The sequence below is a fragment of the Phaseolus vulgaris genome, unplaced genomic scaffold (genome assembly GCF_000499845.2).
Source record: "Phaseolus vulgaris cultivar G19833 unplaced genomic scaffold, P. vulgaris v2.0 scaffold_15, whole genome shotgun sequence".
Taxonomy (NCBI): domain Eukaryota; kingdom Viridiplantae; phylum Streptophyta; class Magnoliopsida; order Fabales; family Fabaceae; genus Phaseolus; species Phaseolus vulgaris.
The window spans coordinates 459,138-581,033 of record NW_027174084.1 but is presented as its reverse complement, the minus strand read 5'-3'; the positions used below and the strand labels follow the sequence as shown (position 1 = coordinate 581,033).

Below are 121,896 nucleotides of genomic sequence, written 5' to 3'. Positions count from 1 at the left end.
TAAAAAAACCTTAAAAGGATACTTAAATTAAAAATGCTCTAATTCCAACTTCTAAACTATTACTACCCAGTTACAAAGAGAAAGTTAACCATTCATATAATAAGCAAAATTATAAGTGAGGTTGAGTGGCAGGAATAACAATCCCACCCAATTTTGCTTGAAATTAGGTTTTGTGGCTCCGAATATTGCTTGAAAAGGCATATTGAGTGTGGTCACTTACCCATAAATGATACACGATTTATTTGGGGGTGGGCCAAGTAATAGAGACAATGAATATGCATAAATAACCAGAAGCTAAAATACAATTTACTCTCCTATTCACATTTCAATTGATTCATGTTTCAGAAGGAAGATTAATAATCTTGTCATGAACTTAACTTCTACCAATATGTAGTAGATATGAGTAACACACTAATATCTTGGCTGGTTACCCACATTGTTCATAAAGACATCAGACACGACTTCGTGTTAATTTAATTTTAGACTCTACCAACTGGAGAGTGGGGAGGATAAGCTACGTAAGTTGCAGGAATGTCCTCCGATTTGCCAGAAGCCTTTAGTTCATCTGTTTGCACCAATACAGTTTCCCTCGGATTTTTTCCTTCCATGTAGTTTCTTGATCCAGAAAGTTCATATGAGATCAAGCCATCCACTAATGATATGCAGATGGAGAATGCTTGCAAAAGTGAGAATGAAGAATCAAAAGCTACCGAATATACCCCAGGCTTAAAGGGAGAAAAACTGAACGCAGGTTGATTTTCTTGGTCCTGGTCATTCCCCTGTAGTTAACATTGATGGTTATTACAAAAATTAACTTCTGACGAATTATCCACAGGCCGTCATAATTAACAAGATTAATAAACAAAAACCTTAGAAAAATAACCAACTTAAAAATTAAGCAACACAATACCTGGAGGAAAAGCTCAAAGGGATGTGGGAAACAAGCTTTCGAAATTCTTGATTTTCTATACGTTTCACTTTCATTTGCCAGAATCTTAAGTTTACAAGCCACATCCCAACCACCACAGTCACATGATCCACCTTTTCTCCAGCGCTCAATCAGTGATGAAGGTCCACCATTACTTGGAAGACTATGAACCCCAGTTGGGAGCACAACTGTTACATGTAGATCTTGAGTGTCATCGTTCTGGCGCCCAGTCTGATGTGCATAATTGATAAAATCGATAGCCTTGGGTGATTTGACAACAATAGCAGCAAGCTCGTCGCTTGGTTCGTAGTCAGTAATCTGACCATCTCCCTGCTTTAGCTTTACAGAAAACAAAACAAACTCTTTATTGGCAGTGGAGTCCACACAATTCTGGCTACGCGAATCATAATGGTGTGAACCAGAAACCTTCATCTGGGCAACAGCATGGTGAATAAAATCAGAACCTTTACTTTTGCTTGCTTGATTCATCCAACTTCCCCTCTTCTTTTTACCCTCGCTAAAGGTAAAAAAGGTATAGATACGGTCGCATTCATCTTCCTTTGAGACAGCCAAGTTCTTCACAGTGGCTGCAAGAATGTTGCTATTATTGTCAACAGCAAATGTGAAAAGGGGCTGACCATTCTTCACGGCAATTCTTAGAAGTGCTTGAAACGTTGATGGGGCATTCTTCTTGTTCTTTGACAAATCAACTGTACTAATTGTAGTACACCCAACCCTCTGGCCCCTGACCAGTTCTTTTTTTTCCATAGAAATTTCCACATTACTTGGCCTACAATTCTTATTTGTTAACACCACATCTTTATGAGACGACTCCATTGAGCGATGACCTGTCTTCGGTTTTAGCAGTGGATCCAGTAATCGCCTTAGAGGGCTACTAGACCTGCTTTTGGAAGCATCACCAGGTTTATCACTGCCTGAACATTTTGTGCTGGCATAACCTCTCGCATTTTCTGAACTAGATTTAAGTGCTGCTACAGAACCCTGATGTGGCACATGCGCAACCTCTTTACAGCCAGAAACTTTACCTGTAAAGCCAATGCTGAAGCTAAATCGCCGAAAAGGTGAAGAACTTCTTGATTTCTCCGTAGTTACTTTCTGATCTATTCCCTTCATTGGCCCATTTGAAGATGAAGATGCACCAGTTTCGTGTATCTTTTCCTCGACCTTTCTAGATCTGCAAGGACTTATTCCTGTTCTGACCGGTACAGGTGCTGATAAAGTAGGAGCAGGAATTTTAATATTTACTGGATCCACAGAACTGGATACTGACCGTTTTGGCTGGGAATGGCCTCCACTAATTTCGTCTGGCTGATGACAGGTGTAGGAAATATTGGAATTTGGATATCTACAAGGAAGTTCCTTAGGTTTTTCTGAAAATCTTTTTTGAGTAGGACTTGTTAGCTTTTGACTCAAGGAGCTTCGAATATCAGGAACTTTCCGATGATTATTCTGGGGAGTGTCCCTAGGTATAATGAGAACAATCGATTTGCTTTTCCCAAGCATAGCTTGCTCACCAGAATCATTATTTGGTTGTCTGAAATTCTCCACTTTCTTCTCTGGACCATCATCTTGAGCGCTCATTTCAAGCTTAGTACGTGATGCTGCCTCACACATCCCACCATTTGGAAAGATATCACTTTCCTTAATAGTAAGTGGATTTTGTTGTCTCCGGTCACATCCTCTGAGCATACCAGCAGCACGATTCTGGGAAAGATGATCCCCAACTCGAGCATACTTACTGTGTGTGTCAACATTAATGCTGTCACCTTTAAGATTCGGACAAGTTCCAAAACTTCCTCCAGATGTTTTGACAGATACAGAGTATTCTTTCATTGGAGTTGTCATGAAGTGGGATTGCAGTGATGAACGAGATATTCTTTGATGAGAAGGAGAACTAAGACCTTTGCTAGAATTACCAGATAATCCCTCTGTTGAAACAGAAGATGATGTATTACTTGTAGATGTTGAGCTCCGACTACTCAAGGGTACATGTTTATGGCTGTACTGCCACTGTTGTAAACTGGCCCAATCCAGCACCCCAACATTCAAAACTTTTTCAGGAATTTTTTCTCCCTTCTCGAGATAACCTGGTAAATTTGACATGTACCTAACCAGCTCATCTTCCTCACTTGCCCTTTTGTAAGCTGATTGCTTTTGCTGATTTCTGTATGGTTTTAAAGAGTGGGCGTGTTCCTCATTTTTGGTAATTTCATGATGAAAATCAGCATATGATAAAGTTTTCTCCTGTTTCAACCTGTCATCAACTTTTCTATTCATGCTGATGAATGGTTCCCACAACTTCACTCTGACCTGGCATCAGATGAATAAACTGTCTGGGCTGCAGCTTGAAAACGATGTACCAACTTGTTGTCCAGAGAGTGCAGTTGGAAAAATACCAATGTTTCTTTACAGCTACACAACTGAATTACAATCACAAATCAAATTTCCAGAAACAGAAATTTCATGATAAATGTAAAATCAATATTGAGAATATATGTAATAACCAAGGGTGGCTTTCACGACCATATTATTTTCATTTCGTCCTTTTAAAAGCCATGACAACCAAATGCAAAAAATCACAATAGCATGAGTTATTACATATACTGTACCAAGTTACCAACTATCCAACAACTACATTGAAGACAAAACTACCAAAAACTAAACCTGCCACGGTTATAATTGATTCACAGCACCAAGAAAGAAAACTCAATCATGTTAACTCAAATGGAAAAGCCAGTAGAACTGTAAAGCAGCACCGATAAGAATGGTAATTTTTCTTTGGAAAAGGTATGATTAGCCTCTAGGAAAAAAGGTCTCTTACAATTTCTCCCCTCCTTTTACAGACCACCCTGTTCAGTTCAGATAGAAAGTACGGGCAAATAAGGGAGCATTCAAGCTTTTAACTCTTCCTAATCAATTTGATAGCGATATAACTGAATGTGATTATGTGATGACTTAAAGTCCACATAGTTCAACTGCCCCAGATAGAAAAAACAGGGAAGTAGTACAACAGATTGAATAATACATGAAACCTAAACAAAACAAAACAATGCGTTGGTTAACTAGTTAATGCAAAATTTAAAGTCTGATATAAAATCAAACAAGCGAGTAGTGTAGGGGCAAAACCGAAATCAAAAAAAGCGGAAACTAAAAAACAAGATTAAATGGTCCATGCAAACCAATTTTCGAAATCCAAAAGATAAGGCATCATGCAACAAACGACCACCGGTATCAAAATCTCTACCCAAATTAAACGAAACGGTCCAACATTCAATTATTGCTCAAACTTATTCAATAGCATTTTCCTTCGAATTTCAAAATACCAAGGCCTCGTTTGGAATTTGGTAAATTGGTCACCACCACGAAAAAGTAAACAAAAAACAAAAAGGGGAAGGCAACAACTTTATTTGAATAAAACACTTTCACTTTTCTTTCCACGCAGCACTATCGCCAGGGACAGCACGGTTGCTGAAAAACACTAAAGCGTCGAAACTCAAAACCCTCGGTCACGTTACGCACGTGCATTCAAGAGATTAGATGAATCAACAATTAATAATTAAACAAAAAATAAAAAAATGGCGTAACTCTAATTGGAAGCATACCGGAGAAAGGGGGAGAAGAAGAATCGGAAAATGCAGAGAACGGAGGGTGGTATAGCTTGGAAAAGAAGCAAGGAAGTGTCGGTGCTGTGGAAACGACGTCGCCGCGGGAGCGAAAACGCAAGCGAGTAACCCCAAAACGCGAGAAAAACACGTCGTTCTCGAAAAACGCAATTGCAAACTCCAATGCGGAGAAGAAAACGAGAAAGAGAGAGAGAGGGAGCGTTTGGTTGGGTTCTCACTTTCTGCTTGTATGTTTCTGAGAATGCGGTGTGGCGCAGTGATAGATAGTCAAAGAGGGGTGAGTGAGTAGATAGTGAAGCAGGGTGGGGCCCACGTGGTTTTTCATCAGACGGCTGAGAGAGGGGTGGGTGATCGGACGGTGATGGTGGGTTGCATAGAATAGATGGAGGGCATATTCCGGGTCTCACTTGTGATTGTTGTGGAGAGTGAAGTATGAGTTGGTGGGCTTGGAGGGGCCCACCTTGGGATTGGGCTCGGAGTGGGCTTTGTGGAATATGCAAATGAAGTGAAATTAGGGATTGTCGTGTTGCGGCGTGTTTGGTGAGATGAATGAATCATGTTTGAGTAGCCGAAACAATGGTTATTGGGTTCGCTTTTATCCTTTTCTTTGTCGCTTCAGCTCCATGGCCAAACGCGGGTTTCGCTTTCTGCGTTGAGCCACTTCAACCCCTTTTTCATGGATTTTAATCTTTCCGTATTCACTTTTTCTTTTCACCCTCCTTTTTTGTTAAATAATTTAAAATAGCCTCTCTTTTTTTCATTCAAATTTGTAAAAATATATGAAGAAATAGACTAAGGTCAAAATTGTTTTATTTTTCATGCTGTTTTTATTTTTAGATGAATAATTATTTATAAGTGTTCTAGTTCAAGATTTTAAACAAATCTTTTAATTAGGACTAATACGACACAATACATAATTTTTTGGTTTAAATCATACTTAATATAATATTGTATTTAATCTAGAAAGTAATTATGACACAGTGACTTTACGCATTCAATAAAAAATTTAAATTATTATAACTAATGTAAATTTAATTACAAATATATTTATTAAAATATTTTAATAATTGAAGTATGCTGATAAATAAAAAATAATAATAGAGAATTCATCTCCAAATAAATGTAGTATCCAAAACCAAGCATTGTTATAAGTAAGTGTATCATTATTTTCAAAAGTCAATGAACAAAAATTTACTTTCCTTTGCATGCTCTATAATTTAATATTGATTACAAGTTTTATGTATATGGTATAAGCAAAATTATTATTATGAATAAGAAACATTTAATTTATTATTCATATATTCAGTATATACAAAATAACTATCAAAATTATATTAGTGTTGCATCACTTTCTAATTTTTATCCAAGACTTGAATCAGCTTTATATCCTAGGAGACTTAGGTTACATGTGATGTCACGATGTATTGTATTTTTTTTTTTTTAACATTGACCCTAAAAACTATAGTCAATATTGAATGAATGTACAATATTGAATGAAAATGCACTATGCTAATACTTCTAAGTAAAGAGGTTTTTTATGGTTATTAATTTATATTTTTATCAAATAATAAAATTATTTTTTTAACCAGTTATATAATTTATAATTTTTATGTCAGGATTTCATTTACACCATAAATAATAAATTATTTTGGTCATAAGTATAAACATATGTTTCTCCCGTTCCCTCTCACATGTTTTTTCTTCTTTCACAATTTTTTTCTAACTTATCTCTACTCTTATTCTTCCAGATTTCGTATTTTTTTCATATAGCAAAGTAGATGAAAAATTAAGAGTTATTTTGAATCAATTAGATTTTTAAATAAAGTAAATTTTTATTTGATTTAAAAATATTTTAATTTCTTATTTTTAATGATTTTACTATCAATTTGGTTATGTTAACATAATAAAATTGATTTTTTAACTTGATTAAGTTCATATTTAAATTTAGTTATGTTTGAACATGAACTTTCTTTGAAAATTTTTTGGAATTTGTAATTACAGGTAAGAAAAATTAATTATTATTTTTTTATAAAACCTTAGAATAGATGAACATGATTTTGATTTTTATTTAGGGATTGTGTTTTGTTTGAAAACTTCTGAATATTCAAAATTGAGTGTACCTAATTGAGTGTACCTGAGTTGCAGGTTAATATGAATTTTAGATTGATTTAGTGATTAGACTATGCTTGTTAAGAATATATATAGAGAGAGTTTGAATGATCAAGATTGAATTGGAATGAGTGAAGGATGTTGTTTAAACAAATTATAGATTGTATTGATCTTTTTGAATTGTTTGAAAGTTGTATTTGTTGAAGTGGTTTTAAATGAAACATTTGAAAAGTTGATTGGTTCTCTAGCATGGATTGATTTTTTTATATTTTTATTCAAGCAAATAAAGATTCAACATTTGCTCCTAGTCAAAATTTATTGCATTAAGTACTTAACATTAATGTAAAAGTTATAGTTAATAGTAATGACATCATTTTTTATACTTAAGAGTTTAACAAACAACTTAAGTATATCCTAACTCACCCCACTTGGACTACTCCACAAGACAATGTGCACCCTGCAACAATCTCTACTTGAACAATTACTCCGCCGAGAATTAAACTTATAACCTTGGTTCTAATATTAATTATTTGGAGAACGCTTACTATTAAGCCAAAAGTCATAGCTAATAGTTATGATGCAACTTGTTATACTTTAAATCGTAACAACTCAAATGTCTTAAATTTGATCAAATAATAGTGTTTAATAAGACATACTTAATACGAATCTTTTACAATGAGTCACTAATTATACAACTTGTGGAGTGTATTTTTTATACATAGATCCATATGTAAATTTTATGATTTTTTTATGTTGGTGTTTGATAAAATTGTATTGTTTCTTGTTTGCTTATTACAATGTTTCCTTTACATACATTTTTCTTACATTAAAATTTTATTTTAATAGTTTACCTTGTATTTTGATTTGCAATTATTCATTATGCCAAGTACTTAATATATTAAATTTAAAAACATGCTTTAAAATCAAACCTTTAATTTTGTGTTAAAAAAAAATTTGACCAATTCCGCTCCTGATAATGAAGAGTTAATTATTAGGCACCTTAAATCAAAACACCACAATGAATCAGACCCAAACCCTAATGATGCTGCCTGCATCCCTTGCATAAATAAACTAATCACTTTTCAAACAAATAACAACACCACCATCATGATTAGTAGGCCAGAAGAAGCTCTTTTTTTTTTTAAATAAAAACGAAAACGTAGTCTTAAATATTGCATTGCACATGAATGACCCCATCACAATCATAAAAATATTCTTGGATCAGGAATCATATCATAACTTTGTGATCCTATTCTTATTCTCTAATTCTGGTCAAAATTCTAAAGAAAAAATAGAATACTTGGTTGGTACCTGAGGGCACAGGAAAAGTTATAATGTTAGAACAATAGAAGAGAATGTTTATATATATATATATATATATATATATATATATATATATATATATATATATGAATGTGATTCATGATATGATGCAAACCTTTAATGTGAAATCATGTGATATCAGAATAATTTTGAATAATCTTAAGGATTATTTTTACGAGATTGTTTACACCTATTTATAATATGGGATATTGTATTTACACTATAGAATTCCTAATACTTTGACTAAAATTATGAACCAATTATTCTTTAAAACACTAAACATAGTTTAAAAAAAAAAACAAAAGGAAGCATCATTAATGCACATGCATTGTATTAAAAATAATCATAGAGAGTAACACGATCAAAATTCAATTGCAATGTCTCGGTTACAATTATTATCAGCATATTGTGGAAATGATTAATGGTGAAATTTCTTATGAAAATATAGTGTATAATTATTATGCAGTATCTGTCAGTGGATTTTTTTGTTTACATCTTCTGCTAAGTATGACATCATAAAAATTAACAATGTTGCTCCAACAAAAATATTGTCAAGCTAATTTAATGTTTAAATATATTTTTAATTTAATAACTTGTTTATTAAAATGGTATTATGTTTTTTTTTTTCAAAATGTAACAGTTAACTTTCTTTTAATCTATACTTACTTGTTAACTTCTCATATTAGTTTTATTTAATATTTTGTTATCATAATAATACAGGTAATTCATTAGATTTTGAGTATTTGCATATCTCTCTTTCATATACTATTTATTTCCTAAGTTAATAAAAAGAAAGCAAACAAACTTCAAGAAATCATTAGGCCAAGTAATTGTCTTTCAATAAGTTGGGCTAAAAATACGTGAGCCTCTTTAATTTTGGGCCGCTTGTTCCTTAAACGAAACCCATTAAACTTTAGGCAATTTGTTCTTTAATTTTAACCTGCACCCTATATTTTTTTAAAATTTTCAAAATTTATTCTGGATTTGAAAATCTGAAATAATAAATATAATTCAAAAATAAAAAAATAAAAAAATTTGGACAAAAAAATTCAGAATATAAAATTAAAAATACATTCCAAATAAAAATTTCCAAAATTTAAAAATATGTTCCAAGAATCTAAATCTGAAATATTTTCAGATAAAACGTTATGAAAATAATTTTTATTTACATCATCCTTTTATTTAAGTTTATTTTCATTTTATTTAAGTTTATTTTATTTTTTTGGAGAAGTATTTTTGTCATTTTTAATAATAGATTGGATGTATGTTGGATAAGCAGAGAGAATTTGCCTAAACTTTAAAGTTCCTTGTACATTCATAAATTTGGTAGTGTAATGATTTTTAAAATATTTAATATAAAAATTCATAAATTTATTATATATACAACACAGATGCATGATAATGTAAACACCTTTTCTTTTGTTTTTTTTTTCTCACTCGTTTCAATATGTTTAGTGAATTGAACTTGTGTAATTAAATGTTTGTGTTTTTGATGTGAATGTAACTACAAGAACACATGATTCTTGACATTCTTAGGAACAACTTGAGCTGGATTTGAAAGGCACTTTACTTTAGAATTGGATCAATGTTCTAAATTCAAGAACTCACCAAAACTAAGCACCAACCAAGACTCATATTGAAGTCCATGTATTGTCAAATTGAATCAAAACAAAAAGAAAGAAGAACAAGAATTAAAACTGGACAGAATTTAAATGATAGCTACGGAACCAAAACAAAATTAAGAACACAATGCTGGAAACACAAAAATAAACGGTAGAAAAAGAAGTAAACTCTAGGAATCAAAACTACCGAATGGAAAATTGAAGAAAAGGGAAGAAGAACACTTATAGAATAAGATGTTTGCTGGATTTTGAGAATTGGAAGAAGCCATTCACGCCACTTGGAACCTTGAACCTAGATAAGTGATGGAGTGCCACCACTTGAAGCTCACCATAGCTCACAAGATAAGGCAAAGAAAAGGAAGACTCAAAACTCACAAATTCTCTCCAAAATTGAGTATAGTCTCTCTACTATAAAATTCCAATCTGAATTGTGAAGGACCTAAGCCCTCCTTTTATAGGAGTAAGGGCTGGTCATTTACATAGCTTATTCCCTAAGCTACCCAAAAAACTCCTAAGATCACACCCCCCTTACTATGCTCACTCCCCAAGCTTCTAGAATTTGCTAAACTAAAGCCTAAAGATGCTTTTACAAAAGAGGTGTCTCATGTTTCCCTCTAAGCACCTTTCTAAACATTATTCTATATTATTTACAATTTAAAAGAAACTATAAAGAGAGATATTTAATATGAAGCCTATTATTTGAGAGTTTGTAGACTTCTTTATCTTTAGGCTTGATCTTCTCTTTGACTTCTTTTAATTTGTGAGAAGACTAGAAGGAAGAACTTCAAATGTGTAGGTGAAAATCCTCCTCCTTCATTAATAAAATCCTCTCCTAGTGGATATCCATCATACTCCCCGAGTTGGAGAGAATTCGTCCACGAATTCAGTACTCCTGTATAAAACAAAGTCAGTTTGCTATTATATAAGAGAAGACAAGAAGAAATGGGCAAACATGACTTATCACTTTGAAATGGTGGGAGTTCAAAAAAAGATGGTCTATACACAGACCATGTTGGAAAAGATTGTTTAGGAATGATATTATTTGGTAAAATAGGAGATATGAAAAAATCATCCTTAACATTCTTTATCCAATATGGTGTGGAAGTAGGAACCTTAGGTAATGAAAATGACAAAGAAGAAGAAGACCTTGTAGGCGTAGCACGAGTCAACAAAAGTGATTTAGTTGAGAAGGTATTAAGACTCGGTCATGTACTTCAATTTCCTTTTCATTTTCTTTTTGAGTTTCTTTGGGATTGGTCCTATATGCTAGACGATGTGGTAAAGAAACCATGGGCATTAAGTCTATTTGGTGTTCAATCCCTTTTAGAGGTGGTAAGCCTTTAGGAGGATCTTGAATCACATCTTCATAGTCCTTTACCAAATTGTCCAAACATGTGGGACTATCCTTAGCCGACTCACAGTCAATAGTCCTAGGAATAGCTAAAAAAATAGGCTTTTGAGTAACTATTACCCTTTTAACTTGTTGTGTGGACATGAGAAGGCTTCTCTTGGAACTTTTTATATCATTTTCTTTCTCTCTTTTTTCTCTCATTTTAACTTGGTCCTCATGTACTTCCTTTGGAGAGAGAGACTTAAGAGTGACTTTGTGCCCATGGAAGTGAAAAGAAATTTTGTTGGTAAAGCCATCATGAAAAACTTTTCTATCAAATTGCCATGGCCTACCTAAAAGTATATGAGTAGCTTCCATTGGAACAACATCACACAAGACCTCATCTTTATATTTGCCAATGGAAAATGTAATGAGGACTTGTTTGTTCACTACTATCTCACCCACCTCACTCAACCATTGTAACTTGTAGGGCTTGGCATGAGAGATGGTAGGCAATCCAAGTTTGTCTACCACTCTTGTGCTTGCCACATTCGCACAACTCCCCCCATCCACAATCAAAGAGCATACTCTATCACTAATAAGACACCTTGAATGAAAAATATTTTCTCTTTGAGTTTTATCAAAAGGTTTTAACACTTGTCCAAGCATGCGTCTTATTACTAATAGGTCACCCTCATGTGGGCTTTCACTTTCACTCTCACTTGGGGATCTAGAAGGTGAGGAATGTCTAGAAGATTCAGACCCATGCTCACTACTATCTACCCCATCATGCATATACATAGCTCGTTTAGAAGGACAATTAGAAGCAATATGTCCATAGCTTAAGCATTTAAAACACTTCTTACTAGACGATTTAGGTGGTGATTTAAGCCTAGAATTGGAAGTGGAAGGCTTAGACTCTCTAGGTTTGAAAGTAGAGTCCTTAGAAGGGATATTTGAAAAAGAGTTATTTTTATTTTTCCAAGAAGAGTGGTAGTAGTTATCCTTAGAAGAATTTTTGAAAGCATTTTTCCTTGCAAGTTGATTTTAAATTTTTCTAGCAAGGTGCACCACATTTTCCAAAGAAGAATATTCTTGTAACTCTACCACGTCTTGAATGTCCCTTCGAAGACCACTCACAAACCTAGCTATCTTAACTTCATCACTCTCATCCATATTAACTCGAATTAAAAGCGTGTCTAATTGTTTAAAGTAATCATCCACACTTAGCGCGCCTTGATGAAACCGTTGGAGTTTCAACATAAGGTCTTTTCTAAAGTGTGGTGGTACGAATCTAGCGCGTAAACATGCTTTCAAATTGTTCCAAGAGACCACAGGCGGCCTCTTGTGTAGGTCAATGTCCATGAGGTATTGATGCCACCATTGCATGGCATAGTCCAAAAATTCTAAAGAAGCTAACTTAACCCTATGCTCATCCCTAACCCCATTTACATAAAAAATTTGGTCCACCTTAGCCTTCCATCCTAAGTATACATTGGGATCACTTTCACCACTAAAACTAGGAAGTTTTACATTAGGAGAACAAGGGCCAGCCACATGTTGGCGCCTCTCTTCATGGTGATGATGTCTTGGCCTTGGATTATCTTCATAATAACCATGGGAGTGCCTTGAAGAATGCCGACTAGGAGGAGGAGTTCTTCTCTCACGGTTTTGATGCATTTCTTCTCGGTTTAACTCCAAACTTTGGAGTCGTGCTTCCATCTTCCTTATCACCTCAAGATAGTGAGCATTGGATTGCTTGGCATTCTTTAAGTCTTCATAAAGGGCTGCCTTTTGTGGTGAGCACGGTTTGGAGGACTCTCCACTAGAGAAATGAGCCATGAGCAGAAAATACACAAAAACAGAAAACAAAACAGTGAAAGAAACTTGTTAAACAATTAAAAACAGTGAGATATAGGTTGCTGGAAAATGCCCAAGAAAGCACTCAAACCACTCCAAGAAAATATTCTGTCCTCAACCAAGCCTTGCTTGTGAAATGGAGTAGCTTCAAGTGAAATATGTCACAGCAAACCAACTTACTTAAGAACAAGTCTCCACACAACTTTTAAGAAGAACAAAGAGACAAGCAAGAAAAAGGTGTAAACAATAAAAGCTAAACCAAAAAACAGAGAGTAAAGTATGACAAACTAGAAAGAATATGAATGAAAGACAATCAAGAAAATAAGGAACTCAATGAATAAAGAAGGCACACAAAAAGAGTCCTAAAGAAAAGTGCTAGAGTAGATTAAAGAAAACAGAAAACAGCTACTGGAATTTTTTTTTTTAAAACAAACTATGCTATGTTTACAGATTTAACTGTACCGATTGAAAGCGAACTGGAAAGTGAAAAATTAACCACAGAAACTTCAATGTCTTAACTCAAAAATGGCACTGGAATGAGGTAAAAACAGTAAGCCAATTGAGAGAAATATATTTTTCAAAATTGCTGCCCAATTACCGTATTCTTTTCGGCAGTATTGTACACTTTTCGTATTTTATTTATCATTTTTTGTGTACTTGGAATTTTTGAGTGATTCTTTTTTCTATGCTTTTGTAACACTTTGAAGTATGTAAATCCAAATTTTCACAAATTTCCTATGAGCCAATTAATTGCAGTAAATTGAAAACAGTAGCACGTTTGTAAGAAAACAGAGGAGCCTATTTAGGAATGGAAAACAGTATGATGAACTAGCAAAGACATAATGGAAATTGTGTAAAGGAACTTGTATAGAATGAAAATACAAGCATGAACTCAAATCTAAAAATGAAAATGCACAAAGGATCAAGCAATAAACTAAAAAAAAAACAGAAAGTAAACCAAAGCAAGAAACAATTAAAGCAATAAAAGTACTACTAGAAGTAATGACAATTATGGAATAACATGACTAAGACAAAACTTGACATGATTACAAAATTAAAAGACATATAACAAGATATAACCACAAGTGAAAGGAAGCTTAAGGTCAGCTCTAGGAAGGAGAATGCCATTCCAAAAGAGCAGCCACACTCATATGAACAATGAGTGCTAGAATCCTTTTCACAAACACATGGTGTAACAAAAGAAAACAGCAAGAAAACTCAAAATAAAGCCTAAAACAGAATGGTAAACAACTTGAATTAAAGAGCTCTTGAAAGTAAAGTGCAATACAACTCAAGAATTAAGCAAAAACAAGCCTAGACTCTAGATACCACATGATGTGAATGTAACTACAAGAACACATGATTCTTGACATTCTTAGGAACAACTTGAGCTGGATTTGAAAGGCACTTTACTTTAGAATTGGATCAATGTTCTAAATTCAAGAACTCACCAAAACTAAGCACCAACCAAGACTCATATTGAAGTCCATGTATTGTCAAATTGAATCAAAACAAAAAGAAAGAAGAACAAGAATTAAAACTGGACAGAATTTAAATGATAGCTACGGAACCAAAACAAAATTAAGAACACAATGCTGGAAACACAAAAATAAACGGTAGAAAAAGAAGTAAACTCTAGGAATCAAAACTACCGAATGGAAAATTGAAGAAAAGGGAAGAAGAACACTTACAGAATAAGATGCTTGCTAGATTTTGAGAATTGGAAGAAGCCATTCACGCCACTTGGAACCTTGAACCAAGATAAGTGATGGAGTGCCACCACTTGAAGCTCACCATAGCTCACAAGATAAGGCAAAGAAAAGGAAGACTCAAAACTCACAAATTCTCTCCAAAATTGAGTATAGTCTCTCTACTATAAAATTCCAATCTGAATTGTGAAGGACCTAAGCCCTCCTTTTATAGGAGTAAGGGCTGGTCATTTACATAGCTTATTCCCTAAGCTACCCAAAAAACTCCTAAGATCACACCCCCCTTACTAAGCTCACTCCCCAAGCTTCTAGAATTTGCTAAACTAAAGCCTAAAGATGCTTTTACAAAAGAGGTGTCTCATGTTTCCCTCTAAGCACCTTTCTAAACATTATTCTATATTATTTACAATTTAAAAGAAACTATAAAGAGAGATATTTAATATGAAGCCTATTATTTGAGAGTTTGTAGACTTATTTATCTTTAGACTTGATCTTCTCTTTGACTTCTTTTAATTTGTGAGAAGACTAGAAGGAAGAACTTCAAATGTGTAGGTGAAAATCCTCCTCCTTCATTAATAAAATCCTCTCCTAGTGGATATCCATCAGTTTTTTTCATGTTAAACTTTTGCTGTCGAAAGAAAATGTTGATATAACAAAATATAAGCATCTTATATACAAATAAACATTTTTTTATAATCAGAAGTTTAGGTAAATTGTACTATGACCATTAACAGATCATTTATTAAGAAGAAGATGTTGTCACATCAATAGAAAAAAAATTAGGATATTTTACGAGATAAGATTGACTTTTATACTTAATATTAAACTTTGATGATTACTTTATAAAAAATAATATTGTGTTAAAAATTACATGGTATTTTTTTTCAATATTATTAAGATAAGATAATATGTGTAAGATATTTTATGAATTAATTGTTGAATACTTGGTAAATTTTCCCACAATTTATTCATTTAGCTTCAACTATGTTCCATTTACTAAAAATACTTTTCCAATATTCTTTTCAATTATGATAAAAAAATTATTTCCTTAGAAATTTTGCTTCTAAGAGAATGATTTATGGAATTGGAAAGAGATAATATCTCGTTGATTTGAATAAAATGATAACGATGATTAAGTGCAATTTGGTAATAAAAGATGATAATTTACTATTTTTTTTTCATTTTTGTTTGACGTAAAATTAAATAAATTGAGAAGAATGATGATATTAAGTAACATATACTACAAGAAAATCATTAAATAAAAAATAATTTTAAAGACAAAAATAATTAATTGTTATATTACTAAATTATATATTATTTTGGAGACTAAAAAAAATATTGGTTTATAAATTAGTTTCTATTATTCATAAATAGTTTATAAATTGGTATCTAATTAGGTACGGAAGTTTTAGTTACCAATTATTTAGATTCTAAATTTGGTAGAAAAATCTTAGTAGCTAATTATATACCAATTTAGAAACTATTTATCAATAATAGAAAGTAATTTAGAAACCAATATTTTTTAGTCTATAAAATATTATCTAATTTAGTAACAATAACAACTATTTTTTTTCTTTAAAATTGAATTTTATTCAATAATTTTGTTGTAGTGTTATTTGGTAAAGAAGATTTTAGTAAAGGTTAAAATTATGTTATAGAGGATATCTTGAATAGATTATTCATATGTGTTTCTACACAAAATTTAGAAAGCATAATAAATATTTGTAATAGATGTATAAATATTAAATATGAGTATTGCTATTAAATATGTATTAATAGAGTGATGAAGATCTTAAGATTGATTCCACATAGTAGAAAATTGAAGAGAAGTGAAAAACTTACATTGGAGAGAGACTTGGAAGGTTAGTGACATTTGTTGTTGGAGGTGTTGTTTCACTCATTTTTGTAGAAAGTTATAGTGATGAAACTATACTACAAATAACAAATGAGAACAAGTGAAGAATGTTGACATAATAAGTGTGATAGAAGCTTCACTCTCACCCAACAATGCAAAATTGATACACGATTTCAGTGTTGTATTTGAGAGATTATTTGTATATTTTTTAATCTCAAGAATGATCTATTAAAGAAAAGAATGAATAGTGGTGCTTTAAGGTCATGGGATATCACTTCTTTCTCTACCATTATTGTCTTTTTCTTCTTCTTCTTCTTCTTTCATACCTTTTTTTCTTTTTATATTTTCACTTAATTTAATGTGTCTTAGTCTTACTACTATTTTTCTCAATTTCTTTGTTACCAAGTCTCTTTACTTTAAGACTATAAGATCTACTTTTGTTTACTAGCTATCTACTTTGAATCCTGGTCTTGTTATTGTTTGAAAAGTGTTCTTTATATGATGTCCATGTAGAGATGAAAAAAAAATCTTTTTTTTTTATATACCACCGATATTGTTATTTAAATATGAATAAAAGTCTAAAGGGTCATAGATTTTCTTAAGAAAATTGTCTTTTTTTTTTGGATGTGATAAATGAAAACAGTTGATTGAAAATAGAGGGATACAGTGACATTGCAAATAGGTTGTATGAGTATAACCTGTGAAAGTTACATATAATGGAGACATAGGAGATGTTTGACAGAATGAATGGATAAGGAATCACACACCCATTTGCCTATGCAATGCTAAATAGGAGACCCACCACAATATTTATTTCTAAAATTAAAATCTGTAACACTAATTTTATAAGCTTGAGTTATAAACTTATGATATAAAATCTATTCACCTTTGTATGAATTTCCATCTTATAAGAGTTAAAAATTTTAACTAATCCTTTAATATTAAACCTAATCCATTTAACTAGGAATGATTCATGAGCAGAAAGCTTAATTATACGATGCATGAATATTCGTTTTCGTTGTTATCCTCTTCCAGAGTTGATCAGTCAAAGAGAGAAATAACAAGAAAAGTGAAAAAAGGTTTTGTCGTTTTGGATTGACGTGTTTTGCATATTCTGGAATCTAAAACTTAGATTGATTCCTTTCATAGAAAGTGGGAGCTGACTGGGGCTATGAGCATGAGGCACCACATTTGTTGAAGAATCAACAAAATTAAAAACACATTTATCTACTTTTTTATAGTTTTAAATAGCAAACAAACGTAATTCTTTATTTAACTGTGTATATCTGCATAAATTCAATGTTCTATTTCAGGTTTATTGGAAGAGATAAGAAGAACTTAAAAAAGAGTAAACAAACAATGGAAAAGCAAGGTGAATTGTTACAAAGGATTTTAAAAGACATCCTCTGTTCTTATCTAGCTTGCAAAGAGACTGAGCTAGATTTTATTCATAGTTTTTCATATTCTGTCACCACCACTATGCAAAGTTATACCCAGGAGAAGCAAAATACAGAACAAGACATTATTAAATCTGTATATTCATTCCTATTCCTCGTACTCTGCTGCTGCCTGCAAGATTCTCCCCTCTGTATATTTATCCGATCTATCGTATGGGAATTTCTTTTCTGCTTTATTCTTCTTCTTCTTCATCTTCTTCTTCACACCTATCTTTGTTTCTTTTAGTTTGAGCAACACTACCGAAACACTATTATTATTATTATTATTATTATTATTATTATATCAATATTATTGTGTATGTACGTGTAGAAAGAGGAGTAGTAGGCAATTCACGTGCTTCTGTACTCCTCAATAGGCCCACTCTTGAGGCAGAATCGTTTCATTCTGGATACTTGCCGCTGCTTTCGGTGACTGCTGGTTCTGAAGTGAATACATGCCATCCCTGTTACTCACTACAACATCTGCAAAAAAAATTATAAATATAACTACATCATGGTATGAGTATTATATTCATAGTTAATAACTGGGACAGATTGCAACTTGGTGGTTGTGAGCATGGACTTTTGGAGACTGCTCTTGCTTCCAAATTCAAAATTGTACTACTTAATCCCTTCCCTTGAATCAGAATTTATTAAGCAATTCGTGCTGGATAACAATTTTATATACTATTTATTTCACTCCATAAAAATATGAAAAAATGCAATAACTACTGGCGTTGTTGGAAGAGAAAGTAGATGAAATGAAAGTGGTTGAATGTTGAGTACCGTGGAGAGGATGGAAGGCACCAGGTTTGGGCCCAGACGTGGCAGCCATTTGATCGAAGTGGAGTTGCAAAGCCTGGACAACTCTGGCAGGTATAAGAACCGTGGAACAACCTTTACCTGACACATTGCACATAATAAAAATCATTTTTTTTATGTACGACGTGCAACCCATTAAAGTTTTATCACGGGTTTTCAACGTGAAGAAATCAGAATCCCTGAATTCGGTCACCAACTCTCTTAACTGTTTTTTGAGTAAAGAACAAAAAAAGTAAAAGCTCAGATAGTTTCTGAAAATTATAAATCTCTTTTAACAAAACATCGTTATTCTGTGTATTGATCTATTTTTCACATTCCTAGCCATGGTGCCATCAAATCACTAATGTCAAAAACTACAGAGATTAAATTGGAGTTTTTGTTTAATTTGAAAAGGGTGTATTATATTTTCGTGGTTTTGACAAGAGGAAAAAAAAATCACAGGTGCATCATGCGATAATAGATGATCACAGAAGATTCGTATTGAAATTCAAACACCATAAAAAAGAATAATGGTCAGCATCAGCCAAGGTTCACAAGCAAAGTGGGAGGTTGAAGATTAAACTAAAGGCAATTATTTAGTTTGAACAGAGAAAAAAGGAAAAAGAAAAAGCAACTTGCAAGTGGCATGCTTGTTTCCATTTCAGAATTTCACTAACCAGCAGCTTAAACATCAAGAAAACAAACAAACAGCAAGAAAATAGTGCGAAAAATGCAAATTCTTAAAAATAAACTAAAATTATGCGAGTTCGTTCACCTTGCTTGTTATTAGTGGGTTCGGAAGGGGTAGGGGCTCCCCCACGCGGCAAGAAAACGCCGGTCCCACCTCTGGAACCAGGCCCATCAAGAAACAAGGCCCGCATGCCGGCACCGAGAGGGTGTTGTGAGCCGGGCCGCGGCGCGCGGGCCCTGCGTACGTTTCCCTTTTTGGGCTCGTATGTCTGCCCTTGGTTTTTCCGACGCGGAGCGGGTTTCTGCTTGGCGGACACAGCCACCTGCTCCTGCTTCACCCCTGACAGCTGTCAACACGCAAAAAAAAAAAGTTAATTAATCGATCAAACAGTTTTAATCAAAGGTAAATAAATAGTATTTACTATTAGTGATAGGAAGTGTGATCTTACTACTTCAATGGCTCGAATCTGTTCCTGAACGAGAGATTGGTGAGAATTGAAGCTCTGAAGCTTCCCGAACATGTCGTAGCTGCTCCTCCAACAGCGCTCTTCGCGTGATGGTTCCTGAGAGGAAGCTTCTGCAGTCCCTGCTATGGCGTCCCGTGACTTGACCAGAGAAGAAACAAAAAGTTGTTATTACGGTTATTGTTGTTGTTAGTATTAATGAAACGAAAGTGGTTAAATAGAATAGTACCGAATCGAGATGGTGAGAGTGAATGGGGGAGAAATTGAAAGTGTGGTCGTCGGAAAGCAAGAAGGCAGCCATGCGGTGAGTCAACTCCGCGACGAAGTCGTGGTGGTTGCCGTCGTCGGGGAGAGAGGGAAGAGGAAGAGGCATGGTGGTTTGGAAGATGAAGATGGAGATGAATGAGAGAAAAGGGTTTAAATGAAGGAAGAAGAGAAGAAGAAAGTGTGGGGCCCAGTGCCTGTTGGGGTTGTGCGTTTTGTTGCGTTTAGTAGTTGGAGCATACACTGTCATTTACCTATATCTACAACTCAACTGCCATTTGTTGGACTCAGTATAAAACATTCTAACTACCTTTGAATCACACACTCACACTCTATCACACGGACACATATACGGTAAAATAACACGAATTATAGATTTATATATATAATTATAAATTATATAAATTGACAATATATATTTATGAATTATATAAATTGAAAATATATATTTATGAATTATATAAATTGAAAACAAAAAGTTTATGTATATAAGTATATTTCAGATTATTTTTTAGAAGAGAAAGATTTTATCATAACTGATTCATAAAGATTTGTTTTTTATTTTTATAATCATAATAACAATTTATACAATAAAATTTGAATTTTAAAAAAATTAATATATTTTTTTTTATAAAATTGTGTTAGAACGTACTAGAATTTTTAGAAATCTAATAAATATTTTTTGAATTAAACACTTCACGTGTCCTACCGGTGTCATACAAGTGTAGATAGATGTTCACGTCATTTAAGAGAAATGTCCGGACTTCATTAACTACTTAAATTCTTACTGTTATTCATTCTTCTCTCTCATCAAACCATATTATTAACAATTATTTACGCTTTAATTGTTCATTACAAAACCGATTGTGGTGGTGCTTAGTTTGGTGTGTTAATTAATGTGGAAGCTAAACAACTGTGCGTTCCTTCTGTTACTATTCTTACTCGTGTCACCATTAATGAGCTCAAATAATTTGTGTGTGTCATTTCTATTAGTTAGCTGCTGAATTTGGTGTTCCCTGCTCCTTACGTCAAAACCCCAATCAATGATTGATGTTGAACCGAATTAAACCAGACTTGAATGAATGATTAGGGACATTTTCCTGCGTTTAAAACTAATGTTGTTAAACAAAAGAAGAAAAACCTTGTTTTGATGAAACTATTTTGACATGGACAATCTTAATTCTTCAGAATTATTACGTAGATGCTTGAATTTGTTTTTGCATAACAAGAATATGAGATGACATCATCTTCACGTTAGGTAAGTATAGAGTGTAAAATGGGTTAATATGGAGGATGAACATTAAAATAGGTCACCTACTACTCCAGTTATTGATAAGTTTAACTCGTTCTCACGATTTTCATTAGTCAAGTTAGAGACTCTGCTCATGAAAGAAGAATGAGGATTGCATAAATTAACTTGTTCAAAGTAATTTTACATGTTACATTGTTTCAAAATTTTGAATAGTCTCCGTTGAGGCATGTCGTGGCCTAGAATGCTAAAGGTGAAAGGAATAATCCAGAGTAGTGTTATTATTACTATACATAGAAGGTGAAGGAAAAATTGAAAAAACATAAAGACTGTCTTTAAGATTTTTTTAAAAAAGTATTTCATTTGTTTGATTTTTAACATAACAAGAGTTAGAATGAAATTCAGATAAAATATTATTATCATTGCTAAATTTGGAAACACTATTAATGAGATTCTTGGTAATTTGACTAACATGCAAGATGGCACACGAAAAATTGTATTTTTTATAAAAGGATAAAATAATGTAGTAGATCCAAAATAGAAATTTTCATACATGTACATTACTTGATTTTACAGTTTATGTGTTAGTATATGAATGTTTGGAAGAGAAATTATTTTTGTCATTAGTAATGTGATGACATGCACTATGTCGGGATATCACAAAAGATCTTGAACAGTGGATGATGTCCTAAGAAAAGAAAATATAGATTCAATTGTATTAGTCATAAAAATTTGAGATGAATTTGTAGAAATAAAAGTATGATTTTTAGTATCATAAGGATGACAACAACTAACTAATAGGAGTATGACTTGGTTTATCACATATTTGACACTAGATTTTCTAACTTTGTCAAGAATTCATGGAGTTCCAAGAAGTTCTTTTATTAATCTTTAGATCAATAGACATCTTGTTTGTTGTTATAAAAGAGTTTTGAAGGTCAAAAAGTGGTTGTAAGATTAGACTCAATAGGATTGTGATCAATAGTTCTAACCGTTTCTCTTGAGAGAGAAGCAAGCTTCAATATCTTCAACAAAGTAAAGATTAATATGGATGAGAACATGTGACAAAATCATTATATTTTTCAGATAAACTATCTAATATCGTTTCAACATAATCATCTATGAATATAGAAGAACCGATGAGTATCAAAAGTATTCTTGATATAAAAAAGATATGGATATATGAATGCATAATATTTGTTTATGTATTTGATGTTTTGAAAGCATTTTATTTAAACAATCGATTATAAAAATGCATCATTCATACTCAAACATTTGTTTTTGTATAAAGTAGTTGTAAAAAGCTACTTACATTTCAAATAAATTATTAAATTTTATATAACTTTTACTTTTGAGCAAAGGTTAACTAAACTTTGAATTTTAGATTTTCAGCTCAGTTTTTGAGTAGTGATTTTATTGAGTCTCTAAAATACAATCATTTTTGTACCTGAGTGGAGAGATGGGGCCCAGGCACGGTCGGTTGACGTAGTATAACTGCTGACGTGTCGATCTTCTTCTTCTTCAGTCGTTCCTTCTTGGTGTCTCCTTCGGTCGAGCGGGGGAGGGTACCTGCGAAGACACTCCGACGCTCAAGTAAGTATGAGATTCTAAGTGCGGTTTAGTAGGTGAATGAAAACGTACCTTTCTCTGGCTTGAGCACCGTATTTATAGGATTGCCTAATGGGCTTTCTATCCCTTGGGCTCAGGGTGGTTATGGATAGGTCTTACCAATCGTGCTCCGGAATACCCGGGGAACATATCTTCTTTAAACGCGTATTCCTTATTCTTCGGAGGTGTATCTTAGCCACCTTAGCTTTGTCACACATGCCCTCACATTTATTATGCGTTCGGTCGGTCGGCCACGTTCGTCCGGTGCCTACCGGTACAATTTTAATATTTTAAAATATATTAAATTTTTTTAATAAGTTAAAATTAGTACATTTTAAAAATATAATAGAAGGATAATAAAAAAAAATCCAACAAGAGAATCATGACTATCGTTAGACATTACTAAGCTATTTTGTATATAATTTTTAGCTAACAATTAAAAATATATTAATTGCACTAAAAGTATGTAATATTTCTCTAATAAAAACATTCACTTAATTCCTAGAACATTTCGGTTCATGTGAAAAATTGTATTTATTTTTTATCCATGAGTTTAGTTTTAATATCTGTCAAATTTTTTATTTGTCTTTTATTCTTCCAAAATTTCAAATCATTATTTTACTGTAATATTGATTTTAAGATTGATAGATATACATTATTTGGGATGGTAATATTTTATTTAATACATAGAAAATTAATTATTATCATATAATATTAGAAATTAAAAGTAATAATTTTTAATTTTAGAAGAACAAAAACAAATAATTTTTTAATAGAAATCAAAATTGAAACATACTAATACTATAGTTTAAAAACATCTTACTTTTAACCATTTAAAATCAGTGTTAAAAATGCTTTTCTTTTGTACTATATCAGTCTTATAGATTAGTGCTAATAAAATTTTATATTTATTCTAGATTCAAGTGCCATATGTGGATCTATGAAGAGATCATTCAATTTTTGAAAGATTGTCAACTGATATACTTCAGTATGCATGTAAAACTAATTTTTTCATATATACATATATATATATATATTTATCTGTCAGTAATAATAAAGAAGCTGAAAATTGGTTTGATGGAGCTACTTTTTCATAAAGCAAGATTGTTGTTGAAGGAAGCCTAATTATATTCATGAGTTGCTAAATTATTAGAAGTGTACAACCTTATTGTGCAGAGTCCTAGGTAGCATGTGATAGGTTTCTTGGTTTCTACTTTCTTGTCCCCTATGCTACTGCTTAAAACTAATCATGCTAATCTTGTCTCTTTCTCATCTAATACTCAACGTTGTTGCTTTCCTCAGATCAAATGTCCATGGCAAAGGATCGAAGTTCTATATTCAGTTTTCAATATTTCTGTTACGTTGTCATCATCCTTTCCATATGCTCCATCATCTTATCTCTCTCTTGGAGTCACTGTTGCAGTCAGTGTCATTCACCATACCAAGTAACAGTAACAGAGAAAAATCCACGAATCAACCTCCTTTCATATCCCTCTGCATGGAACCACCTTGTGTTCTCCTCAGAGCCACCTTCAAAGTTTCTTAAGATTGCACTTTTTGTCAGGAAATGGCCACACAAGTCTCGTGCAGGGGGGCTCGAACGCCACGCCCTCACACTCCACCTTGCCCTTGCTAAAAGAGGCCATGATCTTCACATATTCACCACTTCCACAGACTCCTCCTTGTCCAACTCTTCAATTGATCACAACTTACACTTTCACTTCTCCAAACCAACTCCTGCTGGTTACCTCGACCAAGCTTCCGTTTGGGAGCAATTTCAAGCACAAAACTCGTCTGGTAAACCGTTTGATGTTGTTCACACTGAGAGTGTTGGACTTAGGTACACAAGATCTCGATATGTTACTAATTTGGCCGTCACTTGGCATGGGATTGCGTACGAGACCTTTCACTCTGACATCATTCAAGAACTCCTTAGAACACCCCAGGAGCCAAAGACAAAGGCTTTGACTGAAAGAGCTGTGAAGGTTGTTGAAGAGGTCAAGTTCTTCCCAAACTATGCTCATCACGTAGCCACTAGTGATCATGCAGGCGATATCCTAAAGAGGGTCTACATGATTCCAGAAGAAAGGGTCCATATTATTCTGAATGGTGTGGACCAACAGGTTTTCAGGTCAGATGTTTCAAAGGGGATTGAATTCAAGAAGAGGCACGGGATTCCGGATTCGAAGTCATTGGTGATAGGACTGGCTGGGAGGTTAGTGAAGGACAAGGGGCACCCTTTGATGTTTGAAGCTTTGAAGCAGATAATTGCAGAAAATAGCAGTTTCCAAGAGAGTAGCATGGTTGTGGTTGCTGGGGATGGTCCTTGGGGTGCAAGATACAGAGATCTTGGGGCAAATGTATTGGTTTTGGGATCCTTAGAACAAGCTGAATTGGCATGTTTCTATAATGCTATTGACATTTTTGCAAACCCCACTTTAAGAGCACAAGGTTTGGATCACACTTTGCTAGAAGCCATGCTAACTGGGAAGCCAGTGATGGCTACAAGGCTTGCAAGCATTGCAGGGTCCGTAATAGTAGGCAACGAAATGGGTTACACATTTTCACCAACAGTGAGTGATCTAAAGAAGGCCATATATGAGTTATGGATTAGTGGAAGAGATGGTCTAGAGAAGAAAGGTCAGGTTGCCATGCAAAGAGGTTTGCAGTTGTTCACTGCCACAAAGATGGCGGCTGCTTATGAGAGACTTTTTCTTTGCATATCAAGTGCAATGCATGAGAACCATTTCTGTGAATACCAACCACCAGGTTATTAAAGTAATTAGAATCAGAATATTGGAGAAAAAAACAAAAGGAGAAGCTTGTTGCTACTACTGATCAGTGTTTTTGTGAAGTCAAACAAATTAATGATTAACTACTAAGCTACCACCGTCCTTGCACATGCTTACATGATATCTTAATTCTTAAGGCGACAATCTTTTCCTTAGGTCACAAGCAGCAACAACAACGAAAGTCTACTACCTTTCGTAATGCTGATCCTTGCACGGTACCCTATCTAAGCACATTTCCACAACTTCTGAAACACCACGCTGTCATTGCATCTAAAATCTGACTCCAACTTTATGCAATCTGTTTCAAATAAGATCTTTCATCAGCAATTCTCCACAATAACATATTATGTATTTACATAAGTGCATCTCTACTTTCCTCATTTCTGTTTAAAAAACTTCAAATTATATGATTTTTTCCAAATTCAGATTGATGAATTTGATCGAAGTGTACTTTAGTTAATTGGTGAATTTTACGTAGGTTTCAGGAAATAGAGGTACGCCCAAGAAATTATTCGACGAGGAAAATAGGAAATTCACTCAAACCATGTTAAAAAGATAATATTAGTACTTATTAATATGTATTTTGAAATTGTGAAAAGTCGAACAAATCATAGTAATATTATAAAAGAGCTTGGGTCCAATGACAATTTACTCTAGGTCCCAACGCTTAGATTTTGAAATATGGTAAACTTTCTAATTTTATAATAAGTGATTAATTTATTACAAAATATCAATAATAAAATCTCACTTATTTCAAAATTAACTCAACCAGTTGCAATTTTGACTTTTAAGATAAAAGCCCCAAGTTACTACTTGAAAAAAAGAAATATCAATTGCAATGAGATTTTGTACGCAGCCAAAGAGACTATCACTATCTCATAATGCTGACTTTCTTGTTGTCTTACTAGAGAAATCCAAGTGGCAAATAATGCTTTACTTATGATGCACAGCAGGAGGCATTGGATAAATATTAGCTAACGGAACAAAGTAGAGAGGGAAATGAAAACGCAGAATGAAGGAAAAGCTCATTCTGGATTGAGAAAATGTCATTTTCAATTTGAAATTTGTACAGGAAAAATGAAAGTAGATTTTTTGTTAAACTCACGTATATTTCTATCATGGGAAGAAGTAGGATATAGGAGTTTAGGAACATAAGGTGAGAGATGAAATCCATTTCATGTTCAACCATACGTCAGAACAGATGTTGAGCGAATTTCCTTTCCTTGTTTGGATAGCAATGCCTATATTGTTGTAAGGGTAATGGACATTAAAAGAGCCTTTTGATGTTAGTATTTTTTTTAACCAGTTGATTTACACAGCAACATCAACCGACGGCATCTTTGAGCCACTCAGAGTCATGCAAACTGAGTCTAACAATCACAAAATATACAAATTACATATGTACTTAGTTCCAGCAAAGACAGTTCCAAATGGCAATTATAATAAGCTCATTTTCCCTTTAAAAGCCCAACCAAGTAATAGTTCCATCTGCATAAACGACACAATTAAGACATCAAAAATCAAAATGACAAGAAAGACTACTATTAATTGTTAGACTCCAGGAGAATAATAAAGGCTTACAATGAGGACGAAGAACTATCACCGTTGGGGAAGTCAAAGTGCTTATGTATGGAGGTAATTGGCAGCCATCATTAGCTCTAGAGTCAATTCAGGTTCAATGGGAAATTCCGTTTCCTTCCCACTAGTAAGAGCAACACCTCAAGTCATTAGATAGACATTAGCACAAGATAAAATGAGAGATTTCGGATCAAAGTTTCCCAAAGTAAATACCATTTAAAAATTTATTGGATTTGTGTAAGAAATATGCAGCTATACTACACAGAAAATGGGAACTCAGAAATGAGCAAAGATTGATATGCATGATGGAAGAAGGTAACAGAATAAAAGAATGGTGCACATTTTAAGGTCTAGAATACACTTTAAGATCATAACAGTGTGACACAGACTAGATCCTATGACACAACAAATCAAATAAAACCATATGTTTGACTGGAGCACTAAATTCCACAAAAGTTCGTGTTCCGTAGCATACAAAGCTTCCATCCAAGTATAAAAAAAACATTTAGTCTTTTACATCAAAGAAATATCCAGGATCACTTGGTAGAATCAAATAATTCAACTAACTATACTATAGTTATCTTCCCCCCTGTTCTAAATGATCCAACTTTTAGTGCTCACTAAAAATGACCTCACAATGATATGCACAAATAAAAAATTGAATGAAGTGTGTATTGCTTATGCACACAATAACTAGCAAAGCGGTTATTGAACATGCTAAACACTAGATCTTCATGTCACAATTTACACGATTTCATCAAGGAGATGTTATTACCCTACAGTAAAGTACTCAGGGAAATCCTTTTTCACCGAGAATCAAGTACTAAAAAATATTTATCCATAAAGTCAACAACCATGGATCTATTTTGAAGCGAATTGGTAGTAAGTGCAATTTTGGCAGATCCATCACCCATTCCGTTGTGGGGGGAAATTCACTAACATCACTATTGCATTTTAAGATAATAGGTTGCTCTTGCTCCCAATACAACCTATCATGAGTTGTTAATAACTGAAAATAGACCTAAGGCTTTTGATACACCAAAATTCATATTCAATTACACAAACAAATGACTAGTTAAAAACGAAAGAAACATCGTATACGGCAATGTTCCAGTAGCGAAGTCAGAGAAAGGAAAACCTGGCAAATTGGAGATGCCAATAAAAGTACTGGCAAATCTTCTCCAGAATGGTGGTACTGATCTCGGGAAAGGTGACTTCGCCGTGCTGCCTCTCAGCGAAACTCCCTGTGAAAGATATCATTATTATGTGTATAGTAATGAAATTTGGAACCCTAATTGCAGTGAAAAGGGGCAATTTAATATAACATAATAGCGAACCTGGAGAAGTGAGCATGTTATGTATGGTCTGTGAAACCATTGCAGCTTCTTTGTCGACCACAAATTCGAAACCCTCCGCACTGATCAGCTTCACTGTGTCTTCCTTCTTCATCTTCTGAATCTTTCTTCCCTTCTCCTTCCGTTTAACTAACCAATCGATTATCGTCGGAACGTAAACGTTTGCAGTTTCAAACTTACGGTTTCTGGAAGGAAGGGCTTTGATCCAGGCCTTTTTGGACGGGCCCGCTTTTGGACCTTAATTACTGACTAAAGCCCAACTATTAAGTTTTGGCAGTTTCTTCCTGCACTCCTACATTTTTCTTCCTTTACCTTCACAATTTCGTAAATTCCAAAATTAATCTTCACCTTTTATTTGAAATGGGGATCTAGGAGTGTGCTACGAATTCATCAATCCGGAAGCGAATCATATTTTTTACAGGATGAAGAGTGTTTTGGAAGCAAAATTTGCATAAATTGTTGATTTCCAGATTGTTGAATCTGAAAACCTAATTTTTATTATAGATTGATGGATTAGGAATGATTTTTTTCAGTTATGAATTTCTGAATCCAAAATACATATTTTGAATTGGATGGGAGGATTCAAATGCATATTTTTTAACACTACCATTCATATACTCTCTTTAAAAACTCTGAAATATAATTTTTGGTAGGCTTTTGTATTTTCTTAATATTTTATAAACACGAGTTTTATTCTACTTTTTATAATAAAACACGATTTTGCATTATTTAACTATAATATGAAATAAAACATTTGTATTGGAAATGTTATTCTCGAAATCTATATACATTCAATTAATAAATAGATATGCCATGCTTATTGTCTAATTTAACTTCATCTAATATTGAAGTAAAAAAATTACACAACATTATTTAAGATATTCAGCAACTAAGAGTAAAAAAATCATCTCTTCAAATATTTTTATTCGATAGGTAAAAATCTCTCACAGATACAAGCTTAGAAAATAATTATATAATCATATATTTACAAAACAAAATTAATTGTTAACTGTATAGCATAATTTTTATTGTCTGAGCCCGGGTTCGAACCGGGGACCACTAGTGTGTGAGACTAGCGTGATAACCAACTACACCACCCAGACCTTGATGTTAATTGTTTAAGATAAAAGGTAATTGACCTATTTAATAAATCGGAGAGCGTCGAATTATAAAACTACTTGGCTTCTCGGCGGAGAGGGGAATTCGCAGACGAACATTCCGTTCCCATTTCATCGGTAACAATGGAGGCGCGTCATGCATCTCTCGGTCGACGAACGGTACAATCCTATCCACCTTTCTCAATTGCCTCCACTTCTCTTTTCATTTCTTTATCTTTTTTTTTCTTTTTTTTTTCTGTTTTTCGATCATTGTTCATTTTTCATTTCGACTGATTGATCGCATCCACAGTTGGAGGAAATTCGCCAAAAGAGGGCTGCGGAGAGATTGAGCAAAATCCCTTCGGGACCAGATCTCACCAAGGTTCCCAGCACACCAGGTCAGAATTTTCCTCCAATATTACGAATCTCTTGTGCGTATATATTTTTGTTTATTATTGCTCCATTTCTATGTGCGTTTTTCTTTTCTGCAATTCGAAACTAATTTTGCTTTCCTTCAGAGCTTGCGGGAATGAACAAGGCCGAGAGCGGAAATAGGCTCTCTGAGGTAACATCTTTTTTTTTTGTATTATTAATCATGTCATTCATTCCATTGTCTATTGATCAACGATTAAGCACAATCTATATCGAACTAATTTTTTAGGGACGCATGTTTTTTGAATTGCAACTGCGTTGATTTTCGCGTACTCTTTTTTCACAGATAGATTTTAGTGCTCTATCTTCTCAACTGAAAGGTCTGCAAAACAAGAACACGGAGTTGGAGGAAGAAAACAGGAAAATAACTTTAAAGGTGAGTATTCAATCTGAGTGCACACGTGCTGTTTATTTCTTTATTTACAAGGCTATCCAATAAAAAGAACAACCTAGGCTGATTGTATTCTTGCTATTATCGCAGCTTCAAACGATGGAAATTGATAATGGTTCAATGCGCAAGCAGTTGAATGATCTGGTAAACTAGAAGGATTTGATAATGAATTCTTTTTTAGTTTGAGTTACAATTTTGTTAGTGAAGAAGAATATATTATCTCTCGAACGCATGAACCCCCATAGTTTAGTGCTAATTACTACAGCACTTCATGTATGGAGACTTGTATTGGAATAGTTTTAAAATTTGTCTACCTTAGTTTTAATCTCACTTGGATTCATGCAGGAGCAAAACACAGTGCCATCTCTAAGGAAGGCTCTGAAAGATGTTGCAATGGAAAAAGATGCTGCAGTTGTTGCACGGGTAATTATATTTAAACATTTATTCTTGCCTCTTGGACCGGTTTACCTTGTTTTTAATCTTCCACAATTCCTATTAAACCTTACATATTAGTGCAGGAGGACCTTTCAGCACAACTTCGTACCCTGAAGAAACGTCTTAAAGAAGCAGAAGATGAGCAATATCGTGTATGGGACTTGATTTTACTAAACCACTTTGATGAACGACCATTTTTTTTTTCTTACTTAGAATGTTATTATATTGGTCTAGGCCGAGGAAGATGCAGCAGCATTAAGAGCAGAATTGAACTTAATTCAGCAACAATCAATGACTAATACAGTTAGCACAATTTCATCATTTAGTAATCCACCAGATCATTTTCAAATTCAAAGATTACAAAAGGAGCTAGATGATTTAAAACTGGAAATGCAGGTAGTGTTATGATTATAGCAATAGCATTTAGGAATCTCTTCTTTAATTTATTTTTTATTTATATTTTTTGTCGGATGGTGATTAAATTTGTAGCGAGAATCACTGTTGAGGCACCAGGAGCAGGAACAATTAGCAAAAGAGCAAGCCCGCATTGCCTCGTTGATGTCTGAAAATCAGATGTTGGAAGAGAAACTTAAGTCCATACCTATAGAGGCTCCAGGTTCTGCCAATGAAATTTTTTGTGTAATCTATATTAATTTTGTATTGGCTTAATGAAACTAAGCATGCCAACAATTCATTATATAATCAATTGCACTTCTTTGATGCTTTATGCTTTCCTAGTATCCTTATTCTTATTGGCATGTGCATGAATTCAAGCTCATCAAAATTGCAGAAAAGATTGGTGGAAGCATTTTTCTTTTAACTATTTGTTGATTATTGCTAGCCTCATGTTTCCTTATGAAATACACTGGTCTCCCATAACTGCTTTCTGGCTTAAATTAATGCAGATTTGCATCTGCCCATCTATTTATGCCACAAACTCTTTATTGTACTTTGGAGATGCTATTTTTGTTCCAAGGATGTTTGTGGACTCTATTCAATACCAGTTCACATACATTTGACTTGATATTTCATCTTGTTGAATTGGTGTACTCTAACACGGCATTGAACTTGATATGTATATTTTGCAGAAGTCTCAGATACAGCTGATCCCACAGCATTTTCTTTGGTGAGAAAAACTTCTTTATTATTTGTTAAGTAAATTTTCAATTTTGGGTAACTGTTAGCTTATGAAATTATTGGCAAGAAATAGTTACTATTTCAAACCATTGGCCAGTTATTAGCAAAATTATTAGTATCTGTGTTTACTGTTGTCTAGTCAAAGTTATGCATGATTAGAAGGTGGAAAATAAGGAGGTGAGTTATGAAATTAGATAGGAAGATTTGGATTTGTACTTGTATGATCATGGGGAGAGCAGAAATCACTTTCATTTCTTCTATGTATAAAAGTAATGGCCAAAATATGTGTAAAATATTGTAAATGAGCTGCACTCTTTTTTCAGCCTTCCCATATCTTCAATGTACAAAGCAAGTGTGAAATTATTTTCTTTTGTAATTTCGTACTCGTGATTATGTGTCATGACTGTTTTGGCAGTTGATGAGTGACCTAAACTGTTAACCCCAACCCCATTTGCAAAGTAATATTTTGTTGTCTAATGATCATCCAACCTTTTTACTGATGTCTAATTTGCTTTGGTTCAATGTTGTTTGAATATAATAAATCTCAGGAAGACAAGCAGAAACTTGATGGCCAGTTGCATGATATGGCTTTGGCTATTGAAAGATTGGAAAACAGTAGACAGAAACTTCTAATGGAGGTAAAGTCTCTATATCTAAATTTTGTTGTGTTTATTGTCTTACTAAAAGAAAACCACCATTGCTTTGTATATGCCATCTGATGGACTCCTTGGTTTGTCATCTTGATGGCAGATTGACTCACAATCTACAGAAATAGAGAAGCTTTTTGAGGAAAATGCCAACCTTTCAAATTCATACCAAGAGGCAATTCGAGCATCTGTGAGATGGGAAGACCAGGTAACAATCAGCATCAGGGGTTTGAGCCAATATGATTTATGGTTACTGGTTTGGTTTAATCATGTAAGGTCTTGGTTGTACGACCATACCATGATTTACTGGATTTTTTTTCTAAATTTTTCTCAGTCAGAATTTGTGCTCTGGCAAAGAAATTAGGTACAGAGGCTCTGTATAAATAAAATATGTGTTAAATGCTGTGCTAATTATTAATGTGCCAGGGCTGAATATTTTTATGTGTTGTGCAAAATCTTGGTGCACTTGACAATACATACAGAACCTCCTTTTGCTTTTTTAAGTATGTCAGTTATATTTATAGTATTATCTCTGGTAAAGTAATTTCATTTTTTATAGGATTAAATATATGTTTTAATTTCCTATAAATATGACTTAATTTGGTTTTAATTCTAACAAATGTCAACAATTAATCTTCACAAATTTTTTTATTTTAAAATGGTTCATATCACTTTATTGCTGACATGACATTAGAATAGTTGCTAGCCTGACATGACTAGAAGTATGCTACATACATCACTGCTAAATTTTGATAGGGATTCCTTACAGATTTACTAGGACCAAAATCAATAAAAGAATTTGAGGACTATTATCAATTAGTCATATTTAGAGATTAAAAACAGGTTTAAATGGACATTAAGAAGTGGTTTTCTCTTGCGTTGTGTATTATTTTTTCTGCACGTTCAGCTTTATCCAAGATTTGAATGGTGGTTAGATAAATTTTATTTCTTGATTGATTATATCAGATTCATCTATTGTTATATCTGAGTTGTATTGAGTTTTTTATTTATTTAGAAGTTTGCATTATTATTTTATGAACAAACATGATAGTGTTCCAGACCGAACAAGTCTTATTATCACCTGTATTGATCTGTGATTCTTCAGGTGATGGAGTGTCTTAAGCAAAATGAAGAGCTTCGTGTGATTCTAGATAATTTGAGAAATGAACAGGCTAAGGGCTTGCCAGACTCTTCTAAAAATGGGGCACATGAGATTCCTTCCTCGGCGTCAACACAAGAGATGGCATCTATGAAGGTTAGTTACATCGTGGGCATGACATATTTTGTTCCTCTTTGTTGTCAGTTCATGTCATTGACTTGCTGGTTCCAAATCTTATGGGTCAAAATCTTTGCTTTTAAAATGAGATGCATCCAAGTTTTCTGATTTTTCTTCTGAGAAATTTCCCGGGGATTTGGTTGAGATCTGTATATTTTTCTACACCTTTGAAAATTGGTATTCATTCCTTAAAAAATTTGTAATTTTTCGTTTGCTTGGCAGGGCCAAGTTGTGAAGGAACAGAGGAGAGCAGAGGCACTATCAGCAGAAGTCATGCAGCTTTCTGCTCAGCTCGAACAAGTCAAACAAGCATATGATGGTCTTGCACGATTGTAAGACTCTCTCTCTCTCTCTCTCTCTTTTTGTTTTTTTTCGGTATCAAAAGCCACACATTCATTCATTCTAGTCTTTGATTTCTTACATTGTTCCTTTATGTGAACAACTACACTGCAGCTATAGGCCAGTGCTGCGCAACATTGAAAGCAATCTCATAAAAATGAAGCAAGACAACTCGTTGGCCGTACGATGATGGCAATGAGGAGTTTCATGATGATATTCCGGTTGTGATTGTGAAGCCTTTTTGGAAGACTTGATTTTGCAATGACCACAGAATTTATTAACCATTTGATATTATTAGTTTAGTAACAGTGAAACGAGATTGTTCAGTAACTGGTGGTTATGGGTCTTGTGCTGTTCGGTACCACTCAGCATAAGAAGCCCTTGTAATACACAAACGTGAATTTGTCAGACTTGTCATTCTTTATACTAATATTAGTTTATGAAAAGAAGCACTTCCTTTTTTTTTTTTTATCGAATATGATTTTGATGATAGTTTTGTGTAAACCAAATCTTGATGGAAAGTTGTAGTGGAAATTTTCTGGCAGATTTGTATGTATAACACAGGTTCATAAAAGAATCACTTCTTGTACTTTAATATTGGAGGAATTGTTCACAAGCTTGATGCCCATCAATTACAAAAATGAAAAATAAACTCGCATTAGAGTCTTGATTTAATTGGTTCATTCACTCTTTTGAACTTAAAAAAAATCTCCAAAATATTTATACTAAATGAAAGAGGCCAATGTTGATTAACCACAATTTTAAACACCTTAGATTTATTAATTTTTAATTCTAGACTCATTAACATTTGATCTCTTTCTCCTTCCACCACCCTTCAGAGATGATTTCTGGTGATGGTGACGATTTTTGACATGATGTTAAAGTTCAGTTTTTTTTTTCTGCATCACTCAACCCTCTTCATTGTTCTCTAACTGCTCTACTTGAATTATTGATTTTTTGCTGACTCCATCTCTCCTCCATATCTTTCCCTTTCTTTCTCTGGTAAACTACTTCATTGTTACATGTATTTTTCTGCTATCTGTTATAGGTTGTGGTAGTGGCGCAATGGAGCTCTTACAGTTGAGACTCGCTACATAAATTGGTCTTTTTGTTGCTTTACTTTTTTTCATTTTTTTCTTTTGAGGTTGGTCTTCTGGACTTGAAAATTACTTTTGACAATGGAGAGTGGTAAACACTGGTACAAAGGCAAAGATGAGGTTGAAGGGAGAGGGAAAGAGAGAAAAAATATTTGATAAAGGAGAAAATATTATATAAGAGCATACCCTCCTTAATCCAATGATGTATAAGTTTCAAGTTTTTAATAAATGTCTGATTTTTATTTTGAAAATTCAATGATTTTTTTTAAAAATTGGCTACCTATTAAATTATAAATTTTGATGTAATATTTAAAAAAATATTTAATTGTATTTAGTTCGAAACTCTTTTATATATTATTTCTCAAAATATTTTATATTTTTTCTTTTAGTCTCTCAAGTTATTTTTTTATTACAATAATCAATATGTTTTATGACAATGAGACTCTATCTTATTAATATACGTAAGAAAAATTAATTAATACATTTTCTCAACACTAGATTACGAGTAACGTTTTATTATTTATTAAGAGAATATGTAATAAGTCATGAGAAAATTTTATTATAACACTGATACACTCTTATATTAGACATCCAATATATTTTTCTCAGATATAATGTAAAATTATATATTTATAAATGATTTAATAACGACTAACACAATAAATTTTTTTTGTATTAATTTATATATTTTGAACTAACTTTATTTTTTTTAATTGAAATATCGTCTCTAGGGAAAGTTATTCTTTATTCATGCGTATCGTATGAATATTTCATGTTGTGAAAGCAATTGCTGGAAATCATGTTCTTCTATCAGTCACGTTAGTCTCGTTGGCTTTCCAACCCAAAGGTGGTATGAAATAAAAGTTTTAAAAATAAAAAGCCAGAAAAATCCTTAAATCTAGAAGAATAGTTTCGCAATGTAAAGAAAAAAAATTTACTAACAGAGGACTTTCCAACCTTCAACAATATTTGACTTTACAAAATAATAGAAAAATTAAGTTTTAGTTTTTAAAGAAAAAAAACAATTATGTACTATGTAGCACGGATACAAACACTAACACGACACAAATATACATATAATCTCTAACACGACACAAATATACATATAATCTCTAAAATGTAGGATACGGGGACACAGATCTATATATTATATAATTTTTGAATTATATAAATTGAAAATAAATATTTATGTGTAGAAGTATGTTCCAGATTCTTTTGGAAGCAGGAAGATATTTTTCATAACTGGTTCAAAAGAATTTGTTCTTATTTTTATAATCATAATAAAAATTTATACAATAAATTTGAGTTTTTAGAAAGTTATTGTATTTATACCTTTTAAAATTGTGTTAGAACCGTGCTAGAATTTTAAAAATCCAACAAATATTTTTTTGAATTGAACATTTTACCAATAAATATCCTACGAGTGTCGACATGAATACGTGTGTCCGACACGAATACGTAATCAACCTCGTAAATTATGTAAGAAGAAATTGGAAATTTGATAATAGGAAAAGTTTGGTGACCGTGAACAGGACAAATCTCATCCATGTATAAATTTTTTGATAATAAATTAATAATAATAATTTTTTAGTATTAACGGTGAGATTTAGAAGTTGAGTATGTGCAGTTTGTCTTGAAAACGCAGAGTAACGGAAACATAAAGAGGAAGCAGATATTGACACGTGGGGGCTGTGATCAAAATCGGATGCAAACCTATTTATATTCCTCTCTTTATTCTCTCTCGTCGCCACTTCTCTCTCTTCGCCGTTGCGCTCAGCTCTTACTCTTCACCCTCCTTACAAACCCTAGCCTGCAATTTTCCATGATTCCTCTTCGTCTCTTCCACTGAGCTTTCCCTCGAATCGCTCCTGAAAGGACAATTATCGGAGACACTCAGGGCGCTACTGAAGCTAACGTTCGTGATGGCGGCTTCCACCACCAGCCAGGTCTACATCGATGTAATCGAGGATGTCATGGTCAAGGTCCGTGATGAGTTCGTCAACAACGGAGGCCCCGGGGAGGAAGTTCTCAAGGAGCTTCAAGCTGTAATTAATTATAATCTCTGCATCTTCTGTTTTCATAAGTCCAGGATTTACTTTTAAATTTCTATATTCGATGAATAAATCGGATTAGTGATGCTTATACGTCTATTTCGAAGTTTCTTGATTTAGTTTGGAAGTTTTTCTTTCTTGGCTGGCTCGTTGATTTAGGGTTTGGATCCTGTCTGTTGCTTTCTTGGTGTTGTTTGTTTTCTTTTTGTTCCGGTGTTAAAGATGTTAGTTGATTTTCTTTTGCTTGTAATTTGTTTAGATGTGGGAATCAAAGATGATGCAAGCTGGCGCTGTGCTGGGTCCCATAGAAAGGTCCGCTGCCGCTAAGCCAACTCCCGGCGGTCCTATTACTCCGGTTCATGATCTTAACATGCCGTATACAGAGGAGTATGAGACTCCTACTGCTGAAATGCTTTTCCCCCCTGTGAGTTTGATCCACAAGTTATAAGTTCAACCGGTGATGTCTCCTTTTAATGTTCTTTAATGAGTTAAAGTGATTGGATTGTCCATATGCACTTTTGAATGTGCAGACGCCTTTGCAAACGCCAATTCAAACCCCTTTACCTGGAACTGGGGATAACTCAACTTATAACATTCCTACGGGGCCAAGTGACTATCCCTCTTCCGGAAATGATAACGGAGGAAATGCTGATGGAAAAGGAGGAAGACCTGCTCCATATATGGTAAAGCTAGTTTCGTTAGCTGGTCCCATGATATATCGTAAAAGTACTTTTCAATTTCTCATGTCAAATTACCTAGTTTCATTTGTTCCATAGTTATCAATCTCAAACAGTGATACGCAGCGGCCAACTCTGAAAATAACAATAAAAAGTCACATGTTTTAGCAATACGTAAGTAAACAACAATTGAAGTCAAGGAAACAAAAATGTTCAAAAGACTTCGAACTTCATATACTAGTAGTCATCATAAAAAACAAGAGTGGATGTTACATAGAAAACAATGGCCAGTTAGAATAAATAAAAAATTAAATGGTGGATCTTAGAAAATTAGAGACTGAGCACAGAAAAGGGAATGGAAGACCTATTATTACGAACTTTGAGAGAGGTGAGTAAAAAGAAAGGATAAACAATGTTGTATGATACAGTAGTTGGCTGGAACATCAGTGACCTTTCAGGTAAATAGCAGGAAAATGCTTTGTAATGTTGAGAATCTTACTGAATAGAGGGAGGGGGGTCTTCTTGGAGAGATGGATTAGGGTACCTCGCTTGTAATTTGTGCTTATTCCACAAAAACTGGCTTGACTTGTAAGTTAAGAACTACTCAAGTCTTAAAAAGAATTTGGAGTATGGAAAACTGCTCTAGCCCTATAACACCCCTTTATGCTTAGGAGTATACATTTAAAATGTAGGCAAATATGAATGTCCTAATAATGTAGGCAAATCCAATCTTAAAATTTTGGCTTTCGAGCTTAACTCAACCCAATAAGAATGACTTGCAAGCTAAAAACTACCCAATTTTAATAAGGACTACGCTAGCTATATCTTTAGTTAGTGTGAGATCTAAACTCTCACTGAATGAGTGGGGAAGATAGGTGGGGATAGGGTTTCTGATCTGATTAAATGAAAATGCAATGGAATTCTGGTATCGTCCCAGTAATATAGCATCAAATGACACCGTTTTGTCATGAGGAGAATACTGGCTGAGATGGTTGTGATTTCACCCCAAAGTAGCCACAATATGAACTGTTAGAACCAATGCAAAAAGACTAATATGCAACAGGCCACACAGAAGTAGCTGGTGGCTCTGATGCAATGTAGCACTGCTATTGTGGTGCTATTGCACGAAATTGATATTATGTGGGAAGCAACATCAAAATACAATTTTTTTAAATTCTTAATGGGGCATGCAAACTTTTCCCCTTTAAAAACACCGAAAGTGATGTGTTCTGAGAGAAAAATAGGTATTCAAAATGATTCGTGCTTCTTTTGGAGGTAATTGTGGCCATTATTTAATATGCACTAGTAACTACTATTCAAACTTTGTAGTTGCCCAGAGTTGCTCTTCACTGCTATAGTGTGCTATTTATAACCATTTTAAATTTCTTAAATGACTAAACTATTCTGTTTAAATTATTTTCATGGACTTTTTTAAGATGTACATTAATATTGTCTTTATGAACTTCTACAGAAACCTCCTTCTCCTTGGATGAACCCCAGGCCCCCACTTGATGTCAATGTTGGTGAGTGTCATTAAATTCAGGATAAAGTGTTTAGTCAAATGGCTTTGCAGTAATAATGGTGTGTATAACTGTAGCTTATGTGGAAGGGCGGGATGAGGCAGACCGAGGAACTTCTAATCAACCTCTGACACAGGTAAGTAAGCCAGTTAGGTTTGATAAAATAATGCTTTCTCTGTTGTCAAGATTTGAAGAGTGCTCATCATGGTTGAGTTATTTTGTAAAGTCTGCAGATTATGTTACTGTTGTTGCAAAACACATTATAGGTTTTCTTGTCTAGAATGTCAAACCTGCACTTATTTCCATCACGTTTAGATTTTGATGCTTTAAAAAAATCCAGGACTTCTTCACTATGTCATCAGGAAAGAGAAAACGCAATGATTTGACTTCTCAATATAATTCTGGTGGATATATACCTCAGCAAGATGGGGCTGGGGATGCTGCACTTGGAGTTTTTGAAATTGAGGTATCATTGTTTACATATTGTTCATAATCATATATATCATATCAGATGTTTGTTCATCGTTTGTATGTGGTGCTGTAATGATGTTACTGGTCTAATTTCTTATCTTTATCATATTTTTTTCTGTTGTAAATGATGCCAATTTTTTTACTGAATTGGAGCAAGGATATACTAGTTTTATAATTTGTTTGTTGGTTTTGACACATGTCTTTCCAATCCCTAGAAAGTGTACTGTGCTGTTTGGCAGTACTTTCCTTTCCTCTGCTTTTCTCAAACGGGGTTACCAATTGGTCGGGACAAGAATGAGGGATTAAGGAGGGAGGGGGCAACCTTTGCTGTGTAGCTACCTGCATTGCATCTGTCAATTTTGAAAAAAATGAAGATTATGCAGGGATGTTTTTTCAAACACATTTCTGTATTATGGCAGTTTTTACCATGAACATAATTGAATAATGATTCAACTACATCAAAACTATGAAGGCCCTAATCCCAGAGCTACCCCAAAATAAAAGAAAAAGTAACACACTCATTTTTGGGGTCAGCTGTATGAATGGGTTAACACTGGGTCAAATCCTTAAAATAACGTTCCTTTTTGTTCTGTACATTTCTACCTTAGGATTGATTTTCCACAATGATGCTGTATTTTTCTCCCTGCTTTTTATTTTTAGGAACTCTCATTATTTGTGTCTTCTTTATTTCAATATCCTGCGTGAATCTTTCTTGTGCATTGGACTATTGTACAAGTACTAGAGTAAGATCAGTCTAAAGTATTTTTCTTTGCTAGGGTCTTCAGTTGTAGTTATAATTGATTTTCTTCCATCCTATATCACTCTGGCTTGTAAAATAAATTTTCATAGTAACAGTCTATAAAGATCATAGCATAATGGTACACGTATTTTCTCTCTCTTTCTTGCTGCGAGATAGTGTTTTTTCCCCTGGGGAATTTTCTCTCTCTTTCATAGTAATCTATTCACGAGATAGTGTTTTTTCTTGGAAATTTGATATCTTATTTTCAGTCTTCCATGTAGTTTTATAGTTTTTGCGGCATTTCATTGTGAAGAGCCGATTATTCAGCTCTTCAAGAAGATATATTCTGATTTCCATGTAAATGTGTGATATTGTAGGTTGAGTGAATTTAGTTACCACGGGTCCACATGGGAGCTGCTTGACAATATTCTAGCGTTTACAAACTTTAGAAATCTGATAAAAATAGTTGTCTCAAATTTTTATTTTTCAGAATTGTTTTACTGTCATCTCAACTTTCAACATGAAAGTAATAATAGGTTGCTATCACAGCACAATGATCTGCAGTATGGACATTTTCTTCAGATAGCATTATCTAGAATTTTAAATTGCTAGCTTCTTGCCCACTCCACTTTTGGACTGAAAATATATTTTTGTGTTGGTTTTTGCAGTGCACAAGCGTGCATGCTATATGTGTCAATTAATTCTTTGACTTGCTTGGTTGATGGGAAAAAATATTCAGTTACTGAACCCTTGGAGATCCATCTTTCAGGTAAATGGGGGAGACATCTCCATTAATTCACATCACACAATTTCCAAAGCGAAAGTGCCAGCAGATTTGGAGAGGTTGACTTCTAGAATTCCTCAACTTGATGGACCAATTCCTTATGAGGATGATGCGCTTTCTACTCCAAATGTGAGTAGTGATATTTGTCCCGTCTCCTTCCTGCTTTCATGATCTTTTGTAACAAACAAAATACATTTCTTCTTTCCCTCCACACCCATACATGCATTTACTTTATTTACTTTTCTGATTTCCTTCTGTCCCTTATAATTTTAGGAAAAACACATACCCCCCCTCCTTTTAGTTCATGGTAGATAGACACTCTGGGTTTCTAATTTTGCAATTAATAACCACATTCAAGGTTATTGTCACTTTATTTGTATTTAATGAGTTCTTATTCATAATCTTAGTTATTCTTTTGTTGCAAAACTGTGAAAGAAATGGAACATTGAAGATTATTTCAGTAAGTTATGTGTAGTGAGAAAAATCAGAGTTTTGAGTACTCCCATTTATACGGGTCTCTGTTTGTGAGCTACTTCTTCCCTTATTTAACATTGATATAACAGAATGAGTGAAGCTGTAATTCCATATAACTTTAAAAGTAATTTAAGGGATTATTATATTTTAATTCTTAAGTGGTTGCAATTTGAATTCAAGATGGATGTTGTAATATACTAACATGTATATAATTTGGAACATGAATTCGTTGCTCATTTAGTAATTGGGATTAATTTGCCTAGCTTTTATATCCAAGCTTAATGCTACTTTTGGTTCTTGAAAACTCTAATTGATTGGATGGACTAATATTTAGCAAAAAAGAGAGGAGAATTGGACTGTAAAATACCACTTAACTCCGCAGTTATTATTTTTTTAGTGTTTTTAATTGCATTATGCTTCATTTGACACTTTCCCCACCGTGTCTTGTCTTCTATTATCTTGGTTTATTTCATCCTGTGGCAGATATACAACTATGGAGAAGTGTTCAGTGAAGACTACAACATTTCTAATACACCAGCTCCTCCTGGTAATTCCATAATGTGAATGCATTAACTATATATTTTAAAGATTTCTATGGCTTATTTGTTATCCTTCACAGTTGCTGATTCTTTTTCATTTATTTATTATTAGAAGTGCCAGCTAGCACCCCTGCTCTGGTGGCTCAGAATGAAGTGGGAAATGATGACGATGATGATGATGAACCTCCACTAAATGAAGAAGATGATGATGATTTGGATGACATAGAACAAGGAGATGATCAAAATACACATCATCTTGTTTTGGCTCAGTTTGATAAGGTAACAACTTCCCTACACTCTGTGAACTAGAAGTCAAGGGATTGTAATATGACGCAGGTAGTGTGGTTCAGGGATAATTGTTGTCTCTAATCTGATCTATCTTGCTAAACATTTAGGTGTCTCGTACCAAGAGCAGGTGGAAATGCACATTAAAGGATGGTATCATGCACATAAATAATAAGGACATTCTCTTCAACAAGGTTTGTCACTGTCGAAGCAGAACAAGTAATGTTATTTTTATTTTTCCAATTTAATTTATCAAACTCATGCATCTCTGCAGGCGACAGGAGAGTTTGAATTCTGATTTTGTTGGAGATGGTGCTTTCTTGAAGCATGATTCGGAAGTGTCATTGAGTGTTTCATGATCTTTCTTTGATTATAATCAAGTGAAACCTTCAGGAAGAGAAAAATCCTTTTACCCTTTCGAGACTGTTGTTTTCATGTTTGGCCTCCTGTACATAGAGAATGAGCAATTTTTGGCCTTTACCTGATATTAGAGACTCGGGCATCTCCTTGAGCCCACCATTTGTAGTATGTGGTTCCTTCAGTTCTGTATACTTGGGCGCTTTGGTTAATTTAAGAATCCGTTGTATGATAATGACAATTAATTTTGGCTTGTTGGTTCTCTCAGGCTTAGCTTTTGAACACTAAATTCGGGGTGCTAATGTTTAGGCTGCAGGACTCAAGTTCGGGAAATAGACATCTGAAACTTTAGACGGTAGAAGAAAGGAAAATCTAACCTTGATATTTTAAGGTTCATAAAATTGTTTTCTAAAACGTTGTCATGTATATGCTGTTCTTCTGGATTAAAGACCAATTTTAGTGTAACTGGTTTTCTTTGTGTAAGGATGTTGTGTGCTTGTGATCGTACATTGTTGGCTAGCTTTTGAGTTGAAAAGGAGAAGAACCCTATTGTGTGCTTCTGGTTTTCTCAGGCTTATTGCCATTATTTGATCATTGGGGCAAGTTCGACCTTCTGAAAGTATATTTCTGTATTGTTTCACCAATCTATTTCTTATTAATAACTGCAATAATTTTTATTGATTTGCTGATAAAGCCTAGTAAATAGATTTTCTGTTAAACTTTTTATGGGGTGAAATTTACCAAGGTTCCACTCAACAATGTTAGTTCACTCAAGAATGCCTTTTTAACCCTAATTGAAATACAATTTTCTATTAAAATAAATCATTTTGCTTATTTTTTCATTCATCTGTATAGAAAATTTTCTCCACTTCCAATTTCTAACATCCAAATAATTTTATTTTATTTTATTTATTTCCGATCTCTACTAGTCTATTTCATTTATTTCTTTTTTATTTCGCTCCTCTTCCAAACAACCATATTTTTATTGACTGAAACAAGATTAACTAGTTATGATTAAAAGAAATTGACATTTAAGAAATTATTTTAATTTAAAAACCTAATAAATTAAGTGAGTTCATATGTTATTAAAGAAAGGGAGATAGTTTTTTTGTGTAGTCAATCAAATTGTACAATCAAACATACTTTGGAAGAACAAAAATACTATGTAAATAATTTTCTATATGTTATGCTTGTTTTTGAGATTGCATTCCTCCCAGTAGACATAAAGACAGGGATGGTAAATGTTTGTTTTTGCTGATTTATAACAAAAAGTGATTGTAAAAAGAAACAAGTTGAAAGTAGAGGAATATAATTTACATTTTTATTCTTATTTTTATTGCTCTGTTCCAAATATAAACATCATTGCATAATATGCTGGTTATGTATAATTTAAGCATAATCCAAATTATATAACGTAATATAATTAATTTTATGATATAATATAATGAAATAATAAAAATAAATAAATAAATAAAGTAATAAAATAATTATAATAATAATAATAAAATTATAATTTAATATTTAATTAAAATTACTTTATAAAAACAAATGCAATTTGATTATTTTATAAATATATTAATTATAACTTTTTAAAATTTATTAAATCAAACAAATTACTCACAAATTTTCCTAGACCTTTTTCACATTTTTTAGCTTTTATTTTTTCTTTAATCCAATTAACTATATCTTTCGTTTTCTTTCTATTATTTCCCTTTCATTTTTCCGATCCTTGTTTTCACTCCTCCATGTCAAAACAACCTTAGTATTGTGCTTTGAGTCCCAATAATATTTTTAAGTTTGTAATCTCTAAACTTTCTGTATTTTGTTCTTTATCTGGTATTGAAGCATGCCAAAGTCTTTAATGTTTATATGACAACATGAACAGAGTTATTCAAGTGTTTTTGCAACAATAATAATAAGAATGTGTAACAAGACAAAAAATAATCACTGAGTAAGAAGAACAAAACAATTTTTACATGAATCACGCACAGTAATTTATATCACAAGAGAGATTGGAATTATAATAGTAATGTGATAGAGGAAGATATGGAAAAGGCCTCATGAAAATATATATTGATGTAGTTTTGGTTTTTCTTTCACCCCAACAGATTACAGAAGAAGAACAATGGCTACAGAATAAGAAAAAACTTCTTACCAAACTTAACACTATAACATCACGTTTTTGCAGTTCATAACATTTTGAATTGAAAGAATGCATAATCTATAGTTGAACCTCATGATGATGCAAAATAAAACAGTAATCAGTTCCCTAAAAGCAAAGCACAGGGAAGTGCAGGAGCTATACCTTCCCTCATCACAGCTAGTTAGAAACAGAAAATAAGAGAGTGGGGTGAATATATAATTCACTAGGCACGGTTCACACAAACACATTTCTTTTGGAAGAAACTGCAGAAAGATGATGATGAAGCCTGGGGAAAGGAAGCCATAGCTGGATGCTCCCAACCAGTGCTTGGAGTTCTGTCCTCATTCATGCCACTGCCATTACTATTCTCAATATTCTGTGATGTTCTTTCATGAATAGTGATATCTTCATAAATGGGCTGATGGGAAAATGTGAGTGGAGATAACAGTGGTATGGCCTTTGAAACCTCCCCAAAAGGGTTAGAGGGACGATCACAGAGAACCTTATCAATGTCAAGAGATGCAGGTGCATGCATCTGTAACCTCGTAGTGCACCCTCCACCTCTTCTCCTCTTCATCAAGCTAGCTTTGTATTCCATTTCCATCAATGTATAGTAACCTTTCTGATGATTTGTCTCAAGTTGCAACCAGGAACAAGTATATATAAAGCTCTATACGTTGATTCCCTCTTTGCTCAAGACAAGAATTAATAATGTTAACAAGGTGAATGAATTGGTGTCATGCAAGTTTTTGGTGATGCAGTTGCAGAGATTTAAAAGGAATGAAGGGGAAGAAGATAAGACAGAGAGGGTGGTGGACTTGACTTTCCTTCCTTAGCCTGAAAAACAACTCTGCAACAAAATGATACTAGTTTTGGGTGGTTTGTAGGTTTTGTAGGAGCCATGTCCCTTTATTCCTACATTCAAATTTTTGTTTTTTAGTTTATTGTTCAATGTTTTCCTCCGCAAGATAAGGAGGAGAAGAATATTGGGAAACACGATCCATGAATAGAAACATTACAGCAATTCTTCATATACATATGTAAACATTTTCAACTATGTAACTAATCAAATTTAGTTGTCTTAAAGACTAAATATATCAATATATACATTTTTCAATATATTTTTAAAAAAAATATTATTTAAATTATATAAAAAATAAAAAATTTATTAATATTTAAATAGTTTTTATTATTAATAAATAGTTTCTAAATTGGTATCTAATTAGCTATCAAATACTAATAGTTAAAACTTTAGTAACTAATTAAATATCAATTTAGAGACTATTTATTAATAATAGAAAATATTTTAAGTATTAATAATTTGTTTAGTATTCAAAATAATATATAATTTGATTAATATAATGAATAATTATTTATTATTTTTAAAATTTATTTTTATTTAACGATTTTTTTGTTAGTATATATTTGTTAAGAGATTAAATTTATTTCATTTGCATGTAAATTGGGATTCATATGATGCTTAGAAATGAAATACTAGATATGAAAGACTATATAAACATTTGTTTGAGAAAGTTATCTTAGTATAATAGGTCGAATCCAGTTGGTTAATACGGTGATTATAATGAGGTGAGGTTTTTCATATCTAGTATACAATGAAATGTTCTCATCTCTAGTCGATGTCGAATGTCCAACAATTATTAATCTCCATCATGAAAATAATGCTTATCTTCTTACTTAAAATTTTGCTTATAGTAATAAGTCTTGGTCTCTTCTCTTGAAAGCTAAAGTTCTTAAATTAGAGTACCAGTTTATAATGATTTATAGATCCTTCTCTATTTGGTTTGGAATAAACAGTTTTATGACACTATTCTTGAACATACTTCTTTTATTGTTGGTATAGGTACTTTTATTAATTTTTGAAATGATAAATGGTGTTCCACTCCTTCTTTATCAATCATTGCAGGGGTACATGATGGTTTAGGGTTTAGGGTTTAGGGTTTTAGAATCTCATATATAGTTTCTCAATTCTGAACTGGTAGTGATTGGAGTATTCCCTTGCCATTACAACATATGTCTCATTCTTTTGAGCATATCATGATTAAGCAGGAATTGATGTTTGGTCATTAAAGATCTCACTTGTCTAATAGGTAATTTGTCTAAAAGTTCTATGCGAAATGATAAGTTTGATTCAACGTGCTTAAGTTTTTTGGTATTAATACTCGTAGTGGTAAAATTCTATCTCCTCTTCATGTTCGATGGGAGTTTCCTTCTCGAGGTTGAGTTAAAATAAACACTAATGGTGCTGTTAGAGGGTTCTCCTGGTTTTGCTACTTATGGTGGTATTTTCCGTGGGAGTATAGGGAAATTTATTGATGGTTTCTATGCATTTCCCGATGTTCATATTGCTTTGGTTGTTGAGTTTTATGAAGTTATACGTGCTATTGAACAAGCTCAAAAGATGAGTTTTACTAATTTATGGTTTGAATGTGATTTTGCCTTGGTTTGTGTTACATTTACTGATATGACTAATGTTCCTTGAATGTTTTGTAATAAGTAAAAAACTTGTCCTAACTACTGTGGGAAAATCATGTTTAGGGTTTCTCACATTTTTCGTGCATGTGTTGATAAACTCGCTAACTTAGGCTTTATTCATAGAGAGTATTTTCATTAGTATATAATAGGCTTCCATCTAGTCCTTTCTTAGAGTTCTTTATTAATAGGTGTAAATTACTTATGTATCATTTTTATTAATATATGAGTTTTGATCTAGTCCCCCATATTTTTTTGTATTTCCTTTTTTTTTATTAGTACTTTTTTCATGTACTAACATATGATTGTTGTTACTTGAGATGTTAGTCTAGTTGATACGACAAGTTTCATAATTTTTTCTTGCCTTTGTAATTCTTGTGTGGCATTTAAATAATAATTCATGACAATAACTTTTAACTATTTTTATTATTAGTTAAAATTTATTAAAATCATGAATTTAATCGAATAAAAAATGACACCTATAGATTTTGAAACCTTTTGATAAAGTTTCCATCAATTGAGATGAATAATTAGAAATAGTATTGCATTAAAAAAAGGTAAGAAGTTATTAGCTCATTTAACCAATTAAGGCATATACCAACGTTAATTGGTTAACACTTAAAGTGAGATGTTTTAAAAAAATATAAAGAGGTCATTTATTTGAAACAATAAATTTTTCTGGTTTAAAAATGGTATAATAAACCAACCAACTCACTCAACTTATCCTATTTGCATGCAATGATATATTGAAAATTTGTTTCACTATACAATCTCTAAATTGATGATATAGAAAAAAATATTTTTATTATTTCATTTTATACTGGAATAAGATTGTCAATGTGGACTAAATTTATTCAGTGATTTTCTTCTCTTCTCTTCTATTCTTTAGAGCTACTGATAGAAAGAAATATATTACTGGTACAAAAACATTGTATTACAAATCATATATAGCATCAAACACTAGGCCATAAAATGAACCAATGAGACTACACTGTTTTTGGTGATGAATCCTTATATATAAATTAGCCAAAGTACAGGGTGCACACTAAATACATTTGTGTGGATAAATGGTACATGGTTTATTCAATTTTACAAAACATTGGAAATGAGATTTCCATTCTAGTTATTATTATATATACATACAAGAAATGGCAAGAAAGAAAACATGTAGTGATATACAAAGTTGTATGATGAAGGACATCCTTGGAGGATTTTAATTTGCCTGTAGAATTCTCCCACGGTTTTCATCCTCATCACCTGCAAAATGTACAAAGACATCACAGATATGATATGTAGCAGAATGGTGCACATGTAATGCAATGATGGTGTTTTACCTTGTTGAGTTTGTGATGGCTCCTCATTCCCCAGCAATGAATTTACAGCTCCTCTCACCTTGTCCATCATGCCTGCATTACTAGAACTTCTGCTTGGACCCTGAAGTTGAGACGCAGTTCTTTCATTATCCATTCTCTCAAACCTGCTCAGTGAATAATCTTTGGTTGAAGCACCCTTTTGGGATGTGTTTTTCCCACTCATTGAAGCAGCTGAAAAGGATGAGGATTTTTGCAAGGGAGTCATAGTTCTGGTTTCATTTCCTTGTTCATATCTGTTCATCGAATTATTTCTGAGTGAAACACCCTTTTGTGCGTACTTTCCACCCAGTGAAGCAGAAGAAGATGATAAATCTTGCTTTGGAGACATAGTTTTGGCATCCTCCTCATATACAGACTTGTTCATCAAATAATTATCCATTGAAGCACCGTTTTGGGTTGTGTTCTTCCTACTCTGTGAAGCAGATAAGGAAGGTGAATTTAGCAGCCGAGATGATGAAGCAGATGCATTTTGGGAGGGCATGGTGTTGGCTGTAAGGGGATGTTTGGAAACTGCAGATTGAATTTTGGAGGATACAGAATTGGCTGCAAGCGACCCTCCAGCATAGACAGGTATCAGTTTGTCAGCTAAGGTTTCGGAGGCCTTGTTTGGAGACGATGTTCTTGTGGTTGCTATTGTTGTATCAAGTTGAGTCATTGACTTGAGGTTGTGATTGATAGAAGCACGTGGTTTTTCTCGATCTTGCTGCATTCCTAGTCTGATATTGTTGTGCAAAACATGCTTCTCAGAGATTACTGGATTTGCTCTTGGATGTTGCCTTGCATTTTCTTTGTATGCCTCAGGTGCCAGCTCTGATTCATACACTGAAAAATGTAAAGTTCACACGAGTTATAACACCAAATAAGGATGAAAAATGTAAAGAAGAGAAATGAACAAAGGGTTGAAGAGAAATTATTATATGATCGATCTTATTAACACTTTTCAACGAATTTATGATTGCATATATCATATAAGTATAAGAGAGGGCCATTCAATCTGAAACAATATAATAATTTGTTGAATGATGTGTATTAATTACTAGGAGCTCCAAGGTATTCAGGGTCTTCTTCTTCTTCCTCCTCGTCATCTTCTAACCTAGCACCCCAAGGGGGTGTGACATTCTCGTCCTCCATTCTTCTCTTGCTGAGGCTGTTGCAGAATTTCCTGGCTTTTTGCTTCACTTTGGTGAGAACTGATCTCTTCTGATAGAGGCCATGGTCTTCTTCTGCATCCTGTTGCTTCCACGGAGAGGAAGGGGAAGAGCAGTTCGAAGAGTAGGTTGGTGAGAACCTAGCAGAATCCCCTCCTGCACCTGGAATCACGGGAACTTAGAATATGATTTTGGAAGCAAATCCTTCCACTGAAATCAAACAACATAGAAAGAAAGAAAGGAGAAAAATAACAAGCATTTGATAGAGTTTATGACATGCGAAAGCATCCAACATCAACACTCAAATGCATGTTGTTTCATGGACCCTTTTGTTAGAAACTAGCTCATGTGACATAATTGAGCTGTGTCTAAAGCCATGATACATTGTTGAGTGTTGAGAACAGATTGAAGATTACCTCGGAGGACATGTTCCACGCTAGCCACGCTGGTAGGACTTCTTGCAATATCAATATGTTTGTAGGGACGTTCAGGCATTTTCTCTTCCTATTTTCCTTTGGATTTTGCAATTTGCCTCAGCTTTTTGAATGACCATGCTTTTATATTTCTTCTTCAATGGCCAACACAGAATTAAACATGGTAAAACGATTGGTTCCACGGTTCTTGCACACCAATTCTTACTTCTAAACCTCAAATTATCACTTACCTGATATAGGAAGTTGACCAGGCCAGCATCACAAAAATTGTTGGTGAAAACAACACCTTAACTCTCAAATCAAATTGATCAATTCATAATCTTACCCTTAGGGAAAACAAATAAAAATTTCAAATAAAGATTGAATTTTGAATAAACAGATTCATAAGGGTCTGCAATATTGAATCATTCTGCTGAAATTGTTGTGACATAATAACCATAATTGGTTGGTTGTGACATAAAAACTATATTATTAGTTGATGGAATTTAAATCTATTGATAGTTCTTTTATCAGTTTTTGAAATATAAAAAGTGGTGTGATTTATAAGTATTTTAAAATATATTATCTTTTTTTATAAAAAAATAATATTTTTGTAATTGTAGAATGGTGGTGAGAGAGGTAGAAGGTAGATAGTAGTAAAGGAAGGGAAAAGAAAACATAAAAAACCAAACCCATCAAAAACCCTTCTTCCTCACTCCTTTTCTCTCTCTTATCCAATCTGCCACCTTAAACTCAACAATGTCGTCCTTCGCGGCTTCTAACAAACTCAGCACCGCCATATTACCCTCACGCCGCAACAAACCCTCTCGATCTTCTTCCGTCAAATGCAACCTTTCACCTTCCAAACCCAACGATTCAAATCCCACTGCGCCTCCTCCGCCGCTTTTCAAAGCCATCGCCATCTCCTCCGCAGCCTCCATTCTCCTCCACTGCACCCCTCTCACCCCCTTCCTCTCTAACCCCCTTGCCGGTGGAGGTAACAGCGGTGGCGGCGGAGCAGGTGGGGATGGAGGATGGTTCGGCGGAAATGGAGGCGGCGGCGGAGACAACGGAGGGTTTTTTTCTAGAATGTTCGCTGCCATTGCCGACGAATCTCAGTCTCAGGAGTGGGATTCGCACGGCTTGCCCGCCAACATCGTTGTCCAGTTGAACAAAATGAGTGGGTTCAAGAAGTACAAGGTTTCCGAGATCATGTTCTTCGATCGGAACAGGAAAGTTAGAGTGGGCTCCGAGGATTCGTTCTTCGAGATGGTTTCGCTGAGGCCTGGTGGGGTTTACACGAAGGCGCAGCTTCAGAAGGAGCTAGAGACTCTCGCAACTTCCGGCATGTTTGAGAAGGTTGATTTGGAGGGTAAAACCAACCCTGATGGGTCAATTGGGGTTACCATTTCGTTCAGCGAGAGTACGTGGCAGTCTGCGGATGGGTTTCGCTGCATAAATGTGGGGTTGATGCAGCAGACAAAGCCTGTTGAGATGGATTCGGATATGACTGATAAGGAGAGGTTGGAGTACTATTTGAGTCAGGAGAGGGAATACAAGAGGAGAATCGATAGGGCGAGGCCTTGCCTCTTGCCGAGGTATGTGCACGATGAGATTCTTGACATGCTCAAGAGACAAGGCATGGTCAGTGCTAGGTTGCTACAAAGGATCAGGGACCGAGTGCAAAAATGGTACCATGATGAAGGTTATGCCTGTGCTCAGGTGGTTAATTTTGGGAATCTTAACACCAAGGAAGTTGTTTGTGAGGTTGTTGAAGGGGATATCACCAAATTGGATATTCAGTTCCAGGATAAGCTTGGCAATGTTGTTGAAGGGAACACTCAAGTGCCAGTGATACAAAGAGAGCTTCCTCGGCAGGTATATTTTGTAGGGTACAAGTATCTTGTGTTGTATTGGGGTTTTCTGGTTAATTAGGGTAGGTCATGAATGTCTGTTATCTTTGCAATTGATGTGTTTAGTGTGATCAGGAGCTACTTTACACGATTATTTTCTTGTATAGGATATAGTGTTGGAGATTTCACTTCAACTAATTATATACCAATTTAAAGTGTATAGGTAGGAGACAATCTTCACCATAAAAACCGGTTTTGTGAGATTGAAATAGACCTAAACCCAAATTCTAAGATGGTATATAAAATCTATCCTAGCTATTGTTGGTGGGCCTATCGAGCTGTTAATCCTCAACTTGAAGGGGGTGTTGGAAATTTCACGCTGACTAGCCATATTTTGTGAGATTAAAGTATATAAGTGGGATGGGCCCTTACTTTGTGAGATTGAGTTTTAAACCCAAATTCTAGTAGTTACTGTGTTATGTGATTACCTGTGTGTTCTGAGATTATTCTTTCTATTTGGTTTTGTGTTGTTCTATCTGTTCATTGGTTTGTGTTGCTAACTTGATGAATGTTTTTGCGATGGATTAACAGCTACGCCAAGGTTTCACTTTCAACATTGAAGCAGGGAAGCAAGCTTTAAGAAATGTGAACTCCCTTGCTTTGTTTTCAAATATTGAGGTGAATCCAAGGCCTGATGAGAAAAATGAAGGAGGTATAATTGTTGAAATTAAGCTAAAGGAGTTAGAACAGAAGTCGGCTGAAGTCAGTACTGAGTGGAGTATTGTCCCAGGACGAGGAGGGCATCCCACCCTGGTATTTATTTGTCTAAAAATATCAATTCTCTTTAACAACTGATGAATTATTTGTGTCCAATTAATTTTGTTTATTTTCTATTCAAATTTGTGTAGGCTTCGCTTCAGCCAGGTGGTACTGTTAGTTTTGAACATCGGAATCTGCAAGGACTGAATAGATCTGTTAATGGTTCTATAACAACTAGCAACTTCTTGAATCCTCAGGTAGGTGTCCTTGAGGCAGTCCTATGAGTTTCTTAATTTGATTCTGCCAATAGTTGTCTTGGTGATGTTGGCATTAGTATCACAATATGCTCCATTTATTCTGCTTCAGGATGATCTTGCATTTAAGCTAGAGTATGTGCATCCATATTTGGATGGTGTGTACTATTCACGTAACCGCACTCTCCGTGTAAGCTGCTTCAATAGCCGAAAGCTGAGTCCTGTGTTCACTGGGGGACCTGGTGTGGATGAAGTGCCCCCAATTTGGGTTGATCGTACTGGAGTTAAAGCTAATATCACAGAGGTAATTTCACTGGTTCTTTTTAATTATGCACTTTGGGTTGGCCATTTGGGCCAGTGGTAATTTTTTAATTAATTATATTGTGTTGTGTGCCTTGCAGAATTTCACACGTCAGAGTAAATTCACGTATGGACTTGTAATGGAAGAGATAACAACAAGAGATGAAAGTAGTCATATATGTTCAAATGGTCAAAGAGTATTACCTAGTGGAGGAATTAGTGCCGATGGACCTCCAACAACTCTCAGTGGTACTGGCATTGATCGCATGGCATTTTTACAGGCAAATATCACACGCGATAACACACGTTTTGTTAATGGAACTGTTGTTGGAGACAGAAATATGTTCCAGGTGACTCTCTACACTCAGTGCCTTTGTAATTATGCGCATACATTACAGCGTCCCATCAGTTTTGTAATTTTCGGAAACTTACAGTTATTTTTCTTACTTTATAGAAAACGTGATTTATATTGATCCAACCATTAAATTATAACTGTATATTACCTTGGGTGTCTGTCAAATTGTCAAAATTAGACAATTTTAAGTATTGAGGGCTCAGGTGGATCTTGTTTTTTTGGTTTTAAAAGTATATATTGTGTCAAATTAAGGTATATCAGTGGAGTATTAAATAACTTTAAATTAATGTAATATTTTTTTGTATGATTTATTTTTTTCTATCCAATTGTAGACTTGAGATAAAATTATCCAATAAAAAGTTATTAAAATAGTTGACCCCTTCCCATTTATATATGTGTGTGAAGATGCTCTTGGCATTTTGTTTTTGCCAAGATTGAGCTTGACATTGGTGGGGAAAAGGATGGCAGAGCGTATAATTTTATGTAGGTGCCATAGTATGTGTAAATGTGTTTCAAAACATTTTAGATTACATATTTTCTATTGTGTAAGTATGATTTGGCCTCTGTAAATTATTCCCTTTGACCTTGGAAACACCACACTACACTGACACATTCATGGAAACGGAATCTACTAGAGTAACTTCCTCGTAGATGTATCATGGGTGCAAATTAAATGACTTTTTTTAGTTGCTCTTCTTTGTACCTCTTTTTGTTTTTATGTATATATTTTTTTGATTGTTGACTTAATTTATTATGTGTCTGGTAGTGCTGTTTTTCATTGACCATTGGGTAAACTTGTCTTGCTAGGAACGAGTGAAAGAACAGATGGGTTAAGGATGTTCCAAGTTTTTCTTAAGTATAGCTAATCTCTGCTAACATGTTAGAGGATCATATCGAGGCTATGGTTATTAGGGGGCTTTTTTTTCTTGAAAACATTTTTTTACCAACAACCAAGCCTTATCCCCATAGTTTGGTGTTGGATATGTGGATAAATCAATGCCACTGAGTCCATCCATAACACATGTTCAGCCAAACCTTCTGGTGCAAGCCCGCAAAACTTGCTGTACCTTTAAGGACAAGATATTGGTGCTTTCTGAATTTCTGGATTTTGAACATGTTATGGCTATGTTTTCTGATAATGCATTGTTAAACATATGCAAACTACAGGTTGATCAAGGCCTTGGCATTGGCAGTCAATTCCCGTTTTTTAATCGTCACCAGCTAACTGTGACACGATTTGTCCAGTTGATGTCTGTGGAGGAAGGGGCTGGTAAACCACCACCACCAGTTCTTGTCCTCCATGGCCATTATGGTGGTTGTGTTGGTGATCTCCCCAGCTATGATGCCTTTACTCTCGGGGGTCCCTATTCTGTAAGGGGATACAACATGGGTGAGATTGGAGCGGCTAGAAACATCCTCGAGGTAGGAACGAGAAGAATGAACGCAATTTATGATTATCAATGTTGATTTTAGTTTTGTTAATAATCTATATACTATCCAGTACTTGGAGATTATGTTTAACCATCTGATTTGTTTTATTTCTGCAGCTTGCAGCAGAGTTACGGATCCCTATTAAAAGTACGCATGTGTATGCATTTGCAGAACACGGCAACGATCTGGGGAGTTCAAAGGGTGTGAAAGGGAATCCTACAGAAGTTTATAGGCGACTTGGTCATGGGTCATCTTATGGTCTTGGTGTGAAACTTGGTCTAGTGAGAGCAGAATATGCTGTTGATCACAACTCAGGAACTGGTGCATTATTTTTCCGTTTCGGAGAGAGGTTCTGAGGTGCAAATTAGTGACATTAGTATATTGCACAGCCGGCTTTCTTCCTTTGGTTAGTAGTGGTGGTGGGGTTTGGAGGTTATAGATACTCAGAAGTTACGTGTACTAGACCAGTAGACTTGGTGTTTTTGTTTGTTTTCCGTAAAATTGGTAGAGGGTTCTGTCAAATTATTACCATGGTGATATCTGTTATGGGTTGGATTTTATTTTTGCGGCTAGTCATCAATGCACAGTCCGTGAGAAAAAAATGGATCCTTATATTCTCTTAAATAAATATTATCTGTTAAATATGATTGGCAAGTTATATTTGAGGGTTTTTCTTGTGGTTTTAACTTTTAATCCCAGTTTACAAAAAAATGTTGATTTTTTATTTGTATTATATTTAAATTTTAGTTGAAGCAGGATAGATGTAAGAATAGTTTTCTTATTTTCAAACAATGTTCTGTCCATAAACAAATGGAGTATGATTTGTTATAAAAACCTCCAATCATTCTTAATATTTTTCTTTATATGTTCTTTTCTTCAATTTCTAGTGGTACCAATCTTCTTCATTGGGCTGTTTACAAATCTTTTCCACGAGTGCCCGAACTATTTAACATGAAATTTTAAAACTAGTCTTATTCCAACTCTTGTAATAGTTTCACTTATCTAATACGTCTGTACATTAAACTCAAAAGTCTAATCTGGTCTGTTCTTCACATCAGTATGGAAATATATCAGTAGGATAAATTGGTTGTTTATTAAGTTCAAACCTGTAAGATCACGGTTTATAAACCTATTACAAATTATTAGTATTAGAATGCTTGCTATATATATAGAAAAAGAAATGGAGCTAACGAGAATCCAGAACGAAGTGTATCCTTCAATTTTCTCTGGGTTGGTAAATGTTATTGTTTTTAAATATCCAAATAGTTTGTCAATGTTGCATGTTCGTCATGCTCCGTATAAATATTTTAGTTTACAAACCAAATTTATTTAATAATCCCTTTACATTTCTCTCGGTTTCACCTACACAAAGTACATCCATGATTGATCTTTTGGTGTTGTTATGTTTCCTCTACCCACCCAACTAACAATGAAACTAGAGAGAAATAAATAAACAATGGTGAACAACATATGCTCAGCAAGAATACCATTAAAACAGTGGAGGCCCTGGTGTTACACAGTCAATCTGGTGTTTGAAGTTCCCAATGGCCACCAGAGATATGGCTTTACATAATAAAGCCCTTGTCTTGTGCCAAGAATGAGAGGCAATGAATTTTGGCTTCTGCTCTTCAACCAAATGGAGGAACCTAATCCTTTTATGCTACAAGCCTAATTCCTTTTTCAACTGATTCAGAGTGGCTTCTATTTCATCGAGGTTATCCTCAACACTTTTGTTTCCCTTGCTGGCTTCACCAGGACTACTACTATTGCTTGGTGTCTCCCTCCCAGAAAAGTTGGAGGCATTTCCTCCATAAGGTGTCTTGTAATCATCATTTTTATCTGTAATATTGAGTTCTTTCTCAAGGAACTCAACAAATTCTTCTCCTATTTCCTGAAAGGAAAAATTTAAAATTTTATGATCCCCATTTAGGCCTTGTTCCCATGGCTCATGTACGCACATTATAATTAAAAAATAAACAGATGAAGATGTAAACAGGAAGTCTCACCGCCAATTCCTCCCATAGACTCTTTGGCTTTCCTTGTGAAGCAGCGTTTGCTTCCCAATTCCTGAATTCTTCTTGAAGATCCTTAAAGAAGTCCTCTGTAAAAACAAAATGGGACAGGTCTCAAACACTAAAGAGAAGGAAATTACAAAATTATGTTGCAATATACTGTAGACATACATCCCTTTTCCCTTGTTGATAGATTTATATGGGGCAATCAATGCCCTGGAGAACTTGTAATGAATACAGGCTAAACTTAGGGTCAACATGATCCATGATGTCTACCAGAGAGTATATATCTACCTATTGTTATTTGAACATCCCTCAAAAAATTACCTGCATCATTAGTATGTAGGACTATAAGAAGATTAAACCAAAAAGTAATTAACTTGATAAAATGACAGGACAAAAAGCACATAAAAAATATGAGTACTATATTTGTTTAAAAGTCTTTTTAATACCTACAAGAATTTGCTTTCTGTTGACTCCTCATTTATGGAAATGTGTAAGGTGTGGTTTCCATTTCCATAAACAATGGACCAAAAAGAGACAATTTTGTATATAACACAAGGACCACACTTGGCACATTTCCAAAAATGAGACCAAAAGGAGACCATTATCGCAAGACAGTTTTAGAGGGAAAATCAGCATTAGAGTTTTGATGAGTGTTTTGAAAAATTATCTCAGACAATTAAAGGGGAAAATTAGTATGAGAAGAGTGTGCAAGAATGAAAAGAAAACATAGAGCGCTGTGTGCTTAAAGTTTTAACTAGCATACATCTTGTATAACCAGAAAAAAAAAAAATCTCAATAGTACCTTCGTTAAAGTAAATACACTCTAGAAAACGAGAACATAATCAACCATGATCCAATATGCATCCTGGCAATATTTAACTGCAGAAAATTTAACAATGGTCTAATGACTACTAACTTCCCTGATATCTTTCAGTTGAGCAGTTTCTAAGTCAGAACTCTTTATGAGCCAAAAGCACTAAGCCACTTGTCATTCTTATAGAATAGTTAAGACGTACTTAAATGATCTTATAACTTCTTTTTGGATTTGTTTAGGCACTTAGTCTTATGGTTCTTGCTCGGGTAGTATTAGTGATCACTAATCAATGTAATTAATAATATAAATAGGAGGGTCAGATTAATGCATCATTCACAACATTAACTACTACCAGTAACACATTTCACTTTGGTACTTAGAGCTGTCATTTTCCTTTTCACTCTTATCTAATCCTAAATCTACAATCCTTTGATATGGTATTGAAACCGTATCATTCAACTTGAGATTATCTCCTTTCTGCTATTTTCATAAAAAGGAAAAAGATTGCAGATGTGCAAAAGCAGTAATATTAATAAACATGAAGAACGTATTCAAAAGTAAAGTCTTCTAGATAGATATTCAAACAAGATTGATTTGATCATCAATCTTTACCTAGTCCATAAAATTCTTCTTCAGGTTGTGCATTCCTAGTTTGGCTTCCTTGAGAAAAATCATAACCTCGACTTCCAGAATCATATCTTTTGCGAGAACTGGAATTTAGCAATGTATTGTATGCATGTTTTATCCTCATAAATTTCTCCTGTGCCTTCTCCTGTGAAAAAAAAAAACTCTAACATACATAAGTAAGCACTAAAGACTCCAATCTTCCAGGGGTTAATTATTAATACACAAAAGAGAGGTAATTCCTTTTCGTCCCAACTCTCTATCATAGCAAGAGGAGAAAATCAGAAGAGAAAGATAAAATCTTTCATTCCTTGATTTCCCTCTGTAACAGGGATCTAATATAAATATAGTTTGTTGTGCCTAACCAACAATAAAGAAAAAAAAGACAAATTTGCATACATCAGTGCTCCTTATTTGCTACTCATTAATTACATAATCTTCCATCCAATTGGGCTTCTCATAAATAATCTTGTTTGTTATGGTACTGTTCATCTTCTTCATGGATTGAATCCGTGCCTTCTTGGGTCCCCTCCACATGAATCGTATAAAAAACACAGAACCTAAATCTATCCAAAGTGAAGTATTCAGCTAGGAAAGAGGATCCCCCACCCCAGAACCTAAACATTAGAGAAAATTCAAATCGATTAACATCCTGATGAAGGTAAACACCCTAATTGTCAAAAGCTTCCCCAAATTACAAGCAATGTCTATGTTTCTTTATCACAGATAATACGGGGAAAAATATCTACTTTTGCAGTTAACTTTCGATACTAAACAGAATAACAAACCAACAATTGTCAAATCTCTTGATCTCTGACCTGCTTATTTACCTTAACATTTTCAAAACTAATTTTCAAATCCACCCCTATTGAGAGAACAACAACACTAATTAGGGTTAAACAAAATAATAACCTCTTTATTGACATCAGGATGATACTTAAGAGCAAGTTTCCGATACGCCCTTTTGATTTCGTGGACAGTTGCAGATGGAGACACACCCAGAACTTCGTACGGAGACTCGCCACGCCTTGCTCTCACCACCATGATTCTTTTGCCCCATCTTTCTTTCTTCTGGTGCTTCCACTGTGAATGGTGAAAACGAGTTGCATAGCTAATTTTAGAAGTGGGTATGCAAAAAGTTGATGGAAGAGATCTGAGAGAAAGGTGAGTGTTGGCAAAACAAAGAAAGGGGTTCGCAGTGAGAGGGAGAGTTGTTGTCATTCCATGCATCTTATCTCCAAAGCTTTGTTCTCTCATCCCTCCTTTGACTCTCATTCATAGGATTCTTCAAATCAACCTTTTCAAACACCACCATCACTCTCTTATCACCCAATGTCCCAAACTTTGGATTCAAACTTCTTTTAACTTCCTTAACCACCCACAACATAAAATCAAAATTAAATCCTCATTCTTAATTTGTTTAGAAAATAAATTTTAGATGAAAAATAATAAATTTAAAATAATTTTATGATCTCATTTTGGCCTTTAAATTACTTATTATTCAACCTATTTTTATGCATGGGTGATACATCAAACAAGATCCATTTAAAAGTTAAAAATATCAACAATTAACAATTCAAATTATTTTGTAAAATTCATCAATCATCTACAATATGTTCTTGTGTTCGTTTTGAAAACGAATATAATACATTTACATATGCCTGTGCCCTTATGAATTAACCGTCTTTAAAAATAAAATCCAACGATATGCATTTAATCCACACCACATATCAGTATTTTTAACAATAAATTGTAAATATCCCATTATATTTAAAATTGATTGAAGAAATGTAAGGACTAATAAAAAATAATTAAAAATATCAAGTAGGCAACTAATCAAAGACAAACTATTAGATTTTTGATATAAAAATCTACAAGGCATATTATATATAATGAAGAAAATACATAATTATATGGGAAAAATAAATATGAAAAATTTCCGACGTAAAAAAAAAATAAGAATATGTTATCACCCTTTATAAATTGGAATTTGAAATATTTCCTAATAACTTACTCGAGCATTTAATTTTGTAGGGAAATTTATTTCTTATGTTATATACAAAATTGATTCTTGAGTAGATATTAAACTTACTAAACAAATTTCTAATATATTTTATTTTGTGAATAATAAACAAAACTTTTACATGTTGTTACATTTGTAGATGGGCTTTCATATTTTGGGCCTAAGCTTGGGTATAACCTGCTACGAGCGATTTTTCTTCACATACAAGAAGTGGAATTATAATTTTATCCTTTTTTTCATTGAACACCTCCAGCGTTGTCATCGTCACAGCACCTTCCACGTCTAGCGTTGTCGTTGTAGCAGCCTTTTACCTTCATTGTCTAAGTAGAAAAAAATCGTATTTTAAATTCTAAAATTCAGAATATTTGAGTTGTATAATTCTGAATAAAATACATTTTAAATTGTATAATTTGAAATATGATGTATTTTTAATTTTAAAATTCGGAATACATTGTGAAATGATTTTTTGTCTTCTAGATTTCTTATTCTGGAAACACTCTTTGCTTACGGATCCTTTATTCTGAAAATACTTTTTCTTATGGAACCTCTATTCTGGAATCACATAAAAGTGTGAAAAAATAATTTCGGTATTTTAGAGAATGTAGGGGTACAGAAAGAAATATGTAGGGGTGCAGGAAGAAGAAGCCCAACAAAAAAGTCAACTATAAGTTAATGGGCCCATAACAAACAAAGCTTATATGAGTGAAAGCAGAGTAGTATTGGAACATCCAAAATCGCTTTGGAGAAGTTCTTCTAGCAATGTTGAGAAAGTGGTGCCACGTATGATAAAGAAAAGTGATTGTAAGCTGAGGCTGTGGTGAGGATTGCAGCAATGGCCACTGGTTTTGCATTTTCCTTAATCTCATCTTCCCCACACACTGCAACTTTCCTCTCTTCTTCTTCTTCTTCTTCTTCTCTTCTCTCATACCTCCCTCTCAGAACAACCACTCTTCCATCTCTCTCATCCACCTCCCCCATCACAACCCCATTCAAAAAATCCATCCTTTTCCACAACCCACTCCGACCCATTATTCTCCCTCCTCCTGCCGCGGCGGAAGATGTTATCTCTACGGCAGAAACCGCGGCGGATGCTGTGGAGAAGTTGTACCCAACCACCGATAAAGGGGTGGCCACAGTCGTCTCCGCTCTTTTCTTTTTGGCTTTCCTTGGCCTATCCGCCATCACCATTGGGGTAAGTAAAATTTCTGTAGAACAAAAAAAGACCCTAATTTGTTTGAAGTGAGGTAGTTATGTTCTGAAATCTGAAAGAGTGTATTGTGTGTTGTGTTGCATTGCAGGTAATTTACTTAGCAGTGGTGGATTTCCTGCAAAAGAGAGAAAAAGAGAAGTTTGAGAAAGAAGAAGCGAGTAAGAAGGGGAAGAAGAAGAAAAAGAAAGTGGTGGGAAGAGCCAGAGCTGGACCAAGAGGATTTGGGCAAAAGTTTGTTGAAGAAGAGAAGGATGATTAGGATAAGATACCAAACACCACACAGTGAAAACCATTTCAGGTCATCTTTCATTGCATTCACTTTCACATTTTTAAGTCTTCACACTGTGATTTTCAGTTCCAAAACAAACATGTTTTTGACTGCGGATAGCGAATAATTTACGTTGTTGTCGGAATTAGTTAAAGAAATTCATTGCAACATGCCTTTTGAGGAAGTGTTGGATTGGATTGGCCTTTCATTTGTCCTTCTTGTTCATTATTATTCACTTTTATTATAATTTAATTTGATGAGGATAAGTAGTGGATACTATTTTATTTATTTATTTTATGAGACGACCACGTAGAAATTTACCTTCTGCCAAATTATAACATGTAGAAAGGAGAACTTTGAGCTTTTTTTTAATGGAGGGTGGGGATATAATGTTTTGAAAAAAATAAAAATCTGCACCTTTTGCCGAAGGGTATTTTGGAATTAAAAGACTTATGGAGGTGTAGGAAGAAAATATGGAGGTTGAGGAAGAAATTGCATAAGTTGTTTCTGTAACAGGGACCAATTGATTTGGGCTTTGAAACACAAAAGGTGTTTTTCCAACTGAGAAAGTTGCATAGTAGACACCATCAAAACATTTTCTTGTTTATCATTCTTTTCTAGATAAAAAATCATTAAAGTTTTGAAAGCAAGTGATGCCATATCCTAATTCTATTATTACATGACAAATAATAAATTAAAAAAAGGTTTGGTTAGAAATATAAAACTTTTATATAAGGTGTAGTTTGTCACTGTATATTCTTTATAAAAACAAAGAATGTATGTTAACATGCTTTTATAAGATTTGTCAATATATATTCAATTATTTTTTTAAAAAGATAGGACAATTTTGTTTTTTATAAAATTTTTTAAAATTGGTTGTAACATTGTTTTACAAATTATGTGTTTACTATATTGTTACTATAAATTGTTTTATACCTTTTTATTTTTAATTTATAGTTATTAAGGTTAGCTTTTAATCGAGCTAACTCAACATAAATATTTTAGAAAAACTTAAACAAAATAACAGGATCAAAATAAAATAAAATTACAAGATCCAAAAGTAAGAAGAAGGAAAACTACAAAGAGCAAAAATAAAATATGACTATATTGCAAAAGCTAGAGACATAATGAAGTATTCAATTTACTTTTAATAAATTATTATATATAGCAGTTATTATAATATTAGAACATGCTATGTACTTTTGTTTCTATAAATTATACTCTAATGATTTAAATTTTTTAGAGCAAACAACTAATGTAATCCTTCAAAGACTCGTTTACAATTAACTTAGATATTAATTTTTTTAACATTGAAAATGTATAAAAAAAAAGTGTTAATTTGATTTATATAATAAACCAATGGAATGATTATCTTGATGTCATTCGACTGATTTAATTAATATCATGAAATTTTTATTTCAAATCAACACAACTTAAAAAACACTAAACAACAGTTTAATTTACTATTATAAAAAATATGACTAATTACTGGTTTAAAAATAAGCTATGTCACATAAAACAAAGTGAGGGAGAGAGGGACAGGGAGAGGTTTTAAAATTATCAGTTAAATGTTGTTAAATGTTTGTAGCATAAAATTATGAAATAGACATAAACATTTTCTTCATTTCATTTCTTATATATTTGAATCAAATATAGTTAGAGTAGTAACATTTAAGGTGATTATATCTAAGGATAATTATTTATTTATAATGTTCTTCAGTGAATTTTTACTTTTGTTTATGAAGATGTCCCATATTCATCTTAACCTTAAACTTATTGTACCCTAAACAACATAAAAGTGATCATTATTATTTATAAAAAAATATATGTATTTTTTATAACAATAAAAAAGTTAAGTTAAAAATAATATGAAGAATATAATCGAAACATATATTACATATTATAATAATAATAATAATAGTAGTTGAAAACTTTTGACATAACTTTACACTATTAATGTTAATGTTGTGATTTATGAAGTTTTCTTAAATAACGTGTATAAAAAAATATTTGCTGAATTTATAATATTTTTAACATGAATCTAACACAATTTAAAAAAAAAAGAAATATATTAATTTTCTAAAAATTTAAATTTATGGTATAATTTTTTATTATGATTATAAAAATAAATAACAAATCTTTTTGAACCAGGCATGAAAAAAAAAATTTATGTTAAAAAAACTGAAACATACTTAGTAAACATAAATCTTTATTGTCAGTTTATATAATTCATAATTATATAATATATAGATTCATATATCTGTGTCCTACATTTTAGTAATTATATGTATCTCCGTAGTATCATATTAATGTCTATGTCAGTATTTGTGCTACGTGATATCGAAACTTTCGTTAAGAGTCATTATTATACGAGATTAGTTTCCACTCAATAAATTAAAAAAAAAAAACGTAACCAAAAAATAATAATAATTTAAGAAATTCAAATTTAAATACACAAAAAATGTTAATAACTTTACACTATTAATGTTAATGTTGTGATTTATGAAGTTTTCTTAAATAACGTGTATAAAAAAATATTTGCTGAATTTATAACAATTTTAACATGAATCTAACACAATTTTAAAAAAGAGAAATATATTAATTTTCTAAAAACTTAAATTTATGGTATAATTTTTTATTATGATTATAAAAATAAATAAACAAATCTTTTTGAACCAGGCATGAAAAAAAAAATCATGTTAAAAATACTGAAACATACTTAGTAAACATAAATCTTTATTGTCAGTTTATATAATTCATAATTATATAATATATAGATTCATATATCCGTGTCCTACATTTTAGTAATTATATGTATCTCCGTAGTATCATATTAATGTCTATGTCAGTATTTGTGCTACGTGATATCGAAACTTTCGTTAAGAGTCATTATTATACGAGATTAGTTTCCACTCAATAAATTAAGAAAAAAAATAACGTAACCAAAAAATAATAATAACTTAAGAAATTCAAATTTAAATACACAAAAAATGAAAAAGATAACATTTTATGTGACACATTAAAAGATTATAATAAATAGTAAACTTTAAATTGAAGTTTATTATGCTATTTAAATTGGTGAGGTGTGGCTGCAGTGATACAGAATAGACCGAGGGGTTATATTGCTATATATTCATAGGTTTCATCTCATGAGATCAAAATATTAGGTTGTTTTGTTTTATCATGTTTGGTGAGATTAGTTATTGCGGATGCAATGAACATGTGGCTAAACCATTAATGGTTTTACGCATTCTATGAATATGTAAAATTAATATATCAGAAATTTAGAAAGTGGCAAAAAACAACTACTTTTTAATTTAAAATATATATTGATACGTCACAATGACATTGACTTAAATTAAAAGTATAAATAAATGATAATTTTGTTTTTCAAATCATCTACAACAAATTCCATGATTACAGAAAATGTTATAAGCTGAATTAGTCCCCTTAAAAAATTATATAGAAGACCATTGGATTGCTGAAAATAGTGAAATGAGAATCTAAGAAAGTGGCTATTTAATATTCCAGTCCACAGGTTTAGTCCGCTGATTAAAAGAGAATCAAAAATTAATTTACATCTTAATATAATAATAACCTTTGTACATTAATTAATGTTAATTATATTTTAAAAAATGCATTATTGTATTATAATCGCCCTTGTACACAATGATCTAGAATAAAACCTTGCTTGAAGTGGTCAATGATTTACTCAACACGTGTAACTTCGCTCTGGAAATTAATATTAAGATCAATAAGAGACAGAGTTAATCATATTGATTTGTTCTAAAATTTTGAATTACTTCAAAAAATTCAAATCTAAATAATAATAATAATAATAATAATATCATTATTATTTAAAACAATCTCGTTCAGTTTATTATTAGTAAATATTAGAATTTTCATTATTCGTTATTAATTTTGCGTCGTTTTTACTTAGTCCACATGTGTCGTTGACTTTTATTTGAAACGGTGAAGAATTTTGATACTAAACGCAACCGAAAACGCTTCATAACATCAAATTAAGAGTAAAATAGTTGAGAAAAGTATCAAAGTAAATGAGAAATGTAAACGTTAAAGTATAAAAATCATTATATGTATTTAAAAAAGTAAAAATGATTATATATGATTGTAGTTGAGAAAATTGATAGTGTATTAGTATATATTATGATTATTATTGTTGTGATTGGCATGTTAAGAAAAATAATTTGATTGTTAGCGAGAGAATGTGTGCATGAATGAAGGTGAATTATGGAAATGAAGTTGATGAGTTTGTTTGGTGTAAAGTAATCACCTAACTAATCATTTCACATTCACTATTTTCAAAACCTAAATCCAAAATCCAAAATCAAATTCGGCTTCTCTTCTAAATGTTTTTTAAAATCTCAGAGATAATATTAAATAATAAAAAAATACTCCATATAATATAGTATATATATGTAAAAGAATAAAATAAAATAAAATAAAATATTTAGCATGTGATAAAAGGATCGAGAATTATGTTTCCGTGAGTGAGTGGCTTAGGTTGGTGCCCCTCACGGTCTTGTCAGCTCTGACGCCCACTTCAATAATGAATTAATATATTTATTTTAATTATTTTTAAATAATTCTGTTCCAAGTTGAAATACGAGGAGTAAGATTTATTAATTTGTTTATAGTTTATTGAAATTAAAAATGAAGTAAAAGAATGAACTAAGAAAAAGAGAAAATAGAAATTAGGGTGAATTTTCCAGCACAGGTAGTGTTGGGCATGAGAAGAGACGCGTTGGTGTGAGTCTTTAAAAGGAGGTGATAAGCAACGCGCTCAATTGGTAATTCGAAGTTAATTTCCTCTCTCAACTTTTCCCTCGTCAGCACCGCAAAAACATGAGCTCCGACGCCACGTCGTATTGGTGTTACAGCTGCACGCGCTTCGTTCACATCCAGGAACACCACGACGTCGTTTGCCCGCGCTGCCAGGGCGGGTTCGTCGAGAAGGTCCAGGCCGGCCACTCGCCGGCAGTCTCTCTCATCGCTGACGGCGCGTCTAGAAGGCAGGGTTTCCGCCGCCGCCGCCGCAACGCTGGGAGTCACTCGCCGTTCAACCCGGTCATCGTGCTCCGGGGGCCGGGGGAGGACGAGGAGAGCAGTTTTGAGTTATACTACGACGGCGACGACGGCGCGGGGCTCCGGCCACTGCCCTCGACGATGTCGGAGTTTTTGCTCGGATCGGGGTTCGATCGGTTGCTGGAGCAGGTTTCGCAGATCGAGATCAACGGCTTCGGGAGGGCGGAGAATCCGCCGGCGTCAAAGGCGGCGATAGAGTCAATGCCGACGGTGCAAATCACTGAGTCTCAGGTCGTGACAGAGACGCACTGCGCCGTGTGCAAAGAGCCCTTCGAGCTGGGCGCGCTGGCGCGTGAGATGCCGTGCAAGCACCTCTACCACTCCGATTGCATTCTCCCGTGGCTCTCGATGCGAAACTCGTGCCCGGTGTGCCGCCACGAGTTACCGTCGGAGCAAGCGCCGTCGGAGAGCAGAGTTGCCGGGCAGATCGAGGAGGAAGCGGTGGGGTTGACCATATGGAGGCTGCCCGGCGGCGGATTCGCCGTGGGTAGGTTCGCTGGCGAGAGCCACTTGCCGGTGGTGTACACGGAGATGGAGAGTGGTGGAAATTCGAGCGAAGGTTCTAGAAGAATTTCTCTGTCGGTTGGAAGCGCGAGAGTTAGGGAAAGTCGTGGTGGATTTGGCAGAATGTTCCGGAATTGGTTTGGCAGAATTGGGGCTTTAACTAGAAGTCGCAGCCTTTCAACTTCGCTCTTCAGTAGGAGACGAAGTAGCACGAGAACCTGAGTTTTGGAAAATTGATTTGGATGATGGAGTTGTATTTTGAAAGAAAGCTTTCAAATTTCAAATTTCAGTTGAGAATTGAGATTCTTACTGTAAATAGGCATAGAAGTGGGTACTATGTAGTTAGAAGTCTCTCTGTCGGGTTTATTCTTTCTCCAGAAATTATCACCGAAGGGGAGTCCAGAGAAAGATTGTTCTTGCTGCCCAACACACCATTGGGAAAGAAAGCCACCCTTAATTACTTCATTTGTTTAATGTTCATATGTTTTTGTCTCATTCTTTGTAAGCATTGTTTTTGGTTCAATTCACGTATGTTTTCCCCATCCGAAGTGTGGCACACAGCAGAATGATTATGATTAATTAATATTGTTCTTATTGGTCTGAGTTATTCCAAATTCAGCGGAACAAACTGTCCATGTGCACAACATCATTCATTTTATTCTCGGAGGTAAGCTTTGGTCGGAGATGATTATTGGAGTTATGGAAATGTTGGGTTGAAGATGAGGATGATGATGATGACACCTTGCATACTCACGCCATTCATGATCCAACTCCTTTTTCCTTTCCCCTTTGTTTTTTCACTCCTTAATCATGGACCTAGTTGTCAAAAGATAAAGGTTATTTTTCCTTTCTTTACTTTACTCTTTAGGCTATGATATGTGTATGGATTTGCCGAATCCATAAGCATTCTACATAGTTCACCACATAATTGAATTTTATACACTAAAATTGATTTTTGTGTGTTATTACAAGATATTGAGAACTTTTTGCAAAAGGATGGGGTTAAACATTTTTCACTAATTGTACTCTTGGGTTTGAATCTGACAACTGTCTCGCACTTCAACTTGTGTAGTCAATTCTAAATTTTGGCACGCCTAGTTCAGGCTTCGGCCAACTAAAGTTGAAGCTTTCTCTATCACTACACTTTGTCCTTGTTTTTGGCAAACACTATTTTCCCACATTTGACCCACAAAGCAAAATTAATTTTTTAAAAACAAAAAAACTTGACCTCATCATACAACTCACATAAGTTATGATCTTTCTCTCTCACTCAATTACTATGAAGGTATTACATGAAGGAGAAATGTCCCTAATCCATAAACCAGTTGACTTCTTAAACCGGTTTATAATGTGAAAAAGAGGATCGTTTATTTTATTTATTTTTCAAGCCATGATCTTGCATCGAATGTGAAAAATAATAATGATAATAATAAAATGAATATGAATATGAACAGATAGGCAAAATATTGGTTGTTCGCAGCCACGTGGGACTAAGTCAATGTGGACTTGGCCTACTAAGAGAAGGGCAATTTCAAAGAAATAATGCAGAAGGACGTGAGGGGCAGGGTGTTTGTTGTTTGAGAATTTCTTTTTTAATGTCTGAAACATTATGTGACGAAGTAAAATTCACTTAAGTTTAAATCAAATTTTATAAAGGGTCTTATAATACTTTTGTATTAAAGATGCTTTTAGCTTGATTAGGAGAAAGTAGTTCTATCTTCTAATGTTCTCAAAGGTGTGAAGGAACAAACAAACTTCCGAGGTAAGACTCGAATCTACATGGAAAAGAAATGGATGTGCCAGAGGCCTTAATTGGACCTGCGAAACTACTAGGCTTTTTCTTTCTGACCCCACAATTTCTAACTATATAAATTCATAATTTTTAAAATAATCATTTAATTTTTTTTTATAAAAGTGACTTTTGAATTATTTGTTTCAAAAGTCTTTTCCTTACTAGTAGTTACTACTTGTCAAAATAATGTTTCAGAAGAATTTTGAAATAATAAAAATTCGGTTGGCAAAAGGATAAGTATTAAGATAAGCAAGTAGGATGTTTTATGTTAATTTGGAGATAATTTTAAGAAAATACTAGTGAAAAGAAATTTCAAGATTTCAATGGAAATTTTTGTAAAGAATTGAAATATATAATTGTTTATTGAATTTTGCTTGGTTGAAATATCAGGGGTGAGAAGCATTTAGAAGTTTCAATTGTGCAAATATTTCAGATGTGTAAGTTCTATTACTGTTCATTGAGTAATTACTTCCAAACACTGATGATGTTCAAGTAAATTATATATATAGTGAATGCTTAGAAAAGAGAGAACACCTTGAGAAAAAAAAACCTACATATTTATGATTGTGTGAGGAAATGAGTAATGATTCAGTTATGGAAATATAGTTTGTAGATCGGATTAGATTTTGGGAGAATAGATGGAAGAGTGTGATACTTTTTAAACATAGGTTTTTTAGATTGTATAACAACATAATATCAAAAAAAGGCAATGGTGGGAAAGTTAGGAAGAGATATTGACAACGTTTGGATATAGAAGTTGATGGTGTAAATATCACTTTATGAGCGAGTTTTATAAGATTGAGTTAAACTTAAAATTCAGTTAAACTTAAAATCGAATTCTTAATATAATATTAATCATTTAGAGTCTATCATAATAAGAATTTATTGGATTTATGAAGTCATCCGTTATTAAACCATTTATAAATATATAGTTTCAAAATATATAGGGGTTTAAATGTTCTTTTTGTTCACATGTTTTGTGTATCACCTTATATGGTTGTGTTTGGTTCTTCTCAGAGTGTTTAGTAAGTTCATATGTTTTTCTGTGTCTTATTTTTTGCTATTGAAACAAACAAATTAAATTTTTTTTAGGTAATTTTTATAATAGGATTAAAGTATTCTAAAATAATCTAATTTATTTATTTTTTATTTTTCAATTAAAAAAATAGTTACATTATTCTTCATAACTATAATCTAAATCACTTCTCTTTGTTAGATTAGATTTAAACAATGATCTTTTGTTAGATTTAAACAATGAAAAAAATTAAGATAACAATAATATAATATATTTGGAATCTTAAAAATAGTGTAATATTTAAGAATATAGAAATTGATGAAAGCGAAATCTTTAGATTGATACAACAAGAAAAGCGAGCACCAATAACTAATAAAGTTACAAAAAGCTCTTTGCTTTCCCTCTTTATTCCTTTGTTTGAACCAAACAATCTCTATCAATTTTTTCATTCACATAAATTTAGTGTGTTGTTTTAACAATTTTAATAACTTCGTTCAATTTCTTTTTCATATATATATATATATATATATATATATATATATATTTCCCCCAATGGTAATTTCTTTAGTGTTTTTTTTCTGCATTAATATTAGTTTTCTTTTTATAAAAAATATATAAAACATTGCATTAATAAAGACTCATGATATAGAGATTTGCACCCACTTATATACAATGAAAGACTCTAATCTATAGTCGATGTGGGATCTCTAACACATTATGTTTGGATGCTCTCATGTTATAGTAACTAATATTACAATGTAATGTTATGAAAAAAAATGATACAAAATAATATAGAAAGATTCATTATTTCTTTTTTATAAGTGAGATTTCTATATTTCAAAATAAATAAAAAATATTCCAATTCTTCTACATAAATACAAAAAGTGACTTTCTCATAACATAACTTATTTTCCTCCATAAACAATATTCATACCCTAGTCCTTTTCCCACTTTAGAAAAAAAGTAATATAAACTCCTTGTATTTAATAAACTGATAAACCCCTATCTTTCTTAAATACACATTACTAAACATACTCATGTATATTTTTCATAAAATGACGCTGGTTTCTTATTTTATTTATATATTTTAAAAATTTTCTGTATATAAGATTTTTTTAATATTTATACTTTAAAGTTTTAATTTAATTTTTGAAACTTTTTTATTTAAGTTTTACTTAATATAATATTTTTAAATAAAATAAGGAAATAGAGTGTCATTTTATTAAAAATAAAGAAAGGTGAGTGACATTTATTAAAAAATTATAAAGAAGTTGAATATTTATTTAAAATTAGAAAGAGTGTAAATATCACTTTATTATAAATATAAGACAAGTAAATGTTTATTTTAAAATTAGAGGGTAAGTGAGTGTTATTTAATTTTAAGAAAACGTAATTGCAATTTCCCTAATTTTTAAAAAAAGTAATCATTTATTAAAATGAAAATCTAAAAAAAATATTTTCAACGTTTCTTAATAATTATATAATATAAAAATATTTTTTAGGATAAACTATTAGACAGATGATATTTTTTTGTATATACACTACTACAAGAAATCATAAAATAGAAATTAATTTTAGAAATAAAAAATAATTAGTTGTTATAGTGACTAAATTAGATATCATTTTAATGACTAAATAATTTTTTGGTTTCTAAATTGGTATCTAATTAGCAACCAATGTTTTTTCTAACAAATTTATAATCTAAATAATTGGTAGTTAAAACCTTGGTGGCTAATTAGATTCCAATTTAAAAATTATTTAACAATAATAAAAACTAATTTAAAAACTTTTTTTTTAAGTTTCTAAAATGGTCTCTAATTTAGTTACTATTGTAACTAATTATTTTGGTCTCTAAAAATTAGTTTTTATTTGATAATTTTTTTATAGGGATATTTATTAATTAGGTCATAATTCTTCATTTTTGAATTTATGAATTATTTACTTAATCTAATTCTAAGTGGGTATTATAAATAAAACTCAATTGAATCTAATGACTCAACCCAACCTAAAAAAATAAAATAAAAATATAATTAGATTGAAGGAGTTTTTGGGTTGGGTATAACTATTTACATACCAATGGCTAAACCGGAATCTTGATCTTACATGAAAATAAAATAAAATAATCCATTTAATACACAAATTAAAATTAACTTTTATATACCTTTTTCCAAACTTCTCTAAATAAATAACTATTATTTGAAATAGAATTTTGTATTATATATGTATATTATGATTATATATAATATTAGAAAGTTTTAATAATAAAGTTTCTTTAAAGTGAGATTAATTGAAAGTGGGCCATATATCCTAGTTATTATTATTTGACACAGGATACAATTATATATCCAATCTATTTTTTTCCTTGTTATCTTTATTTATACAAAAATACTCTCCATTCTCCAAAATCATATGCATCAGTAATAGCTATCTCACACTTTAAAACATTTCTGTATGTGCAATCATATCTTAATTAATTAATTAATTTGAGATGTACTTAATCTTAATCCCACCAATGGTTGCAACCGTGAATTGAAGGTATTATCTCTTTCTTGTCTCATATCCAATTAAAAAACACTGAAAGGGATAGGTGACATAATTAGAGCTTATTAAAAAACAGCTTAATTGGGAACCATGCTATATATATTACACTACCTATTATTTCAACATCTTTTAGATCTTCATTTTTTTATCATATCAAACTTATTACTTATTTTCATATATTTACATGTAGTCTTGGTTTTTTTAATCATCTCAAAATAAAGTAATTAGTATTTATCTCAATTATTATAATCCTGTTTAATAGTGTAATTGAGATAAGTAAGATTTGTAAACATTTAAATATGATTTTCTTGCTTCAAACTTTGTATTATTTTCTTAATTTATGTTATCATTAACTTGTTTTAATATAGACGAATAAGACATCTACACCTTTGATTAATACACCTTTGATTAAGCTATAAATCTCATCCCAAATTAATCATTGAATTCCGAAATTATCCAAGCATCTAAATATGAAAAAAAGTAGGAATATATATATCAAATCTTCTCTAGTTTCTTTCTAAAAGTATTAGAGTACCATAAATATAGTTTCATAGAGTTGAGATTAAAGGCAGTTTAAGTACATCTTCTTTCTTTAATCCATCAAAGTGTTTTTTAAGGACAAAATCGCGACGGAACATTGATTTCCAAAGTAGATAATACCTCAAATGCGATGATTAATCATAACAATACTATCTATCGAACTTAAGATTGGAACATTAATAGCTCGCAACAATTAAAAAATTTAGTTGTATATCCAATCCACTAAACTTATCTTAGGCAATATATATTCAAGTTTGTTGATTTTATAATTAGAGTTTATAAGTTCTAAACTCGTAGTTTACTAATTAATAAATTTAATTGCATACATGGTGACGCCATATGGGTGTGTAGTACAAGTGCAACATGCACATCCCTAACAAATGCAGTACAAGTACAATATAACTAAGGCAGTAGTACCATACATATATATGAATATGAATACCATTCAAAGAAGTAATTGACAGAAACAAGGAACATAATTAAGGAAAAAAATGAAGACCCTAAGGTCAACGTTCCTTGTTTTCTGCCTCTTGGTCTCGCTCCTCTCTCCAACCAAGGGTCACGGAGGAGGTCACGACGACGACGATTCCGATGGTGATTCCCACGGCGAAGATTTGCATTCCAAGAGTCTGATCCTTGTCAAAATATGGTGTTTGATCATTTTCTTTGTGACCACTTTCGCCGGCGGTGTGTCTCCCTATTTCTACCGTTGGAACGAGACTTTTCTTCTGTTGGGGACTCAGTTCGCTGCTGGGATTTTCTTGGGAACTTCTTTGATGCACTTCTTGAGCGATTCTAATGAGACCTTCCAAGACCTCACCACAAAATCTTACCCTTTTGCCTTCATGCTCGCCTCAGCTGGCTACCTTCTCACCATGCTTGGTGACTGCGTTGTCCTTTTTGTCATCGCCAATAGCAAGAAGGACGCCAAAGTGTTGGAGCTGGAAGGTGGGACAACACCTCAAGAGCCTCACCACGCAGTGGACACCACAAACCCTATGTTGTTGAAGACTTCTTCTGTGGGAGACACCATTCTTCTCATCCTTGCACTGTGTTTCCATTCAGTTTTTGAGGGCATTGCAGTTGGAGTTTCAGGTATATATTCCCTGCCTCACCTTAACAACTACTTTCATTTCAAATTATTGCATGTCTCAAGTGGCCTTAGTTAGTTTCTACATGGTGTAGTTTTCCAGTTTAGATGTATCTGTTTTTCTATCCATAAGAAAGAATAAGATAATATAAAGCACTTCATAGTGTAGAGTTTATCCAGTCCTTATACAACATCAGAAAAACCTTCAAATTCTCTCCTTAGAACCCTAAAACAACCTTTCAACACCAAACAAAATCCAAACCACAACTAAACACCTAAACAACCACTTATGACCATCTTTATACAAATCAAAGGATACAAACATCAGTCAAAATGATGATATTTAGATGATACTTTAGATGTAATCCATGATTAAACCTTTAATTTTACAAAAGAATATTTCTAAAACATCAACCAAGAACCCGTTAAAAGTAACATTATTCCTGTGATTTTAAATCTCACTTACAACCATACTTACAACAATATATGATAAAGATTATGGTAAACATTATTTATGACTGCAACCATATCAGATCATGTAACAATTGAGATAATGACAATCTAGGTTATGTAACATTTTCACCATTTGATGTACAGATCTTTGAAAGTACTCATAAACAAGCGATGAAAATGACAAACATAAATTTTCTAAAATCAAACAGGCCTTAATATTTTCATGCTGTTCATTTCCTGGCATACATACATAACTGTTTGATGATTACTTGTTGGGAATTCCAGCGGAAATAGTTAGTAGATCAGCAACAAAAGTTGTAGAAAGTTCCTACAAAATAATTAGTGTCATTCTAATTAAACTTGTTTAACTAATATGTAACTAAGATACGAAAGCGGATGCATGGAGGAACTTATGGACAATATCCTTACACAAGATATTTGCTGCTATCGCAATGGGAATTGCTTTGCTGAGGATGTTACCCAAGAGACCCTTAATAACAACGGCAGCATATTCTTTCGCCTTTGCTATCTCAAGCCCCATTGGTGTGGGGATTGGCATTGCCTTAAACGCCACAACACAAGGACGAACAGCAGATTGGATGTTTGCTATATCAATGGGTATTGCTTGTGGGGTCTTCATCTATGTTGCCATCAATCATTTAATATCCAAAGGCTTCAAACCGCAGAAACCGACACGTTTCGACACTCCCTGGTTTAGGTTTCTCGCTGTTCTTTCTGGTGTAGCTGTTATGGCAGTTGTCATGATCTGGGACTGATCATCATCATGTTTTTGTTTGTTCATAATGTTCTTCTACGAAATTGTGAGTGTGACAACTATCATGAATGTGTACCATTATATGTATATGCTCGCCACATTTAATGTTCATTTACTCTTTTAACTCTGAACTTATAATCTTGTTCCTTTGTATTATGAATCATGTAATACAGTTCAGGTTCCAAGTTCAATTATCCAATCTGCTTTTAATCCTTTCTATTAGTTAGCTTTGGATGTGTGTGTGTCTATATATAATGAAGAAGGTGTTCTTCAATGGGTATAGCGCAAACTCTATTTCCTTATTTTGGTTTCTTTTTGTTCAAGTTTTGACCTTAGTTTTTCTTAACGAGATCAATTAACAAGATAAAATTAAACTGGTTTAAAAATGAGGTGAAAATAGATTATTTACATCCTTACTACTTACTGTCAAGGAAGTAATGTATTAAAAAGAAAATCTAAATACGAAAAAACAAAAAATGTAATACAGATGATTTTATAATAGTGCAATTTGAGCAAGTGTTGAATTAAAAATCTACCATTTTATATTTATTATAAACTTTAATGTATGTCTTAATTATTTTAAATTTTATATGAATATACGTGTTTATGTATGTAAATATATATATAAATATTTAATTTAAATATGTTATGAATCTTTATATTTATATATATATATATATTATATTATTTTAATTTATATTACTACGAGAAATGTTAGTTTAGAGACTGAATGTAAGCGTTAACCACATGCAAAACGTTAGAGTGGGTTATAGCATCTCTAAGTGGACACGAAATTCACAAACAATAGAGTGTTGCGCCTGAAAACGCAAAAGATACACAAATGGAGGCAAACAAGCCTTTGTTTACATAAATATTTTTATTTTAATATACAAAATAAAATTATTCGTATTACTATTATTATCAAGATTAAAAAAATTATTATTATTATTATTCTCTTAATTAATATTATTATTATAATTATATTAATTTTGATGAATTTATCTATGAATTTTATGTATGAACAATATTATCGATAGATATTGATTTATGTTCAATTATCGACATATATTAGTTTGCACTATTTTACCGACGGATATGAAAAATATTATAATTTTTTTCTTATTCGTCGAAAAATCTATCGATGATTATCGATAAACACATATCTATCAGTAAAATCTGTCAAAAAATTCATTTTTCGTTGGTAAATCAATAACTTCTTGTAGTGTTTAATGTCTATGCTTATGCAATCCTCTCATAGTTTGATGCCTCAAAGCTATGAGACAAGATGAAAAATATCTTGCAATCTTTATTTTAATATACAAAATAAAATTATTCGTATTACTATTATTATTAAGATTAAAAATATTATTATTATCATAATTATTATTATTATTATTCTCTTAATTAATATTATTATTATAATTATATTAATTTTGATGAATTTATCTATGAATTTTATGTATGAACAATATTATCGATAGATATTGATTTATGTTCAATTATCGACATATATTAGTTTGCACTATTTTACCGACGGATATAAATCCAGTGAGCTTATCTTCCTCCTACCCCCAACTTATTTTTTCAACAAGATCACACACCTCTTAAAACCTCATTACAACTTGTATCTAATTATCATAGTTCTTCATGGTGAAAATAAAAAAAATTGGTAGGAATGAAAGTCATTTTTTCATATAACCTCAGTCTCTTCGAATCTTGCTCTAATACTCACACACAAAAGGAGAGAAATAGAGAGACAAAGTAAAATTGTAAAAATATACAGTGTTCTTGATAACCTGATTTTTTTTATCATCAAGAAAGAAGAAATAAATGTGAACCATTTCAGGAGTGATCCAACCCTTATACATAAAAATAACCTTTAGTCTCCCCCAAGACTTTAACCTCCAACAAACAATTAATACCACACTTGCCAATTCCCAATAGAACAGCTAAAGTGTTAACCAACAAAGTACTACATCAATTAAGCAACCTCATACAAATCAAAGGATCAAGACACGAGTCAGAATAAGAGAAAAAAAAAACTTAGTGTGACTTGGAGGTAATCCAGGATCAAACCTTTAACTCAACAATGGTGAAAATTTCTAAAACATTAACCACGCCTCCTTTAAAAATGACATTATTCCTATGCTTTCAAGTCTCTCTTACTACAATAATCGAAATCGCTCCCCAAACACCATTCACTGATTCATATGCATTACACATCCTAAACTGAAAAAACGCTTGACCACCTTAGAGACTTTGGAAGAGCTCAAGGAAAACAACCTAGGAAAAATGTTCTTCGAAGCACCACAACCCGCCCAACTATCCTTCGAGAAAGAAATTTTCTTCCCATTACCAATCTTCCACTTGAAAGCATCGTAAAAATTTCGTCCCCAACCTTCAAACCCCAAACCTTCTCCAAATCTTTCCACAAAAAAGAATATCCTTACTATGTTTCCTGTCCTATCTCATACTTCTCCAACCTCCATTTGGATTCAAGAATCTTCTTCCACAAACCGTTCTTATCCGTCTCCAAACACTAAATCCATTTTCCTAGTAAAGCCATATTGAAAACCCTTAAATCAAGATTCCAAGGCTTGATACACAATACTTTCACACACCTTGGTCCAAAGTCATAGGTAAGAAAAATTATCTCACTTTAATTATAATTTTTTCTTTAAAAAATTATACTTTGACACGATAATATCCATTGTTTTTACAACCTATTCCAACAAAATATATATATATATATATATATATATATTAATAATAAAAAATATGAATCAAGTGTTAATATATTAATTTTCAAGTGAATGAATTTTTTTAAGGAGGGTGTCAATATATCATCCTCCATCAACCTTCTCAATTGTCCTCGAGTCTTTGTTATCTAGCTAGTGTATTCCTTAAGTAAAAAAAAGACAATGAAAGGGATAGATACGATGCGATTCATGGGAACATACAATTGATGACGGAGCATATTTGGAAATTGAACTGTATAAAGCCAAACATATTCAAATTGTGTAGAGTTTGTAAGAATATACTGGTTACAATATAATAGTTTTACTAACTATATTTTGAGTGAATACATCATGACACCAATCGCTGTATGTAGTACAACTGCTACAATACAGCACACGCATCCCTCCAAAGGCAGAGCAAGCAAACGTAATACAAACTCTATAATTAGTGTAATTATTGTACCAAATCACACAAACACACCAATATAAATATACACACACACACAGATGAACACAATACAAACGAGTAGTTGACTCGATTAAAGCAATGTTCAGATTGATATTATAGCAGAGAAGTAGAGTAGTAGATACATTGCTTCATCGGTTGCTTCTTTGAAAATGAAGACCTGCATAACGTTCCTCGTTGTGTGTCTCTTAGCCTCGCTTCTGTATCCAATCAAGGCTCACGGAGGAGAGGGTGATTCTGACAATGAATCTGACAGAGAAGGTTTGCATTCGAAGGGTCTCGTAGTGGTGAAACTATGGTGTTTGATCATCATGTTTGTGAGCACTTTCGCTGGAGGGGTGTCCCCTTACTTCTTCCGCTGGAATGAGAGTTTTCTTGTGTTGGGGACTCAGTTCGCTGGTGGGGTTTTCTTGGGAACTTCGTTGATGCATTTCTTGGGCGATTCCGATGAGACTTTTCGAGAGCTCACCACAAAAACCTACCCTTTTGCCTTTATGCTGGCTTCATCTGGCTACCTTCTCACCATGCTTGGTGACTGCGTAGTCGTCTTTGTCAGCAGCAACAGCCAGAGGAAACCCAAAGTGGTGGAACTGGAAGGGGGGACAACACCCCAAGAGCATGACCAAGCCGGAGATCACTGCGCAGTGGAGGCAACAAACCCTATATTGTTGAAAACTTCTTCCACGGGAGACACCATTCTACTCATCCTTGCACTTTGCTTCCATTCGGTTTTTGAGGGCATTGCTGTTGGAGTTGCAGGTTATTTTTCTATCTTTCACCTTAAATTGAGACACTTTACATACCTCCAAACCAAAGAACATATTATATATTCATCTTTGATACCAAGATGTTCTAGCTTAATGAATGATCTTAAATTGGAGTGATATATAATTCAGGTACGAAGAGAGAGGCATGGAAGAACTTGTGGACAATATCCTTGCACAAGATATTTGCTGCCATAGCAATGGGAATTGCTTTGCTAAGGATGTTACCGAAGAGACCCTTGCTAACAACGGCAGTATATTCTTTGGCCTTTGCTATCTCAAGCCCGAGCGGTGTGGGGATTGGAATTGCCATAGACGCCACAACACAAGGAAGCACCGCAGATTGGATGTTTGCCATAACGATGGGCATTGCTTGTGGGGTCTTCATCTATGTTGCCATCAATCATTTAATATCCAAAGGCTTCAAACAGAAGGGGACCAGCCGTTTCGACACTTCCTGGTTTAGGTTTCTCGCAGTGCTTTCTGGTGTAGCTGTTATAGCAGTTGTCATGATCTGGGACTGATATATATATATATACATACATATATATGTATGTATACATCGTCGTCATCTTTCAATTCCTGGTTTTCTTTTCTCAGTATTGTAGTAAGAAATTGTGTGTGACAATTACCATGACCATTATATGTAGTTTGACTATCTAAAAAGAAAAACAACCACTTTATAATTCACTTTAATAATATAATAATATTTATTTATTTTAATGATATTAGAATTTTAAGTTAAAAACTAAATATTATTATTTTTAGTTATCTATATTTCTTTTTATGGGTGTCTCTGTTTTTTATCCTTTGTTTTGTATTAGTTAGCTTTTTGATTCATTGATCTAGTCCTACATTATATTCTTAGTTTGGTTTCCTGCTAATTGATGGGGATTTTTTCGAGCTCATGTAGAGAATTTAAATTGTTTTATGGTAAAATATATTATTTGAGTGAAATATTTTTAACAAAAATTAAAATTTTAAAATTTATGAGTAATTTATTAATATTAGAGGACTTTACATTTTTAAATGAATAATTTCAAATTTTGTATTGTCTCTTTTATTTTTGTATATGTATATTTGTTTATATTCTTAGGTAAGTTTTGGTTGGGACTTGATTTTCTATTCAATAAATGATTTATCAATTGTTTTATCTTAATTAAAATATTTATAACTTGTTCATGTTTAATTAAGATATAATAAACTACAAGAAAATTATTATATAAAAATTAATTTTAGTCTCTAAAATTAATTAATTGTTATAGTGATTAAATTAAAGATTATTTTAGAGTTTAAATATTTTTTTTAAATTAATTTTTAAATTGGTATTTTAAAAAAAAATTAATCTCTAAAATAATATATAATTTAGTTAATATAGTAACTAATTATTTTTTATTTATTTAATGTTAATGTTAATGTTTTTATTGTAGTGAAATATATTGTTCTATATCCATTGCTTTATTTATTTTTATTTAGTCTGACAAATATTTGTTGTCCAGGCAATCTTATTAAAAATGAGAGTATATATGAATGATAATGTATAAAATTATCTGTCAAAATGGATTATTTTAAATTTCAATTTTTTTTTTAAGATTTAAACCTTGAGATTTTACATAAAAATAATAAAACATATAGAATTTTTTAATCTCAAGTATGCAAAACAATGCGATGAATTAAACCATCATTTGAAATTAAAACTAAAAAATAATAGGAAAAATTCCTTATTTGGCTTGAAAGAAAGTATAAATGCCTGCATTAATCTCGTTGACTCGTACCAGTCAAGAGACATTTTTCATACTATGCTACAACTTTTTGAAGGCATTTCTACTACAAAGTACAACCTACAAATTAATTGAGAGCTGGCACAATCATTTTTCGCATAGTTTTTATAATGATGAATCACATTTAAATAATTAATAGATTGGTAATAGGCTTCCTACTACAACTACAAGAAAATTACTAAATAAAAATTAATTTTATAAACTAAAATAATTAGTTACTATTTAATTAAATTAGAGACCATTTTATAAATTAAAAAAATTATTGGTATCTAAAATAGTTTCTATTATTAATAAAAAAAATTAAAATAGTTTTTAAATTTGTATCTAACCATTAATTACCAATATTTTAGTTACTTACTACTTTATCTTTTAAATTAGTCTCTATTTATAAAAACTAATTTAGAATATAAAATAGTAAGTAATTAAAATATTTATTGAGACTAATTTAAAATCTAAAATATTAGTCACTAAATTTAAATAGCTAATTTAGATACAAATTTAGAAATCATTTTATAAATTTATATTAATAATAGAAATTATTTTAAATATAAATAACTTTTTAGTTTGTAAATTAGTATATAATTTAATCAATATAATGATTAATTATTTTTTCTCTAAAACTGATTACTATTTAATAGTTTTCTACTAGAAGATCTAAAGTTTAGACGGTACAAAAATTAATTTCACGATTAATCTCACGTTATTTACGAAAGAACATGTTTAACTTATCTTTGTATATTTGTATAGTTTAATTTGGGCCGGTGGTAGAAATGCTTTTATTATTAGACATAACTAGACAACCTAATAATCTATATCTATGGCTTGGTCAAATTTCTTGTGCTTTCTTGACCTATATATAATAAAAGAAAAAATAAAGATTCGTCAAAATGTCCTTCTCCTTAACTTTGGTCCCACTCATTAAATAAAGTATTGTTTGGCTGAGAAGGGTGCAATCACCCACCAGGCAGGCACCCATGATACTCAATCCAGACTTGCTCAATACAAATTGACATTAATTATTGAGATGAGATTTTAACTTTTGTAGGTGAATAATATTATCTAAAGTTTCTCCAAAATGAAAATTTTAAACTCGTTGAATTTATAATTGTTGAACTTTTTTTATATATTTCAACTTTATTTAATTTACTCACTTTTGAAAAGTTTATATGGATATTTTTTAAACCTTCAAAGTGGAATGCTAAAAGTTGTAGAAGTTAAAGCATGAGATTCAGCTTGTTTTTAAACCAATAAGTGACACTCCAAACTAATGAAAAGTTGAAGGAGTAGGTGCAGAATTATATATTCCATTCCTCTTCTAGCATGTATGGTTCTGAAACGAATGAATGTTATTATTATAATTAGCCATGTGGAGATGCAATTAGTTCATCAGATTCTGACCAGAAACACATTGCTGCAGAACAAAATGATAAGCCTTATTCCTTCATCAGCGGCATTTTCTGTCGCAACTCTCTTTGTCTCAAGCTTCCTTTGGACCATCCCTAAGTCTGTGCTGTCTGCTACTTCAAACTATGGAGCCGTTACTAGGCACTACCAATTCGATGTATATACGCTGTGCATATGATTTTAATGTTCTTCTTTCAAACAATATCATTACTGCAACTTCATCTTTCGCCATGCTACTGTCCCATTTCTCATATCTGCTAAATGTTTTTCATTACTTGTGCATGCAGATAAGGCTGAAAAACATTACTAGGCTGTGCCACACTAAGAACGTGGTTACTGTAAATGGAAAGTTCCCGGGACCTCGTGTTATTGCCAGAGAAGGAGACAGATTAGTGGTTAAGGTGATCAACCATGTTCCAAACAATATCACCATTCATTGGTATGTCATTTGATTTTGTGAACCGATCCTCATATATTGTGCATGCATGCAATGAATATTTTAGTTTTTCTAACAAGAAATTTATAGGCACGGAGTGAGACAGCTACGTAGTGGATGGTCGGATGGACCATCGTACATAACTCAATGTCCCGTACAAAGTGGTCAGAGTTATATGTACAACTTCAGCTTGGTTGGGCAAAGAGGAACTCTCTTCTGGCATGCACACCATTCCTGGTTAAGGGCTACTCTCTATGGACCCCTCATCATCCTCCCAAGGAGCAACGAATCTTACCCGTTTGCCAAACCCTACAAGGAAGTTCCCATCCTCTTTGGTACATCCACACATGCATGCATCTACAATAATCAAACATTCCAATTCTTTATGTTATTTTATATATCCATGTTAGCTGTAAAATAATGTTGTCGAAATGATTGAGTGCAGGAGAGTGGTGGAATGTGGATCCGGAAGCAGTGATTGCACAAGCTCTTCACACAGGGGGTGGTCCTAATGTCTCTGATGCCTACACCATGAACGGACTTCCTGGGCCCCTCTACAATTGCTCCAGTGACGGTAATTAATTAATTAAATACTCAGTTTCTAAGAAATACTAGTGATGAATCAATGGGGTTTCGTGTGAAATTATGTTTATGGACAGATACATTCAACCTCAAGGTGAAACCAGGGAAGACATATCTTCTACGTTTGATCAACGCTGCAGTGAATAATGAACTCTTTTTCAGCATCGCAAACCACACCATGACAGTTGTTGAAGCCGATGCTGCATATGTTAAACCCTTCAACTCCGACATCATCGTCATTGGTCCCGGACAAACCACAAACGTGGTGTTAAAGACAAAACCTGAGTACATAAATGCTACTTTCTTCATGCTAGCGAGACCATTTTTCAATGGTAAGGGTACCTTCGACAATTCCAAGTTAGCTGGCATTCTAAAATACGAAAACAACGACAACGACAACCCTCCTTCGGAACCAGATTTGAAAAACCGTACCCTACTGAAACCAACGCTTCCTGCTTTCAACGACGCATCCTTCGTTGCAAATTTCAGTCGTAAATTTCGGAGTTTGAACAGCGCAGAATACCCTGCGAATGTTCCTCAAAGAGTTGACAGGAGTTTCTTCTTCACAATAGGTCTCGGGAGCATTCCCTGTCCGAGAAACCAAACGTGTGAAGGGCCTAATAAGAGAACTAAATTCGCTGCTTCCATGAACAACATATCTTTCAATCTCCCTTCGGTGGCAATTCTTCAACAGCATTTCTCAGGGCAGGATAATAGTGTTTACACCACGGACTTCCCAGTTGTTCCTCTGAGACCCTTTAACTACACGGGGACTCCACCGAACAACACCATGGTGAAGAGTGGAACCAAAGTGGTGGCGATACCCTACAACACCAGAGTGCAGGTTGTGTTGCAGGACACTAGCATTTTGGGAGCGGAGAGTCATCCGTTGCATCTTCATGGATTCAATATGTTCGTGGTGGGTCAAGGTTTTGGGAACTTTGATCCCATGACAGACCCTCTCAACTTTAATCTGGTGGACCCTGTTGAGAGGAACACCATTGGCGTGCCTTCTGCTGGTTGGGTTGCAATTCGCTTTCTTGCTGACAACCCAGGTGAATACAGTTCAAAATGCCACATGAAACATTGCTATTTAATCATGTATATTATCATAGAAGTTGAAATTTAGTGATATCTAACTGTGAATTGTAGGTGTTTGGCTGATGCACTGCCACATTGATTTGCACCTGAGTTGGGAGTTGAGGATGGCTTGGATTGTGAACAACGGAAAACTCTCTCATCAGAAGTTGCCTCCTCCACCGTCTGATCTCCCAAAGTGTTGATCATTTTGGAAGTTGCAGTGTGTTTGGATTTTATTTCTATGTTGGGAATGAGCAAATACTTGCTTTCAATTTTTAAATTTTAGGAATCAGATTTCTGGTAGCTGCTGCTCCAGGATTTTATTATTATCTCAATCTTAATATCTATCAAAGAATACTTATTCATTTAACGTCTATTTTTTTTCTTTAATCTTTTTTTAACGTTTTTCGAAATCATGTCCCAATGTAGGGGAAAAAATCGCCAAAAGAAGGTATATTCTATGGTTCCCACAAATGTATATACGTGTCTCCCATTTAAAATTAAATACAAATAATTGGATAGCAAATATCTATTTATTCATTATTTTACCGATAAAAAAATATTTTCAGCTAGGATAAAAAAGAATCTTTTATGACAATTATTTAATTGTTATTGATAGAATTATTGTTGGAAAAAAGATTTCACATGGTCGGGGAATCAGAAACATTTAAGTTTGCATATCACATTTTGCATAATAGTGCAAGTCATCATGAGAATTTTTTTAATATAATCTGGAAAAAATATGCGGTTCAATTGCTAAATCTTTATTAAGGAGAATCGGTTTAGAATTCAGAATAAGTTGAATATGCAAATAGGAAGTAATTATAAATCTTTGCCCTCTCTTCCAATATAAAGATTACTCAAATACTTTGAAGCAAAATTAATGAAATTTATGTTTCAGGTAGATAGAAATGTTATGCATAATTCTGTCTTTCGGAATTTTCATCAATTTAATTTTCTAAGATTAAGCAATAATTAGAATTTAATACAAGAATCTATATGACAAGTTTAAATAAAGAAACTAATTTTGCTATTTTGCAGCTTGAGTGCATCATGAATCTTCATACCATCTTGTGCCAAAAACAGAATATAATTTCTAGCAATTCAGCCGCTGCCACACAAGCTGGAATGTGCTAAACCACCAGCACCTCTCCCCAGTAAACTACTTAATAATTACCGTGACCACACCAAGTTACACTTTCTAGGCTAAAACAAAAACAGCTACCTCTGCCTTATCTTTGTCTTCAAAACAGAGAAGTAGCCCTAAACAAGGCCCAGCACTTTAATACAATGTGATACAATCTAAGTAGTAAAAAAGAAAAAACTAAAGACTCAAGAGACAATTGACACTATTAGCACTATTAGCAGTCATCTCAACAATCAAGTTAAGACTCTATTAAAGATCAGACGGACTTCACTAGAAGAAGAATTGAGCAACACCAAATGTCATTTCTTTTGGTCTTCTTAAAAGACAGAAACATGTTTGTAAATAAATTGTACTCATTTTGAGAGTCTAAATAGCAAAATAGGTTAGAGTAAGTCGCATAGCATAAAAGGGAGTGTCCTTAGTGAAATAAACTTTACCAAACCCACTTTTTCAAGACAATACGTCTAGAGTTAGGAAGGTTGCCCTACCTTCGAGTAGTGTGTGGTAATATCATTCAATTTCTTTGAATAGATAATAACAGTGCCAATTAAAAAATTAAAATTATTGTTTGTGAATACATTAATAATTAAATTCAAAAATATAGTATGCTAATATAAATACATAATAAGTGTTAAATGACTCATTAATTATCAATTAAAATATATATCATAAACTATTTTAAATTTAACAATATATTTATAAAACTAATGTTTTTAATTCGAATTAATTGGAAAGTAATATAATATTTAGAGTTACTTTACAGATTTTATTTTATTTTGTATTTTTCCATAAAATTTGGTTTTGATCTCGATAATTTTAAAATTAATTTATCAGTCTTAAACTTTAAATATATGTGAATTTCATTCTTCTGGGAACTTTATGAGTGTACAAAATTGTTACTAAAGGTTAAATTTTCTTATAAAAAACTTTAAATCGCATTTTTTAAAAGTTTAAAGACTGAATTTGTCAATCTGAAAGTATACTTCCCCCCTATTATTAATATCCAAATTATAAAAAATATTATTTAATTATGTCATAAATAATGCTAATAGCTCAATAAATAGATCCAGTGTTAAATCAAATGTTTACAACTAGTTTAAAAAAATATTAAAAATCAAATTCGTGATCTGACTCTGTTTTCTTATCATTAAACAAAAGACTATATAGCTAATAAGAAAAAAAAAAGTTTTTAAACTTAACATATGTTACAAAATTGGACTTTAAGCCTAACTCAACCCCATAAAACCGGCTCATAGGATTAAGGTTTGCACCCACTTATATACAATGAAAGACTCTAATTTCTAGTCGATGTGGGATCTCCAACACACCCCCCTCACGCCGAGACTGCCAACTCGAGCGTGGGACTATATATTATGGGTGGTCCGATAGCGGCCCGATAGTGGGTGGCATGATAAGCCCAACAAATACTCGCTAGGATAGGTAAGAAAACATGCTCTGATACCATGTTACGAAATGCGTAATGCCAATACTTATATTTTCTACATCAGTGTTATTATCCTAATCATGCAACAAAAACTACAAAAGTTTGCAAAGTGATTTGGTTTGCAACTATTTGCTCTACATAATACACCTTAACAATATTTATTATCTTAAAGGAATACAAGTTTAATAACAGTAGTGTTTTTAGACTTCTAATTTTTATCTCATGATCATGTCTAATATATCACAAAATTAAATAAAAGTATCTTGACTATTTCTTCCTGCACTTCCATATTTTCTTCTGCCACCTCCATACACAACATGGAAATACATTTTTGTCCTTCTTGTGTCACCTTCATAGAATAGTTTCCAGAATATATAATTTGGAAACTCATTTGAAAAAAGACTTCCGGATTACATAATCCAGAAGTTAAATAAGACTTCCGAATTATGTAATTCAGAGAATAATCATGCATCTGAAAAATGACTTCCGGATTATGTAATCCGGTAACTAATTACAAATTTGAAAAATGACTTCCGGATTACGTAATTCAGAATATTATAAAGGGGCATTTTTGGAAATTTGAAAACTTATGGAGTGAGAGAGGAAGGTATGGAGGTGCAGGAAGAAACAGTCAAGTATTTTTTGTGGGCTTGGTGTTGGGCCAGCCCATTTAACACGTAAAATTGTAGATACAAATGTAGCAATGCATCTTGTTTGATTCTGTCCTTTCTTTTGGCTGCTACTTGTTGTATTTATTTTTTCTAACCATATTCATACATCTCATGTTAATTACAAACATAATTAATGAACCAATCCAAAAAATGGTATCATGGTGTAGGTGAAACAGTTTGAATTGGGGGAATAAAGAGAAAATATGTATGAAAAGTTTGATATTTAGAGACAAACAAACTTAGAAACTTATAATGGAATGCATATTTTTCCAGAAACCTGCAGCTTTCAAATTAGGTTAAAATGGAATAACATAGAATCCAAACAAGTCACAGGTTATAACATCAAACAAAGTGACAGGGAGATAAAGACTCATGTCAACATCAAAATTCAAGTACAGTGGATGATATACAAGAATGCATATAATATAAGATTATTATAACACAAACAATTATGTTAATAATTTTTACTTGCATTTTTTAAATTATAATAGTTTTTCATTTTACTACATTATGAACAAATTTAACAAAAAAACTTCATTTTTTATGATAATTAAAAAAATATTTAATTACTAATATAATACGTGATTCATTTTTTTTAAATTATATTTTTTTAACAATTTAAAAAAATAAGAGAATTAAAATCATATCATGTAATGTTATAAATATTCAGTTTCATATTACTACAGAATATTATATTATAAAAAATATTATGAATTAATTATTTTATTATATGGAATAATATTTTTATTTTATTATTTTATTTATATTCCTTATATGTAAAATCACGTAACTTAAAAATACAATAGTTTTAAAATAAAAATACAATATAATATTTTTTAATAATTTAAATTATCAATACAAGAGATACTAACAAAATTATTATAATTTTTGTCAAATTAAATATTTTAAATATAATATAATTTTTAAGTTGCTATTTTGATTATAGTAACAACTGCTAAAATTGTCAGTGTGTTAACATTATATTTTGTTGTTATTATTATTTTCAAATTTTAAAATGTTTCAAAATTAATAACTTTTAATTTAATAGGTTATGCTCTTAGTCTCTCTTAATTACGAACGATATTTAATGGCGGTTTAAAACATTTAAAAATAGTTGAGAAATTGTTTTAACTAGCGATATTTTACATTTTTGTTACATTAAATTTATTATAGTATCTCATAATATTTTTTTCAGATGCTATTAAAATAGTGTATGAACTTCTGACTTATTTTAATTCTTTCGTTTTCATTTTTAATATTTTAATAAAGTTAGTCTCTGTTCGGAACTGTTAAATACATAGATCTATTTTATTTATCGTTTTGAGAAAACATAATAAAGTGTAATTAAAAAAATTATTTTAATGAGTATATTGTTTTGGATTATTTTTAATATTCTACTATTTTTTATTTACTATACAGTTTACACTATTCATTCAATTTGTTAATAATACGTTTGATGTTTGGCATAGTAAATGTTAAAAATTAACTAACAATACAAGGCACGATTATTTGAAAATATATTTTATCAATTAAACAAATATCATGTATAAAAATTTGAATTCACTAGAAATAAGATTCTCTAACTCAATAAAATTGTGCATAAATATTGGCGAAGTGATAAAAGTTATAAAACTTTGTATTTACTTAAGAAATTACAGTCATACACCTTTTGTAGTTTCTTAGAAATATTAACTAATATTTTAATGAGAAGGTTGTTTGAGAAAGTGGTGAAAGGTTAAATCTTGGAACTGACATTATAGTGTTTGATGGATGAAAAAAATTGAAAAATGAACTAAGATGAGTGGAGACAGATTGGAAAAGAGAGATTCCAGCTTTACAATCATACTGCCATCAAATTCAAAAACAAAGGAATAAAGAAAGAACAAACAAACTAAGGGGAAAAGGAGAAGGAATTTAATGGAACTTGCTTTTTCAATGCAGATCCAAATACTAGCTATTTGAAGCAGTCAGAGAGAATAATATGCACTGTGTAATGTAAAATCAAAATCCTTTCCTTCAGAACAAGAACAAGAGAGAGAATTTGAGGCACAAGACATGATTGAAGAGATGAAAGTTTTAAGTAGCAGTTCATTGTAGATAATGTAAGAGAAGCAAAATCAAACTAAGGAGGGAAACATTAATCTGGAGTGCAGTTGATGTACATATTTCCAGCAATGTGTAAATCTTATAAACTCACCTCAGTTAACTTGTAATTACAATCGAATCTATAGTATTCAAAAGGGCCAAAAAAGGATCTCGTGGATCAGAAATAAAAAAATTGTGCAGGTTGGAACCATGAGAACTGAGTACAAGATCTGTGCACTTTTGCTGTGTGGTTTTCCTTCATGAATCCCCGTGCTTGTGCCAGCAAACTAGCATGGCCACACACCTTCTCATTATGTAAAACCGTGCCTTCTGTTCCTTAGCTATATTGGTGCATTTTCGACCGATGGAAGGGTTCTTCTGTGAGAAGCTCCTAGGAAGATTGTTGTTGCATTTGGAAGAAGATGAAGAATTCTTCTGGGACAAGCTTCTAAGGAGAGGTGAGTTTGAAGTAGAGCTACTCCTTGAGAATAATGACCTTGTGGAAGAAGACCCTTGGCTGCTTGAACCTGTGTCCTTCTTTGATGTCTTTCTCTTTCCATCCATCACAAGCAGAGGAACTGTGAATGTGAATGTGAATGTGATTGTGATGTTCACCACTATGAGCCTTATCCTTTGTGTGTAAGAAGAAGAGGAAATGAGATTGTGATAAGAGAGAAGAAACTCAGTGTGGGAGTGTGTAGGTATAGGTTGTGTATGTATGCAAGGGTTGAAAGAGATCATCAGTGTTTGCTAGTAGGTTATGGTCAGCAGCACTTTGTTTATATAGCCTTTTACCATACATATCCACTTACTACTCCTCATACATGTAAATTTACATGTAGATAAATAATAGAAGCACAAGCACAAGCACAAGAACATTTTATTTTATTTTACACTTTGTGCCACATTTTTCACTGTGGTGGGGCTAATTCATGAAACCCTGTCCATGGAAATCGCCTCGGATATGCTATGATTCTCTTTGGAGACACACATCTTGTACGGTTCCAAAATGGGCAGTCACTTATTAAAATCCTCCCCTGTAGACAAACAAAATGTTAGCTAGTTTTCATGTGGAGGGGTTGTGCCTCTTGTGCCTGTTATACTCCACCACTGGTTTTTTTTTTCACTGATTTTTATTCAGTTTCTCTGATATTTTCCACTGTTTGATTTGTTCAAAGAAACAGTTGCGAGCATCCTAAGTTTTGATTTGTATGATGGCTTCTAAGTTTGTTGATTTTTAGAGTGTGCCTAATTTGCAGTTAAAGATGCTTTTCCTTCAGCAGAAAAATGTGCACATGGATGACAGTACTCTGCATCTCCTTGGTAGTACAAAAATGTGTTTAAATTATAAGGCTTGAAGAGTATATTACGAGACTAGTGTCCATCATCCACATCTTAATAGTATGAACGTGACTGTTGTTTGTCAATTGTCACCACTCAAATTAGTTTTGAATTTAGCTATAAAAAATTAAAATCTCATAACCTTTTTTATGTGGGAAAGGAGAGGGGATAATTAATTCACAAGTTGCTGATATGGTCAATCTTATGATCATCCAAATAACACACCAATATATGGTTTCCTATTTTTGTCTATTGCTTATTCAGAGAAAAAATGTATCGTCTAGAAAACCTGCAAGTGGGTCTTTCCAGAATTGTGACCCATATTATTGTTTTCATCATCAAGTTATTTATTTATTTATTCATTCATTACAGGGCTGAATTCACAGGCACATGGTGTTGCAACAACGTACGTAGCTAGAGCAGTAGTTAGAATAGTGAAAAAATATTTTCGGATTTTAAATTTTTGGATGCTGAAGTTTTGTCTGAATTTAAAATCTTCATGCTTAACTTATCATGTGAGGGAATTCATTTTGTATTAATACTTTATTAGATCTCGCCGCTCTTAGTACTGCAGTTTACACAATGCAGTTAAACTATATGATTTTGTTAATTAGTTTAACAAAAAAAGAAAAAAGAAGATAAAATTTGAAAAAAGAAGGATGTGAAATGGCCATGAAGAAGGAATCTAATGATTTGGAAGCAAGCTTTTTTGAAGATTATTTGACTGGTCAAAAAACTTTGCAATCACATGCATGTAAGTATGATTATCATTGGTAAGCAAAATTAGTGTAAAAAGTATGTGAGCATATTTTTTAGGTTGGGCATATGTAGGTCTATTTAGAGAGAATGTGAACCAAGTATTTTGCCTCTTTTCTATGGCACGTACGCATAAAATTGGAGCCTGTCATGTTGTTTTCTCAGCACCCTGTCCCTCTGTGTACACCACAAAAATTCATTGTTCTTCTTCTTCTAAAATTTTCATATAAACTCAAATTCATTATTAAAACATAAGATACACCACCGAATCAAGTTGTTGTAATTACTAATTAGTCTTGGTCAAATGATGATGTGGATGGTCAAACATTATGTCACGTGGGGTGCTGTGGTTGGTGTAAAATACACACATATATATATATATACACACTAATTTCTTTTAATAAAAATAAACAACTTTTTCTTCTTTCAAATATATTACTCAATCATCATTGTACACAACTTTTCAAGAACTAAAAACCATCCAACCATGTTTATATATATATATGACGTGGAGAAGAATTAATTGATAATAAGAATGTTCTTAAAAAGAATGAAACAGTGACATTTTAAGGAAACTAAATTCTTAGTGGACATGTAGGAGTAAAATTTTGTTTATGTACGTTCTATAGGAATGTTAGCTAGCTAGGTGTGAAGTATATACATATGTGAACCTGAAGACTGAAAATGCAGCAAAAGTGGAAAACAACAACCACGCAATATTAAGCTGAGATAATGGTATGGCTCTAGAAACATGAATTCCTCAATTTTTAATGCCAAAATGTTCAAATTTCTGATTGAGGTGTTTTTGGTTTTCACAATGGTTTTGCTGGCCATGTCGGCCGGGGAGAATATGAGGAATGGAGAGTCCCACATGCAGACATGTGAGCTGCACAAGGGATGGTCAGGTGGGGGAGGTGCTACCACACATATTCATATACATATACATATATATATATATATATACACACACACATATACATATATATATATATATATATATATATATATATATGTATATGTACCCTATCACTCTGTCTGTAACAACAGTGCCTACTCAAGCATTGTGGGTCAAGGTGTTAATCTTGTGAATTTCAATTTGGCACTCAAATCATCACGGCCAAAGTGACGTGTATACTATTTTGTTCTTTCTTTCTTTCTTGTTTTTGTATTTATTTGTGGCCATGTGTCCCGAGACTAACTAAGATAACATGCAGCGTTAAGGTTCATCGTAATTTATCACTTAGAATTAGACAATAATGCAATTATCTGACAGAGTATACTAACACATCACTTTTGGTGGACATAATTATATAGTCTTCTTTAAGCTTACCTCTTGGTTTAGTTTAGGGTGGACATAATAGTTGCCAGATTGTTATAAAGGTTCATTTCTAATTAACTGCGTGTTTAGGCTGGTGTTTATAAAGTTAATTTTGATTAAAGTGGAGAATTAGATGTTTTGTTTTATGTATATGTAAGGATTGAAGTACCTGAAGCAGTGGGCTCCTCCTCCACTTTCTTTCTTCTTCTTTTAATGATAGAGGTAGCTGCCAAGTTCTTCAAACATTCAAGTCAATAATATATAATATATACTGCCATGTAAATGTGTAGAATAGAATTAGGGTTATAAAATTCTTACCTGTTTACATTCTTTACCTTTAATTTCTAGCAGATTTAGTTACCCGATTTAGCACAATCCCACCTCCTGAAATATGAGTGGTCCCTGATTCATTGATCACTAGATTATCTAACTTTACACAATAACAATCAAGCATCTCTATTTTTCTCAAACAACATATGGAATCAAAATCCATTCTCATTATTCCAACCAGAAAACTAAACACACTATGTAAGTGTTGTACATTTTCTAAAGAGGCAAGCACACTGATTTGAGCATCAGTGTGTTTGAAACTGCAATCAGTGCCTTCCTCCATAGATTGCTAAACTGTGAAATCGTTAGACCTCTGAAGATGACTAACCAGTCTCTTCTGACATGCATCTGAGCTTGATTTTCAAGTGTTCTGCTAGACAAAATACATCAGATAAAAACAAAAATCCATAATTTGATGTTCCATATATCTATCTTCCAAAAACTACTTTAACTATATCCTAAAGGGCTTGAACTACTCTTGGATTGAAAGCAAATTTCTCTACTAAAGTTTCAACTTTATGACAGACGATCCTTATCATATCATAGTTACTACAAAGAAACAATTGACCAGTCTGGGTTCTATTTATTGCCAAGTCGGGCTCTTGCATGTGTCTTTTGTTTGAGGTCTTTTCCACATATACCATCTTCTTTGCAACTTTTTTTTACTTATTATCACAACTACATAACTTTTTTTGAATTTCTCTAACCCCAAAGGAAAAGTTATGTGCTACTCAATATTCCATTCATTTTTTCTATACGTCTACAAAAAAAAACCATTAAAACATGTTGTCTGAATGTGAAAAAGGCACATTATCTAGTCTGATTTTCAGACCTTGCGATACTAGAAACCTATCCTTATAGAACTTTAGTACCTACTCTTTTACCATACTAGGATCTTCACACCACTCGTTACCTACATACACACCTTTCCACATATTCCTAGTTAACTATGAGTATAGCATTCATTTAGCATCTCGAAAGTGAAGTAAATTAATTTTTATGCATATGTTAGTTTGCTTTGGCTACTGAATCTCCAAACATAAAAACTAGACACCTCATATTAGCTTGTCAAGTACAAGGGAAAAGTATTATATTAAGATCAAATTTGGATAAATCAATAGACACTTATAAATAGGATGAGAAAATAATAATAATAATTAAGCTTCTTGCATAATTCAATAATTTAAAGTGAACTTTTAGGAAAAGTTAAATGAAAAAAATATCTTGAAAGGTTTAAGTTAGACATGTAATGCTAGTATGCTTGTTGTATGATTCTTAATAGTTGTGAGTGGGGTTTTATTATATTGTTAGTGGGATTTTAAGACCTTCTTGAGATTTTATTATTTTCTATTTTAGAAAAGCACTACTAAAAAAAAGTTCATATTAACGGCGGTTAAAAATACATATAAAAGCGATTCTTGAATTGGCGGTTGTCGTTATAATCAGCTATTTATAACAACGGTTGAAAAATTGTCGTTATAAAACCACATTAACGACAGTTCTAAAACCATCATTGTTTTGCTAAATAACAATAATTTTTTTAAAAAAATACACTTATGACGACGGTTCCCCAATGGAACTGTCTTTATAAGTGTATTTTTTTTTTAAAATGTATCATTATACATTTACTTCAATCCTGCATAAAATATCAAATTTTCAAAACAATAATACATGTAATATCATAATTTAAATATGAAACTCTACAAAAAGTTCTATAAATATATGAAAAAGTTTTATGTCATTCTAAATACATGGTTACCTTAAGGTATATCCAAACACTACAAGAAAAACATGAAATAGAAACCAATTTTAGAGACGAAAAATAATTAGTTGTTATAGTAACTAAATTAGAGACCATTTTAGAAACTAAAAAAAAATTGGTTTCTAAATTAGTTTTTATTATTGTTAAATGCTTTCTAAATTGGTATCTAATTAGCTACCAAGGTTTTAACTACCAATTATTTAGTTTCTAAATTTGGTAGCAAAAACCTTGGTTGCTAATTAGATACTAATTTAAAATCATTTAACAATAATAGAAACTAATTTAAAAACAATTTTTTTTAACATCTAAAATGATCTCTAATTTAGTCACTATAGTAACTAATTATTTTTTGTCTCTAAAAATTAGTTTCTATTTCATGATTTTCTTGTAGTGAAGTGAGTTTCTTTGCATTTGCACTTGCACTTCTTCTCTCGCTGAACATGTTATATCTAGAATAAACACTGAAATAAAAAGATTTCATGTCAGAACACACATAACATTATGTAATGTAATGTATGATTAATAAATTTGTGAATGTAATGTAATGTAATCATAATTATTTGATAAATTTCTAATTTATACTAGAAAACATCATGGAAAATTTCAAAAATTTCTAATAAGTGTAAGTATGAGAACTAAAACCTCAAAAATACCTAAATAATACTACAAAATAAAAAATGATAGTAAATAATGGAATTTTGGTGAAGGGAGTGTAATGAAGGTTCAAGCGGGAACCGTCGTTAAAATCACTGAAATTTTGTCCAAAACTACAAAAATATCACCGTGTCTTTTATAACAATTGTTCTTTACGAACCGTCTTTATACGAGTCGTAGAATTCATATTTTGTACTAGTGGAGCTTGCTAATGCCTATTCATATTTTGTACTTGTAGAGTTTGCTAAAGCCTATAAATGATGCTCTCTCAGTTGTAAGATGCACCACATAAAAGAAATACAATAGAGAAACGAAAGAGTGATTCTTTAGAGAAAAGAGAGTGTGCGTGTGTTAACTTTGGCATTTGGTTGTTTTTACAATTTGGTATCAAGAACCAATAACGAATGTGATGGGTCAAATACCACTACCAAGGTTAAGGAAGGCGACAAGATATTTGAGAGGTTACTTAACCCGATATTCAGCCCATTGTTAATGTTGAATTCATTTTGAGTCATTAAGAGAAAGAACCCGATGAACCATGAAAGAAGCAAAGAAAATGCATTGACATTCGTTTCCACTTTATCTGTAATCATGTGAAGAAAGGAAGTGTAGAATACGTCTAAAGAAAATGCTGTGTTCCGAGCCGTTGATGAGTCCGTGCGCTGGACCAAGAGATGTGGCACGCCGGACGGAACTACACTTAGACGACAGCAGCGACCAGCGAGACAGACGCGAGGGGCAGTGGCAGAGTTTGTGGACGCTCTTCAGTTGCTAAGAGGAAGAAAGGAATCAAGTGCTGGGAAGATATCAAGTAAAGAAGAAGAGAGGACCAAAACGATCATCTCTCAATCGTCGTCATATTGTGAATTCAATTTTAACAATGGTCCCCTGTTAAATTATCTCATTCTTTAGATACATAGACTAACTTAATTCATGTCTTAAGAAGAACATGCCAAAAGCAAGTTACGCAGAAGCCAAGAAGCACAAATACTGCAACTGAATGTACTATACTAATGTCAAATACCACCCATTTTCTAGAGAAAAACACACCAACTTTTTCAGACTAAAGGAAAACAGTATACACATATAAAGAGAGATAACATAACCACACTCATGTCTTTATAAAAGTTGGAAGAATCCTGTCTTATTTTACAAGAAAAACACCAACAAAAGCATGCAGAATGAAAGGAGAAACATGAATAACATATACAATAGAACTTATATAAAAGTTTCTTTCACCTGGATTAATAATTTCCTCACTGCATGCCTCCTTTGATCTGAAATTCTAGCCATGTATTTGCCGGTGCAGCATCATCAAGATTCTCATCACTTCTTTGTTGGAACTTCCATAGAGAGCTAGCCAACACAACATAGGTATATATGTATAAACATGTGCACTTATGAAGTCCTTTGGAGGTGTGAATCTTGATCTTGCTGCACTCGCAGATATTGACTATGCTCTCCACCTTTTTCTCCAAAAGTTTGAAGATATCAGTAAAAGTCACACTGAGACCCAAGAAGTATATATATGTTACAAGTAGTGAACCGGAGGAGAAGATATATAGGAGGGATAATAAACAATTTGATAACAAAAATAAGCTTATTAATCTGGCCGCCATGAATGTTGAAATCCTAGACTTGTTTGCCCCGGGTGACAAGGCTTTTTAAGTGGCACCGAAAGTTGATTGAAAAAGACTTAATAAAGATTAGTCTAAGAACATATATACATATACATTAATACACATGTGTATTGACTCAATTGGGATCAGAGCAGAAGAACTTGAAAAGAATCTGTAACAAAAGGGAACATTTAGTATAAACTATAAATCTCTCATCAAATCTCAGTTTATAAGTTCAGATAAATCACCTTTGAGAATTTCACGTTATATTATGAAATGTTATATGAAATGTCCTAATCTCTAACACACTTAAAAATATTCAAGACAGTGGGTGACCCTGGTTTTCCAAAGAAGGAGCACAATGAACATGGTTGAAACTTCACCTCAGAGGCTTTATGAAAGAAAGAGTGCAGTGGAAAAATTAGCACATAGCAAGTAGCTTGTGCTGTGTAGTGTGAGTCATGTCACGAAAGGTTTTGCCGGATGATAATAACTTGACCTTTGCATTCATGTTTTCAATCCTTTTATTTAATAGAACTCAGCAAAGTTTTTCTTCTGCTTAAACTACAAAAACAATCGCTAAAAATAATAAGTTAATGAAATCTTGAATAATATTCTTCTAAAAATAGTTGTCTTTACAATTTCTTTAGTTTCTTTTTAATATGGGTATGTACACAAAAATGTAAGTAGTTATATATGATGTTACAATATTTCTATTTCAAAAATTAAAATTGGTATATTTCGAGTGAATTTATATAAGTGAAATAATCCTAAGACGTATATTGAAAATGGGTGAAACTTCATCTTAACAACATTTTGTGCTCCTAGTAATTTAAATATCAGAGACTCTTTTTGAAGTAAACATTGTCATTTTCATCGAAAATCAATTGAAAAATAATTTCAAATTCATTTAACAACATGTTTAATGAGTATAGAGGATATTTTCCTATTAAATACGGATTTTCTTATAATTTATATTTTATAAAATCATGAACATATTTCAACTCCTCCTATACTTAAGTCGGAGGCTTACCTAGACCGGTGTATATTAGACTAGCATCTCTATCAATATCTTCTTTTATTGTATTTTAAAATATAATATACTAAAATATGATTTTTTTATTAGATCACTTTGTTCTATCAGTTTCAAAATATAATATAGTAAAACATAATTACTTTATCATGTTTTCTATCATATTTTAAATTTTAATAAACTAAAATATAAATTATTTCTTATTTCAATTTTAACAACATTCAGTATAAAGAATCATGAAAAAATCACTTTATCGTTAAAAATTAATTTCTTCCTTAAAAAAAATCTATCCATGGCCCAAATTATGAGCATCATCTAATTTAAACTAAGGGCACAACATGCCTGATGACATGTAAAGCCTAAGACACGTCATAAAGTAGCAGCCAAGTAGCATCATAAAGTAGCAGCATGCAACATGGCTTTTCTTCTTTTGGCCATTGACCACTCACGTCTAATATTTTATTAAGAGAATAAAATTCATCACCAGGAATCGATTTATGCTCTTAATAAAGATAAGAACAATGTAAAGAACTATCATCCCAACCAAAGCAAGTTCATTAATTTATTAAATTAAGATACTTATATTTATATAAAAAAAAAGTTTATATAATAGTAGGATATTTCAATTTGTCATAATATCCGTCTCTTCTATATTGGTACATCCTCTTGAATAGAATTACTTTTAACCATAAGTATTTTATAGTGATTCTTATATTGTATTTTCGTTTATCATTAATGAAATTTTCACACTTCTAGGATCTTTCACCCATGTTAAGCCAATTATCAAGACGAACAATTAGTTCTAATACCACTATTGGATCTTTGGAGGGGGATTATCGAGGAGATCCCACAACAATAATACCTGGGTCAAACTCTCATAAGGGATAGACACACACCTCCAACTCAAAACCTTAAAGTAATGTGTTTATGAGTCTTCTTTCTTATATGATGCTCAACTTTCTCATTTCTACTCAATTTGAGACTTAGACTCATACTTGGATTTCTAACATGATATGTTGAAAGATGACATTTTTTTTGTTGGCCAAGAAAGAGAGACATTGACCTGGAGTAGATTTCAAGTATTGTAGCAGTGTATGAACTGCAGTTAAATGTACGGTCAATGAATTCTTCATGTACTGACATAACTTGTAAACTTCAAAGATAATGTTTGACCTAAAAATAGTCAAGTACATAAGTCTTCCAATTAATCTTCTATATACATATAGTGTTTTAAATTGGGATTCATAGGTAGTATTTTTTACCTAAGAAACAAATATCATAAAGTAAATATAAATATTTTCTCTTACTTGAGGAAATACCTTTGCTACATCTAGCAATTTCCAAGCCTAATAAATATTTGAGAAGACCAAAGATCTCATTATCAATTGTGTGGTGTTATAACATAACAAAATCAGGGTCTGCTAGAATTACCTCACCATATAGAGCAACAAAATAACCAATGAAGAATCATAACCATGAGTGAATAGAGAGAGTACTCATTTTTAGATTATGTAAAATCATGTTGCAATAATATTAAGGAGAACTTGCAGAACCATTGTCTAGAGATTTGTCTTAATCCATATATATTTATTCAATTTGCAAACCAATCTTTTTGTTCTTGTCTTATAACATTGAGGAATATTCATGTATACTTCCTCAACTAACTCAACATTTAACAATTCATTGTTGATATCTAATTGTTGTAGGTTCCAATTTTTCAAACCAGCAATAGTGAATACGAGCCTTATAGAAGTAATTTTAGTCATTAGTCAGAAAGTGTATAAGAAATAAATCCCAGTCTATTATGTGTAACATTTGCCTGCTAACCAAACTTTGTATATGTCAAGTCAATCATCATTGTATTTCAATTTAAAAATTCATTTACATCTTATCCAATGTTTTTCTTTTCATAAAGAGACTAAAGACCAAATGTTATTACACTAGTATAAAATTTGGATTCCACAACCCATTTAACAATAGTTTTAAAGTCATCGTTGTAAGAAAGACGTGGCGGTAGTTTTGTAAATAAATACAACTTTTTAAGGATAGTTCGTTTAAAATCATTGTTAAAAGTCAAATAATTGACGACAACGGTTCAACCTAAAATTATCATTAAAAAAAATAATTAAGAGATGATCATGGTTCAACCTAGAACCTATTAAAAGTCATAAGAAATAAAGACGGTCCCATATAGGAATGTTGTTAAAAGTAAAAGAAAATAGAAATGAAGATATTTTTTTATAGAATCATTGTTGTTCCCTTTATTTTTACAAAAAATAGTGAAATTTGTGTGCTCTAGTCATTTTCTTCTCTGTTTTCGTTCTTTTTTCTCTCATACTAATAGAACTTCAAAGCTCACTGTCGTTGCCCACCAGTTATCATGTCCTTGCTTTGTCACTATTTGTGTTGCCTTCACTTATGTCTCGTGTTGTAACACTTGCTCCAACCCCTACCAACACCCTTGCTACCTCCTAATGCACTTGTTACCACTTTTGCCATCGCCCTTCACACCTGTTGTAGCTCCTACCATCGTCGCACTTTGTTTGGTCTATAGGTTGTACAATTTGTACCCCTTGTAGCCTTTAGACTAACAAAATGGATGGAATGACATAAGGAGTAAATTTGTTTATGGAGGATGATAAAGTTATGACATAAGCTAAACATCCAAAAGCTTTTAATGATTGATAATCAAGTTTGGATTTATATAAAACCTAGTAAGGTGATTTATGTTGTAATATCGAAAAAGAAATCTTATTAATTAGAAAGGCAACTGCAAAAATACACTCCTTAAAATTGAAATGACAACTTAAATTGAATAAATAAAGTCTGAGCCACGTTTAATTGATATTATATTTTCTTTGAACTATTGAGTTTTGTTCAACCAGATTAGGAGAAAATATTTGTCATCATAAATATGCTTACTATATACAATATATCAAATTATAATTGAAACACCTTATTGAGTGAAGTAAAGATAATCTTCTAAATTAGAAAAAGAATAAATTTAAAAATTAGAAATAAAAAATTATGTAAAATATAACAGGAATGTCATTATTAAAAAATCGAAAAACACATAACAATATCTAAATCTAGAATATTAAACACAACATTCTTATGAGAATTGGTATAAAAAACCAATATTTACTAGTATTAAATAAAATAAAATTACAATTATTCTATGAAAAAATTAAAAAAAAAAATAACACATACAATCTTCCATAAGATTACCACGACAATCTTTCTAAAACATATTCTCGATAAAAAAAAGGTTATTTTTAAAAAATGTAATTGGAAAGACATTACGAACCATTAAAACAATGATAAATAACAAGTTAAAATTGAATTAAGATACATAAAAAAAATATTATAAAATATCAACATAGGAGAAAATTCAACAAGGTTGATAACTAATATAGAAATATCATATTAATATTTAACTACATTTCATGTTACTTGAAATTCACTCCAAATCAAGATCTTTTTTCTTACCAATAACAAATATCTTTCAATATATATGCAGACTGAAATAATTATTTAAACATTAGGTTATCAATCACTCATTTCTATTATATGATTTTTTAAATTTTTTTTAAATTTTGTGAAACAATATACTATGTTTAAATTTTAAGCTGACTAAGAATATTGTGTACTATAACGATTATTTAAACAGAAATTTAAAATCTTAATTGACACAGCTATATTTTTCTAAAATAATAAATTTATCGTATATCTTCCTTGTAACTCCAATCAAAATATATAAATATTGAATTATCATTTTATTCTTAAGTTTAAGTTTGTTCAAAATTAACTTTTCACATTTATATTTTCATATCAATATCGAGCATTACTATTTACATAAGTTTCTCCTCATGGTGTTTAATAAGTTTCTCCCATAGTGTTTTTAATCATTTTATCAGCAAATTAGAGATCTTAACATTTATTCTTAAAGAAATATTAAAACTAAATAGATTAGATATTAAAAATATTATATAATCCATTAATTATTTTGTTTTCTTTTTATTTTTGTTATTATGTATAGTTTCTTTTAATAAAATATACTTGGATATTTCATTATTGAATTCTCCTATTTATTTATTTTTTCGATAATAAAAAATAAATTCAACCTTTAACCTTTCGGGGATAACCTTCCCCTCTTATCTAAATTCAAATTCAAATTCGGAGAAAAAAGGGTGGATTAGGCACCAACTAATTTTGAGAAATAAAGATCTGACAATTAAAAATAAAATAAAATTATAAAATATAAATATATAAATAGAATACAATTTTTATTTTACAATTTAATTTTAAGATACTTTTTAAACATTTGAATAAAATAAAATTATAATATATAAATTAAAACAAAGAATACAATCTTCACTTTGCAATATTCTATAACATTGACTAAAAAAATCAAATTAGAATACAATCCTCACTCACTTGGGACTTATACATAAAAGTTTTAAATATAAAAACATTTAGGAAGATGATATCAAAGTCAATTTTTAAGAAATAAAGTTTGCAAACCTAATAATAACAATAATAACAAATATAAATTTATAAATAAAAAAAACACTATTTGCTATCATTAAAAATTTAATATATATGAAATTATATAATTAAGAAACATCAATCATGTGATTCGTTTTGCCACTATCATATCCAACAAACTTCAACTCCATTGGGCTCATGCTAGCACGGCCCACGCACCAGTTTGTAATGAAATTTTGGCCCAAAAAATCAATGTTCTACACGCATCATTTCTTTTCGTAGTTTAAATTCTTCAACTTCATTTCTTGATTAATGAAAGGTTACCCACTCCCGTTTTTTTTCTCTTACATTCAATTTACTACTAAATAAACTATTACTTTATTATAATATTTTATTTATATTATTGTAATTAAATATTTTATTATGAAAAGAAATTGTAAAGTGTCAAATAAAACTTTTCCTTTTCTAAATACATTCTCCAAGCAGTTTGATCAAAAAGAAAACAAGCTAGGTAATGAAATAGAAAAAAAAGGATAGGATGAAAATGAAATAAAAGAAATCAGATTAAATGATAAAAATATAACTAGGTATAACTTTTATGGATATATTTAGTATAATTAGTTACCCATTTGATTAAAATCCAAAATTTTATCAACTTTTCTAACTTCCATGAATTTATGAGGAAAAAATGATCTCTTTTAAAAGAGAGAGGGAGAGAGAAAAGGAAAGTAACTAGCCCGTTTAAGGTTGTATAAAGTGAGGAAACTTTCAGCACTTTTAGCTATGGACATGATCACGGGGAAGTGGTGTTAACGGCAAGAATTAACTGTGCATGTTTTGTACAAACTCAAACATAGTAACAGACAGAAGGAAAAGTATTATATATTTACACCAGTCATATATAATAACCTTAGCTTCTGCACAACACAAAACACAAACCCAGAAAAACAGTGGGGTTTGGAAGATAACTAGAGAAGAGTGTCAGTTAAAAGCAGTTGTTGGAAGCACGAGAGAGAAGAGCTGGTCGAGATCAGGCGGGTGGAAGTACCCATTCTTGGGCGCCTCCCTTTTCATCCCAAAAGAAAAAGGCTTCTTCTTTGGGGGCGGCGGGGGCGCCAACGCCGCCGGTATACGGCAGTCCCAGCGGTCGGGGGTGGAACAACGGCCGTTGGTGTCTTTCTCACCACCGTTCATGTTGGCGATGAAATTACAAACTCAGAGGGAATGGAACAAGTGGAAGAAGATGAGTAGTGAGTGGTTTTTGGTGTATTTATAGTTATTATATATGTTTATTTATGTGTATAAAGAGAGAGGGTGGTTTTGAAAATTGAAAAGTGGAGAATTTATGGTAGGGTGTTCTGGAAGTTGCTACCGGAGAATAGGGGTATGTGGTTGTGGAGGTGACACGTGGCGCAATGTCTAATACGTGTCGCCAATAAATGAGATGAGAGAGGGATTTGCATTTTGCAGGTGCGCGCCTACTCTTTCACTTCACCGCCTCCTCCAAATGCACACAAGAAAAGAATGTTTCTATCATATATTTTTATTTCATCAATTAATTAGAGTAAAAAGAAAGTGATTCTTAATTTTTGGTAGGAAGAAAAATATAAACCCTCCAAAATTAAGGTCAAATACAAACTATAAGAGTGTTGATTCTATTTTTTATTTTAACTTTTAAAATTTAAAGGTTTTTATACTATATAAAATAAAAGATTTCATTCTTTTATTAGAAACAGTTCATTTACATTCAATTAAAAAAAATCTAAGGAAGAGAAGGATTTATTTTAAATATTTTTATACTGATCTGTCTATTTAATAGATATTATGTAATTCTTGATTTACTTATGAAGTTTTACTATGTAAACTATTATTATAAAGTTATAATTAAATATTATTTGAATTTTAATCATTTTTAGTTAAATAAATAAGTATTTTTTGAACCTTAATTATTTATTATTTATGATTAAATATCTTGAGTATTGTTCTGGATGTAATCACTTTTAATTAAACAAATAAAATTCAAATTTTTAGATTAGTTAATAAATATAAATAGTGTTTAGAGTTTTCAAGAATAAAGCTCAGGAATTGCTTAAAGATTTCAATAACAATGTTAATGTTAGTTTAGTTATTTTCATCAACCTTTTTTCTCTAGTTATTATCGTCAAGATTTTTTCTCAAGGATATTTTTTATTTACAAAGGATTAGAAGAAAAAGTTATTAAGAATATTCTTTAGTGGTGATGTGTTTTATTAAATTTCTTCTTCTTTAACTTGTGTTTGTCCATGTTAGGCGAAAAAATGTATTAAATGGTATTTATATAACATTAATTATATATTTTTTCTTCAAACATTATGATATATTGTATGATTTATAAGCCTAAATCAAATACTTTTTATCCAAATTGAAATGAAAAGTAGGATAGTACATGATAGAATTATTATTATTAAAATATTTTAATTTAAGGTTGTATTAAATTATTTATATAAGAGATATAAGACATCTTTATGCATTTTTATTAAAAAAAATTAAAATATATACCTACATAAATTACAATTATTTATTAATATATTAATAATATTTCATAAATATAATCTTTTCCATTTCATAGATAAAAATTTTCCCGTGCAAGACCCGTGTTAATAACATAGTGATTTATAAGTCTAAGTCAAATACCTTTTATCCAAATTGAAATGAAAAGTAGGACCGTACATGATAGATATTCAGTCTTTTTAGAATGGATGTTGGTGTGGAGTAGCTTTAGTACATTCTTCAGTGAGATTTTTGAAGTCGACAAGTTTTCGCATGATCCTCTTGTAAGATGGAAGAAACAAACATTTTATGCATATAACACACACGCATGTATGCTCACACGCACGCACGCAGGTACGCTCACACACACTCGCACTCACACACACATGCACGACACACACGCGCACACACGCATACACGCACGCACACGTACACGCACAAAAGAAATAACACGAGATTTTTTTAACTTAATTAATTCTCAAATGTTTATTTTAAAACATCTATAGAATAGTGGAGATTTCTAAAACTCATGGTATTTTGTGGAGGTTCTAAAACCCATGACATTTTACGAAGACCATAAAATCCATGAGATTTTATAAGATTTTGAAATTCATGATATTTTACGGAAGTTCTGAAACCTATAGTATTTTATGGAGGTTTTGAAAGGTATTTTACGATCATTTTGAAACTCATGCTACTTTATAAAAGTCTTAAAACATATAGTATTTTACGAAAATTTTGAAACACATAATATTTAACAGAAAATTTTGAGAAAAGTAATATTAACTAAATTTTTTTGTTTTATTGATTATAATCATTACTAAAAATATACTAGTAATATATTTTTACGTAAAATAAATTATGTAGATGGCATTAATATTTTTAGTTTGATATTTACATTTATATGCATATGTAAGCGTTCTGCGATGCACCTGTAAACGGCTTTAAATCTCTTCATTATTATAACTTAATATTAAATTATAAAAACTTATTATAAGTACTTAAAAAAAATAAGAATAGCCCACAAATCTAAAACTGGGCATGCTGTTTAAAATGCCCCAACAACTTGGGTACTGTTTTTATGATGTGCTGTTAGCAGCTTCTCCTTCACGTGGGTTACTGTCTAAAAGTAAAATAAAACAAAATTAATTCTTCATTTTCTTTTTTCTTTTTTATTATTTTATTATTATTATTCATTTGAGAGCAGAGCCGAAAGTAAAGAAGAAAGGGTGCAATGCATGTTAAAGCTTGAAGACAGAAACGTGTCATCATGGTAATGGACAACGTGGTACAAGTCAAAAATGTTCCCAACACCTTTGACTTTTCTTTTCTTTTACTTTTCTAGTTATGCACTAATCTTTCAACACAGTTTTTCACGTCACAGATCTCACAAACGCTTACACTTGACGCCATTCTATCTACTTCTATTTCCACCCTCTCTTCTCTACTATCTGCTTCTGCTAGCCATAACCATTTTTAACACAGAAAGTGAGTTTTATGATCCTTACAATACCTAGATATTCTTCATTTTTTAGTCTAACATTCTGCAATGGTTCCTTCTTTTGCATGTAGTTGAGCCTGCTATAGTCTGAAATGGAAAACGGGGATCAGTTCCAGGGGATTTCCAAGAAGAAATACGATTGTCTTTTATTTGGTAAGTCTTAACTATTCATGGAGACTTTCCCACTCTAACATGCTGGCTTCATTCTGTGCTACGGTGATATTGATAACTTGTTTTCAGATCTTGACGATACCCTTTATCCTCTGAGTTCTGGTTTGGCTGAGCAAGTTAAGAAAAATATCCAGGGTAATGACTTCACCTTATTGAATATGTGATTACTTTAATGTGTGTGGATTTCGCTGAATTTCTTTATTTCAATGGGTTGTACAGTGTACATGCTTCAAAAACTTGGGATACCAGAGGCTAAAGTTCCTGAATTGTGTTTGTCCTTGTATAAGACTTATGGTACAACCATGGCTGGTCTCAAGGTACAAGTATACAAGTAATTGAACTTTTATTGTATGTTAAAAGGCATTTTCATTTTTATTGGTTTATTCAGATGTGATGCGAACTAATCAATCTGAATCACTGCTTCTTTCTCTTTCACCAGGCTATAGGCTATGACTTTGACTATGATAACTTTCATGGGTAACTGTCTCTCTACATATGAGATTTGTTCCATTTTTCAATTTATTTTTGTAATAGTTAGAATTAAATCATGTGAAATATAACAAGTACCAAGGACTATTTTGTGTTGAGCAGCTTTGTTCATGGGACATTGCCATATGATCTACTGAAACCTGACCCTGTTCTGAGGGGAGTTTTGCTAAGCTTGCCTGTCAGAAAAATTGTGAGTTTCTTTGTTCTTATTTAATAATGAACTAAATAGGACTTGATTCATAAATGTCTCTCCAGAATAATACTGGTGTCATGTTTTTTTCCAAGATTTTTACAAACTCAGACAAGGCCCACGCTAGTAGAGTGCTTCACAGGCTTGGATTGGAGGATTGCTTTGAAAGAGTTATAAGCTTTGAGACCCTGAATTCCTCCAATGAAGATGGCAGTGAATATAAACCAAGTTCCACAGAGATTTTTGATTTTTATGAGTACATTCACAGGCCTAATTCTGATGTAGTGCTTCCAAGGACCCCAGTTGTATGCAAACCCTTTCAAGATGCATTTGAAAAGGTTTTCAATATGGCAGATATTGACCCTCCAAGGACAGTAAGATCACCAATACTTCTTTTCCCTTCTCTCTCTAATACTAAATCTACCTTTGTTTTGTGTCTTTTGTATCAAAGAATACCACTTATCAGTTTCTTACAAACTAAATTATGTAATTTTGTTTTGCTTTTCCAGTTATTCTTTGATGACAGTCTCCGCAATTTACAAACGGGCAAATCCTCAGGCCTTCACACAGTCTTGGTCAGTAACAAAACACTAGTCATAGAACATTAGTTTTTTCTTGTTGCCTAATGGTAATGGTTTCATTGGGGGAATCTTGACCATTTATGCATGTACATTTCTATGTTCTTATACATCACAATTTAAATAATTTATGTAGAAATTGAATTTAAGTGTGAATTATCCAATGTGACATATGCAGGTGGGTACTTCTGTTAAAACTACAGGAGTGGATCATGCCTTAGACAGCATCCATAATATGAAGGAGGCATTTCCAGAACTGTGGGAAAGCGATGAGAAGGCTGAAAGTGTGGAGTGTTCTAGAAAGGTTTCGATTGAGACATCAGTAGTAGCTTAAACTTGTGGTGTCTGGTACTGTACTGTGAATTGGACAATTTCATATATTTATATAACTAAAATTTTATTCCCCATTTCTCCACTCCTTTTGGAAATGTGTAAAGATTTTTGAAAACAGACGAAAACTCCCTGAGAAGCATTCCTCAATTATACTCTATGCAACCCTTAAGGCCAAAATTCAGTAAATTACACGCAAATGTATGACTATGCTAAGAATAGACTAATTCTTTTGAATACACTTTACAATTGTTTGAATTTTTATTTAATAATTTTTCTTGTGTTTTTCATATTTTAATCGATGAAGATGTGTTAAGAATGCATGATGCATGTTAATACTACTGTTCTTGATGTGGAGCTTAACTGGTTGACTAAAGTGCCTTAAGTGTTGCTTTATTGGTAGATGTAGTTGCATTTGAATCAAACACCAGCTTTTCCAAAGCTCCAGGGGACGCAGTATTTGTTGGCTTCGAGTCAGAATTATTGATTTCTGTCATATTGTTTGCTCTAACTCTGGAAGCAATGTTTGTTCAACTGCTTCTGATGAGGCTTTTCCATCCAATCGTCTTGCAAAACCAGAGAATGAAATGAACCGGGCAATCTTACTGAAATGTGAACAATATAGTTATAAACTGCTGATGAAGCTTTTCACTAAATAAAACTGAACAAATTGAAAAGAGCATCTTCCAACATACGATTGAAGAATGACTACCTTCCAAGGTTGTCAAACTCTTGGGTGGGTTAACTCGTAAACCCTTACAAGTTTAAGAGTCAGGTGAAGGTTGGCGAGTCAACTCGGGAGTAAATTCGTTTTTTATTAAGCCCGAAATTGATTCGGTCAAACTCGCCAAACTCGCGAGTTTAAGGTCGAGTCACCGAGTTGCGTAAAATGGGTCCAAAACGGTGTGTTCCTTGTGATTATGTTAGATTTTTTAGGGTTTTACTGCTCGTCGCATCGTATCGCTGGTCGTCGCACCTCACCTCGCCGTGATATTCGTTATTTTAGGGTTAGATGATTTCCTTAGAGAATTAGATGAATGAGACTTTTAAACTATAATATTTGTGTTGTTTTAGTTATTTTATTGGTGTATGAACTTGTTTATTTTAATATTATGGATTTGGTATCATGAATTATTTTATTTTTATTAAATTTTTTATGTGAAGTAGACTCTTACGAGTCTGCAAGTCGGGTTTACGAGTTGGGTGGTTTACTGGGCTCCCACGAGTCACAGGAGACTCTTGAGTATGATAACCTTGCAACCTTCATATACATGCCAACCTTCCTCGTATTTTGAGAAGTTTCTTTAGAAAAGACAAAGATTACTATGGACAAAACTAATTTTTTTGTCCTTTTAGGTGTCATCTTATTTCTATTCAAAGAATCTATAAAGAGTAAGTATTTCAATTTCTTTTACAATAAGGAGAAAAACATGTTTGTCCAAGTAGTTTAAGAACTATTTTTTGAAGTGATGTGCATGAGCTTCATAAACAATCCACCATGATTTTGCGTCTATCCTTTAAAGAGTCAACATCAGCAAAAATTTCTCTTCCACATGAAAAATTTGCAAACTTTATATTTACATGTCTCCTTATATATGCATCATCAAAGTACCTCTTAAAACATTTATTCCTTTCATGAGTAAGTTTCACATCTTGGACAAGTCTTTGTATTCATTTAGCCATGACATGACTACCAAAATGATGAAGGTTCCATGTTCGTAAGTAGTCATATCCATATCTGTTTGTCTCGGAACATCATAAATAAGGATAGGAAATGCATGTAATCAACCTTCATCCATCAATTATCAGTCAAAAAATTTTATTTCCCAAATTTTGCCATATCCACATTATCCTCTCCGAAAAAAGACCATTCATCACTAATAATCATCTCTTTGAGTCCTTTTTTCAAACTTCTAAACCTTTATAGCATGACTATGGTTGAAGCAAATTTTGTTGGAGTAATAGAAAGCAACTTCGAGTTAAAGTTATTGAACATTGATAATCTCATAGAGTGTCCCACGATAAAGTCTTTAATAAAGGTAACATCATCAACAATTTGTGAGATTCAAGAACATAGTTAATAAGTATCACTATTTCTTCCGATACTTTTTGCTGCACAACTATTTTTCAATACAAAATTCAAGATCACTGCACAAGGAGTTCAATAGATTGAAAGAAATTATAATTCTATGAGCATACACATTGTCTTACATACAACTGCATTATCAATTAAAAATTATATTACATTTTTCGACCCAACATCTATAATTATATCTCTCGTGTGTTTAGCAAAAAATCTTTGTTCTTTATCCCACGAGATCCATCTTTTGACTTCAAAAACATTGGTCCATTAAGAGTGATAGCCATAAAATTGATAAGTGATCATCTTTGAGGATCACTCCACACATCACTAACAATTGTTGTCACACATATACCAACATAAAAGAAAGACAACAACTAAACTTTCATCATTTTCTGAGATAGTAAACTCAATATTAATGAATCGTTGTACTAAGAGTAGCACATCTCTTCATTCTTTTACTCATTCTTTAAATTCAAGGTGATATATTATATAATTAGATTATTTTATAATTATATTTATTATGTATATATTATTTATAATATCATAAATTTATAATATTATGTTAATTTATGTTTATACAAGGTTATCAAACTTGTGGAAGTTCGATAAAGTCGACTTATAGACCTGACTTGTAGACTCGTAAAAGTCTACTTCATATAAAACATTTAATAAAAAAATATTTATATATAAATTCATATAAAAATTCAATAAAAAAGTATATTCATATACCAATTCCATAATATTAAATACATATATTAAATATATTTAAAGCATAATTATATTCACTTTGACCAGTTCCACATTTGGAAAGTAATTCCACAACTTTACTATACTAAAACACCAAAATCAAAATAATACAAAATAATTGCATCCCAATCTTATTTAAAAAAAATGACTCAATGACTTAAAAATCACTGCATTATCAATTATAATTTATATTACATCTTTCGACCCAACATCTATAATTACATTTCTCGTGTGTTTAGCAATAAAATCTTTGTTTTTTATCCCACGAGATCCATTTATTGACTTCAAAAGCATTGGTCCATTAAGAGTGATAGCCATAAAATTGATAAGTGGTCATCTTTGAGGATCACTTCACCCATCACTAACAATTGTTGTCACATATATTTGATTCCATGAATTTTTTTTTTATAGGTTGCATAAGGTTTTCTACATAACTTATCTCTTTCGAAAGTAAGTAACCTGTCAAATTATTATATATTGGTGGTATATATCCACTAAGATTATAAGTAGTATTTGTATAAGAAAATGCACTTTTATAATAAAGACTTGAAAATTAATTAAATGAAATAAATTATATAAGTGCATTTTCTTATGTGACTAATATTTCTAATCTTAATGGATATATATATATATATATATATCACAATATATAATAAATTGACAGATTATTTACTTTCGGAAGAAAGAAGCCATGTAGAAAATCTACTACAACCTATAAGAAATTCACAAAATCATAAAGACGAGACAAATGTTAGTAATGGGGGAAATCATCATCAAAGAAGACCACTTATAAAGTTTATGGCTATCACTGATAGTGGACCAATGTTTTTAAAGGCAATAAAGGGATATAGTGATATGAACAATCAACAACAAATCATAAAATTAGAATTTCTCAATCCCTCAAACCCCCAGTCGCGCATCGTAATAACACAACCTATTAACAAACCCTAAAATAAAAATATCTCAATCCCTCAAACCCACATTCGCGCACCGCAACAACACAGCCTATTAAAAATTCTCAATCCCTTAAACCCACAACCACACACCACAACCAACTCGCATAGGGCTTGTGTATCCGCTTTTTTTTATTTTTATCATATAATAAATGTGATACCATTAAGCAATAAACAAAAATTCATCCTCAATTTTTAAAGTGAGGTGTGGGAAGCGTGAAGCTAAAGCACAACCTTACTGAAAAGGTTCGCCTTTTCATGAGACAATCCAAAACTCTCAAAATCTCTGAAATATATAATATTATGTTAATATCAAATTGCAATGATAAGGTTTATTTGTAAATCCCCTAAATAAACACATTAAGTCTCTATGCTCTCCTCTTTCTCCCTCTTCCATCTCTCCAATATTCTTTCAATTCCAGAATCACCTTGAAGTACATAATAAAATTGGTCTAACAATTTTTTAAATTTTAAATTTTGAAAAAAAAAATTAAAAAATGATTTTTTGAAAATTTTAAATTTTGAAAAATTTGAAGTATTTCAAAAAGGTTTAGGGTTTGAAATTTTGAAAAAAATTAAAATTTAAAAGAAAATAGGAAATGACGCAGTGTCCATAATAATGAAATAAAATCAAATATTGATATAAGATAAAATAGGAAAAATACTAATCTTTACCTACATTCTTTTGTCGATGTAGAAGCGCATGCAACTTTTTTTCGATGATTAAATACACACTGAATCCAGATTACACATCGCTCTTAACAAAGTCCTTTCGCATTGGAACCTTGCGCTTGGGGGTAAGCACGACAATGATAGGAACACGCACATGAAATCATGCCTTGGGGTCCAGTGTCTTTCTCTTTCTACGTTCATCTTACCGATTTTCTCCCTGTATGAAGATTGTGTGAGTAAATCAGATTGAAAATAACTTTTCCGTAAAACATGAGGAAATGAGAAAATACTGTTCCGTATGATTTTATTTAAATCTATAAAATTGTTTCTAAAAAACGTCTTATGATAAAGGACTTTCATCACTTACCATTTGCCTGAGTCCTTCTTATGCCTCTAGTCACATGTTTCAATCACAATTTCTTAAGAAAAATGTCAAATTAGTGTTTCACAAATCGAAATACATATAAAGAGAATTACCGATTGTTGATGGTGCCCACAACTCCTTTTGTTAATTCCTTCCCCTCCATCTAGTCACAAACTTCAATTACAATTTCATAAGACAAGTGTCAAATTAGGGTTACACAAAGATTAATCAAAACATAAAAAAAAGAAAGAGAAGTGAGAATGAAAGTATGTTTCTACATGAAAAAAGAAAGGAAAAAGAAAAGAAAATGGGAAGTAGAGTGGGTACATACATTTTTCATAAAATATTTGTACATACATTTTTCATAAAATATTTCAAATAAAAATTGTTTCCAATTTTTTACCTAATATCTTTAAAAAAATTGAAAATTTAAAAGTTTTGAAATTTTGAAAATTTTAAAGTTTTGAAAATTTTGACAATTTAAAAAATTTTAAAATTTTTCAAAATTTGAAAGGTTTGATATTTTAAAAATTGAAAATTTTAAATTTTAAAATTTTTGAAAAATTAAGAAATTACACAATGTCCATAACAGTGAAATAAAATATAAAATTTATATAAAAATAAAATAGGAAAAAAATTGAATAAGTAAAGAGAAAAATCTCATTTATATATAGGTATAGATATGTATAGATGATTGTGTAAATCAATGATACAATAATAAACAATAATATATATCTATCATAAAGATTTTATAAATTATGATTATCAGATTCCATACATAAATTATAATAGATTGAGACACTTATCTTGATCTATGATAGTTTCTTTAAATTTTTTTTACTTCATCTGTCTCTTGACAATTTTGTTTTTGTCACATCTTTTTTAATGACCAATAATAAAACAACCTTCTTTGCGGGCAGAGAACATAATGTTATTTATATTCTTTTCTAATCTCCATCAGATTAACTTTTCATTAAAAATCATAATATATTTATCAATTAACCAATAATTCTTTATTTTATTAAATCATATTTAGAGTTAAAATTGAAAAAAATAGTAAGTGACTTACCATATATTTCGAGGAGTAGAAGACGAGTCGAAGTGCCTGAAAGTGAGAAAGAAATAAGCAAACACAAATAATGGCAATAATCACGATCCAGTCACATGAAAATTGTAATCGGACGAGAAATTGTAATTGAACGTTACGATACCTATGACGAATGACGAGAAAAATATAAAAGGAAAGTTGCGTTCCAGAAGAACACGGTCACAGCAATTTATAGGTTGGGACTAAGAATGCTTCGGGTTTTCTGCGTGCAATATCTATCTTGTGGGCCGATCAAAGCGAAGTATTATTTTATGGGCCGGCCTGTTTGAGGCGGGCTTTTCTTCATGCACTCCACGTTTTGGTGAAAGGATGAAGCTATTCGTGTAGACATTAAAATAATAAATAAAATAAATAAGTAATACTAAAAGAAAGAGTGTTTAACTTTTATTTATTTTTTCTGAAATTAAATCACTTAAATTTTCATTTATTCCTATTTTACTACTTTTTACTTTTTCATTTTTCATACCTAATTCAATCTCATCATTATATCATGCGCTCCATTTCCCTCCCTCTTTTTTTTTCCTCGCTTTCATTTATCACTAAAGAGTGTATATTGTGTAAGAATTTGAAAGATTGTTTAGATAAAAGGGTGTTATAATAAATTTGTGAGAAGGAGTTATTGAAGTTTGTAAGTAATTGAATGGTAGTAGTAAATTTAGAAGTTATTTTAAGATGTAAAATGTAAAATATTTGAATAATAAATTATGATATGTAAAAATAAAAAATTGTTACGTAAAAATAAATAATTGAAATATTCAAATATTTTAAAAAATATAATGCAAAATAATTGTGTATTAAATTGAAATAATATTTACATTTATTATTTTATATAACTATACATATTTTATTTATATTATAATTTTATTTTATTGTTATAATTATTTATAATTATATATTGTTATTAATAGTATAACTAAATATTTTTGTTGGATAAATTTATGTAATATTTAATTTATAGAATAATTAATATATTTTAAAAATAAAAATAAGAACATTTATAAAGTATGAATAATTAATCTATTTTGATTTTGTACAGAATATTTGAATTAATCTATTAATACTTATTTTAAGCTTTTAAAACTTAATAAAAAAAAAACAAAAACACCAACGTCAGAATCGATTATCGGTTATACCTTTTTATGATAAAAGTGATTCTCGGTTATACCTTCACATGACCAAATTTATTATGAACTTATCTAAAAATTGAAAATTGATTTTGTCTTGTATTGAATTTAAGGTATAGGATTTCAGTTTGGAATTTATGATTTAGAGTTTTGAATTTATGATGTGAGTTCATTAGGGGGGAAATCCATTTATGACACTTTTCAAGAATTTGATCAAGATTCTATCAGCAATTCAAGAACACAAATCAAGAAACTCATGGGAAACTCATTTCAAGAACATGAACCGAGTAAAACATCAACAAGTAATTTCAACCGATTAAAATAAGAACTAATGACAAACTATTGATTAGAAACATTCAATAGCAACATTTGACCGATTGAAAATCAAGAACAAGAAACAAAACATATGAAAATCAAGAACAAGAAACAAAACATATTTTAGAGCTTTTATATAAAATGGGTATGGAAGAAGAAGATGAAGAGTTGAAGAAACTTATGTGGTTGAAGACAATGAGAGTGATCACGCCACTTGGATGGTGGAAGGCTCCAAGATGAGTGAGAGTGCCGCCACTTGAGGATTCCCAAAACTCAGAAGATGAGACAAAGAGAATGAGAGCAAGTCTCACAAAAAATCACTCAAATTCTAGAGAGTAACCTCACTTTCAATTTCAATATTCAACTTTCAATTTATGTTTACAAAAGCAAGACTCTTCTTTATATAGGCATAGAGGTCCGGTCATGAAAAGGTAAAAATACATGAAGAGTTGTAAATGAAGTCACTTTCTTATTTTAAAAAAGTGACTTTTCCTACTACTTCTCTTTTAATGTTCTATCTTGAAACTATTCTAAAAATATTACAAAAGATATTAAATGGGTTTGGGCCTCATATTTTGAGAAGACTAATAAAAAGAACTTTAAATATTTTGGACCTTGTCCATTTCGTCTATTGATGAAGTCCTTATTTCCTTGTTGAGATAACCCTTCAAGTATAACATCCTTAATCATCTTTATGAATTTTTGGGTTACATAAAATTCATTTTTTCTTTCCTTCGTTAACCGAAATCGATACTCATAAAATTTTATTTTACAGAAAATCGATTCCTCATGCACCAGACAATCTTTAAGTCATTACCACTTTAAACCATCTAATAAATACAGTTTGTATTTAAAAAAAAAAAATTATTTTAACTAAAAAGAATAAGTTTTTCACCACATCAATGAAATTGCTTTTCAGAAATTTGAATAAAAATCATTCCTTAAAAATCTTGGTTCATTTCACGATTTCAGATTTCCACCAATAAATTAAAAATTCAAATTCTATTATGAGGCTCCCACACTCTCTTAAATGACGTGTATGTGTCGAACACACTACTCGTAAGACACTTATTGGTAAAGTGTCAAATTCAAAAAATATTTGTTGAATTTCTGACATTTTAGCATGATTCTAACACAATTTAAAAAATAATAAATACATTAATTTACTAAAAATTTAAAAAATTAGTATTTCAAATTTATTTTAAAAAAATGGGTGAAGAGTATTTTTTTTAAAAAGGCCTGTATTATATGACGACTTAATGATTTTAATTGTTTTTACTTATAGCAAGCGGATAACTAATATATTATAAAAAAAAACAGTTTCTTTGAAAATATAGAATAATACATATATAAATATATATTAATATAATATTTTAATACAATAGAAAAGACTGTTCTACAATTATTTTAGATAAATATAAAATATGACTCATAAGAAAATAAAATTATGACATTATTTTTTTAATTATTTTGATAATTCACAAAAAAAGTATCCCATTTAATCAATTTTGATATTATTTATAAATATTACAATATACAAATTTTTATTTTTTACTGTTATTAATTAGTAACGAATCAAAAATTACAATTTTTACTTGGTGAAAATTAATAGCCTTCACACAAAAAATAATTAAATTTATGTATTAATTAGATAATTAGTTAATTCAAGAAAAAAAATTATTATTTTTTTCTCTCTCGTATTAAACGTATTGTGTCACTAATTATCTTTTACTTGTATAATTTTATTTTTTTTTGACAGAAAAAAAACGGAATGAAATTTGATAAAGAAAAGGTATTTGTTGACAAACATGTTTGTGGCAATTAATTTATCATAAAATGATTTAACAACACTAACTTGATATCATTAAAAAAAAGCTAAAATTTTACATTTTTATTCATAGTTTATATTACAGAAAAGAATTTATAAAATGTAAAATAAATTGAAACAAATATCCTCAACTAACTTCATAAACTGATAAATTCTACCATTGAAGATTGATAAAACTAAAAATCCTAAAATAAAACATTATAAACAAAATCTAGTTCAACATCCCACCTACAATTTTCACATGAGTTTTCAATAGTATCATCATCATCTTCATTGTCCACCAATTGCCAAGTACCTTTTTTTAGATTCCAACCTTTGCATAGCTTATTGCAACATAAAGGAGTTGGATTACGCTTTAGAGTTCCATGAGGTCTTCTCCATAGTCTCCCCAATAATGTTATTACCTTATTTCTACAATTTACAACACACTTGGCATTCCTCAAAAATTCCAAATACTCAACTCCTTGTTTTCTGAAATCATCGTCGTAGGAGCATAATAAAATCAAAGCATATGCATATTTTGCTTCCAGGTGACCCTTTTCAGCAGCCATCTTCAAGTATTTGATGCCATTCTCTACATTTCCTACAAAACTCTTCAGTTCTCGCAATCCCACTCTGGACAAAGCTTCAATATTTCCACCTCCCTTACAACTTTGCATAAAAGAATCAAACATTGATGCATCTTCTTTATGTAACCATGGAATTAACGGGAACTTTTCCAAAGAAACTTGTTGCCACATGTAGTTGTTTTTAGAAGCATGAAAAAAATCTCTGCAACATACTTTCATGTTGTGATGATCAATGTAAGATTCAGAGCTTACCCTTGCAACCACATTGACCAACAAGTCTTGGAGAATTGATTTTATTGGAATCAAAGTAGACTCATTGTTGTCAGTTAGTTGCCTTTTGTTGTCTCTTGGAAGTGATTCCATTGGAATCAAATAAGTAGACTCATTACTTTTGTCGCGTTGTCTCTTGTTGCACGATGTCTTCTTCACCAATCTTAAAGCAGTCATGTTTGTGTGATGTTGAGATTCAAATTTGAAGGCTCAAAATCAAAATTTGTATATTCTTGAATGATTAAGTATTGTGTATTATATAGAAAATGTTATCTTATATTTTAGAAGACTTATTCAATGATATGATATATACACCATCAATATATTTTTATCTTTTTAACCAATTTAATCTTTTTACCAAATTTAGATATGATTATGATTCTATTTTATCTTATCTCCTAAATAATATTTTACTAATCTCACCTTAATGCTGGATATAGTAATTAAATCTTTCATACATCTAGTTTTATTTGTCAGTTTAACTTTTTGTTTAATAAATTAATATTTTATAAATATTATTTTTTCAGAATTCGAATTCGATAGACAAATATTTTATTCTATTTACATGAATAATTTTTTTCATATATCATATTTTATTGGATTTGAATATATATAACTAACTATTTTATCTTATACTTGTAAAAATAAAAGTAATGTTTTATCCGTATTTTTTAATTTTAATCTTATACTTTTTAAATAAACACACACGTATTCGTATATATAAGTTTTTATTTTGTATATATATTTATTTACTATATAAAAATAAAATTATTAAATATTTATTTATTATATGTCTTATTTATCTTGTGTTATAATAAAAAAGTTTTGATTATATAGAATCAACCACCCTAAACACTTATAGCGTAATTACTATGTGGATTGTTACTTTTATTTTCATCTCCCTTAGGAATGATTTTATTTTATTTATTGTGACTTTAAAGTTATTTTTTTTTAGTAGATCAATGAGATAAATCTCATTATATATTCTTATAAATACCAATTTAATTATATTAATATTGTCCTTTTGACTCTGAAAATAATAACCACTCAGCGTAATCTAATTTCCTTATTTTTTTCTCTTTCGTACAAATCAAATCTACATTCCATATTATTTCTTCAACATTGTTTTAACTCAAACTTTAGGTTACACATAAAATATATTTCGCTATCTGTATTATCTTATTTACAAATTTAATTTCATCAATATTGTCTTGTTGACTCTGAAAAAATAAATAAAATATTCTTAGATATTTTATATTATTTACCAATTTAATGTTAATAATATTTTATTTACTCTGATCATATTAAAAAAGATTTATCTTATTGGCCAATTTAATATTTTTACCATATTTCACATAAGTCCTTAATTTAGTGAAATAATAACTAATTATTTTTATTTTTAAAATTAGTTTATATTTAACAATTTTTTAAGTGATGATTGATAGATTTTGTAATCAATTTTTATCTATTTTACCAATTTCATATTTTATCAATATTATCTTACAAATATTTGAAAATG

General features: G+C 31.9%; 18 protein-coding genes and 1 non-coding gene across 24 annotated transcripts; 10 read left to right on the top strand and 9 right to left on the bottom strand.

Moving 5' to 3' along the window:
- Positions 1–261: 261 nt before the first annotated feature.
- LOC137817029 (uncharacterized) lies at positions 262–5,226 on the bottom strand. The gene is made up of 3 exons (XM_068620239.1): positions 4,552–5,226; positions 911–3,369; positions 262–779 (listed from the first exon to the last, which is right to left on the bottom strand). Exons 2-3 carry the CDS (start codon positions 3,224–3,226, stop codon positions 480–482), a joined length of 2,616 nt encoding a protein of 871 aa, XP_068476340.1. The 5' UTR covers positions 3,227–3,369; positions 4,552–5,226; the 3' UTR covers positions 262–479.
- Positions 5,227–9,994: 4,768 nt separating this feature from the next.
- On the bottom strand, positions 9,995–14,706 carry LOC137817084 (uncharacterized). Its single transcript, XM_068620313.1, has 2 exons — positions 14,508–14,706; positions 9,995–12,781 (listed from the first exon to the last, which is right to left on the bottom strand). Exon 2 carries the CDS (start codon positions 11,755–11,757, stop codon positions 10,792–10,794), a length of 966 nt encoding a protein of 321 aa, XP_068476414.1. The 5' UTR covers positions 11,758–12,781; positions 14,508–14,706; the 3' UTR covers positions 9,995–10,791.
- A 3,036-nt stretch (positions 14,707–17,742) lies between these two features.
- Positions 17,743–20,263, bottom strand: LOC137817044 (uncharacterized). 2 transcript variants are annotated; one of them, XM_068620259.1, is made up of 5 exons: positions 20,001–20,263; positions 19,757–19,912; positions 19,393–19,654; positions 18,603–18,719; positions 17,743–18,299 (listed from the first exon to the last, which is right to left on the bottom strand). In XM_068620259.1, the coding sequence occupies exons 1-5, from the start codon at positions 20,142–20,144 to the stop codon at positions 18,187–18,189; spliced, it is 792 nt and encodes a 263-aa protein (XP_068476360.1). In that variant the 5' UTR covers positions 20,145–20,263; the 3' UTR covers positions 17,743–18,186. The 2 variants fall into 2 exon arrangements, with proteins under 2 accessions (XP_068476360.1, XP_068476361.1); XM_068620260.1 differs by having other exon boundaries at positions 19,760–19,912.
- A 3,840-nt stretch (positions 20,264–24,103) lies between these two features.
- Positions 24,104–25,792, top strand: LOC137817025 (uncharacterized). The gene has a single exon (XM_068620234.1). The coding sequence runs from the start codon at positions 24,200–24,202 to the stop codon at positions 25,667–25,669; it is 1,470 nt and encodes a 489-aa protein (XP_068476335.1). The 5' UTR covers positions 24,104–24,199; the 3' UTR covers positions 25,670–25,792.
- Positions 25,793–26,947: 1,155 nt separating this feature from the next.
- On the bottom strand, positions 26,948–28,824 carry LOC137817026 (uncharacterized). The gene is made up of 4 exons (XM_068620236.1): positions 28,600–28,824; positions 28,401–28,506; positions 27,266–27,386; positions 26,948–27,172 (listed from the first exon to the last, which is right to left on the bottom strand). Exons 1-3 carry the CDS (start codon positions 28,709–28,711, stop codon positions 27,308–27,310), a joined length of 297 nt encoding a protein of 98 aa, XP_068476337.1. The 5' UTR covers positions 28,712–28,824; the 3' UTR covers positions 26,948–27,172; positions 27,266–27,307.
- Positions 28,825–29,646: 822 nt separating this feature from the next.
- On the bottom strand, positions 29,647–29,720 carry TRNAV-CAC (transfer RNA valine (anticodon CAC)). Its single transcript has one exon. It is a non-coding gene; the product is annotated as a tRNA-Val (tRNA).
- LOC137817019 (sporulation-specific protein 15) lies at positions 29,708–34,838 on the top strand. Its single transcript, XM_068620224.1, has 15 exons — positions 29,708–29,894; positions 30,025–30,112; positions 30,233–30,279; positions 30,433–30,522; positions 30,628–30,681; positions 30,883–30,960; positions 31,056–31,124; positions 31,207–31,368; positions 31,462–31,588; positions 32,061–32,098; positions 32,658–32,747; positions 32,860–32,964; positions 33,862–34,011; positions 34,255–34,364; positions 34,486–34,838. The coding sequence occupies exons 1-15, from the start codon at positions 29,859–29,861 to the stop codon at positions 34,559–34,561; spliced, it is 1,320 nt and encodes a 439-aa protein (XP_068476325.1). The 5' UTR covers positions 29,708–29,858; the 3' UTR covers positions 34,562–34,838.
- Positions 34,839–37,089: 2,251 nt separating this feature from the next.
- On the top strand, positions 37,090–43,632 carry LOC137817028 (transcription initiation factor IIA large subunit-like). Its single transcript, XM_068620238.1, has 11 exons — positions 37,090–37,513; positions 37,779–37,943; positions 38,050–38,202; positions 39,668–39,719; positions 39,794–39,852; positions 40,057–40,182; positions 41,696–41,839; positions 42,668–42,731; positions 42,836–43,002; positions 43,119–43,202; positions 43,283–43,632. The coding sequence occupies exons 1-11, from the start codon at positions 37,391–37,393 to the stop codon at positions 43,304–43,306; spliced, it is 1,161 nt and encodes a 386-aa protein (XP_068476339.1). The 5' UTR covers positions 37,090–37,390; the 3' UTR covers positions 43,307–43,632.
- Positions 43,633–48,913: 5,281 nt separating this feature from the next.
- On the bottom strand, positions 48,914–51,052 carry LOC137817024 (low-temperature-induced 65 kDa protein-like). Of its 2 annotated transcripts, none has more exons than XM_068620232.1 (4): positions 50,936–51,049; positions 50,409–50,681; positions 49,333–50,193; positions 48,914–49,255 (listed from the first exon to the last, which is right to left on the bottom strand). In XM_068620232.1, exons 1-4 carry the CDS (start codon positions 51,012–51,014, stop codon positions 49,212–49,214), a joined length of 1,257 nt encoding a protein of 418 aa, XP_068476333.1. In that variant the 5' UTR covers positions 51,015–51,049; the 3' UTR covers positions 48,914–49,211. The 2 variants fall into 2 exon arrangements, with proteins under 2 accessions (XP_068476333.1, XP_068476334.1); XM_068620233.1 differs by having other exon boundaries at positions 48,930–49,255; positions 50,409–50,675; positions 50,936–51,052.
- Positions 51,053–51,558: 506 nt separating this feature from the next.
- On the top strand, positions 51,559–56,549 carry LOC137817022 (protein TOC75-3, chloroplastic). Its single transcript, XM_068620231.1, has 7 exons — positions 51,559–52,810; positions 53,377–53,598; positions 53,694–53,801; positions 53,911–54,102; positions 54,200–54,448; positions 55,621–55,875; positions 56,001–56,549. The coding sequence occupies exons 1-7, from the start codon at positions 51,692–51,694 to the stop codon at positions 56,238–56,240; spliced, it is 2,385 nt and encodes a 794-aa protein (XP_068476332.1). The 5' UTR covers positions 51,559–51,691; the 3' UTR covers positions 56,241–56,549.
- Positions 56,550–57,071: 522 nt separating this feature from the next.
- LOC137817021 (uncharacterized) lies at positions 57,072–60,707 on the bottom strand. 2 transcript variants are annotated; one of them, XM_068620229.1, is made up of 5 exons: positions 60,253–60,697; positions 59,329–59,488; positions 58,191–58,223; positions 57,891–57,985; positions 57,072–57,775 (listed from the first exon to the last, which is right to left on the bottom strand). In XM_068620229.1, the coding sequence occupies exons 1-5, from the start codon at positions 60,613–60,615 to the stop codon at positions 57,545–57,547; spliced, it is 882 nt and encodes a 293-aa protein (XP_068476330.1). In that variant the 5' UTR covers positions 60,616–60,697; the 3' UTR covers positions 57,072–57,544. The 2 variants fall into 2 exon arrangements, with proteins under 2 accessions (XP_068476330.1, XP_068476331.1); XM_068620230.1 differs by lacking the exon at positions 58,191–58,223 and having other exon boundaries at positions 60,253–60,707.
- A 1,354-nt stretch (positions 60,708–62,061) lies between these two features.
- On the top strand, positions 62,062–63,107 carry LOC137817060 (uncharacterized). The gene is made up of 2 exons (XM_068620285.1): positions 62,062–62,555; positions 62,662–63,107. Exons 1-2 carry the CDS (start codon positions 62,196–62,198, stop codon positions 62,830–62,832), a joined length of 531 nt encoding a protein of 176 aa, XP_068476386.1. The 5' UTR covers positions 62,062–62,195; the 3' UTR covers positions 62,833–63,107.
- Positions 63,108–67,564: 4,457 nt separating this feature from the next.
- LOC137816989 (E3 ubiquitin-protein ligase RDUF2) lies at positions 67,565–68,993 on the top strand. The gene has a single exon (XM_068620180.1). The coding sequence runs from the start codon at positions 67,708–67,710 to the stop codon at positions 68,671–68,673; it is 966 nt and encodes a 321-aa protein (XP_068476281.1). The 5' UTR covers positions 67,565–67,707; the 3' UTR covers positions 68,674–68,993.
- A 5,779-nt stretch (positions 68,994–74,772) lies between these two features.
- On the top strand, positions 74,773–76,856 carry LOC137817062 (zinc transporter 1-like). Its single transcript, XM_068620287.1, has 2 exons — positions 74,773–75,434; positions 76,267–76,856. The coding sequence occupies exons 1-2, from the start codon at positions 74,831–74,833 to the stop codon at positions 76,656–76,658; spliced, it is 996 nt and encodes a 331-aa protein (XP_068476388.1). The 5' UTR covers positions 74,773–74,830; the 3' UTR covers positions 76,659–76,856.
- Positions 76,857–79,929: 3,073 nt separating this feature from the next.
- On the top strand, positions 79,930–81,272 carry LOC137817043 (zinc transporter 1-like). The gene is made up of 2 exons (XM_068620258.1): positions 79,930–80,620; positions 80,758–81,272. Exons 1-2 carry the CDS (start codon positions 80,014–80,016, stop codon positions 81,147–81,149), a joined length of 999 nt encoding a protein of 332 aa, XP_068476359.1. The 5' UTR covers positions 79,930–80,013; the 3' UTR covers positions 81,150–81,272.
- Positions 81,273–83,766: 2,494 nt separating this feature from the next.
- On the top strand, positions 83,767–86,278 carry LOC137817081 (laccase-2-like). Its single transcript, XM_068620311.1, has 6 exons — positions 83,767–83,967; positions 84,098–84,249; positions 84,337–84,581; positions 84,692–84,820; positions 84,906–85,883; positions 85,981–86,278. Exons 1-6 carry the CDS (start codon positions 83,779–83,781, stop codon positions 86,109–86,111), a joined length of 1,824 nt encoding a protein of 607 aa, XP_068476412.1. The 5' UTR covers positions 83,767–83,778; the 3' UTR covers positions 86,112–86,278.
- A 4,951-nt stretch (positions 86,279–91,229) lies between these two features.
- On the bottom strand, positions 91,230–99,024 carry LOC137817077 (small polypeptide DEVIL 13-like). Of its 3 annotated transcripts, XM_068620302.1 has the most exons (6): positions 98,656–99,024; positions 96,760–97,223; positions 95,212–95,370; positions 94,989–95,072; positions 94,840–94,906; positions 91,230–92,292 (listed from the first exon to the last, which is right to left on the bottom strand). In XM_068620302.1, the coding sequence occupies exon 6, from the start codon at positions 91,994–91,996 to the stop codon at positions 91,514–91,516; it is 483 nt and encodes a 160-aa protein (XP_068476403.1). In that variant the 5' UTR covers positions 91,997–92,292; positions 94,840–94,906; positions 94,989–95,072; positions 95,212–95,370; positions 96,760–97,223; positions 98,656–99,024; the 3' UTR covers positions 91,230–91,513. The 3 variants fall into 3 exon arrangements, with proteins under 3 accessions (XP_068476403.1, XP_068476402.1, XP_068476404.1); XM_068620301.1 differs by having other exon boundaries at positions 94,840–94,896; positions 94,989–95,370; XM_068620303.1 differs by lacking the exon at positions 95,212–95,370.
- A 9,408-nt stretch (positions 99,025–108,432) lies between these two features.
- On the top strand, positions 108,433–110,429 carry LOC137817067 (uncharacterized protein C24B11.05). The gene is made up of 9 exons (XM_068620291.1): positions 108,433–108,573; positions 108,658–108,739; positions 108,827–108,892; positions 108,977–109,074; positions 109,197–109,234; positions 109,349–109,436; positions 109,532–109,810; positions 109,946–110,011; positions 110,193–110,429. The coding sequence occupies exons 2-9, from the start codon at positions 108,679–108,681 to the stop codon at positions 110,346–110,348; spliced, it is 852 nt and encodes a 283-aa protein (XP_068476392.1). The 5' UTR covers positions 108,433–108,573; positions 108,658–108,678; the 3' UTR covers positions 110,349–110,429.
- A 9,294-nt stretch (positions 110,430–119,723) lies between these two features.
- On the bottom strand, positions 119,724–120,554 carry LOC137817058 (F-box protein At2g35280-like). Its single transcript, XM_068620283.1, has one exon. The coding sequence runs from the start codon at positions 120,552–120,554 to the stop codon at positions 119,724–119,726; it is 831 nt and encodes a 276-aa protein (XP_068476384.1).
- Between the last annotated feature and the right edge of the window lie 1,342 nt (positions 120,555–121,896).

Excerpts from the sequence above, each read along its gene's own strand:
- LOC137817029 (XM_068620239.1), bottom strand. The coding sequence starts at position 3,226 with ATGAATAGAAAAGTTGATGACAGGTTGAAACAGGAGAAAACTTTATCA. Across the intron at positions 780-910 it reads CCTTTGAGCTTTTCCTCCAG|GGGAATGACCAGGACCAAGA; the intron begins GTATTGTGTTGC and ends TGTTAACTACAG.
- LOC137817084 (XM_068620313.1), bottom strand. The coding sequence starts at position 11,757 with ATGTATATGCATGATGGGGTAGATAGTAGTGAGCATGGGTCTGAATCT.
- LOC137817044 (XM_068620259.1), bottom strand. The coding sequence starts at position 20,144 with ATGCCTCTTCCTCTTCCCTCTCTCCCCGACGACGGCAACCACCACGAC. Across the intron at positions 18,720-19,392 it reads ACCCACTAATAACAAGCAAG|GTAAAGGTTGTTCCACGGTT; the intron begins GTGAACGAACTC and ends GCAATGTGTCAG. Across the intron at positions 18,300-18,602 it reads TGCCTTCCATCCTCTCCACG|ATGTTGTAGTGAGTAACAGG; the intron begins GTACTCAACATT and ends TTTTTTTTGCAG.
- LOC137817025 (XM_068620234.1), top strand. The coding sequence starts at position 24,200 with ATGTCCATGGCAAAGGATCGAAGTTCTATATTCAGTTTTCAATATTTC.
- LOC137817026 (XM_068620236.1), bottom strand. The coding sequence starts at position 28,711 with ATGAAGAAGGAAGACACAGTGAAGCTGATCAGTGCGGAGGGTTTCGAA. Across the intron at positions 28,507-28,599 it reads TAACATGCTCACTTCTCCAG|GGAGTTTCGCTGAGAGGCAG; the intron begins GTTCGCTATTAT and ends TATCTTTCACAG. Across the intron at positions 27,387-28,400 it reads TGGCATCTCCAATTTGCCAG|TGGGAAGGAAACGGAATTTC; the intron begins GTTTTCCTTTCT and ends TGCTCTTACTAG.
- LOC137817019 (XM_068620224.1), top strand. The coding sequence starts at position 29,859 with ATGGAGGCGCGTCATGCATCTCTCGGTCGACGAACG. Across the intron at positions 31,369-31,461 it reads ATTTAAAACTGGAAATGCAG|CGAGAATCACTGTTGAGGCA; the intron begins GTAGTGTTATGA and ends TTAAATTTGTAG. Across the intron at positions 32,965-33,861 it reads CTGTGAGATGGGAAGACCAG|GTGATGGAGTGTCTTAAGCA; the intron begins GTAACAATCAGC and ends GTGATTCTTCAG.
- LOC137817028 (XM_068620238.1), top strand. The coding sequence starts at position 37,391 with ATGGCGGCTTCCACCACCAGCCAGGTCTACATCGATGTAATCGAGGAT. Across the intron at positions 40,183-41,695 it reads TTGGAGTTTTTGAAATTGAG|GTAAATGGGGGAGACATCTC; the intron begins GTATCATTGTTT and ends TCCATCTTTCAG. Across the intron at positions 41,840-42,667 it reads ATGCGCTTTCTACTCCAAAT|ATATACAACTATGGAGAAGT; the intron begins GTGAGTAGTGAT and ends ATCCTGTGGCAG.
- LOC137817024 (XM_068620232.1), bottom strand. The coding sequence starts at position 51,014 with ATGCCTGAACGTCCCTACAAACATATTGATATTGCAAGAAGTCCTACC. Across the intron at positions 50,194-50,408 it reads TGAATACCTTGGAGCTCCTA|TGTATGAATCAGAGCTGGCA; the intron begins GTAATTAATACA and ends TACATTTTTCAG. Across the intron at positions 49,256-49,332 it reads GCCATCACAAACTCAACAAG|GTGATGAGGATGAAAACCGT; the intron begins GTAAAACACCAT and ends TACATTTTGCAG.
- LOC137817022 (XM_068620231.1), top strand. The coding sequence starts at position 51,692 with ATGTCGTCCTTCGCGGCTTCTAACAAACTCAGCACCGCCATATTACCC. Across the intron at positions 53,599-53,693 it reads GAGGAGGGCATCCCACCCTG|GCTTCGCTTCAGCCAGGTGG; the intron begins GTATTTATTTGT and ends AAATTTGTGTAG. Across the intron at positions 54,103-54,199 it reads TTAAAGCTAATATCACAGAG|AATTTCACACGTCAGAGTAA; the intron begins GTAATTTCACTG and ends TGTGCCTTGCAG.
- LOC137817021 (XM_068620229.1), bottom strand. The coding sequence starts at position 60,615 with ATGAGAGTCAAAGGAGGGATGAGAGAACAAAGCTTTGGAGATAAGATG. Across the intron at positions 59,489-60,252 it reads ATCCTGATGTCAATAAAGAG|GAGAAGGCACAGGAGAAATT; the intron begins GTTATTATTTTG and ends TTTTTTTCACAG. Across the intron at positions 58,224-59,328 it reads AGAAGAATTTTATGGACTAG|GTAATTTTTTGAGGGATGTT; the intron begins GTAAAGATTGAT and ends CTAATGATGCAG.
- LOC137817060 (XM_068620285.1), top strand. The coding sequence starts at position 62,196 with ATGGCCACTGGTTTTGCATTTTCCTTAATCTCATCTTCCCCACACACT. Across the intron at positions 62,556-62,661 it reads TATCCGCCATCACCATTGGG|GTAATTTACTTAGCAGTGGT; the intron begins GTAAGTAAAATT and ends GTTGCATTGCAG.
- LOC137816989 (XM_068620180.1), top strand. The coding sequence starts at position 67,708 with ATGAGCTCCGACGCCACGTCGTATTGGTGTTACAGCTGCACGCGCTTC.
- LOC137817062 (XM_068620287.1), top strand. The coding sequence starts at position 74,831 with ATGAAGACCCTAAGGTCAACGTTCCTTGTTTTCTGCCTCTTGGTCTCG. Across the intron at positions 75,435-76,266 it reads CATTGCAGTTGGAGTTTCAG|ATACGAAAGCGGATGCATGG; the intron begins GTATATATTCCC and ends TATGTAACTAAG.
- LOC137817043 (XM_068620258.1), top strand. The coding sequence starts at position 80,014 with ATGAAGACCTGCATAACGTTCCTCGTTGTGTGTCTCTTAGCCTCGCTT. Across the intron at positions 80,621-80,757 it reads CATTGCTGTTGGAGTTGCAG|GTACGAAGAGAGAGGCATGG; the intron begins GTTATTTTTCTA and ends TATATAATTCAG.
- LOC137817081 (XM_068620311.1), top strand. The coding sequence starts at position 83,779 with ATGCAATTAGTTCATCAGATTCTGACCAGAAACACATTGCTGCAGAAC. Across the intron at positions 84,582-84,691 it reads GGAAGTTCCCATCCTCTTTG|GAGAGTGGTGGAATGTGGAT; the intron begins GTACATCCACAC and ends GATTGAGTGCAG. Across the intron at positions 84,821-84,905 it reads CTACAATTGCTCCAGTGACG|ATACATTCAACCTCAAGGTG; the intron begins GTAATTAATTAA and ends GTTTATGGACAG.
- LOC137817077 (XM_068620301.1), bottom strand. The coding sequence starts at position 91,996 with ATGATCTCTTTCAACCCTTGCATACATACACAACCTATACCTACACAC.
- LOC137817067 (XM_068620291.1), top strand. The coding sequence starts at position 108,679 with ATGGAAAACGGGGATCAGTTCCAGGGGATTTCCAAGAAGAAATACGAT. Across the intron at positions 108,740-108,826 it reads ATACGATTGTCTTTTATTTG|ATCTTGACGATACCCTTTAT; the intron begins GTAAGTCTTAAC and ends ACTTGTTTTCAG. Across the intron at positions 109,075-109,196 it reads CAACCATGGCTGGTCTCAAG|GCTATAGGCTATGACTTTGA; the intron begins GTACAAGTATAC and ends CTCTTTCACCAG.
- LOC137817058 (XM_068620283.1), bottom strand. The coding sequence starts at position 120,554 with ATGACTGCTTTAAGATTGGTGAAGAAGACATCGTGCAACAAGAGACAA.